Here is a 144,179-nt window from a genome sequence, read left to right as displayed (position 1 = left end):
CAACAATAATTAGAGATTACAATAAGTTAGATTTTCAATTATGAGTGCTAGCAGCGATGTTCGTGGAGAAAACGATGAACGAGGAAGATAAAGGTGAACGTGGTAACATGCAGTTGAAGAATACAAGGGAGGAGAACGTGGCGTGACTCATAAGGAAAGGAAAAGAAACAGAAGCATAACTGGGAGAATATAGAAGCAATGGCTTTGCTTTTTGACAGAGGGGAAGTTGGCCATAATAATCGATTTTGGGGAAGCGCTATGAGGATGACAGGAGAAATTTCAACTTTTTCTTAAAGGTAGCAGGACTTGGCGAAGAGTGCAGGTCAGCTTGTTCGAGAGGCGAACAACAACGACAGGGAAGGAGTTTGCCAGTGTTTTTATCTCATGAATCGGCACTGATAGTATTCTGGATAGGCGAGATCTTTTGTTTCTATTATGATTGCATGAAAGATGTTTAATTTCTGAAGCAAGGTACTGAGGTGCTTGCGCACTGAGTAGCCGGTGGTAGTCCCGTAACTTTTCTGGCCGTAACGACCCTAACTGGGTGCATGAAGCGCCGACATGGTTATATCGACGAATGTTGCAGATGTAAAGCGTTCATGGTTAGCTCTAACTTTCTTGTATTTCTACTAACTATATCATGGTGAATTACATTACAATGGTTGAGGTTAAGTAGAACGTGTAATTGCACGAGTCTGCCTTTCACATCCTGCAGAAATATGCTCTGAAACCTTTTGAAAGCATAGAGGCAAGCGGAAGTCTCCTGGAATATGACAGAATTCTCTGCCCAGTTTCAGTGCTCATCCAAAATTACACCAAAGTACTTCGGCGGTTACTTCTATAATACTGGGATGCCGTCAAGATGAATGAGAGGCAAATGGTCGCGCAATTCTGGCCTTATTAATTTCTTATGGGATACAACGATTACTTGCGACTTTTTTGCATCTAGTTCAAGCCCCAGGTTTTCCGCCCATGTTACCACTGAAGAGAGATCACCATTCACCTGGGCAATCGTAGTATTTATATCTTCAGGTCTGACACGTTCATGTTGTACTAATTACACTAAACCAGTTACGTCTGTGTCTTAGAAAATAGTTTTCAGCTGTAAACAACTGACTTTCCATAAAGACTTGTGTTTGGAGCCTTCGCATATTATGTTACCTGTTCACAATGCTGAACACAACTGTTTGTAGGAGTGATGGAAACTCGTTGCAGTCACTCAGAACAGCCATCCTGTAATTAATCTTCAAATATTTCATTTTAATTTCATCATAGTTTCTCTATCTGAATTAGCTTCTGTCACTAATGATCACTATATCGACGAGATAGGGGAAGGTCAGGTAGTATTGGACACACAACCTTTTTAAAAATTACAATTTTTCTGAAGGTTGTATTGGAACATCCTTCACAATAAACAGTACTATGCTACGTTAGTTAATATATTTATAAAATTCGTTATCTTAGGAATATATGCTCATTGATTTCTTTCATATTTTTTACCCATTCTTCGCATTTTGATCAGTTAAATTTTTGGAAGATATTACTGGACATTAAACTGTAAAGTAAAAAGGACAGTTCCGTAACAAAAAAAATTTATCAGCCCATAAATAATTATAAACAATAAACTTAAAGTAAGTAAAAGTTATACATCATAGTACTACGTAAGTATGTACGTCAGGAGAAAGTTGATTCAAATAAGCAAGCATTCTTAATAAAGTCTTTAGGTTAAGGTTTTGAACGGAATAGGCCAAAATCAAAGCATTAGTTTAACCTTTAGTGAAATATTTATAACATGTATAGTAAGGACTGCGCAGTTCTACACGGGGTCAATTTTCATGAGCTCAACCTCACAAATGTGGTGTTGAATCCAGTCTTCGAAAGTTTCATTGATTCGACAATAATGTTTCATGTTCGTCACTGAATGTTCTCGGAAAAAACTCATTTCCTGAACTAGATTTTATCGTCATCTCTTTGTTTTCCTGTGAAGTTGGAAGTTTGTCATCTAATTTACTTCTTGGAACTGAGTGAATCTACTTCCTGATGGTTATTTCAAGACATCTGAATTTTTCCTTCATCTGTCGTCATGTTGTGTTCATGGTCTATCTCACTTATGTCGTCACTTCTCCACCTTATCCTATTAAAGAAACGCAAATATAAACATTCAAGTTTTTACGGTATCTGTTTTGTTCGGTACAACTCGAAACTGCTTTGTCCGATACAACCCAAAAGTAACGCTGTGATAGCTGAATATTCTCATCATTATTCCTAGCACTAGACATTGTCACAGAATACAATGTAGAGAATAAAATCCACTGGCTCTAAAGATGCAATAAAAATTTAATTTTTGTTACTTGTAAACACAACACAACATTAAAGTTAAGTTCATGTATTGGAAAGGTCACTAGGAACAGCTAACTTTTTACCACTCTGAAACGTACTGTTGTTTCGATTCACAATCGCGTGAGCAGGCTTGTTCCTTCGTAATTCACACTTCAGTGGTGCCACTAGCGCTAGAATTTAGAAACAGCTCGTTTCGGATACAATCCACTGTCCGATAGTACCCGGTGTCCCTTAGTGAAAAGTAGGAGAGAGAGAGATTTGAGGATCTGATAATAAGCACTTGGTAACATTACACATGGCTATATCGACGATAATTCGGGATAATCATTTCTAGAGCAAAGACAAACGCGATTTGCGACGCAAATGCTTTTCTGCTGAATAACGCTTTTCAGTAAGATGAGACGTTTCATGCTGATTTTCGTAAGTACTTGCTGCCAATGCATAAATTATTGCTCCGTCATTGTTACATAGCCACATTTCCTTAGATACATCTTCGCAGCGCCTGAGTATTTTTGACGGCTCTTTTTATCTGAAAGTCATTATGAGGCGATATTTAATAATGAAAGTGATGAACTAAAGTTAACTGTCATTCCATAGTGGACTCGGACACGTAACTCCCCTGCGAGTCCGGGGATTAGAATAGGCCCGAGGTATTCCTGCCTGTCGTAAGAGGCGACTAAAAGGAGTCTCACACGTTTCTGCCTTTATGTGATGGTCCCTTGTAGGGTTTGACCCTCCATCCTTCTAATTTTTTTCCGAAGAGCGAGCCAACTGGGGAAAATGGAAATGAGCGTTTGGCGTTATTGGCCGGGAGGCCCCTTGCGGGGCAGGTCCGGCCGCCTTGGTGCAGGTCTTATTACATTCGACGCCACATTGGGCGACCCGCGCGCCGGATGGGGATGAAATGATAATGAAGACAGCACAACACCCAGTCCCTGAGCGGAGAAAATCCCCGACTCAGCCGGGAATCGAACCCGGGCCCGTGTGACGGCAATGCATCACGCTGACCACTCAGCTATCAGGCCGGATGCCAACTCGGCAAAGGCGCCTTACATGGTGCATCTTGACCATCGTGCATTGAGACCTTTAGCCCACTTTATCGTCGTCGATTTGCAGTTCACGCATACAGCTACTTTGGTTATAGTTCATGTACACCCATTTGTAACCTTTTTGGATCCTTCGTTTTTATGGCAACATTTGAGTTCACAGTATTTCTTCCTCCTTATGCTCTTTTGATTTTCGAGATTTTCAATTTTTATCCTGTGCGCTTACATATATTGTCAGTTAAGGTGTTACCTATTAACTTTCACTTATTTCCTCTAGCTACTTTTTATAGTCTTACACCTTGATTAGATAAGTACATGAACAAGTGACGTCTGTTCCTTCGGACATGTTCGAATGGACACCACGCGGAATCCGCATCTGTGATACATATTATGTAAACCGAAGGTGGAGGGGGGGGGGGGGGGAAGGAAAAGGACTATTGATGTCAGCTGCATCGGGACTTAGTGCCGAATCAGCGGTGGCGAGTGAAAATGTGTGTCGGACCGGGATTCGAACTCGAGATCTCCTGCTTACTATTCACTTGCGTTAACCAATGCACCACCCGGCCACGTCGATCCACATTCCCACTTAGCGCCATCTATTCGCAGTCCCCGACCATGTCCATGCCTTATATTTTGAGATCCCGCAGGAGGTCAAACGTAATTGTGTATCCGCACTGAAGGTGGTGGATTCACTGCCCATCGAGGCGTATCAGTTATATTAATATATCTGGTGCCTGTTCTTTCGGACATGACCGAAAGATTAGTTAACTTTTACCGACATTAGCACCTTCTGTTCACATACTGTCATACTATCGCGAGGTACGTGCGGCTCAACGCTGCGCTTTATCTGGTGGCTGTGACTATTTCAAGTAATTTCCATCACTTCATTCATCTGTGAGCCCTCCCCACTTTCTATATTTGCCTTCATACATTTATCACCGGTTTTTATTCTTTTAAGTTTATACACTTGGTTTTGAACCAGTGTATCCTGTTAGTTCTTCCTGTTCGATGGTTCTTCCGGTAGATCGTTGTTACCATCGGTTTGGCTAACCACACTACCAGCCGGTGATATGCATTGCTTTCATAGTCTTTCGTGAGTGAGTGTTTTTTTTTTTCAAAAAATTTGTAATTTTTTAAAATTTAGTGCTGCTTAGAACCATGCTCCTTAATTTGTAATTTTATATAATTAAATCCTTGCATTTTCTTTTATTTAAAAAATGTGGGGAAGCCTTAACCACGCGAAACTCGTTATTTCTAACCAAAATAACTTTGCAACCAAGACTGTCTCTTCATGTAACAGTAGCATTTCACATTAGTGATAGATGCAGAACTCGTGACTATTTGCTTATCGGTAGTTTCTTGTCGCGGTTCTAACAAGGGAAACTGCCCATCACAACCCCCTCAGATTTTGTGGTAAGAGGTCCCAGTGGCCAGCCCTTCAAAACCTGAACAGAGATCAAGCATGGAAACAGGGAGAAGGCATACTGAACTGTGGAAAAAAAATAGAAAGATAACGGTCCAAGGACAAGAAGTGCAATATGGAGCAGCCTATAATAGCAACGTGGCCTTGCCGCAGTGGCTACACCGGTTACCGTGATATCCCCGAAGTTAAGTGCTGTCGGGCGTGGTCGGCACTTGGATGGGTGACCATCAAGGCCGCCATGCGCTGTTGCCATTTTTCGGGGTTCACTGAGCCTCGTGATGCCAATTGAGGAGCTACGCGACCGAATAGTAGCGGGTTCGGTCAAGAATACCATCGTAACGATCGGGAGAGCGGTGTGCTGACTTCACGCCCCTCCTATACGAATCTTCATCTGAGGATGACACGGCGGTCGGATGATCCCGATAGGCTATTCGTGACCTGAAGACGGAGTGCTATAATAGCAACGGCATCGTGAATAAGTGATCACAGTATTGGACTGTCAAGTAGACGAGCCATGTTTACACATCACCCGCGCCTTTTTTTCTCTTCTTTTTCGCTGTTCGTTATATTCAAATTTATGTCTGTGTCGTGGTGTAACGTCCGTTTGCGACAGTAAGGAAGGGACCTATAATGACAGTTGATTCTGCACAACTACTCTAGTAGCAGCCGAAAGGAAGTGGGTTTCTAATGGGAACCACAAATGGTGACAAGGCGACAAGTCAATCGAATTCTCCACCGGAAAACACATCTGGCGTGTCGTACACGGCGTTAGTGACAGTACGCTTGTCACATGATAGGAATCTCTTACTGACACACCTCATTTTTACGCCTGATAAGTGAGTGAGATTTGCCCCCTTGCCGTGTTCGTATGAATGTGAATGTAATCGATCCGAAGGAATTGATGAAAACATAATGGTTTGTCACATTAGCTGCAACAAATGAACGCAAGTTTCACAATCACACGGTTTCTCTGTGCTGTGTCAAAACATAGGTTATTTACGTTTCTAAAGTTGCGTTCCATTCCATTTTGAAAATTTTGTCTTCTGAATTCCTTTGTTGTAACATAGTTCACACCCGTGTATTTGTTATTTTCATTTCTGTGAGATGTCTATCTGGTATTTCGACTGCTCTCACTATTCAAGACATATACACTCCTGGAAATGGAAAAAAGAACACATTGACACCGGTGTGTCAGACCCACCATACTTGCTCCGGACACTGCGAGAGGGCTGTACAAGCAATGATCACACGCACGGCACAGCGGACACACCAGGAACCGCGGTGTTGGCCGTCGAATGGCGCTAGCTGCGCAGCATTTGTGCACCGCCGCCGTCAGCGTCAGCCAGTTTGCCGTGGCATACGGAGCTCCATCGCAGTCTTTAACACTGGTAGCATGCCGCGACAGCGTGGACGTGAACCGTATGTGCAGTTGACGGACTTTGAGCGAGGGCGTATAGTGGGCATGCGGGAGGCCGGGTGGACGTACCGCCGAATTGCTCAACACGTGGGGCGTGAGGTCTCCATAGTACATCGATGTTGTCGCCAGTGGTCGGCGGAAGGTGCACGTGCCCGTCGACCTGGGACCGGACCGCAGCGACGCACGGATGCACGCCAAGACCGTAGGATCCTACGCAGTGCCGTAGGGGACCGCACCGCCACTTCCCAGCAAATTAGGGACACTGTTGCTCCTGGGGTATCGGCGAGGACCATTCGCAACCGTCTCCATGAAGCTGGGCTACGGTCCCGCACACCGTTAGGCCGTCTTCCGCTCACGCCCCAACATCGTGCAGCCCGCCTCCAGTGGTGTCGCGACAGGCGTGAATGGAGGGGCGAATGGAGACGTGTCGTCTTCAGCGATGAGAGTCGCTTCTGCCTTGGTGCCAATGATGGTCGTATGCGTGTTTGGCGCCGTGCAGGTGAGCGCCACAATCAGGACTGCATACGACCGAGGCACACAGGGCCAACACCCGGCAACATGGTGTGGGGAGCGATCTCCTACACTGGCCGTACACCACTGGTGATCGTCGAGGGGACACTGAATAGTGCACGGTACATCCAAACCGTCATCGAACCCATCGTTCTACCATTCCTAGACCGGTAAGGGAACTTGCTGTTCCAACAGGACAATGCACGTCCGCATGTATCCCGTGCCACCCAACGTGCTCTAGAAGGTGTAAGTCAACTACCCTGGCCAGCAAGATCTCCGGATCTGTCCCCCCTTGAGCATGTTTGGGACTGGATGAAGCGTCGTCTCACCCGGTCTGCACGTCCAGCACGAACGCTGGTCCAACTGAGGCGCCAGGTGGAAATGGCATGGCAAGCCGTTCCACAGGACTACATCCAGCATCTCTACGATCGTCTCCATGGGAGAATAGCAGCCTGCATTGCTGCGAAAGGTGGATATACACTGTACTAGTGCCGACATTGTGCACGCTCTGTTGCCTGTGTCTATGTGCCTCTGGTTCTGTCAGTGTGATCATGTGATGTATCTGACCCCAGGAATGGGTCAATAAAGTTTCCCCTTCCTGGGACAATGAATTCACGGTGTTCTTATTTCAATTTCCAGGAGTGTACTTGCGGCGGTAACGTATTCTTACCACATGACTCATATTCTATAATCAATGTATAGTATGACAACTACCAAGACTACAGAAAGAGAACAAACATTTCAATGACCGGACGGGCAGTTCATAATGTTGTGAAAAAAAAAGTAAGTGCCACGAGAGAGATTTGCACAGGGCTCCTTCGCCACACAGCCCACTACAGTGACCACTTAATCACTTCGCCGCGGCTGTTGACCTTCGTTAAGTATTGCACTTATTAAGCTTGGACCGTTGAGTGTTTCAAACTTTCTCGCTCATTTCTTCTTTCGTGTTGTTGTACAGTTGCACGTAATGTAGAACAGTTAGGGAAACTAGAATCTGTATTGGCCACTGTTGACAGGCTTCTACACTACTCGCCATTAAAATTGCTACACTAAGAAGAAATGCAGATGATAAACGGGTATTCATTGGACAGATATATTATACTAGAACTGACATGTGATTACATTTTCACACAATTTCGGTGCATATATCCTGAGAAATCAGTACCCATAACAACCACCTCTGGCCGTAATAACGGCCTTCATACGCCTGGGCATTGAGTCAAACAGAGCTTGGATGGCGTGTACAGGTGCAGCTGCCCATGCAGCTTCAACACGATACCACAATTTATCAAGAGTAGTGACTGGCGTATTGTGACGAGCCAGTTGCTCGGCCACCGTTGACCAGACGTTTTCAATTGGTGAGAGATCTGGAGAATGTGCCGGCCAGGGCAGCAATCGAACATTTTCTGTATCCAGAAAGGCCCGTACAGGACCTGCAACATGCGGTCGTGCATTATCCTGCTGAAATGTAGGGTTTCGCAGGGATCGAATGATGGATAGAGCCACGGGTCGTAATACATCTGAAATGTAACGTCCAGTGTTCAAAGTGCCGTCAATACGCACAAGAGGTGACCGAGACGTGTAACCATTGGCACCCCATACCATCACGCCAGGTGATACGCCAATATGGCGATGACGAATACACGCTTCCAATGTGCGTTCACCGCGATGTCGCCAAACACGGATGCGAATATCGTGATGCTGTAAACAGAACCTGGATGCATCCGAGAATATGACGTTTTGCCATTCGTGCACACCCAGGTTCATCGTTGAGTACACCATCGCAGGCGCTCCTGTCTGTGATGCATCGTCAAGGGTAACCGCAGCCATGATCTCTGAGCTGATAGTCCATGCTGCTGCAAACGTCGTCGAACTGTTCGTGCAGATGGTTGTTGTCTTGCAAACGTCCCCATCTGTTGACTCAGGGATCGAAACGTGGCTGCACGATCCGTTACAGCCATGAGGATAAGATGCCTGTCATCTCGACTGCTAGTGATACGAGGCCGTTGATCCAGCACGGCGTTCCGTATTACCCTCCTGAACCCACCGATTCCATATTCTGCTAACAGTCATTGGATCTCGACCAACGCGAGCAGCAATGTCGCGATGCGATAAACCACAATCGCGATAGGCTACAATCCGACCTTCATCAAAGTAGGAAACGTGATGGTACGCATTTCTCCTCCTTACACGAGGCATCACAACAACGTTTCACCAGACAACGACGTTCACCTGCTGTTTGTGTATGAGAAATCGGTTGGAAACTTTCCTCAAGTCAGGACGTTGTATGTGTCGCCACCTGCGCCAACCTTGTGTGAATGCTCTGAAAAGCTAATCATTTGCATATCACAGCATCTTCTTCCTGTCGGTTATATTTCGCGTCTGTAGCACGTCATCTTCGTGGTGTAGAAATTTTAATGGCCAGTAGTGTACTTACCGCCCTCTGTTGCAGCAGAGCTGAAGCATCTGGAATGTATTATTTGGAATCTCTAGAATCGTCTGGTAATCCTGATGTCACTGCACCTTCCAGTGAGTGGTACGTCCTTACTAAAGAGAAAATGGCTGACAGTGTTGGGTTCACGAATCTCTTGGGTAGAAAGCAAATGTGGATACCGGCCGCACTACTGTCTCCGTTTGTCCTTGCAACAGCTACGAAGCGCTGATCATTGCTGACAGTACACTATGCCAACAAGGAACACCTCACCTGGTTGGACTTAGGCTGATCTTGATCCAAAGTTATAACAAGAAAAGTGGGTGTAAATGTAGTCCTCGGGCAAATATTTCGCAGGTCGGGAATGAAGGTTGATGAGCACTCTGTTTGCTGAAAGTGTCGTCACTTCTGTCTCTATGCTATTCATTTTTGGAATACAACCCACGACCAGCTTAGAGACAGAAGTGATGACACTTTCTGCAGGACCTGACCATCATTTTGCAGGGCAATACTCAAGCACGTACAGTGCAAGCTGTTACTGATTTGTTTGACGGGGCTGCTAAGTTGTATACCACACACTGCACTCCCCTGAATTAAGCCCTCGTGAGTTCAACTCTACTTCTGAACTGAAGGAAACACATGACGGCATTCGCTTCAGAACTGCTACAAATTTGTCGGGCAATAGACCGCGCCGCTCGAACTGTCAACACAACTGGCACTGCTAAGAGTATCCTACGACTTCCACATCGCTGGCAACTGGTTACACACAACGCTGGTGACTACTTTGAAGGTCAGTAAAACTTTTAAACACGTATCTATTTTGTACGAGCTGTAAATAAATAGTTGCCACTATTAAAGTTCCAACACTCATATTTCGCAAAGACAGGTCAAACATGGTAGTTGGACACATTTGTAAACCACTTGGCTAAGGATCTGTAGAGGGAGAACACATCAGAGAAAACTATGCAGAGTATCGGAAGTAAACTGCTTCATTATGCTATGGGAATGAGGAGACGCTAATAGACTCAGTTGAGCTATGTGATAGTCGTTTGGTTTCGGTCACATGCAAACCCAAAACCAACGTTGGAACTGACGGCCATCCTGGCTATTCAATAGGCCCGGAATTCATTAATGTTTAATGAGGTCACGAGAAACTGCACTCCTGCATGTTTATAATAAAATCCTTTATGAAATTTTTTTAGTGAGCACCACAATTATACTTGCATAGTATTCATAGAGAGGTTTCAGAAATTCCCATTACAAACTTCTAGGACTTGTAGAGGGGAGTGAGTACATAATATTTTGAATAGGAACCCATGTCCGGAAACGTACAGTTTCCGTGCTACAACCATTTGAAAACATGTTTGTAGCGCGACTACTTTTACATTTACGAGTAATTTATTAGGTGTCTCAGTACATCACTTGTTTTACAGCTATACTCATTAATAACCAAAGAAATTGCTTGTGCACTCGTTGACGGGTGCTGTATGTACGGCTTCTTCCACTTTAGGTGTTGCCGGCATGTGTGGCAGAGCGGTTCTAGGCGCTTCAGTCTGGAACCACGCGACCGCTACGGTCGCAGGTTCGAATCCTGCCTCGGGCATGGACATGTGTGATGTCCTTAGGTTAGTTAGGTTTAAGTAGTTCCAAGTTCTAGGGGACTGATGACCATAGATGTTAAGTCCCATAGTGCTCAGAGCCATTTGAACCATTTTTTGTTTAGTCCCATAATGCTCAGAGCCATGTGAACTTTAGGTGTTAGGCGTCTCCTTGGCGCACCACAGTCACGTCTGCTGACGGTGAAGTACCCCTCTGTCGAAGCTGTTGCGTAATGGTGGTGAAAAGGGTATACGGTGGAGCTGGACGTTGTGGAGAACGACCTTGATAAAAGGCGACGATCAGCTCTTCCATTACTGTGTGCTTCGCCATACAGAAGTATCATGCCGATGTATTCTGCAAATGTCTGCGCAACCATGTTGCTCTAACCCTCACAGACACATGAATGAGGCTCGAACTAGGTCAGAGACGTCAAATGGCACCAGCCAATCCGACCTAAACACCCCTCACCATGACTACCCTGTTGCGTACCAACCTAGCAAACATGTTTCCAAACGGCTGTAAGCACGAAAACGGCACGTTTCCGGACATGGGTCCCAATTCAGAATATTGTCTTCACAGTTCCCTCTAAAAGTCCTAAAAGTTTGTAAAGGGAATTTCGGAACATGCTGTAGATGCATCTGAGCTGTGGGATTCCCTCGGCTGCTCTGCAGATTTCACTGATCGAATCTTCAAGCTCCGTCTACTATACAGAATTATATACGATCTTGAGTAGATTAGAGCAGCTGAGATGTGTTGATACTGCTAAATTCCTCTTCTGCCCCGACTTCCCGAGTGCCGTGCACTCTCTGTAAAGCTTGCACTCAGCGGATAAAGTAGTCTAGAAAATCCAGGACGCCTTTCTTCATCCACAACGGATGGGGAAGGAGTAATCATTTTTCTGGGTACCGGGGCGGATGGGAATTAGGGATCTAATTAATAAGGGTAGCAGCCAAGGAGGCGTGTAATGGTATTCGGATAGTTCAGTGTAACATCCCCTAACATGCTGTCTGCTCGTTGCTGAGGTGTCAATGGGAAGAAGAATAGCTGTATTTGACGGACAATAATCTTCCGTTAGTAAAGTAAATAACCCGGCCATGGAGTACTTCTTTCCAGTCACACAGACGGGATGAGGTCCTCCTCACTCCACTTTGTGTTCGTTACAGCCATAGTAGTATAGCTTTTTGCTCCAGCAAGAGGACGCTCCAATTTGTGGTGCCTGTGGCATACAGATCTCAGTAGGCAGTGGTTTATATTCAGACAAGAGGGCAGTAATTTACTTGTCGATTTGCCCTCTATTTTAGCTAACAATGAAATGAATGTTGTAAGACTTTCAAGATTTTCTCAGATTTCCGACTCCCTCTGTAAAGTATTAGAGAGGAGTTACTAACGTGTTATTCTCAAGGTGGCTGGCTCATCCATAATAACTGCAAAAGATCAGTCAGCCACATCTCCCTTTGTAAATATTTTATCCTTTTCCTTCCATTATCTGTGTTTTAATAGTACTTTGTACAACATTTAATGCAATTCGCAATATTTTAGTGGATGCGTGATAGTATGGTTATACAGCTGAACGTCAGAGAGACTGGGAGAGAGAGAATGTAATTTTAAGTACGATTGTCTTTTACCTTATCCGGTATTTTATGAGACTTAACGCATTCGTATCTACACGCACGCGCACGCGATTGACTGGTATCAGGGTCAGGGATTCCTGTGGGATTGTTCTAAATGTCTTTTCTACTATGTTGATCAGTTAATTAGACAACAGACGTGCGAGGACGTGCTGAAAACAAATATCTCCTAAATGTTTATGTGAAAACTCTTGAAGCTTTTTTAAATAAAACTGACTGAGTTAACAATGTACATTTTTATTCTTGATGCTTACATATTTATTTCTCAACATGGTCACACTGGTGATGAACACATTTCTCCCAACGATAGACCAGTTGGTCGATAGTCATTGTAGAATGTGAGACTTTGTTGACGGAGCAGAGCCCTCACCTCTCCTTGCACCTCCTCGTCACTATCAAAGTCTCGAAGACGTTCTTTAAGTTTTGGAAACACGTGAAAATTGGATGGGGCCACGTAGGGAGTGAATGGAGGATGATGGATATTTCAGAGCGCTAGTATGTCGTCTGGCATTTTCATGCTGGGGGAGAGGATGCTCCATGTGTCAACGAACTCTTCGAATTCGAAACTAGGTTAGACCTAGCTGTTTCTCACACACCAACATAGTTATATTACGCACCGCTATGTTACACACTACAGTTCGGGACCGTCTGGCGGCGGACGGCTTCAGATACGTAGACATGAAGAATAAAGATGTAGAATATTAATAATGTTAGTTTTATTAAAAGGCTTCAAGAGTTTTCACACAAAAAATTGGGAGGCATTACTTTTCAGCACGCCCTCTAACATTTCCTGGTTAGCAACAGATCGGAACTTTTACATTCATTTGTTGTAGTGGAGAGAAAGAGCCACCATAAGGTTGCTGTAACATAAACTATAGGTGTTAAAAGAAATGTTAAGAACTTCCTTAGCAAGTGTGGCAAGAAATGGACTGCAGAGTAATTGAGTAATCAACATCGAACCATCGACTCTGCAGTTGAAAGCGTGGAGTATCAATGGACAATATGCACATGTACTAAACAATTTGCTTCAGAAATATGGACTCGTCTTGAATTAATAGCCATGTTAGGATGTTGTTACGAAATAAAGGGGATTAAGGAGATCAACGGGTTAAGGGTTCAACAAATTCGATTAAAGTTTGAGGAGCTATTATCTTGTTACTATTTGATAAAGTTCCACGTATGTTATGTCGTTGAATTCCTCCTAGAAGGTCCTTTCCATTCCCCTAAAAAATGGTGTATAGTTCAATTAAAAGAACAATGTCGATGTCATAAATCGATAGCTATAAACTTAAAAAATGCTACTTCGGCACGTCACAGAATTGTTCGGTCACCAAAAATCTCTCTGAAGCTTATGAAATGTAAACGCACTCGTTTAGTGAGGACATTCTTCCAGACATAACACATTTGGATGACGTAATAAGTTTGAGCAGGACTATGTTTTGTTTTAGCCTCCTCAGTCATGGAAAAATTTCTATTTAAATTTTTTTTATATTTTCTTCCATAATTTGCTTAATAGCGATACTAGAAACATAAGAAAAATATTTTTAAAAAATCATTCATTACTCCTAGTTCTACAAAGTTATGTCCCTCACAGGGAACGTTAGGTCTCAAGGTGTAATGAAGTTCCACAAATCATATTTAATTAAGAACATTAGTTTTAGTTTTATCGATGCATTATTTATTTAAATTACTACAAAAATACATTTTATTGTTACATAATTGTACCTAGGTATATCTACTGAACAAAAGAAAAGTAGATTAGAAAAAAATTTGGAATACAGAAGGTCTATCATAATCATATATTTCTGATGACAAATTTAATTCATTTAGTCTTCACACTCATGATAAAGCTTGAAGCAGTGGCGAGTGTCTTGCAGGCAGAGGAAAACTTTGCAGGTGGAACATCTTATGCGTGCTGGATTTTCAAAGTCAGGATCATTATCAGACATCACTTCAGGTCAACCTGTACGCCATAGATATTCCCCATACTTTTCTCTGAACTGGAGGCAGTCTAGAACGTCATTCTTCAGTGTAGCCAAGACAGCTTGATCACGTCTGTATTCTAGCCATGAAGCACAAATAGCGAAATCAATGAAGTGCATAATCACACTTACAGTCCACTTCTTACTTCTGGCACTAATTCTGTAATAGCTGTAAACCTGTCGAGAAAGTCAACACCTCCCATATTTGAATTGTAGGTGCTTAAAATTGCGGGACGGTCCACTTGAATGTACTTTTGCTCTTTCCTGCACCAGCGGCGACATTTATCAACTGGATTTACTCCTTCTCTACTTGACATGAAGATAACAGGGCAGTGGCCGAAGCACTTCACTACACAAACTTGGGCATCACTTCTCACTGACTGATAAATGGATCCCCTACCACTTTTCTTCATATCCTTGTCCAATTATAGTTCGGAAGCTTTTGCAATTCTGGAGTTCTGTAATGTTCCAGTTGCTTGACAATCAGCTTCACTGTGCAATTTTTGTAAAAGCGACTCCGATGTGAAATAACGGTCCATGTATATGGTCGCTCCAGGAGGAAGAGTGGCTGTCAGTTTTACAATAACTTTTCCACCTATATCCAAATTTTCATAATGAGTGTCAGTCACTATATGATTACCTTTTCTTGGTAAAAGAATAAATCTAAAGGGAGGCCGTTTGTAGCAGTCAGTACAAAATTCTTTAGCCCACAAGGGTTAGCTTTCGATTTTATGACTCGTCTTGCTGGACTGTGACCCCAAAATGGAATCATCTGTTCATCAACAGAAACGTTAGTGGGCCGGGAGTTCAATCTGCAACCATTCCGTAAACTCTCAAGAATAGGTTGTATTTTCCGAAATTCATTATTTTGTTTTACTTCGAGGGGCACTTCATCACCACCAACAATTTTCAGGTGTTTTCTGATTGTAAAACATCTGTCATGGCAATTTTTTTTAGCAATACCTTCCACCCTAGTCATTTTGCACCAATACATCCTAATCCTACGATAGAACAATTATGATATCATCACTGTTCCAGAGACAAACCTTTTCATTTTACCTACAGTACATTTCAGCTCTCTCCCAGTATTTTTAAGATATCTTCTGTTTGTATACTCGGCAAGGGTGCTAAAAATATTTTCTGGCAGATATTTACTCACATAGTCATGAGGTGGTAAGTTCACACCGACTGCCACTTGTTCCTCATGAACAGGTGCCGATGGTAAAGAACAAACATCCAAAGCCTTCTTCCAAAATGCCCTGTCGATTGTAGATTGACTAGAGCAGATTCCTTAAGATCTGCTATCGTTCCTGTCTTCAGCTTCGTCTTCATCCTCATTAGCTATATCTAATTCCTGTTCATACTAACATGGAAATCTGGAATCATCATCATCATCATCATCACCACCACCATCAAAGAGCTCCAATTCACTAACATCTCCATCAAATAATTCACTTACAAAATCTTCAAATGCCTTTGAATCTGAAAAAAATTCGAAATTAGGCTTAAAAATTGTAAAATTGTTCACCTGTAGATTACAATTTCCTGAAACATAATTAATAACTATGTGATCAAAAGTATTTGGATACTCCCAAAAACATAAGTTTTTCATATTAGGTGCATTGTGCTGCCACCTCAGTAGTCATTAGAAATCGTGAGAGAGCAGAATGGGGCGCTCCGCGGAACTCACGGACTTCGAACGTGGTCAGGCGATTGAGCGTGACTTGTGTCATACGACTGTACGTGAGATTTTTACACTCCTAAACATTCCTAGGTCCACTGCTTACGATGTGATAGTAAAGTGGAAACGTGAAGGGATACGTACAGCACAAAAGCGTACAGGCCGACCTCGTCTGTTGGGTGACGGAGACCGCCGACAGTTGAACAGGGTCGTAATGTGACCTCTATCCAGACCATCACACAGGAATTCCAAACTGCATCAGGATCCATTGCAAGTACTATGACAGTTAGGCGAGAGGTGAGAAAACTTGCATTTCACGGTCGAGCGGCTACACATCACGCCGGTAAATGCCAAACGACGCCTCGCTTGGTGTAAGGAACGTAAATATTGGACGATCGAACAGTGGAAAAATCTTGTGTGGAATGATGAATCACGGTACACAATGTGGTGATCCGATGGCAGGGTGTGGGTATTGAGAATTCCCGGTGAAAGTCATTAGACAGCGTGTGTAGTGCCAACCGTAAAATTCGGAGGCGGTGGTTTGTGTGGTCGTGTTTTTCATGGAGGGGGCTTGCGCCCCTTGTTGTTTTGCGTGGCACTATCACAGAACAGGCTTACAGTGATGTTTTAGGCACCGTCTTGCTACCCACTGTTGAACAATTTGGGGATGGCGATTGCATCTTTCAACACTATTGAGCACCTGTTCATAACGCACGACCTGTGACGGAGTGGTTACACGACAATAACATCCCTGTAATGGACTGGCCTGCACAGAGTCCTGACCTGAATCCTCTAGAACACCTTTGCGATGTTTTGCAACACCGACTTCGAGCCAGGCCTCACCGACCTCTTCTCAGTGCAGCACTCCTTGAAGTATGGGCTGTTATTCCCCAGCACCTGAAACTTCCCGGCGGATTAAAACTGTGTGCTGGGCTGCGACTCGAACTCGGGACATCGGGACATTTGCTGACCTATTCAGCAGAACCCGAAACCCAACCACCCTATGGCGCATGTGAAGGAATCTGCAGGCTACACGGTCGCAGAATCGTCTAAGCCTTTGATTCAGACCCTCCACTCGGCTCTGTACCAGAGGTCCGCAATCGGTCCTGTCGACTATGCTGCAAATGGTCAGCTCTACTTTCATCTAGCAAGCAAGACTGGCAGCATTTACCACTTCTGTTAGCCGCTCAAAACCAGAGAGAATCTCTTCTGATCCAAAGTGAGGCACATCATTTTTACCGACGTGAGCAACCACCTGCAGTTGGCTGCACCCTGTGCTCTTCATGGCATCTGGGAGGACCCTTTCCACATCTGAAATGACTCCACCCGTTATGCCCACGTAGTGCACATTGGTTTTCTTACCCTTCTTGTCAGCCAAGTCCCTAAGGGGCCCCATAACGCGCCTAACGTTGGAGCTCCCAACCACCAATAATCCCACCCTCTGTGATTGCCCGGATCTTGCAGGCTGAGTGGTTTCCTCTGAAACGGGACAGGCGACAGCATTTGGCTCAGCGACAGTGTCAGCCACAGACATCACCTGGAACCTGTTTGTCAGACAAACCGGGTAGGCTTTACGAGCGGCCGCCTGGGAAGTCTTTCGCCGCCTGCTTCGCCCTGTGGGCGACCTCCCACTCGACCGCAGGTGAGGAATCAGCCTCAGTGCGAGCAGTAACTGGATTGGCCACCGGTGAGGACCGATCGGAGGTCTCGGACGTGCTGGACGTCCGTTGGATCCCCACGGCCGGCCCACAACATTGGTGCCCGTCCACTGCAGCCTCAAGCTGTATAACCAAAGCCATCACAGCCTGAAGCTGAGAACGAAGTGTCATCAACTCGGCTCGCATCCACACACAACAATCGCAGGCCCTGTCCATACAAAGACCGTGGAAAACGAAACTATGCAGATAAACTGACTATCGGCACGTGCTGCGCAACTTTTGTAATACTAACTCTATTCATAACCCATTTCGCAAACTGTAGCCACATAAGTTACCACTGGACGTACTTGCAAAGTTATATTATTTTACAGCACGTAGCTCAGGAATACAACGTCAGAAGCATCGAGCTACGTAAAATTGAAATTGCATAGCGAAATTACCTAGAGATACTGGTGAAACGTGTGTACAAATACGTGTGAAATATGTGGAATATATTTGTCATGCGCGTACCTGGGCAAAGCTGTGGGTGACAGGCTCATCCTAAAGCCTTAGAATGATTTCAACCAAATTTGGTAAACATATTAGTCACAATCAGGAGAAATACTGTGGGAGTAAGAACCACCAACCACCTATTGTGTAAGCGTGATAAGGGGGAAAGAGAAGGAGGGAGGGGGAGATAGGCCGACAGTGAGGGGAAGGACGACATGGGCACTGATAGGGGGAACGAGAAGCTGGACAGAGAGAGTGGCAGGGGAAATAGACAGAGATAGGAGAGAGAAGGAGATGGACAGAGGGGGAGGAGCAAATGGACAGAGAAAGGGAAGAGGAAATGGACAGAGTGGCAGCCGGAGACAGAGCAGAAGGCGTGGAGGAGGTGGACAGAGGGAGGGGGGGGGGATGGAGGAGATGGACTAATAAGACTGGTGTAAATACATACGCAGGTAACGCGCAGGTACTCAGCTAGTGTAAATATAATGGAAGATGGGAACGGAGATCAAAGGAAAGAACTGTATCAGGGCTTGTGGACAAGATCTGTAGAGATAGGACGCAAAAGATCCATATTTTCTGGACGTGTAATCGGGATGTACTAGACTAGAACAGTCCTCGAAGCCAGTGTACCGGAAGAGAGGAACGATAGGAACCATGTGGATCATTGGACCCGAGGGAGACAAATCTCAGATAGGTATCAAGATGGAATGGAAGGCAATCGGGAGAAGTTAGTACACAATAACCAACACACAGTAGGTCAGTGATAGCGACTGGTATAGGAAGAGGATAGAGGGCAACCAGTGAAGCAGACAGAAGGGGGAAACGCTGGAGATCTCTGTGTGAGAGTGTGGGAGAGAAGGAAAAAAAAAAAAAGAAGTTGAAGATGTGAGAACAGGTGGTGATCCAAGGTTGGGTTTTGGGGGGGGGGGGGGGCAGGTCACAGTTTTACTTGATACACCCCCCCCCATACACACTACTGGAAAAAAAAAATAGTTCACCTGGAAAGATGATGTCGATTTTGGTCCGATGACTCCACCTGCCAACATATAGCGTAGTGGCCTGGCTACAGAGCGCCATCTGGGCATGCAACCATGTCACGGAGAGGCACTCGTACTTCCTACAGCCAACTGAGCGAGTTTGGAAGGGGTCAAACTGAGGCCTTCCGAATGGCGGCGTTGTACTTTCGGAGAACTGCCATATAAGTTGGACTTGCAGCCTTAATGGTGCAACGATGCTTGCATCAGTGGTCACATATGAGCATTTTTACGTCCGTAGATGAGGTTTTGGATGTCCAAGCAGCGCAGACGCCTGCCAGGATCGTCGTATTATAAGGGCAGCAGTGGCGGATCGTACAGCTACCACAGCACAGATAAGAGGACTTTTGAGCCCAGAAGTGTCAAGACGAACTGTTGCGAACTGGTTATTAGCAGTGGCACTGCAGGCTCGCACGCCTCTACCCCATCTTCCACTCACGCCACAGCTGCGACGTGCACGGCTCTGCCAGTGCCGTCAGAAGATGAAATGGCTGGCCGTGCTCTTCAGCGATGAAAGCATATTCAGCCTGCACACTATTTGTGGTCATTTGTGCGTACGAAATAGACCTGGTGAGCACTGTCTCGTAGAGTGCATTCGTTCAACACACTGACCCCACCCCAGGCCTTATGGTCTGGGTTGCGGTAAGCTACAACTCTAGATCATCTTTAGTGCCGAATGTTGTTAGACACGTTCTTTGCAGTTCTTGCAGCAGGAGGGCAATTTGTTGTTCCAACAGGATAATGCTCGCCCACACACTGTGTGTGAAACTCAACGTGGCCAGTACGATCTTTGTACATGCCTCGAATCGAGCACGTATGGGAACTGTTGGGACAAGAAATGACTAATGTGAGTCGTCAGTCAACAGCTCTTAAGGAAATACGTGAACAGGTCGAGCAGGCATGGCATTCCGCAGCCCTGGACAGTATTCGCCAACTGTACGATCGACTAGATGCCAGAGTCAGCGTCTGCACTTCCGCCCGTGGAGGCTACACCACGTACTAACATGGGTGTTTCAGCATGGGCCGACACTTGGTACCTCAGAACCGCTTGTGCTATTGATGTGTAAATGGTACCACTTGATGTACTCCCTATGCACTGCTGCAGCAATAAATCTTGAGTGAATTGTGGAACCTCTAAAAGAGTGTACAAATTTTTTTTCCAGCAGTGTAATACAGCGACACTTACTTTTAACGCTTTATGATTTTAATAATAAAATATAAAAACCTTTTGTAATAATAATAATAATAATAATAATAATAATAATTTTATAACACTACAAATGATGTAGTCCCATACTCCTTGACAGAGCGTAGGGGAACGATGCGGGAGACCCGCACCGCCGTACTAGGCAAGGTCCTAGTGGAGGTGGTTTGCCATTGCCTTCCTCCGACCGTAATGGGGATGAATGATGGTGATGAAGACGACACACCACGACCCCCAGATGAAAATCCCTGACCCCGCCGGGAATCGAAGCGGGGACCCCGTGCTCGGGAAGCGAGAACGCTACCGCGAGACCACGAGCTGCGGACAACAATAACAAAAGGTTATTATTATTATTATTATTATTATTATGTCACTTTTTTATGTTTTCCAATTTTTTCTCAGTAACTTCTCTGTTCTTGGCGATGTGATCGGTCTATGCAATAATAAAATGACAGGCTGCTTCTTCTGTGCCATACGCACTTCTATTTCTTTATGATGCGTCTCCAGCGGCAATACAAGTTTGCTTTATGTATATAATAATTGCGTTATATAGTGGTTACAGATATTACGATATTACAGTTTGAATTACTGTCGTATTTTTAGGTAATACATTTATTATATACACAAAAAAATTCACATATTATTGACTACTGAAGATACTTCATAAATAAAAAGAAGAGAAACGCTTGCGATACAAAACAGACTTTCATTTTGATGCATAGACTGGCCACTTCTCCAAGAACATTAATAATTAACTGTTTACATTAGTGCTTAATATATCACGTAACATAATTTGTAAGTAATTTCAGTTCAGAAAAAACCTAATTTTAAAGGCACTGTCAGTAGCTTTGACGAGTTCATGTGTCCTGGATCTAAGAGGAGCGTTCAATAAGTAATGCGACACATCATTTTCTCGGCCAATCCCGGTTGAAAAAATGCATAATTTGTTGTGGGGCATCGTGGAATATTCCCGCTTAAGCCCCTATAGTTTCACGAAGTTCCGATAGGTGACGATGCTCAAGAAAATGGCTCTGAGCACTGTGGGACTTAAATTCTGAGGTCATCAGTGCCCTAGAACTTAGAACTACTTAAACCTAACTAACCTAAGGACATCACACACATCCATGCCCGAGGCAGGATTCGAACCTGCAACCGTAGCAGTCACGCAGTTCCCGACTGAAGCGCCTAGAACCGCTCGGCCACCTCTGCCGGCGTGACGGTGCTATACGCAGCCTTCGAAATGGTGTCTGTAGCGGGGTGAGTTCTAATCAGAGGGCTGTCACCTTCACGGGAAACTAGAGCATCGCTGATATTCATATGCGCTTGCAGGATGTCTACGGAGACCTGGCAGTGAACGAAAGCACGATGGTCGTTGGCGAGGCGTCTGTCGTCACCGCAACAAGGTCGCGCAAACCTGTCCGATCTCCCGCCTCAGGAAATTGAAGAAATGGCTTCAGCGTGTTCGTCGTCATAAACATGCAAACGAAGTTCATCATCTGCATGACAATACAAGGTCTCACACAAGTCTACTCATGCGATAGGAACTCACAAAACTTCATTGGACTGTTCTTCCTCATCCACCCAACAGCCCAGATCTCGCACATTCCTACTTCCATCTGTTCGGCCCAGTGAAGGATACACTCCGCGGTAAGGAGTACGTGGATAACGGGGAGATTATTGATGCAGCAAGACGTTGGCTCCTTCGGCGACCAGTAGAGTGGTACCATGCGTGCATACAGGCCCTCCCAGTAAGTTAGTGTAAGGCCGTCGCACTGAAGGTGATTATGTTGAAAAATAGGGTTTTGTAGCCAAAAGAGTGGGGAATAATATGATGTTTTGCAATCCGGAATAAACCCAACCTGCTTTCAGAAAAAAAGTGTGTTGCATCACTTACTGAATCACTTGGCAGCAAAAGCAACGAACTCTCACAACCTTAACAATGTCATTTTACACGATATAAAATCGAAGTCTGCATCCATTATTTTTCAGTATTTCAGTTAGAACTTTTATCGTGACCGCAGGTATGGAGAGCGTGCAAAAGGGTAAATGCTGTTTCTTTCAGTCGTTTCCTCATCGTTTCGCGAGAGTCAGTCTTTCTGTACTTATTTTTGTGAAGGTTCTTTCCCTTTTTCTTCACTCAACAGCTTATAGCTTGCCGATTCTACCTGTGCACTCTCGGCCGCGCGGGATTAGCCGAGCGGTCTCAGGCGCTGTAGTCATCGACTGTGTGGCTGGTCCCGGAGGAGGTTCGAGTCCTCCCTCGGGCGTGGGTGTGTGTGTTTGTCCTTAGGATAATTTAGGTTAAGTAGTGTGTATGCTTAGGGACTGATGACCTTAGCAGTGAAGTCCCATTAGATTTCACACACATTTGAACATTTTTGTGCACTCTCGAATCTTCTCGGATTTGTTGACGGCACGTATTTCAGCCGTTGTAGCTGTCCCCGACTGGGATCTCCAGCGCGGTTATGTGAACAATCTCTGAAAAACATGCTATTACAAATAGCTGGTAATGTTCTAGAATGCTTTGTAATGTTGGAAACTCTTAGTTTTCATGCTTCTTTATTGTCTGAATGTTAACTGAAACGTTTTGAAATTGATATCTCCCACGCTCCCTCCTTCTCAAAAATGGTTCAAATGGCTCTGATCACTATACGATTTAACTTCTGAGGTCATCAGTCGCCTAGAACTTAGAACTACTTAAACCTAACTAACCTAAGGACATCATACACATCCATGCCCCTGGCAGGATTCGAACCTGCGACCGTAGCGGTCGCTCGGTCCCAGACTGTAGCGCCTAGAACCGCACGGCCACTCCGACCTGCGCTCCTTCTCATCATGGATTCACGTCTAGAGGACAAAAGAAAGACTCAGTCCATGAAAGAGATACCTGATACCTCACACAGGCCATAAGATGAGTAAGGGAAATGTGATAATGAATTAAAGAGGTTTCGCCTTTTTGCAAGAACACATTTTTTATTTTGTCTTCAAACATGTTTCACCCCAGTTGTGGCATCTTCGGTGTTCATGATTTTACATTATGTGTGCCCTGTGGCTGCCAAAAGAACCCAGCCAGAAGTGTAAATTAATACAGAATGTCGTCATTGCGTTAGTTGAGCTGTACTTGTATGTTATAAGGTGCGATAAAAAATTTCCGTTTCTTGGCGTTGCTGCTGCGTATATGCACCACAAGGCGACTCCAATGCAGGTACACAAGCACCGATATTTAGGCAAAGAATTAGTGTAGCATTAGTGCCTTACCGACGTGGATGGAGTAAATACAGATACGTGAACTATAGCGACGTTATTACCAAATGCTCCCAAACAGGGCCAACATGCTGTTACGCTTTTCTTGGCTGGCTGAATGACAAACACCGGCAGCCATCCATATGAATATGTATGGAGCAGCATACCTGTCGAAAACCACCATTTAGAAATGCTGGTCGGGATTCGACACAAGACGCCTGTCGTCCCCATATCGGAAATTTCGTAGCAGAAATTACGCCAACTGAAATGTAGACGCACCAGCCCTGTAGTCCTGCTCTCTCCTCATGCATTTACCACGCCTTCGGTCCCTTAATACCAGTAGTTTCTGCCTGAAATCACCATTTCATTTTTTAAGTGCCAGTGCCTTTAGCTTGAGAGCAACAATGCCGTTGCTAGTCAGAGACGTCTAGTGATACGCTGAGGAATTACGAATGTAGTGCTTTTTAGCAGTCACAGCGATAACAGCAGCCAGTAGGCGCTGAGATTGCAGTACCTAATTGTGGGAGATAGCGACTTGTGGTTTTTTTTTTCGATAGTGACCATTTTGAGGAGATCATTGACAGTGGAAGTAAGTACATCTAATGTTATTTTAACTTAAATTTGGATTTGTACTACTGTTTCATTAGTGGTTTAGAAATGAAACCACTGGGGCAGTATGTAGTGTTGAAATAAGTTTTGTTAAATTTTTGGCCGTTTTTTAGAACTATAATTTGTCTTAGGAATTATGAATTCATGAAAGTTTCGAGATGAGGGATTGCGTCTAGGAAAAAAGCGAATTCGCTTTCAAATGTAACACATTAAACGACGGGTAGTAGGAAATTGTACGTCCTACTGTTTCCAAAGGGAAACCACCTCCTTAAAACACAGTTGTTTCCTTCTAGTCAATTTATTCCGGTATTCGTAGCTTACTAAGATAATAAAGATTAATTTTGTGAAAAATTTTAGAATTACGATGTACGTTCTACAAGTAATGCAACTTTTTTTTTCTCCCCCAGTTTCGGTTGAAAAAAAAAATGCTAAATTTGTTGTGGGGCATCGTGGAATATTACTGCTTCAGTTCCTATTGTGTCATGAAGTTCCGATAGGTGGCTGCACTATACGTAGCCTTCAAAATGGCGTCTGTAACAGAGGTGCGTTCCAAGCAAAGAGCTGTCATCAAGTTCCTTTTTGGGGGAAAATCAGAGCATTGCAGATATTCATAGGCCCATTCAGAATATCTACGGAGACCTGGCAATGAAAAAAAAGCTTGGCGAGTTGTTAGACGTGGCGTCTGTCATCACTGCAACGAGTCCCCACGAACTTGTCCGATCTCCCGCGTGTCAGATGGCGGCACACAGCTGTGACTCCTGCAGTATTGAAACGTGCGGACACTCTCAGTTAAAAATGACTTCAGCGTGTTCGTCGCCACAGAAATGCAAACGAACTTCTTCATGATAACGCAATGCCTCACATAAGCTAGCGCAACTAAGGGGAGCTCACAAAACTTCATTGGATTGTTATTCCTCATCTAACATATAGCCCGTATCTCGCCACGTTCAGACTTCCATCCGTCTGACCCAATGTACTCTACGAGAAGCAGTACATGGATGACGGGGAGGTTGTTGATGTAGCAAGACGTTGGCTCCGACGTCAACCGCCGGCCGGTGTGGCCGAGCGGTTCTAGGCGCTTCAGTCTGGAGCCGCGCGACCGCTACGGTCGCAGGTTCGGATCCTGCCTCGGTCATGGATGTGTGTGATGTCCTTAGGCTAGTTAGGTTTAAGTCGTTCTAAGTTCTAGGGGACTGATTACCTCAGATGATAAGTCCCATAGTGCTCAGAGCCATTTGAACCATCTGAACCGACGTCGACCGGTAGAATGGCACCGTGCGGGCATACAGGCACTCCCAGTAAGGTGGCGTTAGCCAAAAGAGTCGGGAATAATACGATGCATTGTAATTCTGAATAAAACCAACCTCTTTTCAGGAAAAAGTGTTAAATTACTTATTGAACGCTCCTCTTACATTCCAAAGTGAAACCAACTCCTTAGAAGAATTTAGTGTTTACTTTTTACCAATTTTTTATTGTATTCCTTGCTTACTATGATAATAAGGGTTTTTTTCACATTATTCGGAAAACGGCTTTGAAGGGTCGACGGTTCTAGCCGGACGAGGATGTGCAGCACGCAGTTACGAACATCTTCACGCAGCAGAACACTGTGTTTTGCCAAACGGGTATCTTCAACCTGATGCGTCGGTGAGTTGATTTCTTCAATGCTTAAGGCGATTTTGCTTGGTTGGCTTACCAATTCGGCTCCTTAAATTTTCCTGCTAAATGTGTTATGGTTTTTACGTCTAAACTGACGTTTTCCCGTGTTAATTGGTGAAATCTGGATGTTATTGTGTCGATGTGGCTTAGACACGCATTTCGCTGCACATTTAAGCTTCAGAGATGGAATTTACAGTTACTAAACATGGCTGCGGATTTTTCTCATACCGAAAAACACTCCAAGATAAAAAAAGTCACGCATCCGAATGGGACGGAGGTCAGCAGATGTGACGTACAAATAGACACAAACAAATGCTTACAGTTAAAAAGAATTGGATTATTCATTTAATAGAAAGAGCTTCACAAATTCAGCTTGTCAGTAACTGGTCTGGGCCTAATGCAAGCAGTTATTCGACTTGACATGGATTGACAGAGATGCTGGATTGATTGAGATTTTCACTCTGCAGCGGAGTGTGCGCTGATATGTAACTTCCTGGCAGATTAAAACTGTGAGCCGGACCGAGACTCGAACACGGGACCTTTGCCTTTCGCGGCAAGTGCTCTACCAACTGAGCTACCAAAGCACGACTCACGCCCCGTCCTCACAGATTTACTTCTGCCAGTACCTCGTCTCCTACCTTCCAAACTTTACAGAAGCTCTCCTGTGAAGCCGCGAAAGGCAAACGTCGCGAGTTCGAGTCTCGGTCCGGCACACAGTTTTAATCTGCCAGGAAGTTTCAGAGATGCTGGAAGTACTCTTGAGGAACATCGCGCCAAGTTATGTCCAACTGTCGCGATAGATCGTCTAAATACAGATCTGGTAGGAAGTCAATACCCAAAATCTTCCAAATGTTATCACCGAGAGAGACTGTGCAGTGGTTAGCACACTGGGCTCGCATTCGGAAGGACGACGGTTCTGGAGGACGTCCGGCCATCCAGATTTAAGTTTTCCGTGATTTCACTAAATCGCTCCAGGCAAATGTCGGGAGGGTTATTTTCTTCCTCATCATTGATACAATCTCTGCTTGCGCTCCTTCTCTAATGACCTCGGTGTTGACAGGACGTTCGACCCAAACGTTGTCAATGGAGAAGAGAGCCGGCGACCTTGCTGGCCAAGAGAGGCTTTGGCATGCACAAAGACACGAAGATAAGCAGCAGAAATTTTTGCCATATGCGGGCGGGCATTATCTTTCTGAAATGTAAACCGAGGATAGTGTGCCATGAAGGGCAATAAAATGTAGCGTATTGTCTCGGCGACGTACCGTTGTGCTGTAAGTTCGCCGCAGATGACAATCAAAGGCTTCCTGCTATGAAATGAAGTGGCACCCCACTCCTGGTGGTCGGGCACTGACAGGCAAGATGGTACCCCACAGAAGTCCAGGGCATCTCGAGACACCTCTTCACTAGTTATAGGGGCCTGGAATCTCATCACTGGAGTAGAATTAGCTACAGTGATGAGTCCTGCTTGGAACTCAGCCATAATACCCGCGAAGATGTGTCTGGAGAGCCCTGGACAGCGGTTGGATACCAAACTGACTGTCGACCCCCCCCCCCCCCCCCCCCCCCGGGAGTGATGGTCTGGGGTGCCATATCTTTTCACAGCAGGACCCTTTCACCACAGCTGTACGTTCACGACAGTCTACGCCCCGATTTGTTTCTCTTCATGGAAAGCGATCCTGGGCTTACATTTCAGCAAGGTAATGCCCTCCTGTACACGGTGAGACTTCCTACTGTTCAATGGCTCTGAGCACTATGGGACTAAACATCTATGGTCATCAGTCCCCCAGAACTTAGAACTACTTAAACCTAACTAACCTAAGGACATCACACAACACCCAGCCATCACGAGGCAGAGAAAATCCCTGACCCCGCCGGGAATCGAACCCGGGAACCCGAGCGTGGGAAGCGAGAACGCTACCGCACGACCACGAGATGCGGGCTCCTACTGTTCGTCTACACGTTCGTCAAACCTTACCTAGGCCAACAGCACGGTCGCAGGATCTCTCCCCAGTTGAGAGCGTTTGGAGCGTTATGGGCAGGGCTTTCCAACTACACTACTGGCTATTAAAATTGCTTCACCACGAAGATGACGTGCTACAGACGCGAAATTTAACCGACAGGAAGAAGATGCTGTGGTATGCAAATGATTAGCTTTTCGGTGCATTCATACAAGGTTAGCCCAGTGGCGACACCTACAACGTGCTGACATGAGGAAAGTTTCCAACCGATTTCTCATACACAAACAGCAATTGACCGGCGTTGCCTGGTGAAACGTGATGCCTCGTGTAAGGAGGAGAAATGCGTACCATCACGTTTCCGACTTTGATAAAGGTCGGATTGTAGCCTATCGCGATTGCGGTTTATCGTATCGCGACATTGCTGCTCGTATTGGTCGTGATCCAATGACTGTTAGCAGAATATGGAGTCGGTGGGTTCGGGAGGGTAATACGGAACGCCGTGCTGCATCCCAACGGCCTCGTATCACTAGCAGTCGAGATGACAGACATCGTATCCGCATGGCTTTAACGGATCATGCAGCCACGTCTCGATCCCTGAGTCAACAGATGGGGACGTTTGCAAGACGACAACCATCTGCACGAACAGTTAGACGACGTTTGCAGCAGCATGGCCTATCAGCTCGCAGACCATGGCTGCGATTACCCTTGACGCTGCATCACAGACAGGACCGCCTGCGATGGTGTACTCAACGACGAAACTGGATGCACGAATGGCTAAACGTCATTTTTTCCGACGAATCCAGGTTCTGTTTACAGCGTCATGATGGTCGCATCCGTGTTTGGCGACATCGCGGTTAACGCAAATTGGAAGCGTGTATTTGTCAACCCCATACTGCCGTATCACCCGGCGTGATGGTATGGGGTGCCATTGGTTACGCGTCTCGGTCACTTCTCGTTCGCATTGACGGCCCTTTGAACGGTGGTCGTTACATTTCAGATGTGTTACGACCCGTGTCTCTACCCTTCATTCGATCCCTGCGAAACCCTACATTTCAGCAGGATAATCTACAGGATAATCTACGACCGCGTGTTGCAGGTCCTGTACGGGCCTTTCTGGATACAGAAAATGTTCGACTGCTGCCATGGCCAGCACATTCTCCAGATCTCTCACCGATTGAAAACGTCTGGTCAATGGTGGCCGAGCTACTGGCTCGTCACAATAAACCAGTTACTACTCTTGATGAACTGTGGTATCGTGTTGAAGCTGCATGGGCAGCTGTACCTGTACACGCCATCCAAGCTCTGTCTGTCTCAATGCCCAGGCGTATGAAGGCCGTTATTACGGCCAGAGGTGGTTGTTCTGGGTACTGATTTCTCAGGATCTATGCACCCTAACTGCGTGAAAATGTAATCGCATGTCAGTTCTAGTATAATGTATTTGTCCAATGAATACCCGTTTACCATCTGCATTTCTTTTTGGTGTAGCAATTTTAATGACCAATAGTGTAGATCGCGATTTTGACGATCTAACGCATCAGTTGGGCAGAATTTGATGTGATATTCCTCACGAGGTCTTCGAACAACTCTATCCATTAATGCCAAGCCGAATAACTGCTTCCATAAGGGCCACAGGTGGACCAATGCGTTACTCACTCACTGAATTTCTGAAGCTCTTTCTCTCGGATAAATCCAGTCATTCTGAAAATGTATTCATTTGTTTGTCTTCCATTCGGATAATTCCTTCGTGGTGCACCGTTTTTTGTCTTACAAGGGGAGGCCACGACGTTTGGAACGCGGATTTACTGTAAACTTCGTACACTCGTAGTACTCCATGAGGACAACAAAATGTGTAAGCAGTAGCGCGTACTTCTCAAGCGTTACTGAGAAAATCGCTAGATAATTTCGGTCGTCGAATATATATATATATATATATATATATATATATATATATATATATATATATATGCGTGACCATTTTAACCATGAAGCGACTGCAGCCGAGTGATGACGGCACGGTAGTCCACTGTGTTGCCGGCACGGTAGCTCAGCGTGTTCAGCCAGAGAGCTGGTTGGCCTCTGTAATAAAAAAAAACTAAGTGTAAGGATCAACCACCGAACTTGAACAGGATGTCTTGCGACGTCCGCAACTACCGAACACAACGATCAACAATGAACAAAATGCAAAAAAAAAGAAAAAAGTGTGTTCGGTCAGAGCATTAGGTTCCCTTTCTAATTAAAAAACTGAGCGAACACATGAACGAACAAACTGAACGAGTGTCATCGGACGTCCGCCCTGAACAAATTCAGCGAACAATTTTTAAAAAAATGTTTTTTAAGACGCTATTAAAATACACTCGATACTGCATAACCAATTATCAGCGCCGATTTTAAGGAAATACTGCGTTATGCATGGTTTGCTTTCAAACTATCGTCTGAAAGAGAGTTTTTTGAAAATGTTAACGAGGTTTGCGGAGGTATGCGGTAACATAGCATTTATTCAATGGAGCTGGTGCCGTTTAACTTTGTTTTCCATGTTTTTACGAAAAATACCATCCTGCAACTTGTACTCGTAATGTCGAAAGCGACGATTAATTGTACATCTTTCGAAAGTCGTCTGTGCCGGTCAAAACTTGGAGGTAACAAGTTGTTTCGGGCTCCTTCCAGGTATAAGGGATTTCGCAAATCACGGACAAGCATTAATTTTTAGTATTACTTTATGCATTTGGTCGTTTACTAGTCGATAGTTATGAATATTACATTATTTGTTATAATAAAAATGCGTATGCTGCCAAATAACAATGTAAATTTAATAAAATTTCATCCGATTGCTCGTACTTTCCTCATTGTATCAGTTGTAATATAAATAGTAAAGAAAATGACTGTTGAAAATAAAAAAAACTGAAGAACGCAACTCGATCCAGCGGCTTGAACGCCAAACAGTTTTTTTTTTTTTAACATTTTGTTCTCTATTGTTCGTTGAATTTGTTCAGGGCGGACGTCCAATGACACCCATTCAGTTTGTCGATGATCCGTTCACTCAGTTTTCTTATTATAAAGGGTACCTAGCGCTCTGACCGAACACGCTGAGCTACCGTGCCGGCACCACTGGGCTGCAGCCGCTTCATGGTTAAAATGGCCACGCACAGATACATATACTCGACGACCGAAATTACCTTGCGATTTTTCAGTAACGCTTGAGAAGTACGCGCTACTGCTTACACATTTTGTTGTCCTCATGGAGTACTACGAGTGTACGAAGTTTGCAGTAAATCCGCGTTCCAAACGTCGTGGCCTCCCCTCGTTAGAGTGTATGTTCGGAGGGAAGAGATCTGGGAGACTGAAAGTGACAATGCGCACGTGATGTAGCTAAACGGGTCAGGCCGAGTGCTTCCCCGCGTGTCTCGAGGCAAGCCGGCGGCAGCGGCGATGACACAGCACGTGAGGAACTTCTGGACTTTCTTCGAAACGTGGAAGGCGGCCCGCGTGGAGGGGGCAAGGCTGCACGTATAGCGGCCGCAGGCGGCAGCGCGGCGCAGTCCGCAAGCAGCATTCCGCGCAGAAGCTTGGGCCGCCGCCACCACCATGGTACGTTTTCCTCACGTTTCGCTCACTTGTTACACTACATCGTGGTGAAGGCTGCATCACAGCTCCCACGCTTGCGCCGTTATACAGTGTTTCACGGACATGGACGAACGCGTCGTTGCGTATTGTCGCCTGTGGTCCGACAACTGCAGCTGATTGTTAGAATATCTTAACCCACGATTGTTTAGTCTGCTTCTTGTAAAATAACTCAGCCTTTAAACCAATTGCTTGTTATGTAGACTTCATTCACGCATAAATCATATATTTTTTGTGTTAAGTCACTTTATACGACTTGAAAAAAAGACTACAACAATTTTCTGTAGGTGATGTTAGGTTTCAGGAATTTTCGAAACTGCATTACATTATACGGAGCTGTATTGTTTCTTTATTGTAACAATGCTTTAGTTCGTACTCCGACCACCTTCGGATTACCTGTACCAGAGAAAACACTTTACCCTACTTCAGGTGGATACGACTGTACTGACTACAGTGCCTCACAGAAACGCTACAGCTCTGTGTAATCCAGGGTGTCTGTTTTAACCTGAGACTACGAAATATCTCGATAACAACGCATCGCCGGCCGGAGTGGCAGAGCGGTTCTAGGCGCTACCGTCTGGAACCGCGCTACCGCTACGGTCGCAGGTTCGAATCCTGTCTCGGGCGTGGATGTGTGTAAGGTCCTTAGGTTAGTTAGGTTTAAGTAGTTCTAAGTTCTAGGTGACTGATGACCTCAGACGTTAAGTCCCATAGTGGTCAGAGCCATTTGAACCATTTCAACAACGCATCGTACGAGAAAATGTTCTGGGTGAAAAGTTAATGTTGGTGAAGGGGACATCAGTCTGCTCTAAAGCAAGCCACCTTGTAACCACCCCACCTGCGTGAGCGGGGTCAGCTTGGTATTTTCACATTGGAACCCCCCCCCCCCCATTTTCCTTGCATATTCGGATTCTACGCCAAAAAATACGTACGGTTTACTCAAAACATTGTATTCCATTCGTGACAGATGGCGCTGTAATCGAAAAATATCAAGTGTGCCTGTTACTGCGATTAAGAACAGACACATTTGATTCCACATACAATTTAGGATGTAAATGTAAACCTTTGTGTTCTGATGGTTGATACTTTATTTTCGAAATTTATTTTAGTGTAGCAAATTTGATTTTACAGTACAATATGGTTAGCCGTCAATGTTTAGTTAGAAAGTGCGTGTAACAGGGCCCACGAACAACGACGGGGATTTAACAGTTTCCTGTTCCCTTCTAGATGCGTGATATCGATGAGTTCCCTTGCCTCTCAACATTGTGGCGTCAGGTTTCAGTAAGTCCCCTTTCCTCTTACCATTAGGGTGCTTGATTTCGGTGAGCATCCACGGCAGGTGCGTCGGCCACTATCGCTGCAAGGACATTTTATATTATTACAAAGGTTGTGGTTTGTATTCCGCCGGTAGCCGCGATGCAAGTGCGAAGTGGAAACACACACCGAAATCAGTCACCCTAATGGCGTGATTCGAGGGCGGCCATCGAAATTAAGCGTTCAGTTGGTTTCAGAACTCACTACAACCAACAGAAAACTACATTACCATACAAGTAGCTTACTTGCAAGAAATGTTAATTTCTGGCCATATTATTTGTACTGTACAATCAAATTTGCAACACTGAAGCAAATTTCGAGTTTAACCATCAATCCTTAACACACAAAGGCTTAAATTCACATCGTAAAATGAAATGTATAATCAAACGTATCGGTTCTTCATTACAAAAAGAGGCACAGTAGATAACTGTCCAGTGTAGCGCCATCTACCACGAATGGAAAACAATGGTTTGAGTAAACCCTGTATAACGCAGTTAAATAAAAAAAAATTATTTTGATTGCAAATATGTGAGAACGGATTTTTACTCGTTGTGTAGTCTCATTCATTATACAGAAATCATGGATTACGTTTCAAATAGTTACATATGTAGGCGGCGCATGCTCAAGAATCATTACGGTATTCTTACATATAAATTACTGGCGTAACGTAAGTATGCGGCCTTTAATGTTCGAGTAACCGAAAAATCTATAACGGAAGGCCAGTGTAAGACACGCAGTGAGTGAAGGACGAAGAACAGTGAAAAATCATCAGCAGTCACTTAGTTTTAATTGCTCATTTCAATTAGTTTTTGCCATTACCGGGTTCGATCGCAGACTCCTCATTATCAAATGGGTTCCTGCATATTTTACACCCACAACGAGCTAGCTATCATCGACTTGTTCGCTACGTTACGTCTGGCGGCCTTGAGCAAACAGAAAATATCGACATCTCCGATTTCAAAAGAGAGAAAGGGTTATGTAGAGTGAGTCATCAACAAATACAAAACTATTTAATGACACCTGGTGAGTGAAATGTTCAAGGGGGCATGAGAAACTGCGCTACGAGACCTAAACTAACGATAGTGGCAACTGAAGCATACATATTTCTGAAATTCTACAACTAGTGGCTTTTCCATTTGTCAGAATACGAAACGAAGGAGCCATACATTTCGACAGCAACTTTTTTTTAGACAAGTTATTAAAATTCGTCGATATATTCTAACGCAGCCAAGTAAGTTATACTTACCTATCATCAGGTTAACGACAGAATAGGACCTTAGTGATAAAATGCGCACCAGATTTTCAACAGAACAGCGATTACTACGGTACATCATCATAGCCTGTTTAACAACGAACAGCAAATGCAGTAAGTTTGATATTCACTGTCAGTGCAGTATCACGCACATGTTATCTTTGGAGCGCCTGGACAACAATAGTTGACACGAGAACTACCTTAAAAGGCTGTTAGGTTCAGTAACGGATTAACAGAAACATTAACATGTATATTCACTCCTTGTAATCCTAGAACGATTCAGTACCGATGTTCTTCCACGAAAAGCGAGATTGTTAAATCCGATATCTGACGTTCGCGACGCCTTAGTCCTGAGAGAGAACATTTCACGGAAAGAAACTCAATAAGAAAACCTGATAACTAATTTTAAATGATTGACTACTTTTTATTCAATTACTCGCAATAAATATAATCGATGTATTTCGATGAATATCTGGCGAGAGTAATATGGATATAACTGTAGTTGCCGGCCGGAGTGGCCGTGCGGATCTAGGCGATACAGTCTGGAGCCGAGCGACCGCTACGGTCGCTGGTTCGAATCCTGCCTCGGACATGGATGTGTATGATGTCCTTAGGTTAGTTAGGTTTAATTAGTTCTAAGTTCTAGGCGACTGATGACCTTAGAAGTTAAGTCGCATAGTGCTCAGAGCCATTTTTCTAACTGTAGTTCAGACACTTATATAGACAAATATCTATAAATTCTTCTCTCCAATAGCAGAAAATATCGCCAGTAACTACTTTTCTACATATTTCATATTGTCGATGTACCAAGAGATCAACCATTTCAAGAGCCGTCCTGTTCTCTTATTGTTGCAAGTGCCTGGTAACAGAACAAGACAGATGTCGGATCTAGTGTTTCACGTGCTCGAACGCTGTAATCTTATTAAGACACCATGTCACTGTTGTTAAATGTAACTGAGGTAGGCTTGTATTCGGGAAAAAATAGGTTCATATCTCTTTGCGGCCATAAAGATTTTCTTCGGTTTCCCTAAAAAATTTCAGACGAACGCTGGGATAGTATTTTCAAAAAAAAAGCATCTTCCCCCGCAGCTCTTGTCCAACTAAGCTAGTGAGTGATCCGTGTACAGTGATATCGATGTCGACAGCATATTAAACTTTAGGCCTCCTTCCTTCTTTCTAATATAAGACAGGAACTTAAGTCTACCTCAGGCGCAATAACTCAAAATTCTGTAGTATGTTATAATAAAGTTCATCGATTTGGAGTTAGAGGTAGCTCGTAAGCATAAAACATATTCGCAGAATTTGCAGGAAGATTCATTCGTATTAGAAGCCATCTCAAGTTGTGATGTGGGACAGTCCGGTACGTCATATGAACAAAAGGAAGTGGTATTTTCGAAAAGTAAATTAGAGTCCCAGCTATCATATACGTTCCATCTGAACACTGGAACCTCTTATTTCGATAAGGTACTCATCCATAATTCTCTTCGGAGATACCGTACAACTGTCTTACTTTTATTTAACTTCATTCTTAAATTGCAATTTTTCTGGAGTTTCGGCGATGTGTTTCTCTAGTCAGTCAGTTTGTCGAATTTTGCCCTACAGTTCATCAATGTTGTGCAAGGTGTATCGTATTAGCCAAACCACCCATAGTCATTAAAAAGTAGGCATAATCTTCTGACTTAAGGACTCACGGATTACGATTTAAATCTACTGACAGACATTGCGTGCAGAATACTGCATCTTTAAAACAGAAAAACCACAGAAGTGAGTGTACTTAAAGTTTTAAACATGTTATCCACATGACGTTTGTCATTGTTCTTTGCTGAGAACATGAATGAATCCGGACCTCCCGTCTACACAGTTCAATCCCGCGTCCGGCCATCCTGATTTAGGTTTTCCGTGATTTCCCTAAATCGCTCCAGGTAAATGCCGGGGTGGTTCCTCTGAAAGGGCACGGCCGACTTCCTTCCCTAATCCGATGAGACCGATGACCTCGCTGTTTGGTCTCTTCCCCCAAAAACCAACCAACCAACCAACCAACCCGTCTACACATCACACTACTTTGGTTTGTTTCTTGAATTCATAATTTCGCTGTCCATTTCTTCAGATATCTAGTTGTATTCTTAAACTTCCACTAATATCCTCGTGCCATATCGATATACTATGAAAGAAACGTGGAGATATTATTTGCAGCTGCGTGTTCCTTAGAGACGATATATGTGGTATCACGCTGTTTCATTTATGTCACTTAACGGTGTCTGTGGTAGTTCGGTAATTACGCGAATTTATTCGTCTCCGGCATGAACGAGTTGACTTGAGTAGCATTACTCTGATAGTCTCTGACTGCTGTCACTGTTTATTTCACTCAAGAACCCTTCATGCTGCCACTCATCAGAGCCACTTACTTCAGTATTTTAGAGATCTAATGCTAGACTGCTTGAGATTATCGAGTCACTTGAAACCCTCCTCAGTCATGGAGGATCTATACAAGTGTTGACAATTTGTTCAGCTGGCAGATTTAGTGATCCACGTTGAGTACCATTGTCAAAGGCAAGCTGTGTGGAAAAAAATGGTTCAAATGGCTCTGAGCACTATGGGACTTAACATCAATGGTCATCAGTCCCCTAGAACTTAGAACTACTTAAACCTAACTAACCTAAGGACATCACACAACACCCAGCCATCACGAGGCAGAGAAAATCCCTGACCCCGCCGGGAATCGAACCCGGGAACCCGGGCGTGGGAAGCGAGAACGCTACCGCACGACCACGAGATGCGGGCGCAAGCTGTGTGGAGGTGATAACATTAATATGTGGTTCACTGGTGCTGATAGTTTAACACCGAGCCTGCAGATGTTTTAAGAGAAATCGCCAGACTGCCTAAGTCCTTATTATGTTTACGAGTATGTTTTGGAACATCTACAGTTCGATGAAGTTTAGTAAACAAGCATGCAGTATCTCTATATGTTTATATACGGAGTGGTGAATATAGTGGCAACTGAAACTGATTCCACTCACCCTGGTGACAATATGCTGAATAAATGAGCAGCGACGTTGACATGGAAATCTCTGAAATGACCCCCAGTTGAAATCCTGCTCCAAACTGTAAGCCTTACCAAATATTTCTTATGTTGCGCTGTGGTCAACTCCCAAAATCTAAATCATAAAAAATTTTAAAAAATCGCTTGTTTTAGGTTCTTCATTTAATATGAAAAACTCTTATATCAAAATTTATCTTTAGCGAGTTGCTGCTTCTTTATTAATGTTCTGTATGAAGTGGAAGCATAGATCGTAATCAACAGCGGCTATAACGAAAGAAAGTTTTTTTACACGGCGTCTTCAAAGAGATTTTCGAAAGATCAAAGACGCAGCGAATGAAAAGTATCGGTATTATGAAAATAACTGACAAAAACAGTACTTAGCAACTCACTCAATAGCAGATAATTACAATATTTTGGTGATACAATAGAGTTAACTGTGACGTACTACAGGCAATTATGCACCGGAAACAAAGTGAAAAGTTTTCGAAACCAATAACGTCGTGGTTACGAAATGTGAACAACTGCTTATGGTTTATATCAAATAGTCGGTTCACAACAACAGTCCCTGAAACTCGACTGGACGCAGTGACCGCTAACCCTTGACACGGAGATGCCTCAGAAAAAGAAGAAAATGCGATACTGGATGGAACAATCGTTAGTGTTATTCAGTCACTGAACCTGAGGAGATTATTTTTCACTCTCTAAATTGGCAGCCCTCATTTAGAATATATGAGTCATTTGACAGAGTAGGGAACAGCGATAATTGCTTGTAGAGGCTAACGTAATGTTTTTATTGTTGGTGATGGAAGTGCGAGAAAGCTATAACTTAGAGGTGGCACATAGCCTGCTTGTCTCGCAAAGCAACATGACCACAAGTTATATGTCTCCAAAAGACGCCGTCCGCAGCTCGTGGTCGTCTAATGGCTAACGTTGCTACCTCTTGATCATGGGCTCCCAGGTTCGATTGCCGACAGGGCTGCCGATTTTCTCTGCTCGGGGACTGGGTGTTCGTGTTGTCCTCATCATTTCATCATCATCCTCATCATTCGTGATACTGGCTAGATTGGACTGTTGAAAAAATTTGGACTTTGTACGGGCGCTGATGACCGAGCAGTTGAGCGCCCCACAAACCAATCATCATCATCCAAAAGACGCCGGGATCATCTTTGAGAAACAATACCGCATCTTCTCATTCATCTTGACATGTTTGAAAGGCTAGAATTTTAAACCACACCGTCTGCGCAGAGCTAGGTGATCGGGAAAAGTCAAAAGACTTCAAAGACTTTTGCCGTCTCTAATGAACTTATACATTCCTTCCATCCTTCCCTCCGTCATATCCTCCTGTAGCCTATTATCAAAGAGCGAATTTTAAAATTTGTTGCATACCTCACTGACCTACCTCTCAGAATTATTCGAGTACAGAAACTGAAAGCCTGAATCTAAATTTACCCCCTACAAGCCACCGTACGACGTGTGGTGAAGGCTACACATCGTATACGAATCATTATCCACCCTTCCTGTTCCATAACCGGATGTTAAGGTCGGAAAAGGATTGTCGGATACCCTTTGTATGTAACATACTTTCTTCAATTCTACCCTCTCTGTTATTAGCAGAGGTGTAACTGGGAGGAAATAATGTTTCTTGACTATTGTTGGAAACTCGGAAAGTTTGAGAGTTGTTCTTCGCAATGTGCATCGTCTGTCTTGTACCACATGTCATTGGTGTTTACGCAGTACATTTGCGACGTTCTAGCACAGACTAAACTAACTCATGCCGGATTGCGCCGCTGTTACTGTAATGATCAGCATCTCTTCCGTTAACCGACTTTTTAAAGGTATCAATCCGTAGAACAGTACTCAAGAATTGGTAGAACGATGCTTTCGTAAGTGGCCTCCTTCGTGGGTGAATTACACGTCTTTGCTCAAAATATGTCTGACTGTTGATCTGTCAAAAAGGAGCTTAAAATTACAATGAAGTAGATTAGTGGGAGTTAACGGTCAATGTGACAGCGATTATAGCGCCGTGACACAGGTAAAGATACCGGCTACCTTGTATAGCCTGAGCCAACTATTCACCACTTTCTGACATCGTACGAAAGTGCAGAAAACACGTAACTAAAAATTCTTTCCACACGTAAACTTGGCGTTTTCTAAGAAAGGCTTTGCTATAGACTTTAAATTAAGATACTTACTTCTAGCTCTGCAGATTTTTTATTGCAGGGTCCTGTCGCTTTCGATGTACAGCTGTTTTTTAGTTTTATAATGGAAGAGTAGGTAAAGTGCAGCAAATTTTTCCCTCATTATGAAAGAAGGTCCAATAAATGAATACTCAGTCATGAAAAATATGTACAGGACACCCTGTACAACCTCTTAATCGACACGTTACACTAATTAATTATAAAAAGAAGATAATCAGTAGAAGTTCCTCATTACGTGTTGTAAAACACGTAAGCGCCAGAATACCGATAGACGTAAGGTTTTCATTGAAAATAGGGAACTTCTTGTGAAGGTAACTAGATAAAGAGTGAAAGTAAATATGAGAGAGTATTCCTCTGAATTGTTTACGGAAACAACAGAACTGTGTTAGTGAGAAAGCATGAATCAATTTGTAAAGGATTTTATGCTTTCGAAATATTTTTCTTCTGAAAGGGTACACTACAACGGGTGTCGTATCATCTTTCTGTTCTGCTCTCTGGATTTAATACCTTCCTCTACTTTTCTTTGTGGCGCACGTTTTCCCCCTTTCCTGTTCGTTTCTTTCGTTTTCTCTTTCGTTGTGGTTCCCCCATTCCTTTTAACCCCTTTTACTTTCTCAAACTAAATTTGAGTGTTGTCTTTCGTTGCGCCTTGTTTGCGTCAGGAAAAAGGGACTGATGACCCAGTAGTTTGGTCCCTTTATAACCCAAACCAAATAACCAAATTCGTCTCCACGTCGGCCAGTGTTACTGCGCCGATTAAGTAATTTGGCAGTGGAGGGTCACATGACCACCTGGTACCAGTTCGAACCATCTCCGTAGTCAACATTGTGCTCCTTTAAACGGATGACTAATATTTTATCCGATTATTGTTATAACAACGATACACACAATCAATGGTTGAAATGGTGCTGAGCACTATGGGACTTAACATCAGAAGTCATCAGTCCCCTAGAACTTAGAAATACTTACACTTAACTAACCTAAGGACATCACACACATCCATGCCCGAGGCAGGATTCGGACCTGCGACCGTAGTAGTCGCGCGGTTCCGGACTGAAGCGCCTAGAACCGCTCGGCCACAACGACTGGCGACACATAATCACAAATTAAACTTCCGTATGAATATTTGAAGCAACTCCCAGTGCAGTCATAGCAATACAGATGCGTATCTTACATGGGCATTAATTTACGAACTCATCATGTTGTAGGCTAATGAAATATGTACATCACAATTGCAAAAGAACTCTGCATTGTACGATTAATTTTCTTCTTTAATTTGCTTGCGAAAAGCCCGTAGTTTGTATATAGCGCCACTAAAAGATTGTATTGGCATCCAGTCTGTGGAAGGGTTACGATAAGGCACGGTTGGCACGTAAAGCGTGCAGTCACGTGTGTGTGTCGGCAGTGTGAAACGGCTGGCGGTGGTCCAGACTACACGTACTGGTGCGAGTTCACCAACGGCGGCCATCTGCTGATCATGCCGACGCGTTATGACAAATCACGCTGAGACGGATGACGTGTCTTCGCAGATAAATCTCGCCGCATGTTTTATCTTAGCAGCGCTCTGCCGTCAAGGTCTTCCTGGGTGAGAGTTCCTGCAAGGAAACCGATCTTCTCTCACGGATATCGAAGTTCTGATGTTACCGAAGAGTAAAATAGTTACCAACTCGAAGCTCGCGTGAATGGTTAACTGTGCTTCGAAAAGAACCTCTTTTTGTTTATAACTGTCATCCCTGCCTTAAATCGAACAACAGAGATGTAAATTTCGATTGCAATACGGAGTTTTCATACAAGGACTGGCTCATTTATTTTAATTCGGGAAGACAACTGTGCGTACCCTAAGGCAAGGCTAGTGTAAAAAATGCGTTACCGAACAGATCAACTGTGGAGGAAATAAAATAAAATCCCTACAGTTAATTCATTACGCGCAGCTGCGTGAAAATCTGTTGCAGCAACCCCGTGCGAAGATCTTTCTATCATCAATCTCTATATAGTTTGGTATCGGTTGTAGGCAGCATTTACATCGAATGTATGTGAGATAAGAGGAGCAAACCAAGACACCCTGTAGAACATCTTAATCGATACGTTACACTAATTATAAAAAGAAGCAACATCGTTCTTGTGCAACGCAGCTAGCTCTATTCGCACGAAGTAATGGCCGCTACCGACACGGGATCTCAAGTTGATTCCGTATTTCTAGATTTCCGGAAAGCTTTTGACACCGTTCCTCACAAGCGACTTCTAATCAAGCTGCGGGCCTATGGGGTATCGTCTCAGTTGTGCGACTTGATTCGTGATTTCCTGTCAGGAAGGTCGCAGTTCGTAGTAATAGACGGCAAATAATCGAGTAAAACTGAAGTGATATCAGGTGTTCCCCAGGGAAGCGTCCTGGGACCTCTGCTGTTCCTGATCTATATAAATGAACTGGGTGACAATCTGAGCAGTTCTCTTAGGTTGTTCGCGGATGATGCTGTAATTTACCGTTTGGTAAGGTCATCCGAAGACCAGTATCAGTTGCAAAGCGATTTAGAAAAGATTGCTGTATCGTGTGGGAGGTGGTAGTTGACGCTAAATAACGAAAAGTGTGAGGTGATCCACATGAGTTCCAAAAGAAATCCGTTGGAATTCGATTACTCGATAAATAGTACAATTCTCAAGGCTGTCAATTCAACTAAGTACCTGGGTGTTAAAATTACGAACAACTTCAGTTGGAAAGACCACATAGATAATATTGTGGGGAAGGCGAGCCAAAGGTTGCGTTTCATTGGCAGGACACTTAGAAGATGCAACAAGTCCACTAAAGAGACAGCTTACACTACACTCGTTCGTCCTCTGTTAGAATATTGTTGCGCGGTGTGGGATAGGAGGTGGGATTGACGGAGGACATCGAGAGGGTGCAAAAAAGGGCAGCTCGTTTTGTACTTTCACGTAATAGGGGAGAGAGTGTGGCAGACATGATACGCGAAATGGGATGGAAGTCATTAAAGCAAAGACGCTTTTCGTCGCGGCGAGATCTATTTACGAAATTTCAGTCACCAACTTTCTCTTCCGAATGCGAAAATATTTTGTTGAGCCCAACCTACATAGGTAGGAATGATCATCAAAATAAAATAAGTGAAATCAGAGCTCGAACAGAAAGGTTTAGGTGTTCGTTTTTCCCGCGCGCTGTTCGGGAGTGGAATGGTAGAGAGATAGTATGATTGTGGTTTGATGAACCCTCTGCCAAGCACTTAAATGTGAATTGCAGAGTAGTCATGTAGATGTAGAATCAGTAGAAGTTCCTCATTACGTGTTGTACAACACGTAACGTAACTCAACGGAACCTAGCATTCTTCTACTTGTGTCTCTAGAAGCAGCTGTTTAGGTGCAACAGTAGCTTGATAAATAAGATCATACGTAGCATTTCACAAGACTGTCATCTTCCATAAGGAAATAGTACGCAGAGAATTCAAAACCCTAAGATGTCTATTGTGGACAGTGCTATAAATTTCACACTTATTTATCAAGGCGCTGTAAACTTCCAACATTTCGTCCAAGATTGTGGCGGACACCTCCGATCTTCCAACAACGCCCATTATGTGCTCATGTGGATGACTACGGGACATTGTAGCAACTGTTCAAAAATGTTCAAATGTGTGTGAAATCTTACGGGACTTAACTGCTAAGGTCATCAGTCCCTAAGCTTACACACTACTAAACCTAAATTATCCTAAGGACACACACGCGCACGCGCACGCACGCACGCGCGCGCGCGCGGACTCGAACCTCCGCCGGGACCAGCCGCACAGTCCATGATTGCAGCGCCTGAGACCGCTGGGCTAATCCCGCGCGGCTAAACAACTGTTCGGCACTAGCTTTTTTTCTCTCTTGATTTCATTCGACTGTCTCCATCGCCGTTGCTGTATATCTTAGGTTCTTAACGTAAGTGGCCAAATTTGTAATGCGATGTCCTTTCTTTCTTAATATTGAAATTTTCGTGTTATCTAATCTCAAAAGCACTACCATATAAGCACTGATAACACACCGTTGGCTATTAAAAATGCAGCACCAGGAAGAACAGTAAATAAAGAAATTTTACTTACTGTACGTAAATAGTATAGTATGAAGAATGCATGATTAAATTTGTGAGTGGTTTGGGGGTATAGAGGGTGCAAAAAGCAGTACACAGAGGCGCCACCTCTGGTAGCAACAGTGGATCGAACCCTGAGCTTGGATGACAGATGTAGGTACGTCAGTCCATGCTGCTTCAACTCTTGCCATTTTACCAGTTTTAGTGGCTGGCAAGTGGTGGGGTGCTTGTCTCTCGACAACCTGTAACTAGATGTTTTCATTGGGTGAGAAGTCTGGAGAATATGCTGGCTACGACAACAGTCGAACATCCTCGGTGTTGAGGTAGATCAGGACAGCGGGGTGCTTGTCTCTCGACGATCTGTAACTAGATGTTTTCATTGGGTGAGAAGTCTGGAGAATACGCTGGCTACGACAACAGTCGAACATCCTCGGTGTTGAGGTAGATCAGGACAGCGGGGTGCTTGTCTCTCGACGATCTGTAACTAGATGTTTTCATTGGGTGAGAAGTCTGGAGAATACGCTGGCTACGACAACAGTCGAACATCCTCGGTGTTGAGGTAGATCAGGACAGCGGGGTGCTTGTCTCTCGACGATCTGTAACTAGATGTTTTCATTGGGTGAAAAGTCTGGAGAATACGCTGGCTACGACAACAGTCGAACATCCTCGGTGTTGAGGTAGATCAGGACAGCGGGGTGCTTGTCTCTCGACGATCTGTAACTAGATGTTTTCATTGGGTGAAAAGTCTGGAGAATACGCTGGCTACGACAACAGTCGAACATCCTCGGTGTTGAGGTAGATCAGGACAGCGGGGTGCTTGTCTCTCGACGATCTGTAACTAGATGTTTTCATTGGGTGAGAAGTCTGGAGAATATGCTGGCTACGGCAACAGCCGAACATCCTCTGTGTCGAGGTATATCAGGACAGTGCCGGCAACATTCGGTCTTGCATTATCTTGTTGAAAGATGTCGTCAGGGAGGCTTCGATGATAGGGCACGGCCATTGGCCTTACAATGTCAAAATTACAATGCCAAAATCACCAGTTATGCGAGCCACAGGTCATCTTACTGTGTATCCAGTGGCACCCCATACCATAACGCCACTTGCTGGGCATGTACGACGATGACGAATGCAGTCCGGATACGTTCGTTCTCCTCATAGCGTCCACGCACAGATACGTCCAAAGTGATGTTGTACACAGATCCGTGGATTGTCTGATGGTCGACGTAGTATCACAACTTTTGTACAGTGTTGCCGTTGGGTGCATCACTGCCTGGACACTTATCTCGGTTACCGCATCAGGGGTAGTCGCAACAATGATCGTCTTGCTAAGGGTTCGTGATGCTCCAGATGCCGTCGCACTGTTCATTTGAATACCTGATTTCCTGCAAACAAGTACACTGGCTGATTCAATGTACGTGACATGACTGTACGACCCTGCACGACCGAGCAAACATTGTGTGTGCATCCTCTCGGGCACTAGTCGCGTGGGGCCATTGACATTCTGCGTACCATTCAGAATGACTCTTCTAGACCCGTCGCTTCCACAGTCACATGACAGTCGTAGGATGCTCACCACCGTGAGTAGCAATACAACGGAACGATTAATACAGTTTCTACAGGCCACGATCTGTCGAATTCCAAAGCGTACTTCTTCTTAAACGAGGCATAACATGATCTCGCAAACAAACAACATTCAAATGCGGTTTACAAATGACAAAACTGCTGCGTAATCTTTTCTTGTATACAGAATGTAGATGGTGGTACTCTTACCCGCTTTGTGCGGTTGCATTGAAATGCTGATCATTTTCATATCCAGGCATGTAGTGCATTACATGCCAGTCTGACGTTTGTTGCATGCCACCTTCGCGGTGTTGCAGTTTTAATGGTCAGAAATGTAGTTATTTGTGGCAGACAGAGCAATTTTTGACTACATGTTGAGGGGTAATCTTTTTATCTTAGCGGAATGATGGACATAACGAAACTTCCTGGCAGATTAAAACTTGCCTTCCGGGGGCAAGAGCTCTACCATCTAAGCTATCCAAGCGCGACTCACTACCCGCCCCCTTAGCTTTACTTCCGCCAGTACCTCGTCTCCTACCTTCCAAACTTCACAGAAGCTCTCCTGCGAAACTTGCAGAACTAGCACTCCTGGAAGAAAGGATACTGCACAGACATGGCTTTGCCACAGCCTGGGGGATTTTTCCAGAATGAAATTTTCACTCTGCAGCGGAGTGTGCGCTGATATCAAACTTCCTGGCAGATTAAGGTACCGAGTTCGAGTCTCGGTCCGGCACACAGCTTTAATCTGCCAGGAAGTTTCATATCAGCGCACACTCCGCTGCAGAGTGAAAATCTCATTCTGGAAATGGACATAACGTTATGACGCTGTGATCACTATTCGGAGAATCAATACAGTCTTCGCTTCCTTTGATCGATCTCTTAAAAAAAAATTCTCTGGCGTTGCACCCATAACTGCAGTATTAGTCTCCAGTCTTCTAGCAGCTTCTATAGTGTTCTCTTTACTGTGGCCAGTAATTGGGTGACCACCTCTTTTGTCCTTAGATTCCTTTCGATTCTCTTTCACTCTACCCTCTACTTCGGCGTCATTACATAACTGTCCACAGCTTGTAATGCGCTGTCCTTTTTACTTCTTTCTTGATTTTTTCATAAGGGGTGATCAGTTTCCTTTTGAGGACGTTGCTGCAGTGTATAAGCAACGTAGTGCGAATCCGATGTGGGATATGAGCACCGACATATAGGCAACGAATTAGTGTGGCATTCGTGTCCTTCCGACTTGGGTGCGGTAGATGCTGAATCGTGAATTATGCCGAAGTTATTACCGAATGAGTTCAAACAGGACCAGCGCGTTGTTCTTTTCTTGACTGCCGAAAGACAAACATCGGCAACCATCCATCGGAGAATGAAGAATGAGTATGGAGCGGCATGTCCGTCGAAAACCAATGTCGTGGTACGGCGCCAAGTTCCTTGCTGGTCGCGATTTGACACAAGACGCCAGTCGTATCCATATCGCAAAATATGTCGTAACACAGAAGTTAAGGCAACTCAAGTGGGAGACACTCTAGCACCCGTTCCATAATCCTCCCAGAGCGGTTATCACACTTTCTGTTCCCTAAAAAAAAAAGGACTTGAAGGGTCGACGATTCCTGTCGAACGGGTAGGTGCAGCAGGCAGTTACGGACTTCACGCAGCAGGAAATGATGTTTTACCGAACGGGTATCTTCAGTCTGGTGCGTCTGTGGGATGATTGCCTCAATGCTCGCAGAGATTTTGCCTGATAGGCGTACCGAGTCTAGACGCCTTCGAATGGAAACGTTTTGATCTCCCACTGATAATTCTGTTGAATCTCTCGTGCACAATGGTCAGTAGTGGTTGGTTGCGATAACTAGAGTTTGTCTCTCCACATTTATTTTGTTTTTCTCTTTTGCTTCTGTTTTTCCTGCTGCTGCTGAATCGTTGATTTCATAAGAACGGCAAGCTCCGTTTCATCCTTTGAGATGTGCATTGACACGACTTCTTGTTGTCCGCGCACAAGGAAAGGAATTTTTCAAGCTTGACGCCACTCTGCGCGGAGATCGTTAGAGTCTGAGTACAAGGTCAACTGGACAAGGACGGAGAGGGACATTGATAATGAAAACCAAGAAACTTACTAATTCGTATGTGTTGTTGAATGTAGTAATCAAGGTGCAAGATCGCATTGCAGAAGTGTCTTTGTGTTTGGCGGCGCAAATTTACCCGCGCTGTGAACTGCGTCGTCTGGGAATGTAGAGTGACTCCACAGTCACACGGACTGCGAACCTAGATATCTAATTAACCAACTCCCTAGTATTGGAGAGAGCGACAAGTAACGACGGCGATTACCAGCGAAAAGCCATTTTTAGCTGCAATGTTATGTTATGCCTAACTACGCTTCATCGGAGATTAATGTCGTTATGATACAACATCAAGAAACTGAGGAATTATTAAAGATAACATCAGTAAAAATATATGCAGTGCACATCATTTCCGTATTCGACTATAGAGCGCACGTCGGCTTCTTCCCGTATATAATTCAGAACGAGCAGAGATGGCAACGTATTGTCTTCAGTGTTCCACTCGCACACTTGGAATACGATTTACATTTCAAAGTAGTCCATTTCGCACACAATTGGTGTCCACTTCCAACGCTGTTACTTTCCTCTCGTCTCTGGGCCTTATTACGTTATTGGGAACACTTAGTCGCTGCCTTTTCTTTCGTTTGCACACAGACAAAATATTCGAACTTTTCGCATTATATTTTTAAAATTAACTGTAAAAAATTGACACTATCAACACTTTATAACTGATGAAAAGTATTTCTAGTTGCCCTACTAATCGTTCATTTCATGTTTTGATCACCGAATCTTTAATATTCGAGTGTACACTTCGAAATTTTTTGTTTTGTTTTCAACACTCGTTTCTTAATAAATTTGCTGGTCTTCCTGAGGTTCTCCATATTTTTTAATAGGAAACATTTTCCAGACCAGTGAGCTATCATATAATTCGAAAGAAATAATAACTTACCTATGGAAATTTGCTAAGGCCAGCTAATTTTATTTTTACCTTCAAAAGTTTAGCGAAGCTTTAGATTGCTTGAAAATTGTCCCTGAACATTTTTTTGCCATCCGTTAAATGTCAAGATGCTGCTATATGCAACAATGATGAAGACTGAGTTCAGATTTAGTTAATTTGGTCTGGCTGACACGAACTCGCAAACTGGAGGCATCACGCGAGAATAATTCTCAGCTCTTTCCTCGTGTGAACATGTGTGTAATTCTCAGCTCTTTCCTCGTGTGAACATGTGTGAGGCTCTCTACCCCCATGGACCATTTCTAACCTCCAGAGTTTTCTTCTTCAACAAAGGAAAGCGTTCATTGTCCCCAAACAATGCTGGACGAACTCACCCAAAGTGTGGAGAGCCGCTGTACATACTCAATTGCCATGCGCGACTATCTCACCTCTTACTGATGCAGAGTGTACCACAGGCGTGGAACACTGCACATGGTGAATTTTCAATCACAGCAGATGACCTGTTTTTCAGAATTCAAGGTTGCCCACATGAAACCTCCCTGACATCCGAATACAATTTAAAGAACTATGGGGCATCGATGATTGCGGTTTACGGCCTCATGTAACGTAGCTCAAAAAATTTGTAGAAAAAATTAATACATTTCTATATGGGCACCTGTCTTATTTTGTAAACTGTCTAGACGACACTATGTGCGCACAACCATGTCAGGGGCGATGAAGGCTACTTATGCATAGTTCTTCTGCAGAGATCGTCAATGTCACATACAGACGAGGCATGCACGATGTCTTTCACATAACCCCGCAGCAAGAAATCCAGAGGGATTATGTTCTAATATCGACTTGGCTGGTCCATCATGACCTCCACATCGTTGTGGAAAAGTTGGATTCAAGAACTCTAGTGCAGTGATGAACCATCCTACAGGAAGATCACATTTCACTGAAGGGGAAGAATCTGAGGGATGGCAAATTGCTCTAGGATGTCCTGAAAAACGATTCCTGTTGTTGTTTGCTCGATGAAAAAAAAAATAGTACAACTATGTTGTCTTTCATCAGCGCATACCTCACATTCACCCTTTCGCTGCCTCTGACATGTTCCCGAAAATCGTGTGGACATTCCGAGCCCCAGATGCGAATGTCGCGCCGCTTAACCTTCTTATACGTGTGGAACGTTGCTGAGTGAGAGAAAATGACATTTCATTGATAGATGGGGTTTCAACCGATCCGGTCCAACGTCTCAGTAGTAAATTAGTGGCGAAGCTGCAGTTCGCTTCGATTCAGGCTTGCACAATGAAAATTTCGTAATCGTGTCAGCGAAGTCTTTTATGCAGCATTCGTGAATTGTTGAGCGAGAGATGTTTAGCTCTCGCGATGCATGGCGAACTGATTTTGATGGGCTTCTTTGGAAAGTCTCTCTGATCTAGCATATCATCGGATGTGCGTTTTCTGCCACAGCCTGACTGTCAATTTACACTGTCGGTGACTAGGGACACACCAAGCCTTAATGGTCTTAACTTCCGGTGCTTCCTTTTGAAATTCACGTCGGCAGATTCTTTGGGCAGCAATGAGTGATTTCATTTCCGCATACCCCACCATTCAGTGGGCGCTCTCTTTGCGTCTAGTCATTTCTAGTAACAAAACAGAAGGAATCCTTTAAAAAAATATCTACACAAGTTTTTGAATTGCTTTACATTGTGCCACAAACTGCAAGTACTTATGCCTCAAGCACTTTTTTTTAAGTATGTTTGGAAATGAGGGAGGTTTCAAGTGGATACCCTGTACTTTGTACCAGTATCACTGTGGTACGTGTAATAACGTTAACAGCTTCCTCTCAACCATACATCCTCGCCATGAAACCTGTTTCGTGGATCTCAATGATCCATTAACTTATGGACATTTGTGCATTACCGATGGTGGTATTATTATTATTATTATTATTATTATTATTATTATTATTATTATTTTCTATCTTTTCTCAGACGTTATGTCTGGTCAAAAATGGAAAGTGACGCGGACCTTGATCAAGCGTGACTTAACAGTACGGTATATGTTATATTGCATTTAGGAACTTTCAGGTAATTGAACATGTCTCAATAATTACGGATTTCTGTAGTTGTATATATAGGTTTGGATGTAGCTGTATTGCATTGATGTACTGGTGGATATTGTGTGGTATGACTCCTGTAGTTGATAGTATAATTGGTATAATGTCAACTTTAACCTGATGCCACATGTCCTTGACTTCCTCAGCCAGTTGGATGTATTTTTCAATTTTTTCTCCTGTTTTCTTTTGTATATTTGTTGTATTGGGTATGGATATTTCGATTAGTTGTGTTAATTTCTTCTTTTTATTGGTGAGTATGATGTCAGGTTTGTTATGTGGTGTTGTTTTATCTGTTATAATGGTTCTGTTCCAGTATAATTTGTATTCATCATTCTCCAGCACATTTTGTGGTGCATACTTGTATGTGGGAACGTGTTGTTTTATTAGTTTATGTTGTAAGGCAAGCTGTTGATGTATTATTTTTGCTACATTGTCATGTCTTCTGGGGTATTCTGTATTTGCTAGTATTGTACATCCGCTTGTGATGTGATCTACTGTTTCTATTTGTTGTTTGCAAAGTCTGCATTAATCTGTTGTGGTATTGGGATCTTTAATAATATGCTTGCTGTAATATCTGGTGTTTATTGTTTGATCCTGTATTGCAATCATGAATCCTTCCGTCTCACTGTATATATTGCCTTTTCTTAGCCATGTGTTGGATGCGATTTGATCGATGTTTGGCTGTGTTAGATGATACGGGTGCTTGCCATGTAGTGTTTTCTTTTTCCAATTTACTTTCTTCGTATCTGTTGATGTTATGTGATCTAAAGGGTTGTAGAGGTGGTTAAGAAATTGTAGTGGTGTAGCCGATGTATTTATATGAGTGATTGCTTTGTGTATTTTGCTAGTTTCTGCTCGTTCTAGAAAGAATTTTCTTAAATTGTCTACCTGTCCATAATGTAGGTTTTTTATATCGATAAATCCCCTTCCTCCTTCCTTTCTGCTTAATGTGAATCTTTCTGTTGCTGAATGTATGTGATGTATTCTATATTTGTGGCATTGTGATCGTGTAAGTGTATTGAGTGCTTCTAGGTCTGCGTTACTCCATTTCACTACTCCAAATGAGTAGGTCAATATTGGTATAGCATAAGTATTTATAGCTTTTGTCTTGTTTCTAGCTGTCAATTCTGTTTTCAGTATTTTTGTTAGTCTTTGTCTATATTTTTCTTTTAGTTCTTCTTTAATATTTGTATTATCTATTCCTATTTTTTGTCTGTATCCTAGATATTTATAGGCATCTGTTTTTTTTCCATCGCTTCTATGTAGTCGCTGTGGTTATCCAATATGTAATCTTCTTGTTTAGTGTGTTTTCCCTTGACTATGCTATTTTTCTTACATTTGTCTGTTCCAAAAGCCATATTTATATCATTGCTGAATACTTCTGTTAACTTTAGTAATTGGTTGAGTTGTTGATTTGTTGCTGCCAGTAGTTTTAGATCATCCATGTATAGCAAATGTGTGATTTTGTGTGGGTGTGTTCCAGTAATATTGTATCCATAATTTGTATTATTTAGCATGTTGGATAGTGGGTTCAGAGCAAGGCAGAACCAGAAAGGACTTAATGAGTCTGCCGGCCGCGGTGGTCTCGCGGTTCTAGGCGCGCAGTCCGGAATCGTGCGACTGCTACGGTCGCAGGTTCGAATCCTGCCTCGGGCATGGATGTGTGTGATGTCCTTAGGTTAGTTAGGTTTAAGTAGTTCTAAGTTCTAGGGGACTGATGACCACAGCAGTTGAGTCCCACAGTGCTCAGAGCCATTTGAACCATTTTTTTAATGAGTCTCCTTGGTATATACCACGCTTAATCTGTATTGGCTGTGATGTGATATTATTTGAATTTGTTTGGATATTAAGTGTGGTTTTCCAATTTTTCATTACTATGTTTAGGAACTGTATCAATTTAGGATCTACTTTGTATATGTCCAATATTTGTAGTAACCATGAGTGGGGTACACTATCAAAAGCTTTTTGGTAATCAATGTATGCGTAATGTAGCGACCTTTGTTTAGTTTTAGCTTGATACGTCACCTCTGCATCTATTATCAGTTGCTCTTTACATCCCCGTGCTCCTTTGCAACAGCCTTTTTGTTCTTCATTTAAAATTTTGTTCTGTGTTGTATGTGTCATTAATTTCTGTGTAATGACTGAAGTTAAAATGTTGTATATTGTTGGTAGGCATGTTATGGGGCGATATTTAGCTGGGTTTGCTGTGTCTGCTTGATCTTTAGGTTTCAGATAAGTTATTCCATGTGTAAGTGAATCAGGGAATGTGTATGGGTCTGCAATGTAACTGTTAAATAATTTAGTTAGATGTGAATGTGTTGAGGTGAACTTCTTTAGCCAGAAATTTGCTATTTTATCTTTTCCAGGGGCTTTCCAATTGTGAGTAGAATTAATTGCTTGGGTGACTTCATGTTGCAAAATTTTTACTTCAGGCATTTGTGGTATCAACTTGTATGTGCCTGTTTCTGCTTGTATCCACCGTGCATGCCTGTTATGTTGTACCGGGTTTGACCATATGTTGCTCCAGAAGTGTTCCATGTCTGTTATGTTTGGTGGATTGTCTATTTTAATGTGTGTTACCTATTGTCTGGTAAAATTTCTTTTGGTTTTTGTTGAATGTTTGGTTTTGTTTCCTTCTATTTTCACTTTTTTTGTATCTTCTAAGTCGTTTGGCCAATGCTTGTAATTTCTGCTTCTTTTCATCTAATTGCTCTATCGCTTCTTGTTGTGAGATTTTATCTAACCTTTTTCGTTTTTTTTCTTCTGACATTTCATTTCTTATAAATTGTGTTAGCTGTCCGATGTCTTTTCTCAGTTTTTCTATTCTGACTGTAGCCTGTGTTGCCATGCTGGTTTTGTGGGTTTCTTCTGTGTGCTGGTTGGTTCTGATCTCTGCCTAGTGTGTATATTTAGTATAGTGAGTGCTCCTATATAAACCAGTAGTTGTAACTCTTCCATTGTTGTGTTTTCATTTATTTTGTTGTGTATGATTGTGCTGACAGTTCGACTTGTGGGTTATTTGGCGGTCTATGCAAGAATGGTCTAATGTGTGTATTTGTGTCTTTGTATTCTATATATGTCAGCTGAAATTTTTCTTCTATATCTAAAATGTGTGTCACTTCGTGTTCTATTTGTGCTTGTTCTGGTGGCTGTCTTAAGATTTCGTTTTCCTCTGATTGTTTAATTGATGCGTGTTGTTCTTTGTTTGTTTGCCCTGGGATGTTTGAGTCCATTACTGTATTTTCATCTTCTTCTGATTGCACATTATTTTGTTCCAGTATTTGTTGTACTTGTTGTTTGATGTTTTCTAATTCTGACTGGGGTATCCTGTTATTTTTGATTATTACACGGATCTGATCAGCTAGTCGTTGTTCTGTTAAAAATTTTAATTCTGGGTATCTGGTAATAAATGTTGTGTATACTTATGATCTGTATCCAATTGTGTTGGTTCCTAGGTTTGTTGCTTGGTAATAACAGAACATGAGGTGTCGATTAACTTCATCTGACCATCTCATCCTCTGTCTGTTTTCCTTCTAGGGTGGTTGCAGGAAGCATATCCTGCAAAACACCTCTATTTGGATTTAAATCATTTTCCAGTTGGCTGGCAGTGTCGTTACGATTGTGGGCGGGCATAGGGTTCAAGCGTCGTCCCCGACCATGACGGCGCTTGTCCGAGGCTTCTTTAGTTCTGTCCTGAACCAACTGATCACACTAAAAGGGGGGTTAGCCCTATTAGTGGTTTGTTCTTTTCGTCGCCTTTTACGACTGGCAGAACATACCGGAGGCCTATTCTTTTCCCGGGCCTCCAGCCTCCACGGGGTTTATTATTATTATTATTATTATTATTATTATTATTATTACCTGACTTATTGTTATTATTATTATTATTATTATTACCTGACTTATTGTTATTATTATTATTATTATTATTATTATTATTATTATTACTACTACTACTACTACTACTTGACGTCAATTTGCAAACTACACGGTACAAATACGCCTTGATGCCGACGACAACTTCTTCCTCGACCTATTGCGGCACTGAAAGGGCATGTCCGTATCAGAGCGCTCTACCAGTCAATTTACGCTTTCGAAGAGAAACCGCTACTTCCCCTTCAACTCATTCCTTAGCTTTACTCGCTGTTCCAGTGTTCTCGCCAACAAAAAACTCTTGTTAGCACCGATGGTCGAACAAAAGTGGTTCTTGTTATGATAATGATGGTTTGTGGGGAGTCGAGCCACTGTCACGGATGATGATGAGGAGGAGGAGGAGGAGGACAACACAAACACCCAGTCCCCGGACAGAGAATGTCCCCAACCCGGCCGGGAATCGAACCTAGAACCTCGTGATCCAGAGGCAGCAACGCTAGCCACTACATAACGAGCTGCGGACGAAGTGCTTCATGTGTCTAACCCAACGGTAAAGGTGGATTTTCTTTTGTGTCTCTTAGTAAACGTTGATATCCTAGTTTAGACTGCTTCGCCGACATGTGCGAACTGAATGGACGTCTCGGCAAGGAAAACGGCTGACCGTGTTTACGTAACACCTGTCGCCGCCATGGAGAAACTGCTCGTTCACTTCAGGGCTGTCGTTTCGATTTAATAACAGAAGCTGTTGAGGGGTGTGACGCAATGTCCAGTTGCTTCCAGAAACCTGGATGATAAGGATGTTGCGGAGGACGTGACGTTACTGTGCGTAGGCGGGAACAATTAAGAGACGTCAGTCGTTTGGACAAGGAAAGACTGACAGTCTCGGTTTGGAGCAACAGCGTGACGATACCTCCTTAAGTGTGTGTTTGTTCAGGAGTTTCCGCGGTACACAAGACGTAGACATTTCGGGCGGAAGAGTTGCCTCTTCTCCTTGACGTTCTTGGGGGTTGCGCGTGACTAAAACAATGTGTAATGAACATAAAGGAAATAGTACAAGTAAACAATGAAGTCACAGAAGCAGTTGACGAGTTGATTTTTTGTAGCTAAGGGCAACGACTGTTTTATAACAAAGGTTCCGACGTGTCTGGAAAGGAACGTTTACAGTCAGCATGTAACGCCAGTGTTGACTTAAAGCAGTGAGACATGGACTTCTAATGAGAAAACAGTTCATAAACTGAGAGAAAATACACATCGGAAATTAGGAGGAGAGAAAAGAAAACAAACATTTATTTACTTATTTATTTATTGCTGCTGACAAACTAAACCTGCTGTCTTGTTAGCTAACCCAGGTTGTGTAACGCTAATTGCAATTGCAAAATAAGCTTATTTTCTGTCTGTCGATCGCTGGTTTTGTTTCAGAATGACCGGTTTCGGGCAATGTCGCCCATCTTCAAATCAGTTGCCCGATAAAAATAAATTACAAATGGGTTCTAATACTGTGTTTACAATATTATAAAGCAAAAGAATTTCTATCTAATAACAATACGAAAGTTGTATAACATATCTCGTAATTAGAGAGTAAATTAAACCATGCATTCAGTCAGTCATTACTTGTCCTTAAAAAAATTTCTACACCTAACGCCTTGAAACTAAATATCAGAATTTTTTATGGCTAGGTGCCATTTTAATGAATTATGCCCTGGTATTTCTGGATCAGCTCCCGCACAAAGAACCTACACTAAAAAATTCAAGAAACAAAGAATGGTTCAAATGACTCTGAGCACTATGGGACTTATCATCTGAGGTAATCAGTCCCCTAGAACTTAGAACTACTTAAACCTAACTAACCTAAGGACATCTCACACATCCATGCCCGAGGGAGGATTCGAACCTGCGACCGTAGCGGTAGCGCGGTTCCGGACTAAAGCGCCTAGAACCGCTCGGCCACCGCGGCCGGCAATTCAAGAAACGCCAAGTATAACTACCCACCATAACTATACGCAGTATTATTACAATCAGACTACAAACCATTTATTCTGTCCACTGTAACATTATTGAGCACCCTGGAAGTCTTTGACACGAAATAGTTCTTTCTCTGAGCGTGAGGTGACCAAGTGTCATCAGGAACGCTTCCCTGGTATCACATCAATGGCTCTGCACCCTTACATCCGCCACCCATCCCCACCATACACATCAGGAGCCATTTCTCCTGGAATGTCCTAGAACAACAGCACACCACCCCCTCAGCTCTACTCACAAAGAATCTCTTCTATTAGCAGTTCTTTTGTCACTGATCTTTGCAGACTCTTGACTACTCGCGTCGTTGGAAAGGGCACGTCTTAATCTTGAGCTTTTCTAACTCCTAGTGACGTTTTTTGTCGATTGTGTTCAACAGCTTTTATAACTTTTTGAAATGACAGAATCTAAAACCTCAGTCTGCTGTTCAATTTATTCTTTACTGTGCAACCGTTTACGATCAAAGATCATTTTCCAGCATGTACAATACCCACGTGATGGACACAGGAAAATTTCGGGTGATGAGTGATCACTGTGAAGGACCAGGGATACCGCATAATCGTACGAGAAAGCGTTATCAGTATCTGACAAAGTTTGAATTGGGCCTCATTGTAGGTCTCCAGTTGGCCGGCTGGTCGATTCGTGCAGTAACCAACTCTGTGTGGCGTTGGAATGTGACAGTGGCCTGATGTTGGACTGCATGGGAACGCAAGGGGAAGCGTACTTGTCGTCAAGGTTCTATTCGACCACGTCTGTCCACCACAAGGGAGGTTCGCCGTGTCGTGGACCGAGCACATCGTGACTCCTTCACGTCTGTGCCTATGATCCGACAACAAGTAATGGTCTCCCTGTAACATTTTGTCATTCTGTACCATTGGTCGAAAGCTATCAGCAGCCGGACTATGGAATTACCGTCCCATACGTAGGCTGTTGTTAACATCACAACAGAAACGGCTGCGTTTGCAGTAGTACCGTGACTAGGAAGCATAGACTGCTATTAAATGGCGTCATATTGTGTTCAGCAATGAAGCGCGGTTCTGCACTACCTCGGATGACCATCGTCGACGAGTATGGCGGCGACTTTGGGAGAGGTCCCACTCTTCCAATGGTTTGGAGCAGCACACTGATGTTACTCTGGGCTCAATGATGTGGGGAGCCATCGAGTGTGACTTGAGGTCACGGTTCGTAGTGATTGAGGGAAATCTGACAGCTCAGCGGTACGTCACTGACGTCGTGCATTCTCATGTGCTACCTCTCGCACGATAGTATTGTGGCGCCATTTTTCAACAAGACAATGCTCGTCCACAGGTTCCACTTTCTCTATGAACTACTAGGGTTATTCTGAAAGTAAGGAACGATAGGTCGCGAAATGGAAACCACAGTGAAAATCGAAACTGTTTCATTTGCAACGGTTAGCTACACCTTCCAGCTACTTCTCTACACAGTCGCCACTCAGACTAAGACATCTGTCGAAGCGTTGTACCAACTTTTCAATTCCCTCTACAACAGCCTCAGTGGCATTGTAGCGAGAAGGAAGCACTTCTCTGGGCGGTATCACTAACCTGGTGTCTTGCTGCTTCGATAAGTCCCTCGTAGCACAGTAGTAGCGCTCAGTCGCCAGGTTCCATGTAGGTGGTGATGCTGCTGAAGTGGAGTGTTTAGGGATGCCAGTTAATTGTCAACAACGTTTGAACTATACTTGTTTTAATACAGAAATTGCTTTGTCACACACGTCACAGAATCAGTATTTGCAATATGGCGGCTCATATTCGACCCTTTACACACACTAACACAGTTTTCTGACTTTACATAATGATAGACACTGCCCACGACACATGGCGTTCTGATAACTAATAACTTCACTTTCTAGCTTATTTAACAGCAGAAATATGTACTCGCGACGGTTCTTTTAGAGCCGCCCCGGTTACTCGGCCGTGCGTTTTGAGTGGCTCCTCGTGACTAACTCACCCTGTATTCCCGAAGGACAAGAGACCCCCCCCCTCCCCACCTTTCTCCCTCAGCCAATAAGGACCCTTCTCTCGTTCCTTATATATATATATATATATATATATATATATATATATATATATATATATATATATATATATATATACTTTCAGCCAATGGGCGTTCAGATCGCTGTTGCTGGTGGATCTGACGTCACGTTTGCGGAAATTGTGACGGAAGTTTGTCTCGGAACACTGTCTCAGATTGTAAGATCCTACTCCCAAATAGTCGGTTCTTGCACCTACTAAGGTTGCACAACATTGCCTCCTATGATTTCATCACTAATGCTCCTTGCTGACGCTTAATTGTCAAATGTACATGTAACCTAGCTGCTACTGAGCATTCCCGATGGCATAAATATGCATAATACTTGGTTTAAACATGTGAAGGGAATGCACATATGCATTTCACCTCGTTATAGAAGACAGCCGCCAGTGTTTTTCGACAATTTTCTACTGTGGACTGCAGCTAGTTGTCTGTGTCAAAACATTGTCTTCATAGCCAGTGGTTCATTTGAGCAGAGATGAACCTCAGGGGTAGCCAATTACGGGCTGTATTCTGGGTGATCAAACACTTCCCAAGGAAAAGTTTCAGGAGCATCTTCATTGCCCCTGCAGTGTGCGGCCGAGAATTGTCCTGTAGAATGACCTGCATGACAGTTATGTGGATTGCATAGCTTCAGGCGAAATCTTTCGCCAGGCCCTCATACTCGGCGGGAGAAGCTAATTTCTAGCCATCTTTACGTTCTCACTGTGAGCTCAGAACTGAAAACAGCTACATGATGCGATCGACGGGCATACTAGACACAGTGCCCAACGCATCTGTGCATAGCTTCATCAGATTTTCACTGTATTTTCCATTTCGCGACCGATCGTTCCTTACTTTCCGAATAACCCACGTACCTGTGTGCTGTTGAGGTGTGCCTGTGATCAGCAAGGTTCCCAGATGTGTCTCCAATAGAACGTGTGTGGGACCAGTTCGGACATGAACCCAGTCCCAATGCCAGTGTCCAGGATACCAAGGACTAGTTATAATAGTTGTTGGCCATCTTGTCTCAGGAGAGGGTACAACTGCTTAGTGACGAATTTTCCAGCTGAATCAGTGCATTCATCCTGGGCGGAAGGGGTGCAATGTCATATTGATAAGTAGGCTGATATCGCCTAGTTCTTAGTAAACCTGACTGGATTTTGTAATCACTGAAATTATATAACATACCTTCTCAACCTGTGAAGTTTCGTTTCAATTCCTGCTCTCCTTTTTGGTTCACTAGTTTCGTCAGGCAGTGTATTTCCATCACAAAAGAGCTTCTGAACAGTCTGTTGTAGATAATTGTCAGAGAACGCATTTAGTAATGTTTCCCAGGATGTCTTGTCATGACCATCGCTTACAAAGTTGTAGTTTTCCTAATTTATTGTTGCATGATTGAAGTCCCCTCTATTGATGACAATATGATTGGGGAACATAAATATTACTGAGTTCAGGTTTTCTCTGAAATTTTCGGTTTCATCTGGAGGTGAGTCTGCTAGTGGATAGCAGGGGCCTTCTTTTTTAAATTTATGCCTACCCTTGTCTTTCCCAGACAATCTCACATCCGGTTTATGTGTCTGTAGATTTGAATATTTTGTCTACTGTGACAAATACTCCACTTCCATTTACCATTAGCCCATCTTTCCAATACACGCCTAAACTGTCCCCAAAAAAATCTCACAATTATCAATCTCTAGTTTTAACTAGCTTTCTGTACGTAGTATTGTGTCAGCTTTAACGTGCACACTATGACTAACTACATTCAGAAACAAGTTGCGCGTGCAAATGCTTCATCACAGATGCTTCGTCAGCGTTAGGTGAGATTGTGAGGCTGGAAAGGGCATTGGTCCGACCAAGGCAGAAATGCAGTGCAGGACAATCACTGCAACATTGCACATTCCGCGATTTAGCGGGTCGAGGAGTCGTGACAGTTCTTTTCCCAATACAGAGTCTTCGGCATTTTCTCTTCTCCCACAACTATGCCACACTTCATAGTTTCTTATTATAGGCCTCATTACAACAAGGACTCTACGTAAAAAAAATGGAGGTTAAAGCAAAAACCGGAGAGTCAGTAAATGCCGGTGTAAAGATAATTGACAAGACATTTATTGCGCATTAGTTGAACCCTTATGATTGGCAGTAAACATATCGAAAGACAGAATCATCGTTTAAATCTAGTACTTTTAATCTGTGAGCAGCGGAACACCTCGTCTTTTTCTTTCAGCATTGAACTTGTTCTCACTCACACATTTGGCAGCACTGGAGGGGGGAGAGAGGGGGAGAGAGGGGGGAGAGAGGGGGGATCTTAATACGACTTTTATCACGGTTGCTAAAGACAGCAATTTACCTATAAAACTTGTATCTGTGCAACTGCAGAGAAAAAGAGGCCAAAGAATAAAGAAGACAAATGTTGTTCTTTTCTTGGCTGCCGAAGGATAAAAACCGACGAATGTTTATGGGGCAGCATGTCTGTCGAAAACCACTTCCGATAAAACTGCGACAAGGGATAGTGCTGCTGCATGATAACACACGTTGCTCTGTCGCAAATGTCGTAACGCAGATGTTAAGGCAACTCAAGTGCGAAACACTCGAGCACCCACTCTATAGTCCTAAGCTCCCGGTGGGATTATCACGCCTTCGGCCCTTCAAAAAGGGCCTCTAAGGGTCAGTGAGTCCTGTCGAACGATAACATGCAGCAGGCAATTACGGACTACTGCACCATCAACCTGCTGCGTCGGTGGGACGATTGCCTCAATGTTCATGGCGATTATGCGTGACTGGCATGCCAATTGTGGACTGTACGGGCTTCGAACGGTAACTTTTTGATCGCCCTTTGTGTAATAAACTACTTTACTTGTTTCTACTAGATGCTGTACTAGTACAGGGCTATTCAGAAAGGAACAGATTTCAAACATTTATTGCTTCCAAACTAGAAAAATAGAAACACAATACCAAGGTTTCAGGAAAGGGAAAAGTCCAAATTTCTATGCATTCAATGTGAGCACCATGTGTTACACGACGAATATCAAAATGGTGGCTTATTTCTGCCCACACACGAAGCAGCTGGTCTCTCGTTATCGAATTCACAGCTTCAACAACGGGATGTCACAGACTTCCAAGAGTGTCAATCATAGCGAGGATAAAAACGCGGTCTTTTACGTAACACCGCAGATAAGTCACAAGATATGAAGTCTGGAGACCTGGGAGGCCACCGGCGATGAAGTTCAAATTCTGCTCCTCTTCCAATCCAACGTTATGGAATGGTTTCACGAGGTTGGGCATTTTGCATGAAGATGGTATCATCTGAATCATATTCAAGTTGAGGAAATTAACAGTTTTGAAGCTTGTCTAGATAGTCCGTCACACTTCTCTCCATGAAGAAGAAAGCAACAGCGCCATTGCGACCGTGATTGGAACGTCTACCCGAACTGTTCAGATTTTGTCTGTGCAGGAACGTTGGAATTATGCTGCGACCTTTAACTTGGAAGATGTAAATGTTTGAAATCTGCTCCTTCTTTTTGAATAGCTCTGTACATACGGACTCAGCCGACAGTTTTTGATATTGTTCAGGCGGGTTTAAAGAATGGTCCGATATGAGTAATGCGTGTTCTAGAGTTGTTCGTTATCGAGCTATTTGATGTTACTGTTACTGTCACTCGGACGGGTTTTGATAATGGACTGTGGCACACATTCTTGCCATTTAACCCGTCTCTAATGACCTCGCTGTCGACGAGGCGTTAAACTCTAATCTTCCTTCCTTCATTCTTATCATCTCACAAGATTGGCGTTTAGGAGGAGGATGGTGAAGGAGGTTAGTGTTTAACGTCCCGTCGACAACGAGGTCATTAGAGACAGCGTACAAGCTCAAATTAGGGAACAATGGAGAAGAAAATCGGCAGTGCCCTTCCAAAGGAACCATTCCGGCATTTACCTTACGCGATTTAGAGAAATCGGGGAAAACATAATTCAGGGCCGCGCGGGGTAGACGCGCGCTGTGAAGCGTCTTGTCACGGTCCGCGCGGCTTCCCCGTCGGAGGTTCGAGTCCTTCCTCGGGCATGAGTGTGTGTCGTCCTTAGTGTAAGTTAGTTTAAGTTAGATTAAGTAGTGTGTAAGCTTAGGGGCCGATGACCTCAGAAGTTTGATCCCATAAGATCTTACCACAAATTTCCTAATTCAGGATGGCCAGACATGAATTGGAACCGCCGTCCTCCCGAATGCGAGTCCAGCGTGCTAACCACTGCACTATCTCCGTCGGTTATTGGTGTATAACCGTACCGCTCAGACCTATGCGAATTTGAGACTACAGTATTTCACGTATGCTCTTCATATGTGAAGAAACATTCCATGGACGTCATATTCCTGGAGACCCAGTTAGCAATTGAAGAGAACCATGACAACCACTGCATCGTTGCGAAAACCTGCATTTAGATACTTTCTAACAATGCGTACAAAGTGTGCTTCAAATCCGTTATGCAGAAGCCACTTAAGCCTAATAATTATCAGCTACAAAGCTGATTAAGTAACGTTGGAGAAAATATACCAGGAACTTTTGCAGATTTCACCGTTCCTTCTCTTAGGAAATTACGTGGACGATTATTCTTACATTCAGTATTCCCGTTACGTAAGAGAGAAAATGGCCTATCTGTCTGACAGCCGCCAGCATGCTCCATTGCTGTCATCGTGACAAAGGCATCGCAATTTTTCACCGGACTTACATAAACAACCTACAGAGAGCCATCCATTTCGAGGCCGTTGGATGATGCAGATATCGGTGTTTTCTCCCTGCTGTCGCTACACCACGACTCATAAGCTGTCAGTGTATACTCCAGTATGGAGTTTGGTGAGACCTACTTTTTAGGTCAAATAAGGCGTCTTTAGACCTGGTATCTTTAATCCTGACTTACCTAAGTTAATGAGTATAATCTCCCCTATTATGAAGTCTAACGGTTGCAGAAAATTCCTCCTACAAAATTTGCTCAGTTAACAGCATTACGGGATTCAGCAAGCACTGCTGAACACGTTTTGTGTGTGGCAAGACTCGACATAACGTGACGTTTGCAGCACCGCCTTGCTGTTGCCGATACGACAACCGGACTATGTTGTATCGCTGCGGCACGTGTTATAGCTGGAGCTGGCAAACTGCTTGTCAGAAAAAGTGTCAGACGGCATGCGAGGCGCACACGTTTATCGCCAGTCTTCGTTGTCCTTTTTGTCAAAACGAGTAAAGGCTGTTATTCCAAGTCTCGGTGTTTCCTAATTAGGTTCGTTGAGGACTTGTTTCTTCTGACGTTCTTGGGGGGAAAATAACTTCAAGGAAAGTGCAGTAAAGCGTCAGAACGGTATCTTTCTTGCAACTTCGTAAACGCACAATAGCTTCTACAAAACTGCAGTTTAATTTTTATACTGTAGGCCACATCCACATCTCATTTACATCAGTTCTCTGCAAGCCACTTGACGGTGTGTGACAGAGGGTAATTCTGGTACTGCTAACTGATCCCCCCCCCCTTTTCCCCTCTCCCACTCACAGATGGCGCGTGGGAAGAATGATTCGCGATAAGTCTCTGTATTAGCTCTAGTTTCTCAAATTTTCTCGTAGTGGTCATTTCGCGAGATGGATGTAGGAAGAAGTAATACGTTGCCCGACTCTTCCCAGAAATTACGCTGTTCACATTTCAATATCAAGCCTCTACGTCGTGCACAACGCCTGTGTTGCAGCGTTTGCCACTGGAGTTCGTTGAACATTCCGGCAGTGCTTTTGCAGCGACCAAACGACCCCTTGACGAAATGCACCGCTCTTCGTTGGACCTCCCTACCCCCTCTCTCTCTCCCCCCCTCTCTCTCTCCCCCCCCCCCTCTCTCCCCCCTCTCTCTCCCCCCTCCCTCTCTCCCCCCTCTCTCCCCCTCTCTCCCCCCTCTCTCCCCCTCTCTCCCCCTCTCTCCCCCTCTCTCCCCCCTATCTCCCCCCTCTCTCTCCCCCCCTCTCTCCCCCCCTCTCTCCCCCCTCTCTCTCCCCCCCTCTCTCCCCACTCTCTCTCCCCCCTCTCTCTCCCCCCTCTCTCTCCCCCCTCTCTCTCCCCCTCTCTCTCCCCCCTCTCTCTCCCCCCTCTCTCTCCCCCCTCTCTCTCCCCCCTCTCTCTCCCCCCTCTCTCTCCCCCCTCTCTCTCCCCCCTCTCTCTCCCCCCTCTCTCTCCCCCCTCTCTCTCCCCCCTCTCTCCCCCCCTCTCTCTCCCCCCCTCTCTCTCCCCCCTCTCTCTCCCCCCTCTCTCTCCCCCCTCTCCCCCCCTCTCTCTCCCCCTCTCCCCCCTCTCCCCCCTCTCCTCCCTCTCTCTCCCCCCTCTCTCTCCCCCCTCTCTCTCCCCCCTCTCTCTCCCCCCTCTCTCTCCCCCCTCTCTCCCCCCTCTCCCCCCTCTCTCTCTCCCCCTCTCCCCCCTCTCCCCCTCTCTCCCCCCTCCTCCCCCCTCCTCCCCCCTCCTCCCCCCCTCCCCCCCCTCCCCCCTCCTCCCCCCTCCTCCTCCCTCCTCCTCCCCCTATCACGATCCCTCCCTCCCCTACCCGGTCAACGTCAGAGACTGATGGACAATACTTAAGAATCGGTCGAACAAGCGCCTTGCAAGCCACTTCTTTCGTGGGTAAGTTAAATTTTCTTAAGTAGAAGAAAGTGTTTCTGCTTTCCCTGCTATTTCTTTTATGTGGTCATTCCAGTCAAGGTCGGTCTGGATAGTGACTCCTAGACATTTTACGGTTGCTATTGTTTCTGGCAATTTGTCATCAGTAGTGTAGTTGCACGGAAGTGGATTTCCATTCCTACGTGCGTGCGATGTGTTGCATTTATTTACATTCAGGGTCAACTGCCGGATTCATGAATTCTCTGTAGGTCATTTTGAAAAACAATACTGCTTCCTGGCGTTCAGAGCCGGTTTACGGCTTTCGGGTGCCAGAGTGAATGGGCGTCAGAAGCGCCCCAAGTGCAAAATTTGTACACAAGGCCTAACACAATTAAAACCGAAAAACAAGAAGCAATGCCCCCGGGTCACTGGAGTTGGATTTATTTTTAAGGGCCTTAGCAAGTGCTCAAGGAATGGCAATTATTGTATGAGGGAGGGAGGGATAAGGGGAGATGCGCCAAATATGTCGCTTGCGTTTAAAAGTGGAAACGCGAGGGACGTCGTAGTCTGTATCGCTTGGATGGGAAAAGGTTCTCCGACCGGACCTGCTGGCATTGTTACTTTCTTACAAACAATGTCGTCATATGCGAACAGTCTTAGAGAGTTTTTGCTAGATAATTTACACACAATGTAAACAGTAACGGTCCTATCATACTTTCTTGGGGTACTACCGAAAATAACTGTGCATCTGTCGAGTTTTTTGCGTTAAGAGCTACTTGCTGAGTTCTGTCTGCAAGGTAGTCTTGAATCCAGTGGCAGATCTGTTCCGGTACTTGGCAAGCTCGTATTTTTTTATTTTTATTTTTTTTCAGTAAACAGCACTGCGGGACGATGTCAAATGCCTTCCTGAAGTCAAGGAACACGGCATCAATCGGAGCGCGGTTGCCTGAAGTACTATGGATCTCATGGAGGAACAGGGCGAGCTGATTTTCGCAAGGTCCCTCTTTGCTGAATCCATGTTGACTTTTATAGAGATTTTCGTTCCCCAAAACCGACATAATTCTTGAGGAAAAAAGATGCTCCACAATTCTATAACAATTTACGTTAAAGATATGAGCCTGTAATTATGTGTATGTGTCCTAGGACCCTAGTAATATAATGTAGTAAAGTATACGTATTCTAAAGCCATTTTCCTGAAACTTATGATAGAGTAATGTAACGCAGTGGTTAAGACACTTTGCCTGCATCCTAGAGGAGCGACGTTCAAGTCGCCGCCTGGCCATACACGTGTAGGTTTTATGTGGGTTTTCTAAGCTGAATAAGCTAAATGCCGGCATAATTTCTAAAAAAAGTGTTCGGACAATTTCCTTCTCCATTCAAATCCCATTCGAGCCCGTGCTGAGACTCCATGGATACTCCCACTCAAGCTGGCTCTCATGGCGGCCTTTATGATTCTCGCGTAGCCAAGAAAAGATCCACAGCCCAGTAAGGTCATGCATCTGCACGTTTCATAAACTTCAACGCCAAATCTTCAGGGTGCAGTACTCCGGCGAAAAATGTTTTTTTGTGTCAGATCTTGGGTGGTTATGTAAAGTGGTTTATAATTTTCTATTTCAAAATTTCGACGTTCCATAAGTAACTTTTTCTCAGTAAAACAGTCTTTACTCTCCGTAAACTGTTTTATTACCCAGAAATATTTCCAGGATAGGGCAAGTAGCCTTCTGTGAGTCCTGTAGAAGCAATTACTTCCCTTTGGCTCAAATGGCTGTGAGCACTATGCGACTTAACTTCTAAGGTCATCAGTCGCCTAGAACTTAGAACTAATTAAACCTAACTAACCTAAGGGCATCACACACATCCATGCCCGAGGCAGGATTCGAACCTGCGACCGTAGCGGTCGCTCGGCTCCAGACTGTAGCGCCTATAACCGCACGACCACTCCGGCCGGCTACTTCCCTGTGCTGCAACTCAGTGTTTAATGTAGTTATCAGCATAATTACACCAGAAGTGGTTAATATGTGAAGGGCACACACACATCCACCTCTTTATTTCGAAATTATGCATAGAAAACAAAAATTGGCTCTGAGGCATGCGTATATATTCATTTGCAATGAGTCCAGAGTATCGAATCAAAAAATTACACATTTTTGTAACGATGACAATATCGCCTGTTTCCCATAGGTGTTTTTCACAGCTCTCCTGAACAACGTCAATACGCTCTGAAACATCTGGCGCACGAGTGGCCGCGTGGTTTGAGGCGCCATGTAACGAATTGCGCGGCCCCTCCCGCCGGAGGTTGGAGTCCTCCCTCGGGTATGGGTGTGTTTGTTGTAGTTGTTGTTGTTGTTGTTGTTGTTGTTGTAGTTGTTGTTGTTCTTAGCATAAGTTAGTTTAGGTTAGTTTGGCTAGTGTGCAAGTCTAGGGACCGATGACCTCAGCAGTTTGGCCTCCCTTAGGAATTCAGATAGGCGCGCGCGCGCGCGCGCCCACACACACACACACACACACACACACACACACACACACACACACACACAGTGAGAAACATTCGGTTGCTCGGATGCAGACTTCAATCACTGGTGGCATACCATTAATGAGATCATCACTCCAGCCCTCGCCTAAATTGTCCCACTCTTAAATGGCGTTTCAGCGTAAGTCGCGCAGAGTATGCGGTCGTTGTGGACGGTAACAAAAGCTCGTTTCGACCGATCCCACAATTCGATTGGGTTCCTGTCCGGGGAACAGAGAGGCCACACCATTTTAGTGAGTCTGGCATGCCGAAGGAACGGGTTCACGCAAGATACCATCCATAAAGATGAAACTCTCTCCAAAATGTTGGTGATATGGCACCACTATCGGTTACAAATCTCGTCCCTGTACAGTAGAATAGTGAAATTGACCTCAACAACCACTAGAGGGTTACGGTGGTCCCAAGTAATGCCATCCCAGAACATCACTCCGCCACCACCTTGTTGCACATGTGAGACACATTGTTGAGGGCGTTCTATATTACTGGATGTCTCCAAACACAGTGTCTGCGATTATCAGGGAACAAACAGATACGAGTTTCATCAATAAACGACTCACGACAATCCTGAGGCGTCCAATAGTCAAGATTTCTTGCCCACCTGTAACGAATGTAACGGAGTCCATGGTGACGCGGTGTACGATGTAGTGCTCGTCATGGTCGTCGGCCATAGAGATTCCCATCATGCAGTCGTCTCCTAACAGTTTGAAGCGATACGTAATGTCCTGTACCCTCTTCTAACGCCGAACTCTGTTCTGGAGCGATCAGTCCACGATTTCTTTGACTCAAAAGTCGTAGGTATCTATGATCCCGTACACCTGTCGAATGTGGTCGGCCTGTGCGGTGTAAGTCCTCAACACTACCTGACAACTGGAATCTATTCCGTATCCACTCCACATCTTTTTGACTCCGGTGCACACTTCGAGCAACTTCCCTGGTTAACAAGTCTTCCGTGCCTAACGTGATGATGCCAACTTGATCATAGGTCGCGATTGTCCTTCGTGGCATGATGAATGTTCACTCTACTGTTCCACAGACGACTCTGCTGCGTGCCAGCTGGTGCGCTACTTTCAGTTGAACAGCTGCAATCCAGTCGAGTGCGGCGTTCTATCCGTAGGTAGCGCACATAGTAACTGAATGTATGTTTACAAACAACGACAGCGGTGATCTTTCGAACGGTACAGGAACAAGTACAATAGCAAAGCACCTGCGCGACATATCGGAATGATGCAAAGCTTTTGTTGCTGTGCGTATATCCGTAATTGACCGTCAGTAAGCCAGTTAGTGAAGTGGATTCTTTATTATGTTAATTAAATATAGGGCTTCTGCGTTTTAATACTTAAATAAATTTGAGCTCGTTTACAAGAAAGCTTAGCCGGCTGAAGTGGCCGTGCGGTTAAAGGCGCTGCAGTCTGGAACCGCAAGACCGCTACGGTCGCAGGTTCGAATCCTGCCTCGGGCATGGATGTTTGTGATGTCCTTAGGTTAGTTAGGTTTAACTAGTTCTAAGTTCTAGGGGACTAATGACCTCGGCAGTTGAGTCCCATAGTGCTCAGAGCCATTTGAGCCAACAAGAAAGCTTAACGTCTTAGCCGTACCACTATAGCAGCCTATAAGCAATACGTTAGCCATCTTATATCACACGGAATAACGGCACGTTTGGAATTATAGAAAGGAGATTCGCTGCCATCTTAGCCTGATCGACATAAAATGCGTCTCGTCACACTCAGTGTAGTCGCGACAGATAAACAGTAGTTTCAAGTTCACAGATAACATTTCTCACATGCTGCGGATGTGAAAGCAGCTGATGCACGATTATGACTCATATTTTGCGTTGTCGTGCGCCTATCATGCTTACGCGGCGATTTGTACAGTTATTTTTGCGATTTAACTCAAAATGTAAGCCCGCGGTCTGATGAGAAAATTACGTCACCACGTCTTTTTCATTTATCGGACAAAGAAATACTTCCATCGCAGGGATCCGAAATGACGACCGCACCTATTCACAGCTTGACTGGTAACTGTAGGATGGGATCCTACACTCATATACTGTGAACGGTAAAATGTCAAGCAGGAATTTGATTTTCATTTCAAAAAGCTAGTATTGTTTTTATCTGCGTGCACTATGGTCGCCGCTGAGATGATTTAACTTTGCGCCGAAGGTCTTCTGAGAGAAATCTATTAGATGTTATTGACCACTATTCGATTAGTCACGGACAAATCCGTTATTCCAGGGGAATGAATCACCGGCACTTGATTCGTGATAATGAAACTAGCACGGTGATATCCGATGTTTTTACGCTTCTCAGCTGTAGCCTTTAAGTATGTAATCATTTTGATGCTACATGAGAAATATTTGCAACCACAGAATGAATCTGAACTGTAGTGACAACTTTCTAGAATCTGATAGTGGAATCTGCTGGGTGCTTCGATGCAAGAACCACCGGTGTTTACTAGATCATTACAGAGTAATTGATGCCGTTTGTGGCTGTGTATCACCGAACATACCGACACGCCATTGCGAATGCGTGTGATACCGTACGTGTGTCATGCATAAAAAAAAAGATACTCGCTAGGGACAACAGTGTCAAATATTGTCATATTTCACTTGCGTATCCAACTCAAGAAGACTGGTCATAACTAAAAGTCGACGATGGGGTTATTGGGGAGGGAGATAAGGATCGGCCGAGAATCAGGAAGGGGCTCGACTGTGATGTCGTGAAGGAACCATCCAAGCACTCGGCTCGAACGACTTCGTGACACCACGCAAAGCCTACATCATAAGTTTAGTTATAACCACCGCACCATCTCATTACGTCATTTGCAGTCCGAACCACCAACAACAAGTATGGCGGTTCATATCCCTGTATGACCATTCCTATTTAAATTTTCGGCAGGCTCCTTCCAATTCATTGCCTTTCGCCAGCCTAGTATCGCCATATTCTCTCTCTCTCTCTCTCTCTCTCTCTCTACATATTAGCGTGCCTCAGATGTCCCTAAAGGTGCGTCCACGTGATGTCGTTTTTGTGTTCCACTTTCGAAATATGCATACATTTCCGGCAGCGCAAGCACGGATGCGCATTTGTCCATACGTAATCTCCTGGAAATGGCGGCCGTGCATAAAGCGCTTTGCTTCCCACTATCGGTGAGAACCTTCGCGATTTTTAGCGGACGACAGGAAGATGGTACCCATGTGTGTTTGATTGTTTAGTGTGTTGAGGTTATGTTGTGAAGCGACTTATATGTATTAACGTCAAGTGACTCCAAAGGATGCACTCTTAAATTTATAGATGATTACAGACATAGAAAAGTCGTATGGAATGCCGCTTCTAAATATTGGTTCAAATGGCTCTGAGCACTATGGGACTTAACTTCTGAGGTCATCAGTCCCCTTGGACTTAGAACTACTTAAACCTAACTAACCTAAGGACATCACACACATCCATGCCCGAGGCAGGATTCGAACCTTCTAAATATTATTTGAATAAAAATTTGAGATGTGAATCCCTGAGCGTGAAGTATTAGACAAAAAGTCTCCGATCATATTCCTATAAAGAATAAGATACCGTTAAGTTTCGTAGTAGGAACAAAGAGAAGAATAAGGCAGAAATTTGTGAAAAGTGTGTATAACTGTGGACGACTATTCGTCCTATGGTGGCTTAACGGAATAACTGGAGAGCCTGACATCTGAACACAAGAAATGCTGGGGTGTGTGTAGATCCTCAACAAACAACTAGAAATAGAAATGAAGGACAATGATGATGATGAAAAAAATACAAAATTGGAAAACACAACCTCCGTTCTAGTGGATTCTGGCGTCTATGAATTTTCCAAATTTGCCTCTATTTTATCATGATTTAAGTTCTGTAAACAACGTCTTTTTTGTAAAACAACATACAAATGACGGATTTAAAGCTAATCAACCTTCACATAACGACTAAGAACTTCCCGGAAGTATTTCTCAATTCCATGAATAATCACAGAAATGTTTTGTTTTGAAATCCGAAATAAATACTTCAAACTAGCATATAAGTCGCTGGTTCTTAGCTAACGAAGTGTTATCGCCTGCCTTATCGCTACAGTTCCCCAAATAGAAAATCTAAAATTTCGATGTGAACTACTCCTAAAGTTCGCAAACAAAACTATTATTTCTCGTATCTCTGTTTATTCAGCTACTTCATTACCTACAGTCGCTTTTGTGTTTTCTTTTAGTGTCGCCTTTTCTTCACAATAAACACAACACAAGCTTCTAAACAGAAAGGGGATCCATAACAGACTGCTTGCGCAATGCAGCAATGTGTGGACACGAGAACTCCCATGCGTTTCCACAAATTATTGTGCATACCCTTTTATTCCCGTGCGTCTGCGGTTGCACACGTGGAAAGAGGCATCGTGTGGACATACGTTAAGCATGCCAATTCCTATACAGCATTCCATCGGTATTTCCTTTCTGAATATACAGGGTGTTTCAAAAATGACCGGTATATTTGAAACGGTAATAAAAACGAAACGAGCAACGATAGAAATACACCGTTTGTTGCAATATGCTTGGGACAACAGTACATTTTCAGGCAGACAAACTTTCGAAATTACAGTAGTTACAATTGTCGACAACAGATGGCGCTGCGGTGTGGGAAACTCTATAGTACGATATTTTCCACATATCCACCATGCGTAGCAATAATATGGCGTAGTCTCTGAATGAAATTACCCGAAACCTTTGACAACGTGTCTGGCGGAATGGCTTCACATGCAGATGAGATGTACTGCTTCAGCTGTTCAATTGTTTCTGGATTCTGGCGGTACACCTGGTCTTTCAAGTGTCCCCACAGAAAGAAGTCACAGGGGTTCATGTCTGGCGAATAGGGAGGCCAATCCACGCCGCCTCCTGTATGTTTCGGATAGCCCAAAGCAATCACACGATCATCGAAATATTCATTCAGGAAATTAAAGACGTCGGCCGTGCGATGTGGCCGGGCACCATCTTGCATAAACCACGAGGTGTTCGCAGTGTCGTCTAAGGCAGTTTGTACCGCCACAAATTCACGAAGAATGTCCAGATAGCGTGATGCAGTAATCGTTTCGGATCTGAAAAATGGGCCAATGATTCCTTTGGAAGAAATGGCGGCCCAGACCAGTACGTTTTGAGGATGCAGGGACGATGGGACTGCAACATGGGGCTTTTCGGTCCCCCATATGCGCCAGTTCTGTTTATTGACGAAGCCGTCCAGGTAAAAATAAGCTTCGTCAGTAAACCAAATGCTGCCCACATGCATATCGCCGTCATCAATCCTGTGCACTATATCGTTAGCGAATGTCTCTCGTGCAGCAATGGTAGCGGCGCTGAGGGATTGCCGCGTTTGAATTTTGTATGGATAGAGGTGTAAACTCTGGCGCATGAGACGATACGTGGACGTTGGCGTCATTTGGACCGCAGCTGCAACACGGGGAACGGAAACCCGAGGCCGCTGTTGGATCACCTGCTGCACTAGCTGCGCGTTTCCCTCTGTGGTTGCCGTACGCGGTCGCCCTACCTTTCCAGCACGTTCATCCGTCACGTTCCCAGACCGTTGGAATTTTTCAAACAGATCCTTTATTGTATCGCTTTCGGTCCTTTGGTTACATTAAACCACCGTTGAAAACTTCGTCTTGTTGCAACAACACTGTGTTCTAGGCGGTGGAATTCCAACACCAGAAAAATCCTCTGTTCTAAGGAATAAACCATGTTGTCCACAGCACACTTGCACGTTGTGAACAGCACACGCTTACAGCAGAAAGACGACGTACAGAATGGCGCACCCACAGACTGCGTTGTCTTCTATATCTTTCACATCGCTTGCAGCGCCATCTGTTGTTGAAAATTGTAACTACTGTAATTTCGAAAGTTTGTCCGCCTGAAAATGTACTGTTGTCCCAAGCATATTGCAACAAACGGTGTATTTCTATCGCTGCTCGTTTAGTTTTTATTGCCGTTTCAAATATACCGGTCATTTTTGAAACACCCTGTATCTTCACACAGTCAGAGTCCCGTAGCTTATTCTAGGGATTAATTCCCTCTCATAGTAGTCTCCAACTCAGACAATGATGATAATTTACGTTTATTGATAACTACTCACACGAAGGAAGGAAGGCAGGACGATTAAATGTTAACGTCTCGTCGACAGCGCGGTAATTAGAGACGGAGCGCAAGCTTGGATTACGAAAGGATGGGGAAGGAAATCGGCCGAAACGTTTTTCAAAAAAGCAGTCCCAGCATTTGCCTGGAGCTGTTTAGGGAAATTAAGGAAAATCTAAATCTGGATGGCCGGACGGATTAGAACCGTTGTCCTCCAGAATCCGAGTACAGTTTGCTAACTACTGCCCTTCCTCGCTCGGTAACTCGCTTGTTCCTCGAATTTGTCTTACACTTCATCACTGTCGAGACTCGTATACTGCACGCCGAGAAACCACACTAATCACTAGAACTGCTCGGGTGTCTGCGGTACCGCAATCATGAGCGCGATCCCTAGCTCCGCCTCTGATGAAAGTGAAGGCTACAGCCTGGATGTGGGTCAGCGGTGCGGCTTCGTGCGACTGGGAAATCCTATCGGAAGCAGGCACAGTGAAAACGCCTCGGATGTTTCAAGGTGCATCAGATGTCACGACTTCTTCTCGTCAACTGGGGTTTTTCTCTACTCAGCGAAGTTAGTGGGGAAAGTTTTGCACTCTAAGAAATACAGTTAGATTTAAGTTACAGAATGTGGTGACTTGTCTTCAGTTAGGGATGACTTATTTCAGGTGACAAATTATGTAGTACAAATATTTGAAATCTGAAACCTCCCTCGAGTCCTCCGATCGTAGGCTATCCTGAAATATTGTCATGCGCGGTAGTAGCGAATTCCGTTTTGGCGGCTGCGGTAGTAGAGCTATTGTTCTTTTCGAAGAATTTGAGTGATCGCGATGGAAACGGTATTCGTGTATTTCACAACATATTGTAAGGGTAGACTCGTTACTGTGAACGTTAAAAATAAACCTAGTATTAACAATCAAGCGTCGTGGTCTAGCTATATTTGTATGTAATGAGATGCATAGAAGTAACGAAGCTTTAGTAAGTCGTTTATATACTATTCATGCAAACTGCCACGCAAAACATTGTTCCAGTTTTAAGGCGGAGAATATGGAGACAGAAGAGCAGTACGATGCGTCGTCCATTATTGATATCTCGCATACGACGGATGGGTTACATCTTTAACTAATACCACTAATCATTGTCTCATTATAAACTGAGAGACGAGATTGTATTTTTTAGAAATATGTGTGGTAGCGTTATTATTAAGTATAAGTGTACGTATATCGTTTCCATTTACGGACTGAAAGGGTTACTAACGTTAAAGAAGTTAATGATACATTTGTTGAGGATCGGGGTCCTACTGCGAAACCTAAAATATAATTTCTATTAGATTATGTCGATTTTAATTACAAGGATTCTGTTCTACGACTGAACAACCACGGGAGTATAAACTGTTCTTTCTGTCCTGCTTTTTATTAGACCCAGTGGGATCGCCGAATGAATGTTGTGACAGTTTTGCACCTCCTTCCCCGTCAAGCTCTTAGCCTGATGAATGAAGGTTATAGTTTGTATCGTCGATATGGAACTAACTAGAGACAGATCATTTTCGCAGGTAAAGGAATACAGGGAAATGAGTTGGAAGGTGCTTGAAGGAAATCTAAATAAAAATGGTCCGACAGGAGTGTGAAACTCCATATTTCTTGCGGGTTCGTAGAGTAAATGACCGACTGAGATGGAGCAGTGAGCAGTGGAAGACTGTGAACCCTTGTTGTAGGCCTCCCATGGTTGTCAGAAATCGTTGAAGGTGAACGCCAGCATGGTTCCTTCACGAGACTACAGCCAGATTCATTCATGATCCTTGAGCCCGTACTCCCTCTCTAATTACCTCGTCATCGACGAGACGTTACGACCATACCTCATCCTCATTTGTGTAAAAGTGAGATCAGATACTCAGTCGTATCTAAGATTTGTTTTGCCCCTTCTCAGCGAAATTTCCAAGTTGTAAAATTTTTCGTATACTACAGCCAACTGTGTTGCTCGAAAAGCGGCTGGGTGAACTGTTTCACATAGCATAAGGCAGAGATATACCACCTCAATTATAAGTGTGAAAGGTGAAACAACATGATATTCAAACCACCCTTCAGGTTCATAACTGCTTTGAATCATAGTAGAATGAAGTGTCCACCGTTATTTCTGTCAGGAAGATAGGTCCTATCGATTTTAAACTTTCTAGTGAAGCTGCCGTGTGCTCCATCTGTCCGACGATCGTGTAAGGCCAGTAAGTGGTAAAACTTGGGACTCATGTTGAGGAGGAACCTCGTTCGAATCACAGTAGGTACTATGTGGACTTCAGTTTTTCTAAATCATTTACGGCAAGTTGATTTCCTCCCCAGTCCTTAATCAACTGAGTTGGTATTGCACCTATAATGTCTCGAGTCTCGTGGTTATCTAGAGCCCAAACCTGGAACAGAAAACAGGAATAGTGTCCATTGTTTATCAGATGTGTGTTATTAATTTGTTACATTTAACGTTTGCCCCAATTCATGTGCCAATGTGAAACCATCAGTTCGTCTTTAGTGGACGTACGGTTTTAGTTGTCATTTATCACCTCACGACAGGAGCGCTGTGGTAACACTATAGTAAAAATCATCTTTAGAAGATAAAAATAAAACTTCGTAGATTTTTCAAAACAGCTAAACACCACATAGTCTGTGCTATACAACTGTTTTAATTACAATGTAATGTTTGATTCTTCTTTTATTAAGAAATAATATCTTTGACCTCCTGACTGCAAACAAACCCAACATTTTGGAGTCACTAAAGAGACATGTATTATCCTGTTAAAAGGATTATGGTGACCAAAGAAAAAAGGTTTATCAACAGAGTTATAGTTTATTTGTGATTGTTGGTACTGGAATAGACGACATTCCCTCAAAACTATTGAGATACCTGGGAGAACCAGCCATGACCAAACAATTCGACCTGATAAGCGAGATACTCTCTAACAAACAAAAAAGACGCACCGTGAAGGAATTACTCGAATGGGGGCAGAAATCGGTAGATGGACTGTACATGTGTAGACAAACAAATGATTAAAATTTCAGAAAAATTGGATGATTTATTCAAGAGAAAGAGCTCCACAAATTGAGCAAGTCAATAAAGTGTTGGCCCACCTCTGACCCTTTTGCAAGCAGTTATTTGGCTTGGCATTGATTGATATAGTTGTTAGATGTCCTCCTGAATGATATCGAGCCAAATTCTGTCCAACTGGCGCGTCAGTTAGTCAAAATTTCGAGCTGGTTGGAGGACCCTGCCCATAATGCTCCAAACATTCTCCGTTTGGGAGAGGTCCGACGACCTTGCTAACCGAGGTAGGGTTTGGCAAGCACGAAGATAAGCAGTGAAAGCTCACGACGTGCACTGTTGGGCATTATCTTGCTGAAATGTAAGCCCAAGGATGGCTTGCCATGAAGGGCAACAAAACGGGGCGTCGACGTACCACCGTGATTTAAGGGTGAAGCAGATGACAACCAAAGGGGTCCTGCTATGAAAAGAAATGGCACGCCAGACCAGGCCAGATGAAGCTTTCTCTTGAATAAATCATTAAATTTTTCTGAAATGATAATCATTTGTTTGTCTGCACATGTAAAGGGTGACAATTATTGAACTATATGAAATAAAACAACTTCTGAACGGTTTGCGTTAGGACATTCAAACTGCACTGTTGGCTGTGGGGCATGATGGGACTTAGTTATTGCTGTATGGTTTGGTATAGCTACGAAACCCACATTCATTTGGGTGGGTTCGTCTATAAGCAAAATTTGCGCATTTAGGAGCCTGAGAGTCCGCATTTCGAGATCGAGAAGTCTTTTCACCCTAAATGGGTGACTGTGTGGTGTGCAATGTCCAGTCATGGAATAATCAGTGTGATATTCCTTGATGGCACGGTGAGTATCGAATGGTAGGCTACATGAAGGTTTTGGAAGTTGATTTCATCCCCATTATCCAAAGTGACCCTGATTTCCATAAGATGTGATTCATGCAAGACACAGCTCGACCCATAGAAGCAGGAGTGTGTTTGATGCCCTGGAGGAACAAGTTGGGAACCGCATTCTGGTTCTGGGGTACCCAGTGGCCACTGGTATGGGCCTCGATTGGCCGCCATGTTCTGAACACACGAGACTTCTTTTTGTGGGGCTATATTAGCAATAACCCCAAAACCACTGCTGAGCTGGAAACGGCCATTCAGGAGATCATCGATGTTTCGGCACTTCGGCGGGTCATGCAGAATTTGGCTATTCGTCTGCGCCACACCAACACCAATATTTGCAGGCATATCGAACATGTCATAACCTAAATCCAATATCTGTAGTGACGTTTGCATGTTGAATAAAGTATATGCAAGCCGTAGTTTTTAACTAATTTAAGTTTTTTCATATAGTTCAATAATTGTCACCCTGTGCATCACATCTGCCGATTTCCGTCCCATTCGGCTAATTCCTCCGTGGTGCGTCGTTTTTTCATCAGAATGTATGAGAGACAAACGATATACCCTCATATCTGAGGATGAATTAATTTATTCCATTACCAAAGAAGGTAGGTTCTGATAGGTAGGATGTTTCCAAACCATCAGTTTAGTAAGTCGTTGAAGGAAAATACTGACACAAGTTATTTACAGAAGATGGAAAAATAATTGGTAGGTGTTGATCTCGGTGAATATCAGTTTGGCTTCCAGAGAAATGTAGGAACATGCGAGACAATACTGATCCTACAAGTTATCGTAGACCAACTGGATAAGATTTAACCTACGTTTATGGTAGTTGTAAATTTAAAGAAAGCTTTTGGCAATGTTGACTGGAATATGTACAAGCTGCACAGAAAACAGACTGCAGTTGCAACAGTCAAAGGGCACGAAAGGAAAGTTGTAATTGAGAAGGGAGTGAGCAGGGTTGCAGCCAGTACACGATATTATTCAGTCTGTACATTAAGCAGACTATGAAGGAAACCAAGGAGAAATTTGGAAAAAGAATTAAAATCTAAAGAGGAGAAATGAAAATTGGACGCTTGCTATTGACATTGTAATTCAGTCAGGGACAGCTAAGGACTAACTGAACTAAGTACGCTATACCTTTCAACAGAAACGAAAATCATGTCGGGAGTGCAACTAAGCACAGTAGGAGCATTAATGATACAAAAACGATTGATAGCATTGCGGCATCTGTCATGTCGATTACTTGACAGAATTTGCACTTGGTGTAATGACGCGTGAACTCAAAAGCAGAGAAGACTTTTTTTTTATTGGAAGAGTCCTGGGAAAGAGGAAATCACACACAAGCCGCTACTGTGAGTAATTCTCAAGTGCTTTTCCAGAGTTTGGATTTCGTATCAAGTCAGGTAACATTTTGTGGAAACGTGGAAATCTGAATGTGGTAGGCAGAATATTTGAAGTCCATGCTTATGAACAAGTGTTCAGTGTATTAACCATTTTTAACTGTACTTGGCATGGGCCTGGATGACAGCATGATATGCAGATAGGAGTGAGAACTGCCCTGATCTCATGTTTGAGGAAGCTGAACTGCTAATTGGCGTTGTTCAACTGAAATATTCATCACCCATTATACAAGGTGCGTTCTGAAAACTTCAGGGTATGGTCTCAGAAAATAAAGGAAACGAGTGTTACAAAATAATTAACTTTACTGGCCTTTAAAGTAATCACTATTAGCTACAATGCACTTCTGACACTGATTATAAAGCTGTAGAAAACTGTGAGGAAATGCTTCTTATGGAATCGCATGAAGCACCGTGGTCACACGTTCGTAGACATCATTACAGGAGATGAGACCAGTTGCTACAAATACTATCCGGAAAAGAAGCAGTCTTTTTATTGATAACCCCTTCTGAAATTCCAACTGGTTTTTGCAGATGTCATTATGCTCACAGAGGTGTTTAACAATCCTTGCAAGCATTAGTTTCTCTAAAACCTTGCAAAAACTTGACAGTAGTGATACTGACCAAGAGGTTGCAGTATCTGCCTTATCTCCCTTCTAAGGTTTCAGAACTGTATACTTAGCCTTTCAGGTACTATTCCTTGCTTAAGTGATGCATCGAAAATGTGACAAAGGATTTTACTTATATGGCTGCAGCAGGATTTGAATAATTTGCTATATATGTTGACAACTTCAGTAGAGTTTTTAGTTTTGAAAGATTTAATTACTTTTTCAATTTTCAGAATGGTGACTGTTGTTACTTAGTCTGTTGTAATGTGCTAGGTACACTGGCTTGTGGGGAAATTCATGGCTTGATTTATAGAGGCTTGCAACCTTGTTTGTTCTGTCACTGTTAACAAAAGTTTGTTGAATATATCCGCAATTGTTTTTGGATCACTAACAAGATTATCTTTATTTTTTTATTTGGATTTTTCACTGCAAATTGCACTTTTCCCTGTTTCCTTCTTTACAAAATTCAAGATTGTTCTTACTTTATTGCATGAGTTATCTATTTTTAGCTTCAAGAACATTTTCTTCGATGCCAGTATGGTTTTATTAAAAATTTTATTGTAAAATTTGTAAAGCCTAATATTATTTCGATCTCTTGATCCCTTGGCTGCTGCAAAAAGAAAAATGAATAAGAAATTTTGATGCTCTTAGTAATCCAAGGCCTGTGACCTGATTTAAACAGATTTTCCCCCACTAACTTTTTAGGAAATTTTTCTTCATAAACTTGTAACCTCATCAATAAATATATTCTATTTGGTGTTCAAATCAACAGCAGCATATACTGGAGACCAGTCCACATGCTATAATTGATGTTTAAAATTTTCCATGGTTTGTCTGTTTATGATCCTAATGTATTTCCCAATTACATTTATACGATTTATGTTGAGGAATTGCCCATCACGATCAGAGATGCCATTTATAATATTTTTCAGAGTTAAATTTTTACATTAATCCTTTTTTATAAATATGTTATCTATTAAAGTACTAGGACTAGCTGTTACTCTAGTTGGACTGCCTACCACTGATACTAAGCTGTAAGAGCACATCAGGTGTTCAAGATCTGTCCTGTTTCTATTTTCTGTTAAAAAGTCACCCATTACAATAAATGACTTAGTTTTTCTAGACAGGTGGGATAAGAGTGATTCAATGTGTCTCAGAAAAACATTCAGATACCCATCAGGTGCCCTGTAAATTGACGGCACAATAACTGTTGCACTATCTGCTGTTATCTTGATGCCACATACCTCAAAGTGCTGTTCAGCACTGTATTTGCTTAAATCTGGAGGTTTATACAGTACAGTGTGTTTTGTACTCCTTCGTACACAATGGTATTGAGAGGCAGGCTACAGAGTGGTGCAGCAGCTGTCATCATTAGGGAAGCTGGACAGGAGCAGAAATGATTAGCGAGCACATAAATACACTAAACAGAAGTTTTACTTAACTTGCGGCTTTCTCCAAGAGATGCAAAAAAACTTTACAAAACAACATGCAGCAATAAGGTCCAAGTATTATAAGATGCAAACTAAAGAGCTTTGTGCAGTGTGAGGCTCCCACTACTAATGCATGAGCAAATGGTCAGAGGCTGACTAAGACTGAAGACTGTGACTGCAACCGACTGGTCATGTAGCAGCTGCCAGCCATCCTATGTTGCAGTAGCAGAGGAAACTCAGTCATAGCTGCTGAAGGGGTGGCTCAGTGGGCACACTTCATTGGATCCACCGGGACCCCACACAACTGCTATTGGTGTTTGTCAGAAATCTGCATTCCCATTACAAACTGCAACTGTGAGATGCCAGTGGAGGTGGTATCGATCTATGACACCACACATTATTTCTAACAAATATCGCAACACTGCCCTTCCCTGAACTAGATCTACAGTAATGAGCAGTTAAACAAAATTTTCAAACTGTAACATGGATACTGTCAGTGATAAGGTGTTCTGAGAAACAAAGTATATCAGGTTCACTTACATATTCTTCATCTTTTACATGTCTTAGCAGTTGATCTCTTTTATTCTTCAGGCCTATTAAATTTTAGTGAAATACAGTCAGAGTTTGAGACTTATTCCTCATTGTATTTCTATATTTGTTTGAAGCAGTTTTTTTAGTACACTAGTTGGTCCTACTTGGGACATTGGAGGTTTACTTTTAATACACAAGATAGATGTTTCACGCCATTTTGACAGCTTTCCTCTTGTGTGACTCAGCAACTGCATCTATACTGTGGAAAACACTGTGAAGTGGATAGTAGAGGGTACTTCCCATTGCTGCACATATTAGACTTTCTCCCCATTCCATTTATGTATAGATTGCAGGGAGAATTACTGTTTAACCACTTCTTGGCACACTGTAATTTGTTTAACTTTGTCTTCACAGTCCCTATGGGACTAATACACAGGGTGCTGAAGGATATTCCCAGATTCTTTGATTTATACTGGTTCTTGAAACTTTTTAAGCAGGCTTTCACAGGCTTTTTGAAGGCGATCCTCAAATGTATACCAGTTGATGCTTTTTAGCATTTCCTTGAACAAACATATGACAATTCACACTGCCCTTCTTTGCACACATTCAGTATTCCCTGTTAGCCCAATTTGGTGTGCATCCCACACACACATGCAGTATTCTAGGATGGGTTATATGACTGTTTGTATGCAACTTCTTTTGGAGGTGGACTGCATTTCCCCAGTATCCTAATAATGAATTGAAGTCTACCACTTACTCTACTTTCAATTGAGCATATGTGATCATTCTGTGCCATAATTTTACAAATATTTTTCACCCAGGTATTTGCATACACTGAGCAATTACAATTGTGATCTTGATATTTTACTCATTTTGTGAAGTTCACAGTTTTATACTCCCCAACATTTAAAGCAAATTGCTTATTGTTGCAAAACTTTGAAATCTTGTGTAATTTTTTGCCAGATAGTACTTAGTTGTAGATAACTGCATCATCTGCAAAAAGTTTAAGGTTGCTGTTAACATAGTCTGCCACATCATTAATGCACAACATGAACAGCAAGGGTTCCAACACCTTCTATTCAGAATGTTCCTAATGGCTTTTTTTGCAATATAAAAATAATTTTTGCATTATTGCTGAGCGAGTTCCCAAACAGTGATTTCATACTAAAAGCATGGTTCAAAAAGAGTGTGGTACACTGTACATAAGATTGTTTGTTAGCATAATGCGCAAGCTGTTTCACAGAAAATATTACAGTGCTTAATTTATATGCATGCACTGTCTGTATGTTATCTTGATTGGAGTTTATCATCAAATATGATTCTCAACAATGTAATAGAGATACCATAACTTCTCCCAGTCTTATTTCATCTATGAATATATCTGTGTGTTCTTCCTTTTCCCTATATGTGAACAACATGAGGACTGTCGTTTTTAGATTTATAATTAAGTCATTCTATATGAGCCACTATAGTGTATTATTTGTTGAAATAAACACACTTATTTCCAGTGTTTCCAGATTTTCTTCTAAATTTACCAATGTCATGTGATCGGAATACAGTATTTTTTCATCCTTATCACTGACTTCAATATTGTTTATAAAAAAGGCTGAACAAAAGTGAGCCAAGTGGAGATCCTTAAGGTGCACTATACTTAATATCCTTGGTTTCAGATGTGCATCCAGATTCTGTAGTCACCTACTGATTCCTGTCACAATCATACAATTTTACTTACTACACTGCATGTTCATGTAAGCAATATCTTTCAAATTTTTCAATTAATAGTGTACGGGAAATGGTGACAAAAGCTTTTGACAATTCCATAAACATAGCAGATACTAAGTATATTTTGTCTAACGTATCTATAACAGTTTGTTAGGTCTGAGTTAGCAATTCATGTAGATTTCCGTTTTTGGAAACCATTTTGTTCCAGAATCAGAATACTATGTTTCTCTGCTGTGTCTTTCCTACAAACAAATACTCAGTTCACTCACAAATTTCATTTGATACCTCGTATGATCATACTTTTGATAATAAATATTGTTGTCACACAGAGTTAAATGTTTTATGGAAGTCAAGCAATACCGCTTCCACCAGATTGATTTAATACTTGGCTTTCAAGATGTCTTGTGCCAAAAGTGTGACTTGGGTTTCAAATGACCAGTGTTTTCAGAAGCTAGTTGGTATTGTGAAGCTCATTCTGTTAGAGATACTATAGTAAGTTTGAGCTTAGAATATGTTTGAATATTCTACAACAGACAAATTTAAGTGATACAGGACAGTACTTTTCCGGATCACTTCTACTACCCTTCTTGTTGACATATCTGACAAGTGCTTTCTTTCAACCATAGGGCACAGTTTTCCATTTGGGGGATCTAAAATACATTACTGTTAAGGTGTACAAAGTAAGCAGCAATATCTGCATAGAATCTGGCATTGTTCAGTTTTAGTGAATTCAGCTATTTCTCAATGTCAATGACACCAATATATTAATCACCAACATTTACATTGGTGCAAGAATTAAACTGGGGCAGTGCTCCTGGATCTTCCTTTGAAAATGAACATTTGAAAATGGGTATCAGCATTTCTGCTTTTGTTTAGCTACCTTCAGTTTTGGTACCCTTGTCATTCACGATTGCCTGGACATTAACTTTTGTGTTGCTGACAGTTTCTACATGTTGCCAGAATTTCTTGGGGTTTTGTGAGGGGTCTTTCAATAACATTCTGGTAAGTTAGCAGCTGACAGCTTCATCTATTGCTCTCTCTGTATCTACAGTCCTATGCCACACAATAGGTGTAAACTATTGTGCAATAATCACAGTTTCTTAAAAGCTCCTTTACAGAGACTGTGTACCATGGACGTTCCCTGTCATCGTGAGCTGTTTTGCTAGGTACATATCTATCCAGTACTTGGTCAAGTATTCTTCTCAACATGTAAATTTTACTACTTATTTTAGTTATCTTTTCCATTTTGGTAATCACCATCACACATCTTCATCATTGGCACTGAACCAGTTTCAATGTTAATACCTTAAAGTCTGTTGCTACAAGATCTAATATATATTTCTGGCAATAGTGGGTTTCCTAACTATTTGTTGTATGAAAGCATTTCATATTGTGTCTCAGAATGCCCCGTCTTACCTATCACTTACAGAACAGTAACAATCCGAGTCGACTGTTGGGTGATTAATGCAACCTCCAAAGTTTAGTTCAGTGTATCATCTTTTGCATCACTTACATGACATAGAACTGTCATAACACCATACAGCATATATATGGCACAATTAATATAATATAAAATTGACATTTAACACTGTATTAAAAAAGACACAATGAACTCCTGCATTGATCTTGTACATGCTCTCTGAACAAGTAAATAATGAGTTTACATACTGCAGTACACTTTGAGAAACACATTTATCACATCATTTATATTTAAGAGTATACAAACAAAATATAAAATTTGCAATGAGAACAGCATGACTGAAATGACAATGAAGAAAACACAAGTGTGTGTCAGTGATTTATAGATCAAAGATATTCCTCTGTGTTATAAATATATATATTTAACAGGTAATTTTTTAATTCTGACTTAAATTTTCCTTCATCTTTGATTCCCTTGATGCAAACTGGCGAAACGTTATACAGCTTTACTCCATAACAACTCACATTTTTTTGAGTTTGACAGGTAACACTGATTTTTATATAAGGGGCATTCAACAAGAAACGAGTCAGAGGCATTATTACAGAAACCAGTACCCATATGTTAGAAGTATCGACCCTGGCTGTTGAGACACTTGTCCCACTGTGACACAAGGTGGTGAATGGCTGTCTCATCAAATTCCCGTGGCTGCGATGTGAACTCGTTCCGCATATACAGCTGGATATCACTGTCCGAGACGAATTGTTTGCCCCTCAGAGCCTTTTTAAGGGGACCAAAAATGGCATAATCACAGGGAGAGAGGTCCGGACTGCATGGAGGGTGACTGAGAACCTCCCATTTGCAATTCTGCAGGAGTGCCGTGACCTTGCATCATTGGCTAACGACACCCGTCATTCCCTGAAGCACTTGTGCCACGTCTTCACCCTTGCAAGGGACATGCAGTGTTCACCGTACACTTGTGACATTCTTCAATGATTGCCTGTTCCTCTTACTCCTTCTGCTGTCAGAAAACGAACAATACTTCTTTGCTCTTCTTTTGACACCTCCATGTCACTGTTTGCAATGCGACTGGCAGTGTTGGATGATTGTTGCATGCTGCTGCTAGCCCTGTATAGTCACGTGATGAGCATGCATGCCCTCTAGCGACAGGCTGTGCACTTCCACGCTCTGGTCTCACAGAGACATAATTCAGACAACTGTTACATGTAAAGTTCAAAAAATGGCTACGAGCACTATGTGACTTAACATCTGAGGTCATCAGTCCCCTAGAACTTAGAACTACTTAAACCTAACTAACCTAAGGACATCACACACATCTATGTCCAAGGCAGGATTCGAACCTGCAACCGTAGCAGTCGCGCGGTTCCAGACTGAAGCGTCTAGAACCGCTCGGCTACCATGGCTGGCATGTGTAGAGTATCACCACGTAACAAGCTATGATGATTCACTCCTAATAATCACAATAGATCAGGTTATCCTTCAAACGGACCGAGGCAAAAAAATTTTTGAGAATTATGTAAAAGAATACTGTCATGATAAACAACGTTCACTGGTTACAATGAAGTGTCCCATGATCCGGTCACCCCTTAAACATTAACATCCCAAATCAGATTAACAATGGCTGGCCCTGCTTAACGGCGGGACAAGGCTCAATCGATAGACGTGTCCCATAATATTTTCAGTTATCACAAATTACGTTTTTTGAAAGAAATAATGGGAGGATTATCACTACATGTTTTGCAACAATTTACGTCCTAAAACTGCACATTTTTTATTTTACTAGAATGTGGTATATGTGACAGGCACTATAATGAACTGCAAAATATATGCTGTTTCTAAGTAACAGTGCGACAACATTTTTTATGTGCATTTGGGTTCCCATTATAAGGTGTGATGTTTAACATTTTATTTTATATACGGTTTCCTACACATCCCCCCACAGTATACAGGTAAGCTCATATGTGATGCTAAACATTTTCCCCTTCCTTTATTGATAATGTATCTGCTTTTTCCGGCAAATAAAAAATTATACTGCTTCTGATGCTTTAAAAATTATGCCTTAAGGGAGCATTTACTCGCAGTTGAGATTGTTCCTGTTTCAACCACAAACGTCACATACTCATTCTTTTTTATACGATAAAAAGACGAAGCCCACAGTGTGCAATAATTGGACAGAAGTTGGATTCTAGCCTCTCACAAATATTGTAAGCAATTATGATGTGCATTGTTTCACAAAATTCATCAAATTAATTATTTTAGAACAATTGCAGCCTCCACAATGGGGGAGGGTAAGAAAAACCTGTTTTTCCTCAAAGTGATTCCAAACAGTACTAAAAATTACAATCGAGTGACGAGAGAATTAACTGTGGGGTTACACTATACTCGGTCATTCGTAAACCATTATTTTTTATTCAGCACATCCATTTACAATCTGCAGGTAACTCTTTGAGGAATTATTATTCTATTGCACCAAGTCTTCCAAATGTTGCCATATGTCTCATCACTCATATTTGCATTCTATTCTACTGCCTTCATAATCACTGTGTGGGTAGTAAACAGGTAGAAAAATCGTTACATTTGGTGCAAGTGTTTCAAAAATTGTGTGTACGAAGGCTGATGAAAAATAAATTGGCACACTGTTACCCCCTAACTTGGGACAACATATTCGGCAGCAGATTCAGGAATTGGTCGTATTACACTTGTCTGGTACATGCTGTTTCAGGCTATGTTTACATGAACAGTAGTGTGTCTGCAGCTCTCATTTTATGCTCTCAGTATAATTGTCAACGCGTACTTCACTCTTGGGGATATATACATCAAGCAGCTGAAAAAATTGTTATGCAGAACCATGAATACTATTTACTGCTCTATATTTACAAAATGTGAGAAAACTGCAGTCAGTCAATAGTATTTGCAGAAAGCGTTTTTTTCCTCGTGAGAATTAGTTCTTTCCTTGACAGTTCGGACATTCACAAAACTTTGTCATAACTTCTTCTTTGAAGTCAACAACATGTGACAGAGGAACTAAGTACTGAAATGTGTTCCCATTAGTCTCATTGCCTGTAAAGTACATAAATTCTTTGTAAAACTCATTGTAAATTGAATCTAAGGAAGTATTTACGCAGTGAATCAACTAATGTTAATGAAGACAGGTTTCATAGACATAGCAAATAATCAGTCAAACTTGCAGATAAAGTTAGTCGTCGAATATTATAGATTCTTGTTGGCGTGTTCCTTAATCTTGCGAATGCCTTGTTTCAATTTTATATTTAACATCGCACGAGCGAGCCATATAATGACAAGTTTCTTCAAGAACTCCGGGTAACAACAACCGAACTGTCGCGATCGAGTGAATCGTTAGACAGTGCACTAGACATCGCAAGTGTCAATTCGTTGCATATGAGAGCATCGCTCCGCTCGCCATAAATTATATCTTCGGTCAACGTAACCTGTGATCTCTTTGGAGTCATTGCCATTTGCCAGGTGGTTGCGTTGTGAACGTTAGAGGAACTGTTGTTTACTTGAAAAGGTAATTTTAAGGATTTCGTGGCATGGCGTAGATCATAAAAAAAAAAGTTAATTTTACAAGGTGATGTCCTAGCGGTGTTCTTCTGCGAGATAGTCATTTTCTTTAAATAGAGCCCATAAAATGCTAACCACGGGGAAATTTCCCGAATATATTTTCGTAATTCAAGAACAATTAGAATCTTTAAAAGAAGTAATCTATTGGCGACTAAAAAATGTCACAAGTCAGCTGTAGTACAACGTCAAGCATATTGCTTCCCATGTCCCAAAACAATATTTAAATGGATAACAACAACTGTCATTAAAAGTCTTCGAACAATTCACCATTCTGTTTGTTTGTACATTTGCTTGCTATGACATTATTACCCAACATAAACACGGCGTAATTTTTTCAGTTTGAAGTGTTTTTCAAAAACTTGTCGAATATATGCTGTTGATGTAGAAGTTTATTTGGCTGAATAGCGTTTGTAATCTTAACTGAAGCAATCATTAAGGGAACATATGTGCATACATACTTTCTCCATGTATTACGTGTTAATTTTGCCATGGATACAGGAGTATTGGCTTAAATTTTTGATGCCACAAGGAATGGCAACAATCTTACTGTAAGTACTTACTATACTCATGATATAACTGTAATACATCATTCCTATGTTGAAGTCACGTACCAGCAACATTACATATCTGCAATCATACAGACTGGCTTGTATACATTATGGATACACACTTACCCATTTTTTTTTCTTGTGTGTGTGTGTGTGTGTGTGTGTGTGTGTGTGTGTGAGAGAGAGAGAGAGAGAGAGAGAGAGAGAGAGAGAGAGAGAGAGATTCATTCTTGAATTTAAATTCCAAATATTTCTTTTGCAGCTGTCACGCCAGTCACTGAGATTTTTACAAACTTTTAACACAACTCCTTCAAATATACTACACATTCATAAAGGTAAGAGAAACATCAGGTGAGAAAATATACACACTTATAGAAAGTTTGATGCACTGCTTTTAAAATACATTTAGTTGTCAAATTTGTGCCTTCACAATTGGTGGGAATCATTTCTTTATGTTGCTCCCCACCTTGCATTTGTTGGACTTGTCCTGAGCATAGGAACGAACTTTCAGACCTGCCATCATCTCTCATACCATCACATGATGAGGATCATTATTATTGATATTATGAAAGCATATCATGTGAAACCTTGTCAGTTACCATAGGACAAGATTCTTTAAACAAATGGCACAGATGTTCCGAAACATTTTGTAAATTACGCTTACTTCATTGTTAAAGCTGGAATAAATGAATAATGGGCCAGCTTTCCTTTATCATAGTACTTGAGATTTATTTCAGAATTTCTCATATTCATATTGTTTGCCTTAATTTCAACATTAATCTATAAGAAATTGAATGAAATACAGTGTAATATTAAAAATAAGTAATTTTGCATGAATATTCTACAAATGTAAAAATTTACATTTTTGTTGGAAGTAATCATAACACGGCTTTAAGTATTTAGTAATAACATTGATCAAAATGTGTTATTTGATCATGTGTGCTGTAGAGATCAGTATTGTGGTACAGTTCTGAAGTATCATCAAGACGTATGATTTTTACTTTTTCCGTTTGTAAAAAAGACTACTGCTGAAATATAAGTGGCCACTTGTTTTTTGTTGTTGTTTTGGTATTGCAAATATGATGGGTAAAATTTTAAAGGGAACCCATCACCAATTTCAGATTGTTTATTTGTACTGACCATTTCATACATTTTTTCTAAAATATTTTGTTTTTTTTGTTTTCTCTCTTTTGACAGGCACAAATATGCCGTGTCCTTTTATGTCATATTTGTCTCCAAATTTTGTTCGCAATTATGGAGCAAATCTTATTAAAACCTATGGAAAATTCTGTCCTGTGATCTCACGCCTTGTCACTACTGTGGCATCAGTTGATTCGAATGCTGAAGGTATTTTGCAGTTCAAGTATATTTACTTTTTAATATAGTCATATTGTGCTGTAGGTAAAATTCTTGATAAAAATCTTTTGTTTACAAACAAGCTCTCCCCCTCTGCTTGCGGATGCCGTTTTTTGAATTGAAGCATTCTAATGTTTTAAGGTATTAAGTTTGTGTTACTGAACATTTTGCACTGAAATCTGTTTGGTGTTCTAGAATGTTTGAAATAACTATGGTGAGAAATATCAAGAAATCATCTGTTGTGACATTATGCATATTAGGAGGTTATTAACTAAATAAGTGTGAGCTATGGTGTTAGTTAATGTCCTTAATGTTTAATTTCACTTCTAGTAAATCTTCGTATTTTGTATTATGTAGAAAAGTTAATTGTGGTTGTGATACAGCTACTGTTATTATTTTCTCGGAACCTTGCATAGTAAAGGAATATGGTTGCATGTCATCTTTCAGACTGACAATTGCTTATATTTTATGAGCTACTACTGTCTGACTGGGTCAATATGTGGTCATTATTTTCAGTTGTACCATTTCAGGAGTTACTGTAATGTAAAGTGTATTTGGTTAAAATAACAGCCATAATACATAAATATGAAAATTATTGTACAATAGTGCAATTAAAGTCCTCATTTTTACATTTACAGCAGCAGCAGCAGCAGCAGATGCTGTGAAAAAGTGTCCTTTTCTAGCAGAGGTTACACCTTTGGTAAAAGAGGCTAGCAAAGAAATGCAAGATGATGTTATTGAGCTGTCTCCATCTGCAGAAAAAGGTGAGTTTTGTTAACTGGTTCTGTGTCACTAAAATAGTGTGATCGTTTGGTGGTTACACACATGATAATTAGCTAAGAGCCTCAGCCTGCCACCCCCTCTCTCCTAAACATAGGTTTCAGAACCACACTGTAATGGCTTTGTTCCTTCAAACTGGCTTTTACGTTTCAACACTTCCAGTACCCTTGCACTTATGAAGTGTCCACTAAGCTCTTGTGCTCCTTAAACTATTTGATTTCTTTAGATCCCTTCCTCAGTTACACTTTTTTCATTGCCATATCTTTTCTTTCTTTTAACACAAATGTGCATTATAAACTATGGTCACTTTATAATGTCGATAAGGATGCACAGGGTTCCCATCCTCATCTAGCTATCTAAATTTAGCTTTTCCATGGTTTACTTAATCGGTTAGGGTTAGTTATAAGATGGTTCCATTGAAAAAGATATGGATGGTTTCCTTCCCCATTCTAGGCTAATCATACACACAGATATGCTGCGAAAAGAGCTACAAAGTACCTCAAAAGCATGCTTTACTTGGTAGTGCTATTGTTTGTTGAATATTGTGTCTTTTCTTCTGTCGTTTCCTGTCCAGCATGAATGCATGTCAGTTCCATCTTCGGTTGCCAGCATATGTTACAGACCATAGTTTTTAGTGTATGACATGATTTCTCTGCATGCGTCATTTACATTTATGTGGGACATGAGCACAGACAGAGTGAAAATGTAAATTGCATAAAAAAAACCAGTAAACCATACTTTGATATGTTGTTAATAGTTGACAGATCAAACACGTATCTTGTGAACGAATGAATACCGGAGGTATAGTTAAAGAGTCCAGGTTGCTTTTCTTTCTGCTGCAGTGTGTCTTTTCACATACTCAACAGGACGAGTTTTTGGGTAACCAGCAACAAGTCAGTAATCTCATTCTATTGTCATAATTGATAGCTTTAACCCTTTGCTGTACTTTCACGAGTCCGACTCGTGGAAAGAAATGCGGGCCAAATGTAGACACCATGAGTCACACTTGTGAGTATGAAAGCCATGCCAAAGATTTTTGGTGTATGTTGTATGTGGCTTATTCAATACATACATTATCCACACAATAATACATGACCATAGAAAGGAAACATTTGTGGATTATAGAATAACTATAGCAGAAGTAATGTTAAAAAATGTGGAAAAGCCGACACCTCTTCGACTCCAAGCACAATACTGGGCCTGTTTCCCAAGACATATCATTGTGAGACCTTAAAAAAAGGGGGGGGGGCTGTGAAAAGTTTGCATGAAACACAAAGTATGAAGTAAAACAGTGTGGGATTGCATGGTGTGTAAAGTGGAATTATATCTACCACAAATGCTTTTGTTACTACCATGACATGCACAACTACAATTTTTTAGAATTGTAGGTATTTTCCATTTAGAAATTCATTTGAGGGGAGCATTTGTTCTTATAATTACTGTTTTTACAATATCTACATTTAGACAGTGTTATTACATTCCTTCTGAAGAAGTCAAACCTGAAGCAGCCCACAAAAATTATAATCTCTGTTAAAATATTGTTTATGTGTAAAAAAATTATATTTTAAAGTATTGTTTGAAATATTGTATTACAAAAATATAAAAAAGGAATAAGAATTAAACTAGTGTTTAAGTCTACACAAGCGGTATCATGTGAAACAAATAAATGTATAGCTACATAACAGATATCCAAATGTCAGCTCGTATTATATCTCATACATCATGCTGGCACAGTTCGCATGTGTCATCTCCAACCACTTGGGCACATATTTCATCGGATTAAATGATAAGGAGGGATTAAGGATTTCATATTGTAGTCCAAGAATATGTTAGGTTAATGATGAGATGTTAGTTAAATTTATCATTAGAAAACAAGTACCTGCCTGCAATTCTCTCACTACCTGTTTAAATTCAGCTCTTTGTACATCACTTTGCAATCCCTCACACCATTGTAAGTGCTCCCAAAATTATGAGAGTTTGTGCCAGCTCCTTAATTTTTACCATATTTTACATATCAACTCTTTTGTATTTAGAAATGACTTCTAGTGCTAGATACATGTCAATTATGTATTTTTGTGTTACAGTGGAGCAGATAAGAGAAGAAATTTCAAAGTTAGAAGAAAAAGATATTACTGAAAAAACTGAAATTCCCCTGAAAAAGAGCAAAATTGGTGGTGAGTTTCCCATATAAATTTGTGCTCTGTTTGGCATTACTTTAAAGGTTTTGCTCAGTTACAGTTTTATATCACACTGAAAATATAAGTAATTACTGCTATACCTTGGTGCAGTTTCATCTTTATAAAATGCTGTAGGATCTTTATATATGTAATGAATATGATCCAGTGGCACTGGTGTAATGTTTGCCCTTCACCTATTTGTGAACAAGTGTTCCTATTTTCTTCCTATGAGCCATATTAGGTCCATTCTTTAATGAAATTTTAAATCACATTTTGATTAAATCTGTGTGCATGATAAGTATAGCGCATAAAATTTTATTCTTTACATCAGGCTTGTTCACCAGTCTCGTGTGAGGTGGCTCACACTTACACACAACTGGCTGGCACACAGCAATGTATGGTGGAAAAGAGGAGGGGTGAGGGAAAGGGAAAGGAGGAAGGGACCGCGCAACATGATAGCTTCGCAATGAGTTTAAGCCGCCGATAATGTCATATTATACAGACATGTGTCGCTTCAAGGTTGTTGATTAATGTGTATTGTGGCAAATTTATTTTCTGAAACTGTAATATTAAGGAGAAATGAAACGTCCTTTTTTAATATTCTAATGAAGCAAAGTAATGGGCAGCTAAGCATGAAATGTGATATTTCTTAAGATTGGTACAATCTTGTGATGAATCCCATTTTAGGACGGAATTTAAAATTACAAATTTGTACTGTTAAACGTAAAAGCACAGGATGTCAGTGTATATGTGTATTCTGATTTTCGCTAAAACATCAGTGTATGACATTGCTTTTTTAATACTGCTAATTCAGAGAAAAGTTTTTAAGTTGAAGTCTGTCAGTGAGCTTCTGTGGGTACATTTTTTTCTTTTCATTACTGGAGGGGGGGGGGTGGAAAAAAGAGAGAGTAAATAACCTTCTCACACAAATTCGTAGATCTGGGTTTTGAATAATCATAACTGCAAATCTGTAAAGTCATGGAAATTTACATTAAGAAAAATTCTTACAGAAGTCTGCGAGACGAATTTTGTTATGAATCATATCGTACAAGTGCTTGTCACAGATTAGGTCTAAAAATGCTAACTGTAGCACAGTTTGCATATTGTCAACATCAACTAAAAAAGAAAATCGAAAGACATTAAGCTTTTCATTTAACTTTTCAAAATCTGGGAAATGTATCTCAACTTTGTGGAGAAGATAATATTTTGATAGTGTTGAAAATTCCACTTGCTCCCATTGTTAAAGATGACAACTTGGAGAAAGGAGCAGTGGTCCCATTTCCTAGCTGTGTAATCCACAGAGAGAGTGTCTTCTCAAAACCCTTTATGCAGTCATAAATCTTAAAAATTAACACATTTTTACCCTCCAATGCTAAATTCAAAACATTCTTATGGTGTGTGATGTCAGGGAGGAAGGCCGAATCTGCTATCCACCTTTCAGTTTTGCAACAGTCTTACTATTCCTATCTGTAAATATGTCTGTTTCGCTAAGAAGTTCGAAAAATTTCTCAGGGACTTATCTCGACTCAGCCAGCATGTTTCACTATGATACGGCACATCACATCAGCACGAATGCTTTCCAGGTCTTACAGAAAGGCTTTGAACTGGCAATATTTGAGAGCGTTACAGCGAATGAAACTCATTGTAAAAGTCGCCACATGAAATTCTTTCATGTTCACAATCTTAGCACATAAATTCTCTTGGTGGAGACTGCTGTAAATTGCAAAAATCTCATGTGAAATGGGAAACAATTGTTGCATCTCCATAAAAGTGCTAGAAATTGATATTTCGGCCAACTGTAGCTGCTCTGCCATCTGTAGCCACAGATTCCTCCATTTCAGACTCGCATTGTCAATACTCAATTGCGCACACACGACTTGTGCTCCTGTTGTAGTGTCTTTCATCATAACCAAGTCCTCCATTTCAGACTCGCATTGTCAATGCTCAATTGCACACACACGACTAGTGCTCCTGTTGTAGTGTCTTTCATCATAACCAAGTCCAGTAGTTTTTGTGTGTCATTGAGAATACTGTCTAATTCAAGAATGTAAATTGCCAACTGAGCAGTATCAGAGAAATCACAATAAAATTTTTTCAAGAACCAAAACATAGATCCTGACTTCAAATGATCATAACTCCAAATGTGTAAAGTTGTGGAAATTTACATTAATAAAAATTCTTATGTCTGTCTGTGAACCTTCAACTTAAAAGCTTGCCTTGGAATTAGCAGTGTTAAAAAAGCAGTACCAGACATTGATGATATAGTGAAAACTGCAGATTTAGTAGTTATGTAAATTTCCTTCCGTAAACAAAAATATATTGTCGTAGTGAAACTGATGTAGATAATTATTTAGACATTTGTGTGCGCTGCCATATGGTGAATACTTACTTCAGTTACAGCATTTAACAGAGCTTCTTTTAATTTTTTTAGCTTTGCTTCTTGCTCTTTTCCTTGAAAGTGTCCATAATCCTTTGCATGGAAGCTATTGTAATGGTGTTATGAACTGAAATTTTTTTTGTTGTGTTCAGAGCTTTGATGCACACTTAGCACATCAAGACACCAGCACATACCATAAACGTATAGGGATCCTGCACTGGTGTCTTGTAAATTGATGTTAGTTGTCTGGCCTTTGCTTTGAATTTCCTGTCCTAGCCATCATGCTGATTTTTATTGATTTAGAAAGAGCTACTCTCCACTTTAGTTAATATATCACAAGTATATACACTCACATCTGAGGCTACACTGAACCAAACTAGGTCACTCCTTTGAAGTCACCGCATTATTTGCACTTTCCCTGCGCTACGCAGAGACATGTGACTGTCCCATTTTATTGCAAGCACTCATTTCCCAGGTGACAAACAAGTGTGTGCGCTCATGCTCACCTAGGCGCACCCTGAATAGGCCAGCTTTAAATCACTTTTTATGTGCTTGTCGAGTTTTCTACATCTATAAACTGCAAACAACCATGAGTTGCATGGCAGAGAATATATCCCATTGTACCAGTTAGTAGGGTTTCTTCTTGTTCCATTCGCATATGGAGTGCGAGAAGAATGATTGAATGCCGCTCTGTGTGCAATAATTATTCTCATCTTATTCTCATGATCCCTATGTGAGCGATACATGGGAGGTTGTAGTATATCCCTGGAGTAATCATTTAAAGGTGGTTGTTGAAACTTTGTTACTAGACTTTTTCGGGATAGTTTACGTCTTTCTTAGAGTGTCTGCCAGTTCAGTCCCTTCAGTATCTCTGTGAAACTCTCCCATGGATTAAACAAACCTGTGATCATTCATGCTGCCCTTCCCTGTATATTTTTAATATCCCCTGTTAGTACTATCTAGTATGGGTCCCGCACACTTGAGCAAAATTCTTGTACTGGTTGCACGAGTGATTTGTAAGCAATCTCTACGAGGCTGATTACACTTCCCCATTATTCCACCAATAAACCAAAGCCTACCACTTGCTTTACCCACGACTGAATCTATGTAATCATTCCATTTCATATCCATACAAAGTGTTATATCCAGGCTTCTGTATGAGTTGACCGATTCAAACAGTGACATACTGACATTATAGTCATAGGAAACTGTTTTTTCGGTTTGTGAAGTGCAAAATTTTATATTGCTGAACATTTACAGCAAGTTGCCAATCTGTGCAACAAGTTGAAATCTTATCAAGATTTAACTGAATATTTATGTAGCTCCTCTCAGATAATACTTCATTGTAGATAACTCCATCATCTGCAAATAGCCCGATTTTATTATTAATATTGTCTGCAAGGTCGTTAATATACAACATGAACAGCAAGGATCCCAACACTCTTCTGTGGGGCACACCTGAAGTTACTTCTACAACTAATGATGACTCTCCATCCAAGATAACAAGCTGTGTCCTCCCAATCAAAAAGTCCTCAGTCCAGCCACAAATTTCACTTGATACCTCATATGATCATACTTTTGACAGTAAGTATAGGTTCAGTACTGAGTCAAATGCTTTCTGGACATCCAGAAATATTGCAGCTACCTGTTTGCCTTGATCCAAAGCTTTCAGTGTATCATGATAGAAAAGTGCAAGTTGGGTGTCACATGATCATTTTCAAAATCCATGCTGGTTGGCATTGAGGAGGTCATTCTGTTAAAGATAGCTCATTAAGTTTGAGCTCAGAATATGTTGTAAGATTCTACAACAAATCGATGTCAAGGATATTTGACAGTAGTTTTATGGATCATATCTACTACCCTTCTTGCAGATGGATGTGACCTGTGCCTTTTTCCAAGAACTGGGCACAGTTTTTCATTCAAGGGGTCTACAATAGATTATAGTTAGAAGAGGGGCTAACTCGGCCACAAATTAATGATAGAATCTGACAGGGATTCTCTAGGGACCTGCAGCATTGTTAAGTTTTAACATTTTCAGCTGTTTTTCAATACTACTGACACTAATACTTATTTCATTCATCCTTTCAGTGGTATGAGGATTAAGTTGGGTCATTTCCCCTTGGTTTTCCTTTGTAAAGGAACATTTGAAAACAAAGTTACGCATTTCGGCTTTTGCTTTGGTACTCCCAATTTCAATTCCAGTCTCATTCAGTAGTGATAGGACACTAATTTTCATATGCCCAGAATTTCTTTGGATTTTATGAAATGTCATTTGACAATATTCTGCTCTGGTAGTTGTTGGAGGCATCACACATTTGCTCTCTTGACCGCCAAATGTGTTATATTCAACATCTCTCTATCTATAGCCCTATGCTTTTACACCTGTTTTCAGAACACAGTCTGTCCTAATTTTTTTTACTTTTTATATTTCTTTGTTACTTCCAATATTTCATTGTCATAGGAGATCAATTTTAATATTTAGAATTACACTTATTATTTAGGTATGAAAGTCTCATATGAAGAATGAAAACTGTACTCCTCAGTCAAAGTGAATGTAAACTCAGAATATGAAGCCTGTAGAAGATTCTTATCAATATGAAGAGGAGGGGGAGATATGATAATATGACAGTTAGTGACAAAGAACAGAATAAGGTATCCCGCACTTTAACCCTAAAACAGTTCTCAGTTCCAAAAAGTAAAGCTGCTTTATTTTATTCTCCTCAGCTTATGATACCATTTCTGTTTAAAAAATAATGGAATTTGCTCATTTTCATTTGAGACCTTTTGTTCCTGTACTTTTGATGCATCATTAGATCAGCATTTAAGTTAAAATTATAACAAATACAGCACTATTTTATTAATTTTTACATATTACACAATGTGTGTGTGTGTGTGCGCGCAATATTACATTTAAACCGTAGTATCAAGGGATAAAATAAGGTGAAGTAGTGTCAAAAATTTGTGGGTAAGCTGTACTTTTCATGGGTCTTTCTCTTTCAATTTGTAAATACTGTTGTACGAGGTTTTCATTAGTGCTTCAGACTGTTATAAGATTATGGTTATCAACATACTCTGTACAGATTAAAATTACTTTGTGGTTGACATGTTAGCAAGTCGAGTGGTAGGGGTAAGCTGGCATCCAATCGCAGTACTTTCTCAAACATGACGTGCTTACTGTGTTGCCTGTTTTGTAGGTTACATGCAGCACCTTGTGAAGTATGGCTGGCTGCATGCCATTATGACTTCTTCCCACCACTGCAACCTGTCAACTACAAAGTAATTTTAATTGGAGTGTAATGATCAACATTTTTTTAATAGGCAGTGGTTAACAGCTCTTAAATATTTTTGAACATTACAGTTGTATTGCTCATCTGTTCAAAGAAAATAAATTTAATCACACAATCAGTTTGCCTGGATTTTAACCCGATGATAGTTTTTGATTAAAATTGTTTGTGTAATGAAGATTACATGATCTGAACAGTTAAGCGATACAATCCAGAATTTTAAAAAAATACTCTTAATGTTTTCGTACACAATTATTCTTGCATATTCTATTCTTTTGTTTATCTCTCTTTGCAGATGAGATCTTCCAGTACGAGGAATTCTTTCATGAACAGATAATACGAAAAAAGAAAGACCATTCTTACCGTATATTCAAGAAAGTTAACAGATTGGCATCCGCATTTCCTGCTGCGTATGAATATAGTTGGGGTGAAAAGCCTATTACAGTTTGGTGTTCAAATGATTATCTCGGGATGTCATGTCATCCAAAAGTTAAGGAGGCTGTGAGGTAAACAAAGTGAATACTTAGATTTTGTACCAAAGCAGGATAAGATAATAAATAGTGACTCATTTTTGGTAGCAGTATGATATTCATTGATGCTGTAATATGGAGCAGCAAAATTCGCAACTGGAGGAACAAGTAAGGAAGGTACCCCCTCTGCCTTTCCTGCATGCCTCCCCCACTTAAGATCTCATCATAGCCCACAGCTACCAAAAATCAGAAGTTTTGGGACTGTGTCAAAGTGTGTAGAGTCAAATGCGGGAAATGTTACCATTTAATAATATTGTCAACAAAGGTTACCAATATCAACTAGTCATTGTAACAAAGATTTTACAGGCAGAAGCAGAAAAATGACTTCTTTCAAACAATTTATTATGGTTGTGGAACTTTGTGTCGAGAAAATGCTTAAAATACTGTTGTGAAGTAGCAGCCATAGTTCCAGTCATGAGATTTTTCCAATTTTAATGTATTTTCATGTGAATTTTATGGAATATTGCAAAACATACTATGATTTGTCCATATGGTCATTTACAAAGAAAATCCAATTTCAGTTATACCAAGATTTAAGTAGTCATTAACTCTGCATATTAATTTCAACCTAGGTGCAAAGCAGAAGATACAGGTCCTATACTCACTACCACTAAAATCTACAAATGTGCTAGCACAGGCACTATACCCGTGTAGCTTTTGTGCCATATTCAGTAAATTGTTGGCCGGAGAGAGGAAAGAGGAAGAAAACAGAAAAGGAACTGGAGAGAGGGAACAGTGTTTAAAAGTTTGAGGCAAGAGAAGGGACAAGAATCAAAATGGTTAATTTAAGATATTGTTTTGTGACTGTGTTGTTCTAAAGAACTAAGTGTATCTGAAAGATCTGGAGGAATATAAATGCTTTCCCTGAAATTTTCTTGACAGCCTTCTTTCATAGTGTCATTCACTTGAAAATTTTCAATGTGAAAAAAACATTTACCCCACTCTGCCACAGGAGCATTGTCAGTGGCTTCCTAAAGTAAATTGTGCACATGTGTAATGCTGAGGTGACAAAAGTCATGGTGTAACGATATGCACATATACAGATGGTGGTAGTATGGCGTACACGTGGTATAAAAGGGTAGTGCAACTGCAGAGCTGTCATTTGTACTCAGGTGACTCATGTGAAAAGGCTTCCTACATGATTATGGCCACACAACAGGACTTCACAGACTCTTGAACGTGGAACGGTTGGAGCTAGATGCATAGGACATCCCATTTAGGAAATCATTAGGGAAATCAGTATTCTGAGATCCACAGTGTCAAGAGTGTGCTGAAAATACCAAATTGCAGGCCTTATTTCTCACCACGGACAATGCAGTGACGAAGGGGCTTCAATTAACAATCCAGAACAGTGGCAGTTTCTTAGAATTGTCAGTGCTAACAGACAAGCAACACTGCGTGAAATAACAGCAGAAATCGATGTGGGACATACGACAGACTTATCCATTAGAGCAGGGGCGGGCAGGAATCCTGCACATGGGTGGTGCACTTGCTCGTGTGCAGTTACCAGGTGTTCTGCTTGCACACAGGGGCAAGTTGGGCACCTGCTTCTCTCCCTTCACCACCATACCGTCTCTCCGCTCTTTCCTCTGCAATGCGTTTTGTTTCCTAGCTTGCTTTATTGATTGAAGGAATAAGGTTAGTAGGAGTGCTTGAAAGAAATCATGGTTTGAAACAGTACCTATTACCTACGATAAGTTTTATTTGATTATCACAGGTGGGGTTTACAATACATTCAGTGTCTGGAACAAAATTGCTACATACAAACTCAAACAGTAACCTAAATTTTCATCACTGATGTTTGCTCTTAACCGAGACTTATTAATTTTCATAACATAAAAAAATCTCTCACAAACGTATGTCGAGCCAAACATTGACATTATCTTTGCAGCTTCACAATGGAGACGAGGAAACTCTTGCTGTGGAAAGTCGTGATAAAAGTCCATTACACGTCTTGCCAAAAGGAACTTGTCTCTCAGACGAGAATTACTCTGTAGATCTATTAATTCCATTTGCAAATTGGGATGAATATCATCTACAGAAGCAACAAATGGTCTCGAGAACCATTGCCGGCCGGTGTAGCCGAGTGGTTCTAGGCGCTACAGTCTGGAACCACGCGACCGTTGCAGTCGTAGGTTCGAATCCTGTCTCGGGCATGGATGTGTGTGATGTCCTTAGGTTAGTTAGGTTTAAGTAGTTCTAGGGGACTGATGACCTTAGAAGTTAAGTCCCATAGTGCTCAGAGCCATTCTCGAGAACCATTCAAAAGCTTGGGATAAATATGATATATCCACAAATCGCTTGAGAAATTCCTCTTTTATTGCACTAAGTACGGAAACATATTCTTTGCAATTCTGTTCTCGCACAATAGACAGAGTAGGGAAACGCATTGTGTTCCCTGACTAGAGCTGTCGTTCCACAGCTCAAGCTTGTTAGTGAAAGCTTGCACCTTTTCAGCCATTTCACAAATTAGCTGAGTTTCTCTTTGCAAACTTGTGTTCAATCCATTCATGTGTCCGATAATGACCACTAAAAATGCAAGGTCGGTAGCCCACTCTGGATCTTCGAACTTGGAAGCATACCACAACCTGCTGGCTGTCGGCACTGCCCTGGTCGACGATTGCACACGAGCAGCACACGTGCAGCGCTGTACGCTCATGAGCCGCGTGCAACGTTTGCCCGCCCCTGCATTACAGCAATGTGGCAACATACGGTGTTAATGGGCTATGAGAGCAGACGATCGATGCGAGAGCCTTTGCTAACAACATGACGTTGCCTGCAGAGCCTCTCCTGGGCTTGTGACCATATCAGTTGGATCCTAGACAACAGGAAAATGTGGCCTGGTCAGATGAGTCAGGAATTCAATCGATAAGAGCTGGTGATAGGGTTAGTGTGTGGCACTGACCCCATGAAGTCATGGACCTAAGTTGTAAACAAGGCACTGTGCAAGCTGGTGGTGGCGCTATGATGGCGAGGGCTGTGTTTACATGGGGTAGACTGTTTCCTGTGGTCAAACTGAACTGATCATTGACTGGAAATAGTTATGTTTGTGTACTTGGAGAACGTTTTCATCCGTTCGTGTCTCCAAACAATGATGGAACCTTTACAGATGACAGCACAATGTCGACAGGTCACAGTTGTTCATGATTGGTTTGAAGAACATTCTGGACATTTCGAGAGAATGATTGGGCCACCCAGGTCATCCGATGTGAATCCCATCGAACATTTATAGGACATAATCGAGAGGTCAGTTTGTGCACAAAATCCTCCACCAGCAATACTATCGCAATCATGAATAGCTATTGAGGGAACATGGCTCAATATTTCTATGGGGGACTTCCAACAACTTGTTGAGTCCATGCCATGACGAGTTGTTGCACTATACCTGGTAAAAAGAGGTCCGACATGATATTAGGAGGTATCTGTGATTTTTTGTCACCTCAGTTTATTTCTGAATGTAACCTTTCCTTTCACTGGCACCCATATACCACAATTATCCAATGATAAGACAACTTGCTCCCTTTTTTAAATTTTTTGATGTTTTTTTTTTTTTTATAAAAAGATTTCCTACTACCAGTCACAATTTTCTTTTATTTATATTGTACACAACACATTTCAGGAAATAAGTTCCATTTTCGAGTGTGTTTTTCTCTTTGTGTCGTGCCATTTTTTCGTAACGTTTTTATTGTGTGAGGTTCTGCATTGTTGTGTTGCCTTTACTGCAATATATAAAAATGCACCTTTATTTATAGTTTGTAGTGAAATTTGGAAGAACTTATTTTTGCAGTTTTCTTGTGGTCCATTTGTGCAGTCTCTTACATATTAAACATCACACACAATTTTCTGCTCACAGTACCCATTGTGAATAACAAACTTACACAAACATACAATTACAAAGATATTTTTATAGGTAGTCAACAGAGATAATGCTGTAGGTGCTCCATAGTGTATGATATACTTTTTGCATAGAAGGTATTTATCGTAACAATCTGGATCATAATTTGCCTGTATCTATTTACAATTGTGCTTGTTTTCTGTATTCTACTATTTTTATTTAAGTATACTTTCAAAGCATCTGAAGAAATTCACTGATATCTAGTGTCCCATACATTGGCAGTATATCACAGAAGAATAGAAATATTTTCAAGATCCAGAAAGTAAAAATTGGTTTTTCTGTAGCTAATAAATAACATAGTGTTGTTATGACCCATGCTCAGACTCTGCAATATACAAAGTAATATGCCAGAAATGCCCCATGTTTTACCTAGGACAAAAAGGCTGAGGTTTCAACCCCAGGTATACAGAACACATTGAAGCCTAGACACACAGCAGCAGTAAAACACACAGTAAAGGGCATAAAATGAACCTGTTAGAACAACTGGAGATATATTCACATTACAGAAACTATGAAGATGAAATATTAAATGGAAAAACTTGAAAGTGAATCAGTGAATTTCTTTAGATGCTTCAGCAGTTTACTTAAAATAGTAACACACAAAAATAAGCACTGTTGTAAGTAAATATAAGCAAATCATGATCCAAATCATTAAGATAAATACCCTGTACACATAAGTACATCATTCTCTGGAAAGGCTTATATCATTATCTCTGTTGACTACATCTAAAAATGTCTTTGTAATTGTTCCATAAAAATATGGGAGAACTGCCAGATGTCAGTAACATCCTGCCACAATATTTCGGCGTAGAGTCTTCTGGCCATCTTCAGGTGAGTACCACTGTAGTAGTACTGGCGAGTACGCGCTGAGCTCTGCTATTTAAAGCCATACTGAGGTGACATTGCGCGTGCACTGATCAACGTGTGCGTTCATAACAACTCCATGCGCTGCGCCTCGCGCCCTCCACGGTGAAAGCTTGGCGTATCGATATCAGGTCGATTTTCATCTTTATGCATATAACTATATCAACTACGAAGTTTCTCTATAACAGGATTCCAAGCAGAGTTTAGCTGATAACCGCTATCTCGATTGATGAGAGTCTCATTGTCAGACAATCTTATTTCCACAGATTCATTGATAATCGAGCTCCAAAAGTTTGATGTATGGGCCAAAATTTTTGTGTCATCATAATTCATGAAATGGTCTGTGGAAATATAATGTTCGGCGATTGCGGACTCGGTGGGTTGGAGAAGGCGAGTATGTCGTTGGTGTTCAACAAAGCATTCCTGCACAGTTCATGTTGTTTGTCCTATATACGATTTGCCGCATTCACACGGAATTTTGTAAACACCTCATTTACGCAGACCCAGGTCGTCTTTAACGGATCCCACCAGTGATGAAATTTTGGAAGGAGAGCGAAAGGTGACTCTCACTTGATACTTTCTCAATATTCTGCCTATCCATGAAGAAATATTCCCAATAAATGGTAGAGAAGCAGTCGACCTGAAGGCCTCTTCCGCTTCCTTGTTCTGTTGTTTGTAGGTCTGCATCACTTTGTTCACTTGCCTAGTTTAAAAGCCATTCTTCAGAAATACTTTTTGCAGGTGTTCCAGTTCCGCTCGAAGACTGTCGGCGTCAGAGATGGTATGGGCACCGTGGATCAAGGTTTTGAGAACACCCATTGTTTGTGATGGATGGTGGCAACTAGTAGCTTGTAGATACAGGTCTGTATGAGTGGGCTTTCTTTACACCAAGTGACCAAGTGTACCATCACTCTTACGTCGCACCAAGACGTCTAAAAATGGCAAACAACCATCTTTCTCTATCTCCATGGTAAACTTTATATTTTCATGTATGGAGTTCATGTGACGTAAAAATTCGTGGAGATGGTCCTGACCATGGGGCCAAGACTTTAAAAGTGTCGTCAACGTATTGCCAATATACTGTCACTTTAAAAGTGGCTGAGCGAGTGGTCTCTCCTCAAAATCTTCCATAAAAAGATTGGCCACCAGGGGAGACAAAGGACTCCCCAAGGCGACACCATCAGATTGTTCGTAAAATTCACTGTTAAATATAAAATATGTAGAGGAGAGACTGTGCTCGAACAACGCTGTAATGTCTGCACCAAACATATTGCCAATGAGGTGTAGTGAGTCCACAAAAGGCACCTTTGTGAAAAGAGAAACCACATCAAGGCTGACCAAGAAGTCGTTACTTTGCAGCTGTAGTGACTGAAGTCAGCTGATAAAATCACTAGAGTTCTTTATGTGATGTGCACACTTGCCTATCACTGGTTTGAGCAAAGATGCCAAGAATTTTGCTAGATCGTAGGTGGCTGCTCCAATGTTACTCACAATTGGACGTAACAGCACATTTTCCTTGTGGATCTTAGGCAGTCCATATAGCCTAGGTGGGACTGAACTGTTTGGTTTCAGTCTCTTGATGACCTCCTTTGGTAGAGAACTATTTGATAAAAGTTGTGCTGTTTTTCACACCACTCGGCTTGTGGGATCCTTATCGATTTTGCGATAGGTTGAGTCACATAATAAAACATTGATCGTATTAATATAGTCTTCGCTTGGTATGAGGACAGTAGCGTTTCCTTTATCAGATTTTAAGACTACCGTATCCACATCTGTTCGTAAGTTACAGAGGGCTATCCTCTCCATGCTTTAGCATGGGCTAAAGCAAACTGGAGCCATGATAAAGCTGTGACAAGGCAAACCGCAAAGATTGACAGACTTTCTACACAGATGCTTGGTCAGTCTTGATGTGGTTTTTCTTTTCACAAAGGTGCCTCTTGTGGGCTCACTACACCTCATTGGCAATATGTTTTCTGCAGACATCACAGCGTTGTTCGAGCACACTCTCTCCTCTACGTATTTTATATTTAACAGTGAATTTTATGAACAATCTGATGGTGTCGCCATGGGGAGTCCCTTGTCTCCCCTGGTGGCCAATCTTTTTATGGAAGATTTTGAGGAGAGAGCACTCGACTCGGCCACTTTTAAACCGACTGTATATTGGCGATACGTTGACGACACTTTTATAGTCTTGGCCCCATGGTCTGGACCATCTCCATGAATTTTTACGTCTCGAACTCCATACATGAAAATATAAAGCTTACCATGGAGACAGAGAAAGATGGTTGTTTGTCATTTTTAGACGTCTTGGTGCGACGTAAGAGTGATGGTACACTTGGTCACTTGGTGTAAAGAAAGCCCACTCATACAGACCTGTATCTACAAGCTACTAGTTGCCACCATCCATCACAAACAATGGGTGTTCTCAAAACCTTGATCCACAGTGCCCATACCATCTCTTGACGCCGACAGTCTTCGAGCGGAACTGGAACACCTGCAAAAAGTATTTCTGAAGAATGGCTTTTAAACTAGGCAAGTGAACAAAGTGATGCAGACCTACAAACGACGGAACCAGGAAGAGGCCTTCAGGTCGACTGCTTATCTACCATTTATTGGGAATATTTCTTCACAGATAGGCAGAATATTGAGAAAGTATCAAGTGAGAGTCACCTTTCGCCCTCCTTCCAAAATTTCATTACTGGTGGGATCCGTTAAAGACGACCTGGCCCTGCGTAAATCAGGTGTTTACAAAATTCCGTGTGAATGCGGCAAATCATATATAGGGCAAACAACATGAACTGTGTAGGAATGCCGTGTGGAACACCATGGCATACTCACCTTCTCCAACCCACCAAGTCAGCAATCGCTGAACATTGTATTTCCACAGACCATTCCATGAATTACGACGACTCAAAAAATTTTTGGACCATATGTCAAACTTTTGGAGCTCGATTATCAATGAATCTGTGGAAATAAGATTGTCTGACAATGAGATTCTCATCAATCGAGGTAGCGGTTATCAGCTAAACTCTGCTTGGAATCTTGTTATAGAGAAACTTCGTGGTAGATGTAGTTATATGCATAAAGATGAAAATCGACCTGATATCGATACGACAAGCTTTCACCGTGGAGGGCGCGAGGCGCAGCGCATGTGCAATGTTACCTTAGTATGACTTTAAATAACAGAGCTCAGCGCGTACTCGCCAGTACTACTACAGTGGTGCTCACCTGAAGATGGCCAGAAGACTCTGTGCCGAAATATTGTGGCAGGATGTTACTGACGTCTGGCAGTTCTCCTGTATTTTTATGGAACAATTAGTACGCCGGGAAAGCTTTAAACATCACATCTTTGTAATTGTTTATGTAAGTTATGAGACGCTGCACTAATGGACCACAAGAATACCGTAAGTGCAAGTTCTTCCAAATTTTGCTACTGTCTATACATGAAGATTAATCATCAACAAAAAAATTGTGCATTTTTGTATATTGCGGTAAAGGAAAAAGAACGATGTAGAACCTCACATGTCAAAAAAGTGGCATAGTATACAGAGGAAAATGCACTTGAGAATGGGAATCGTTTCCCAAAACATTACATGTTAAATGTAAATAAAAGATCATCTTGACTGGCAGCAGAAAAGGTATTTGTAAACAAACCTATTGTTTTCACAGTCTTTAAAAAATCATTTCTAATGGATCAAATCAGATTAATTTTTTGTTTTTATTTTAGTTTCTTAAAGAAGAGGCTCCTTGAGAAATTTTTTATTTTTAGCATATTCTAACTAATCAAATGTATGAACTGTCATGTTGAATTAAAATGTCTTAAGATCTGCCTAAAACAGTTAACACCATCTATTGTAATCAGTTACAGTTTTCTCTTAGACAGATTGTGTGATGCTGATACATGAACGGTTTTTCATCAAAAGCTGCAGGAAGTCACTGAGCTAATGGTGTTCTGCATTATACATAAGCCCGATTCTCGTCATTGTCTTACTTTCTTTGAATTCCACAATCTGTGCAGCTGAAAAATTCCTCTTACCTTTTGCTCTTCATTCAGATAATTTCTCAATTGTGAAGTCTTAATTGTGGTTATTTCACACATACTGAACAACCTGCTGCTTCAGTTCATGTAACTACCCTGATATGATCACCTGAAAGTTTGGCATGTAGAATTGGTGATATGTAATTTATTCATTTGATGCCACCTTTGAGCATTCGCTTCTGTGACATCAAATTCTCTTCGTGCTGCACAGTTGTTTGCAATCTCTGCATCGTGAATAACAGTAAAATTAAAATTAGTTTTGTTCTTTCTGTAAGAACCAATTGTGAGCTGCAAACTCATAGATACAACAGTCACAGCTGTGATTTTCCTCCATTATAAACAACACAACTTACTGTCCTTACAGCATTAAGCAAACTGAATGTCAACAATATGTTACTCTCTCGCCTCCTTAGTGCAGAAATCAGACCATTTTGGGCTAACACAGAGCTTCATTATTCCCTGTTAAGGTTGTCTTTAGCACAAAAAGTGGTGCACAATACAAAAATTTAAATTTTTGATACCCAGTTATGTAAAATGTCTGTCAGACAGCAAGGTAAAATTTGAAAACAAACTGAAGAAGTTTGTTTTATTTCTGTTATCGTTATGTGTAAAAGGTGGTGGTTAAGAATTAATAACTCACATGTGTGTAGTAGTAAAAGGAAACACGCAAATGATCGACATGTACAAAATAATTTACAATGTGAATGTAAAATTACTCATTCGGCATCATAACAATTTATTGTGTAAATGTTTGATGGAACAAAAAACTAACTTCATTATTTGTTTCCAACTTTTGATATCAACAGTGTTGTCAAGCAGTAGCTGCTTTAACATCATTGCTGAACCTTCTGTTTCAATTAACATTCCACATTTCAGGTGTTTTGTGTGAATATATTTACATCAGAATTAATTGTTCACCTGTAGAAATGTATAACATTGCTGAGTATTTGTCCATTTGTAAAATCGGTTCTGACCGCATTTAGCTCACCACTATTCTCCCCACACTCAGTCATGCATGTGCCATTGCATGCCATCCCACCCTTCTGGAGTCATAAAGTTAAATCTACTTGCAACCCTAACTACCAAAGCTTCCTGCAACCAAAGCTTTATCAGAGAATGTGACATCATAATGTATTTTTCTAATAATAAATTTGGGAAAAAAGGTCATCTTACAGTCGTGTAAATATGGTATTTTATGTTGGGTTGTATTGGCAGTGGTAAGGGGAAAATATCACAGCCTTGTGGCCAGTTTCTAATGCTATGCAGTAAAGTTCACATTGGTTATCTCCACTTTTTTTATAGCAGTCCAAAATTGAAATACTTTTCTCTTCTAGCCTTTGCACAGTTTATTCCTTCTTTGCGTACGAATTGGGTACTTCTCCTCCTTTCTTTGAATGATGACTGGCACTATCCATGATGATGACACAACCTTCCTCCAAAATGTGTAATATATCACAAAACCATCTCTTCATGATGATCATTAGATTCGCTTCATGTAAATATTAGTTTAGAAATTTTGATGAAGGTACTTTTTGATGACCTTGAATAACAGACAAAAAGTCGTCACTTTCAAATTGTCACTGGCCTTCAGATCTTGCCACATAGATTTTGTGACATGGTTTTGATTGAGCCAGGTCTCATCGAGATACATTATGGGGTGGCAATGATTTTCTTTCCTGGTGGGTTGTTGAGCTGCTTACAGTACAGGATCACTCCATCAGAATATGTCTTACTGCATTTTCTAAATGTGAAGGTTACAGATTTCAGAATTCTGCTAATTAAATGATAGATCCCTGTGCAACCATTCATAGTGTGTAAAACTCTTGCCACCTTTTGCAATGTGGGATGGCCGGGATGATTCCTTTGAAAAGGGCACAGACAACTTCCTTCCCCATCCTTCCCTATTCCGATGAGACTGATGACCGCGCAGTTTGGTCTCCTCCCCCAAACAACCCAACCCAACCATGTGGGATGCTGTCTATGACTGTAAAATTCCAATACGGTGCAATGAACAGTGTCCCCCTGGCAGTAATCCTATTTACTGATAGGTTTTCTTTCATCACTATCATTTCCTGGTTAGTGGAAATTTGTGACAAGAAATATAATTCCATTCTCCATGTCTATGCATATATTCTCTGTAATTTTCAGACTGAAACACAATACACACCACTGCTATTGCAGTCTTTGTGTGACATTAGCCCAGAATATTATTCTATTGGACATAGTGAAGGAACATGTGCAAAGTAGGGAGTATCAAAATGCACAAGCAAGAACAATGTGAACCCTCATTGAACTACATCTATAGTTATAGACCCAAGAAATTAATTTGCAAAAATGGTAATCACAAGAGTATTAATTCAGAATTTCACTTTCTTTGCAGGCAAGCCTTAGAGACCCATGGAGCTGGAGCTGGAGGAACTCGTAACATTTCTGGAAATTCTATGTTTCATGAGAAGTTGGAAGCTGAGTTAGCATCATTACACCAAAAAGAAGCTGCACTCCTGTTCACTTCTTGCTTTGTAGCTAACGATTCTACCCTGTTTACTCTTGCTAAAGCTTTGCCTGGTATGTTGTAATTGTTTCATTTGATAAACTTATTACCTATTCTCCTTGTCTCGATGTAACTTGATGGGAACACACACAATACTTTCTGAATAGAGTTTTTAAAATTTTGTTTCATGTCACTATAGCAGGATGAACACACATTCAGTTTCCTTGATTTGTGTGTTAGTTCAAATGGTGCAAATGGCTCTGAGCACTATAGGACTTTACTTCTAAGGTCATCAGTCCCCTAGAACTTAGAACTACTTAAACCTAACTAACCTAAGGACATCACACACATCCATGTCCGAGGCAGGATTCGAACCTGCGACTGTAGCGGTCTCGCGGTTCCAGACTGAAGCGCCTAGAACCGCTTGGCCACCATGGCCGACCTGTGTGTTAGTGTACGTACAGAATAACAGATAATGTTAAGTGTGTGCGCAGTGGAATAATATAGTATGTGTGTGATGAATATCAACAGAAACAGATGTAAGAGGGAGTCAGATGGAATGTTGGTAAGTTGTCTACTCTACTGAAAAACTTGAAGGTGTGAATCATACAGTTTTAACTTTTTTTTTTTTCCAATGGACAAGCACCTGATGTCCTCATTACATGAGTCTCTGTCCAGATATTTCAAATGATAGAGCACAGCAATCAGTTGTTCTTTCTCATAATAGTGCATTGATAATGGCTAGGCACTAACCGAAATCTATTTGCCTAATAAAATATGAAAGGGCGACTGATTGCTGTGCTCTATCATTTGAAAGTCATGTCACGGTTGCTGAATGCACCCACATTGCTAATGGAAGGTAACTTGATTGTCCAGATAGTTAGGATTTTATGCTGAATGATGATACAGTCTGTGAATTAGGAAATGTGAACCATTACCTCTCACAGAATGCTTGACAGATACTGCTGACCGACATGTTTTTTCCATCCATTAGGTTGTAAGTAGCCTACTTCTCTATGACTGAAGTAATTAATCAAATTATCATTGTAACATTTTGTATGTAATGACTAGCACTATGTAGTGCTTTTCCATTTTAATTTTTATTTACAAGAAATCTTACTTCACTGTTTATTTTGAATGTATAAACTGCCGTGTTTCTTTAATAATATGAAGGTAATGAAATGTTGAAGAAACGAGATGGAGAAAGTAGAGAGAGAGAGAGAGAGAGAGAGAGAGAGAGAGAGAAAGAGAGAGCATCTTGATGTTTGCATATGGCAGGTTCATTTACAACAGTGAAATAGAAGTCTTCCAGGGAAAACAACAGGTGTAGGTTGATGAAGTATTGAATTTAGCGACATGGAGTATTTTGCAAGCAAAATTACAGGGAAATAGTAAATCAGTTAAGTAATATAATAATACATTATATGCATTTTTATTATGATATACTTATGTATGGAAACTGTGTTCAGAGGCATAATTATGGGTGCAATGTGATTAAAGGGAATTAACTATTAATGGCGAGGACAAATCACTTGTTGTTCTACTTATTTTAAAACCTGTGTGCATGCTTCACAATACAGAAAATCTAATGTGTTTAACATGTGTTATATGTAAAGCCAATTTTTAATGCCTAAGTCACAGGGGGAAGGTGGCGTAAAATGGCCACTCTGAGGGAAATTGGATTTTCACCGAACCATTGTTATTGATAAAAGCTTCGGGCTTACTCATTTTGAGTCCATGTATTGTAAGGTGTCACACCACATATTATTAAGTAGAAAAACATAATGTATAGGAACAATATGCGTTTTTCTCAAAGCTTACAGTGTGTTCATTGTTCCCTACCTAAGGGAGTAATGTGGCCAGTGCCTGTACAGGAAGATTCATATTGACGTTTAAAAATCTCTGAAGGGACGTAGATGATCTAATATGACCCATATTACTGCAAATGTTGGGAAATCCGTGAAAAGTGGATGACAAATATTGAACATGCGATGTCACCAGATGATGTACCTCACCTCATACCCAGTGGTTTAGCCTATCAGTCTGTTGCACCTAATCATTCCAACCCAAGTCAGTTATTAATGTTGGTGTGGCTCTGTACCTATGTGCTCAACTTTAGCATGTGGGACTCAGGGGTTTGAGTCATGTATCTAGCAGGCAGAATTTTTTTCATTGTGAGGGACAATTACGGGTTAACATTGAGGTACCAATTCATTAATTTATTTACCAGTCTCACGGTCTCCTCTGGTTTTTGCAAAGTACAGCACAACAAAACCTACCACATTGTCACAAGTAAATGAGTATGAGCTTCAGAATTGCATCATTACCAGCAAATGATCTTGCATCTTCATTACTACATAATGTCTGGAAACAAAAAGAGGAGGAAGAGACGGAAAGAAACACAAAATCACAGTGAGCACAAGAATTGTGTAACTTCTACATTTACATCAGATCACATTTACAAATGGTGTTCGAAATTTGCACATTTTCCTGTAGTGCATATAGTGCATCTCTTAATCATCCCTTCATGAATGCACTTGAAGCTACCCTGTGCTTTTTTATGTGACATCGCTTGTACATCATTTGTCATCCACTTTTGTGGTATTTGCCAAAATTTGCTCCCCCCATATGTCTTGTATTAAATTAATTGTCTCAGCATCATCTACGTCACGGCTGGGGTTTTTTTAAATGTTAATAAGAATCACCCTGTATAGGTTATTAATACTAATCTCTGTAGGTCATCCACTGTAAATCCTTAAAATTGTTTCTCCATTTCAGAAATATAATTAAGGATTTTTAGTTCTTGTACTCAGTTAAGTACTTAACATAATATTTTTATCATCTACTGGCACTCTCTCTCTCTCTCTCTCTCTCTCTCTCTCTCTCTTTTTCTTTTTTTCCTAGAACTCTCCTCTTTACTGTGTTGTGTGGAACATCAAATTACTTTACCACTGAAGAAAAAGGCATCCTATCATTATTCACCACCTCAATGACATTTTTCATCCCAGCAGGATCGAATGTTGTTTGCTCTGATTTGTGGACATATTTTCAAGGCATCTTGATACCCTTGTATCTAAAACAGTACCTAGCTGTTTCAGCATACCATTTTGAATGGATTTTTATGCTAGGCCAGATACAACAGAACCGAGAATGTTTTAAATATAATTAATTAATTCAAAATTATCACAAAGGGGTAGAATGAGGGGTGATAGCTGTGTAAATAAGTGTCGAGAACTCAATCTGTAATATATGGAAGTAACTCACTTTTACTGGGTAAATGGATTAAAAATGAACTGCTGGGAAGAGTGGCCACTTTTCCTGTTGAGTAGTATGGCCATTTTTCGTGAATGGACACCATGTCAGCATTATTGATTAATGGATGAGACTGTAATATCAAAAGAAAAGAAGAACTACATTTGTAAGCCAAAAGATGTTTTGTTGTAATATTGGCTTTGTAAAAGAGTATTGCTCTATGTCAGAGGTGGGCAATAGTTTCATTCAGGTGTGTGTGTGTGGGGGGGGGTTCCTTTGTGAAAGCTGAAGTTAGCAGAGGTCTGCACCTTTTAAAATGATTGCATCCATTAGTTAACTTCTCATTTCAAAAATGTTACATAAAAATTCTGACTGTCTTGTTCACCTACACAACAACCATTAACGAGCCACTGTTTGCCCACACTTGCTGTAAGTATCAGTAAGGTAATAAGAATAATACAAATGATGACTTACTTTACACCCTAAAAAATAATGCACCAAGCTTCCTATATCAAACTCATTGATAACAATGATGGTATATATCAGAACTAGTTTGACCACTTCTTGGCAGGCAGTAGCATTACCCAGGGTAAAAAACATTCAATGGCTTCTTTTGCTGCCCTGACCACTTTAGCCCACCTTCCCCTACTGTGCTGCTGATATTTACAACCAAGGCTATCATTTCAAGTTGCCATACAGCAAAATTTTATGTATTAATAAAACAAAATGTAAAGAAGCAACTGATACATTAGGTTGTGCTTTAGTTTTATAAATATGTAGTCCATATAAACTTCATGATATCAGTCCACATGTTCGTAAGTATAAGAGAGCATCTATTTTATTTTGATTTTGTTAAATGATCCTTGATATTCCAATCAGACTTTTTAAAACTGCTACCTACCTGCATAGAAAATTTTCTTACCTTACGATCAAGCTGGCTGGCTGACTAGACTGCCCCCATAATTGTGATGTACTCTTATTTCATTGCTTTAACAGTTTTATCATGAAGTTTTCTACAAATTTAGTTCACGTTTAGAAAATGTTGTTCTGCATTTTAAGTGGGGAACAAGTCACGTGTTTGACTAGATTCCTTTAGACCTGTCCTAAAAACCAAAAGTTAACGACTTATGTCCTGTTCTGCAGGTTCCCAGATTCTGAATGAATTTTGTTCATTTCCATAGCCATGAAACACACAACTGAATTGTGCATCATAAAAGCAACTATTTCACACACACACACACACACACACACACACACACACACACACCACAAAGTAAGTTAGTCAAGAAGGAAAAATGGTTTTAAAGGGTATGATACAACTGGTAGATATGTATGTGCCCCTGCCATGTTAAATGTGAACAGCAAGGGAGGGGGGGGGGGTACATAAACAACAGCTTCATTACAATATTATTACTTGTTTCCGGCACCTCATGTCTGTTGATATACTGGAGCATTCTGAAAATATTTCTATATTCGAAAATATTCAAGGATTTTCTTCCATCTGCTTCTGGTTTTCTAACTGTATATCACGTATGACTTAAGTTTTTCTTTGTTTTCAGGTTGTCACATATTTTCGGATGCAGGAAATCATGCTTCAATGATTCATGGAATTCGTAACAGCCATGTGCCCAAACATATTTTTCGTCACAATGATGTAAAGCATTTGGAGGAACTTTTATCAACGTTACCTGTTTCTGTCCCAAAAATTGTTGCATTTGAGACTGTTCATTCAATGACTGGAGCAGTTTGCCCATTAGAAGAGATCTGTAATGTAGCACACAAATATGGAGCAATTACATTTGTAGATGAAGTCCATGCTGTAGGTCTGTATGGACATAATGGTGCTGGCATTGGAGAGCGAGATGGGCAGCTGGATAACATGGATATTATTTCAGGAACATTGGGTATGTTATGTTATGTTTGTTTTGTGTCTCACTAAATTTAACTGGTGTTTACCTTATCAAAACTAAATTGAGAGAGAGAGAGAGAGAGAGAGAGAGAGAGAGAGAGAATGTGTGTGTGTGTTTTGTTTTTCTGTTCATTACACAGATGGTCTCTTGTTCCTTACGTGAATATTATACACAGGATTAAAATTTTGGCATGGACTTTGGTAGCATTCCTACAGTGCCATTCAGGTAATATAAGACGTGATCAGAATCTTTCCATTACAAAATTGAAATCCCAACATTAACCATTATTAGGCACGGAAACAAATTCAGTAGTGACAAGTAGAAATTTGTGCTGGACCAGGAATCGAACCCAGATTTCCTGCTTCATGCAAGCAGTTACCTTAATTGCGTCGGCCATCAGATCACTGCCCAACTCAAATTCCCAACTTGTCGCACACTATAGATGTAGCATCCCCTTTCCATTACCTTCATTTTTCACAGCCTCATGCTGATTCCTGCAAGAGAGTGGAAGGAGAGTGCATCTGCACTGAATGGTCAGTCATTTCTGTCAAGATGCATATATTTATGCTGATTATGTACAAAAGAACAAAGACCACACATACAAATGTACGCACCCCGACAGCAGTCAATGATCATTCACTGCAGATGCACTATTTGTCCAACCACTTGTGAGAATCAGAACATTTTATCTACTGATTGATCACCCTCTTCTCTGCACATTGTTCCTATCATCATTTCATGTCAGACAGTTCTTTCCCCCCTTTACAGTGATCACAAATGTGCAGAACCAGTCCACAGCACAATTTCCTCCTGCATTCTTATTTGCCAAACCCCCTGAACAGAGGTCCATAGTTTCGTTTACAGCCATCTAATATATTCACTTCTCCATTTCCCACATCTGTTTGATGTGTTTACTTTGCATGTTTTTCTCTCATCAAATATCACCCAGCTTTATACCTGTCCCTAGCTAAAACACAGTCTCCTATCTTGTTGCTTAAATGCTGCCTAAGCCATGGAATCTACCCCAGTGGCTTAACAATAAAAATTCCCCTTTCTGGATGCCATCCTCTCCTTTCACCACAACTTTCAACTATTCAGATCCCACCAATCTACATCTCTCACTAACCTGGTAATAGAGAAACAGGTACTGTACAACTCAAACTGCCTACATCATACCTCCCAAAGTGAAACCCTTACCATTTAACATTTGGAAGATCACTCCAGGCACCACCTCCAAAAGTTCTCAAATTGATTGGCATCTTGTTCCCAACTCTGGGCACCACTATCCATCAACACCTATCCCCTGCCCCCGTCTGACCCCCCCCCCACCCCCCACCCTGTGAACCCCCTTATCAATCCCTCTTAGCACCCAACTTCAGCACCCGCCTCATGCCTTGCTGACTTTTTCCATTTGACCGATCCTGCAAAGCTCCCTCCCAACGTGCCAGAAAGCCTAGACTCTAAACAAACCCTAAATACTGTTGTCAACCTATCCATGAAACACTAGGAATTTCAGTTCTCTTCAAAAACCTCATCTTTAGCCCCACACCCAAGTTCAGTCTTGTTTGAGTCACAAGGGCCTACTCTTCTTCACCTGATCCCTATGGTGGAGACACTTCTTTTGTTATCAGTCCCTCCAAAAAAAGCAAACTTAAGCCCAATATTAAACTATGTATCTCTCGGTTCATGTAACATCCACCCCCCGCCCCCTTTCCCCATCCCCTCCCACATATTGCCTCCTGATTACCTTCCAGGAATTCCGTAACACCAACTTGGCTTCACCCTTCTTCCTATGTCCCTTTTCAGGAACAAAAAACTTTTGAACAGAGCAAAGTCCAGCCATCCCCAACCTAAAGACAGATGCTAACTTGATCATTTTCCCTGCAGACAAAGGCTCCACGACTGTTGTGATGAACCACAGTGATGACGTGTGTGACAGAAGGCATTTCCCAACTGTCTAACACCTGTACCCCCAAGCCCTGTCGTACATCATAGTGATCCCATCCCAGAAGTCCAGCATAACCTCCAGTCCCTACACAAATCCTGAGATTTCTCCCCAAATATCTCCCCAGTATCTAGCTCCCTCCTCACCCCAACTCTAAGTCACACACCCACCTTCTATGTGATTCCCAAAATTCATAAACCCTCTGTCCTGGCTGCCTCTTTGTAGCTGATTACTGTGCTCCCACTGAAAGAATTTTCACTCTTGTTGATCCAAACCTGCAACCAATTGTCCACACTCTAGCCCCCATATTAAAGATGCAAATAGCTTTCTCCACCAGTTCTCGACTATCTCCATCCCATTACCACTTCAATCCCTGCTCGTAACTATTGATGCCACCACCCAATACATCAGCGTGCTCTATGTCAGTTGCCTTGCCACTATCAAACCCTACCTCTCCCAATGTCCTTCCAACTCCAAACCCACCTCCTCAATCCCTAAACACGTAACAAACATCATCTATGTACATAACTACTTCTTGGGGAAGAGGTACAAACATGTCCACACCAGTAGGACCTGTGTGGCACCCTCGTATGCAATTTTTTTATGACCTATCAAGAGAAACATTTGTAGCTACTAAAAACCTTAATACCCGTGCCTGGTTCAGATTCATTGGTGATATTATCACGAACTGGACCCAGGGCTGAGATACCTCATCCTCATTCTGCTACAGCCTCAACACCACCTCTCGTTTGCTTCACCTGTTCTTTCTCAGGTCATCATCCAATCTTCCTGGACATTGGCTTCCTTGTCTCTGATGGCCCCATCCATACTTGTTGTCTATATAAAGCCACTAACCATCAACAGTACCTACATTTTGATAGTCGTCTTCCCTTCCATGCCCAAAAATTACTCCAATGTAGTATGACCACCTAAGGATGGCGCATCTGTAGTGATGAGAATTCCTTTGCCCAGTATGCTGCCTTACTTAAGGCCTTTAGAGACAGGCACTGTCCCCAGAACTTTGTCCGTTTCATACTCTTAACTCACCCTTATCCTCCGACCATCTCCCCAATAATCAGCTGCAAAGGAGCACCCTCCTCATCACCCAGTATCATCCCAGACTGGAAAAACTGAACTATACAGGGTGAGTCACTAACAATTGCCACCTAGAATAACTCTGAATGTATGATAGTAGCTGAAAAGTTTGTGGGACAAAAGCTGCATTCGACAACGGGGGCCTTAATATGACGTTGGCTTTTTGTTACCAGGTGGGGTTGCGTCAGAGATATGGAGGTCAACTTTGTGGTTTTTTTTTTTTTTTTTTTTTTTTTTTTTTTTTTTTTTTTTTTTAAGTGGGATGCGATAGTTTGATATTTATTTTCTGATATCGGCTGTCGAGACGAATCCAATGATATGTACCAGTAAGGTCTTTCAAGGTCAAAAACGTGGCATGAACATCCGTTTACAGAAGGTGTTCGAAGTGATGACCATTGGTATCAATGCAATGCTGAATCTTATCATCATGGATTGAGTGGTATTCCTTATCACTTCAGCACTTACCAAAACACATGCTCTGACAATTATCTCTGGTATATCGTGCAAATAGTAAATATTTGCCAAATACGGCATATCCCTCTAACGTACCATTGACATGTAAACATCATTCGACGGTTCTGCAATACAAAACTAATAGGAACAGTAAGACTAGTATTGTCGAATCGAGTGAGTGTGAATGATGTATTCTTTCGAAGAACAAGTTTATATGCTTCTCATTTACGGAGAATACCAATGAAATTCAGTGAGAGCTAGAGCCTTATATGCTCAAAGATATCCTCAATGTACTCACACTACACGTCATACATTTTAATATGTGTATGATAAATTGAGAACAACTGGATCTTTAACGCATCGGAAATATATCCAGCAAAGGAAAGTTACTAATAAGGAAACAGAAGTTGGGACTCTTACCACTGTGGTTCGAGATCCTTGTGTTAGTTCACGTCAAATCGCAAGGGAATCTGGCATGAGCCAGAGTACTGCTGTTCGTGTTCTGCATTGCCATAAATATCATCCTTACCATATCAGAATTACCTGGTACGGATTGTATGTGTCGCGTTTAATTCTGCCGATGGAGTGATGACACATTTATTAATTTGATTTTATTTACTGTCGAGGCTACATTCATGAACCATGGAAACGTTAATTTGCATTACATGCATTATTGGGCAAGCTGCACACCAAAAACCGTGTCGGTGAATGTATGGTGTGGGATTCTGGAGAACAGAATTATAGGCCCCTATTTCATTGAAGCCAATCTTAATGGTAGGAAGTACACCACATTCCTGCAAGAAACATTAGGTCTATTATTGAAAGGAACAAGGAACAGAATGTGGTATCAACACAATGGGTGTCTGACAATTTTTGCTGATGGCTAGAAATGAGTTGCAGAAACAATTCCCAAATCGTTGGACTGGATGCGGAGGAGATGTATCGTGGCCAGCTCGTTCACCAGACTTGACGCCTCTGGATTTTTTCTTGTGGGTATTCGTAAAAGACATTGTTTATAAAGACTTTCCAACTACACCTGAAGATATGCGAGAAAGAACTGTCAGAGTATGTGCTTCAATAAGTGCCAGAGTGATAAGGAATACCATTCAATCCATGATAGAAGATTGCAGCACTGCATTGATACCGATGGTCATCACTTCGAACACCTTCTGTAAATGGATGTTCATTCCACCTTTTTGATCTTCATTGACCTTCAAAGACCTTACTGTTACACATCACTGGATTTGTCTCAATAGCCGCTATCAGAAAATAATTACCAAAGTATAGCATCCCATTTAAAAAAAAAAAAAAAAAACACAGTTGACCTTCATATCTCTGAAGCTACCCGACCAAGCAACAAAAAACCAATGTCATCTTATGGCCCCCGTTGTTCCATGCAACTTTTGTCCCACACACTTTTCAGCTCCTATCATACTTCTGGAGCTACTCTTGGTGGCAATTGTTAGTGCCTCATCCTGTATACTTCACCAGGGCTTCAACAATTTATCGTTGGACCCAGAAATGCGGAACATCCTTTCACCTTTCCCATCCCTCACTCCGCTACCAATTCAAACTATGCAGTATCCTGGTTCATCTGTATGTCGTATCCAGCATGTCCACTCCCAACCCATTGCACCAAGGGTTATAGCCCAGTGAAAGACCCGTATGGAGTACCTGACCTACACACCAATCCATCACATCCTACTCCAGTCGCAGGCTTATCCTATCCTGTCAGAGGCAGGGCCTCCTGTGAAAGCAGCCATGTTGTTTACCATCTCTGCTACAATTTTTGCATAACATTATATGTGGTCATGGCTGTCAGTCAGCTGTCCACCTGAGTGAATGACCACCACAAAACTGTAGCGAAGGTGGGAGATAATTGACCAGTGACAAGAAATGCTGCTCATTACAACATGCTTAATTTCAATGGCTACTGCACAGTCCATGCCATCTGGATCTTTCCTCCAACATCAGCCTCTCTGAACTATATAGATGGGAGTTACCCTTGCAACACTCCTTTGTTCCCGTAATCCACATGGCCTCAATCTCCACTAGCCACCTGTACCACATCCACTTAGACACTGCTCCAGGACCCTAACTTCACTCATCCTGCACAACTACCCTCTTCATTGCAGTCTCCCCTTCTTCTGACCTGTATCCACTCCCCAATCCACTGTGGGCCTTATTCAAACTTACATTAAGCTTTAATTTAGAATTGCATTTAGAAATATGTTAATGTGAGAGCTACTTTATTATGTGTAACTTTATATGACTGTGGAAAGTTAACTGTATATACCTTAAGACTGTAGATAAATAAGGGGGGAAGTAAGTCACTACAAATGCCACACACTGTAATTATACACTCCTGGAAATGGAAAAAAGAACACATTGACACCGGTGTGTCAGACCCACCATACTTGCTCCGGACACTGCGAGAGGGCTGTACAAGCAATGATCACACGCACGGCACAGCGGACACACCAGGAACCGCGGTGTTGGCCGTCGAATGGCGCTAGCTGCGCAGCATTTGTGCACCGCCGCCGTCAGTGTCAGCCAGTTTGCCGTGGCATACGGAGCTCCATCGCAGTCTTTAACACTGGTAGCATGCCGCGACAGCGTGGACGTGAACCGTATGTGCAGTTGACGGACTTTGAGCGAGGGCGTATAGTGGGCATGCGGGAGGCCGGGTGGACGTACCGCCGAATTGCTCAACACGTGGGGCGTGAGGTCTCCACAGTACATCGATGTTGTCACCAGTGGTCGGCGGAAGGTGCACGTGCCCGTCGACCTGGGACCGGACCGCAGCGACGCACGGATGCACGCCAAGACCGTAGGATCCTACGCAGTGCCGTAGGGGACCGCACCGCCACTTCCCAGCAAATTAGGGACACTGTTGCTCCTGGGGTATCGGCGAAGACCATTCGCAACCGTCTCCATGAAGCTGGGCTACGGTCCCGCACACCGTTAGGCCGTCTTCCGCTCACGCCCCAACATCGTGCAGCCCGCCTCCAGTGGTGTCGCGACAGGCGTGAATGGAGGGACGAATGGAGACGTGTCGTCTTCAGCGATGAGAGTCGCTTCTGCCTTGGTGCCAATGATGGTCGTATGCGTGTTTGGCGCCGTGCAGGTGAGCGCCACAATCAGGACTGCATACGACCGAGGCACACAGGGCCAACACCCGGCATCATGGTGTGGGGAGCGATCTCCTACACTGGCCGTACACCACTGGTGATCGTCAAGGGGACACTGAATAGTGCACGGTACATCCAAACCGTCATCGAACCCATCGTTCTACCATTCCTAGACTGGCAAGGGAACTTGCTGTTCCAACAGGACAATGCACGTCCGCATGTATCCCGTGCCACCCAACGTGCTCTAGAAGGTGTAAGTCAACTACCCTTGCCAGCAAGATCTCCGGATCTGTCCCCCATTGAGCATGTTTGGGACTGGATGAAGCGTCGTCTCACGCGGTCTGCACGTCCAGCACGAACGCTGGTCCAACTGAGGCGCCAGGTGGAAATGGCATGGCAAGCCATTCCACAGGACTACATCCAGCATCTCTACGATCGTCTCCATGGGAGAATAGCAGCCTGCATTGCTGCGAAAGGTGGATATACACTGTACTAGTGCCGACATTGTGCATGCTCTGTTGCCTGTGTCTATGTGCCTGTGGTTCTGTCAGTGTGATCATGTGATGTATCTGACCCCAGGAATGTGTCAATAAAGTTTCCCCTTCCTGGGACAATGAATTCACGGTGTTCTTATTTCAATTTCCAGGACTGTAGTACATTGAATGATTACAGGTACTAATGAGAAAATGAGTCACCAGCAGTGTACAGCTTTCATTGATCTTAAACAACAATCAAGATATTCATGAATTATGTACTAGTACCTACCCTAAATTACTAAATCTCTCCATTAATTCCACGAACACCATCCAAATGCATATAACCATACTCAGAAAGCCAATAGCACTTTCACTTCCAAAGGATGTTTACTCCAAATTTTGTAACAGACCTGACCATAACACAGGTACTTTTAACAATCAACACTAGACAATATCATTATCCAGATCATATGAACAGTTAATGGTCTGTGGACTTAAAACAATGGACCGAGCGAGGTGGCGCAGTGGTTAGACACTGGACTCGCATTCGGGAGGACGACGGTTCAATCCCGCGTCCGGCCATCCTGATTTAGGTTTTCCGTGATTTCCCTAAATCACTCCAGGTAAATGCCGGGATGGTTCCTTTCAAAGGGCACGGCCGACTTCCTTCCCCGTCCTTACCTAATCCGATGAGACCGATGACCATGCAGTCTGGTCTCCTTCCCCAAAACAACCCAACTTAAAACAATGCATCTACATTTAGCAGCAAGTCTAACATTTGGTAAAGTGAGTGTAAACTGTGTTACTTGCATCAGCAACATTTACATCAGCATAAACTAATCTTGAAAATTCCATTAGTAACAACATGATTTTTACATATTTGGAAAGTGAGTGTAGTTCATGTCTTCATAAAATCAACAATTGTCTCCAATTAATTCTCTTTAGTATCCAGTCCACATCAAATCAAAGCAACTTGCACCTCTGGCTATTTTCCAGACTGAGAATGATTCAACTGTTTTGACAGAATTCTTGGAGCTTTCTTCAGTAATGCTTGCTTAACACAGTATAATATTTGCTCCATCAAATACTCATGAAATACTGAAATAAGTCTGTATTAGTTCAATGTTATCATGGTGACTACCGTGCACTTGTCTTCACTACTATTTCAAGAGAGAAGACTCAATTATCTATATTATTCCAAACCTGTTTTATCAACCTTTTAGAAAGTCCATCTGAGGTAGAACCGAAAAATAGTGTGCTTATGTTGGCCAGGCTGTGTAACATAATTCTCTCTCTTTAGCTGTGTGACTATTTTCTTGAGGTGTGGTTTTCCCAATTCTTCATGACCATCAGTTGTTTTTTAACTAACAGCAACATTGGCCAAGCCACACAAAGTGACACCTCTCTCTTAATACCATCTCGTTGAAGTGATGAACAGAACATATGCTACACAGCTTCCGTATGTTGTCATATTTATAACATTGTCTTCCAGCAGCATCTAAACTTCACAATATTGACACAATGGTCAACACTGTTATATGTTGTACTACACTATTCTTGCATAACCACGTAAGTATGAACACACCACATTCTCTCCAGTTCTAGAACTACATCTTAGATCATGTCTTGTAAGTTACAGACTGAGAGTTTATCATGCCAAAGCAAACTTCAAAGAAATGGTTTTCATCAGCTGTTCTCAGCAGCCCTGCCAACCTGATGCAAACAATAAACTCGCCCTGCCAACCTTACACAAACAAACCATTAACATGTTTACGTGATTATTTTCGCATTTAAAATCTCTCTCTCTCATTACAGTTGTTAATGTATACGTACTCAGACAGTTGACCATACTTCTTCAAATGTATTTAACTTATGGCATCATAAAACACATTTAAAAAATTACAGGAAATGCTATTTGCATATCTTTGAGTAGGGTTCTTGTGGTGTTACTTCGTGGCTAGTGCTAAACAAAAGCGTAGTCATATTGTTTGGCTGCAAGATATCCTGAGAGTGCATGTCCTGTCATTAACCCACCTATTACCACTTGTCACCTACAGCTGAATGTTGCCTGCTGCTGTTGCAGTACTTGCGATGACGCCTTGAGACGTTACGACTCCTGCACATTATTCTCATTTTGCACTGCTCACCCTCACTGGAACTGGTGCATGTGTTGGATTCCTATCCCATGCACTTGCTGGCTCTTCCTCCTAGCCATCATTCCCTAACCCTCCCTCCCACTCCCTGTCTCTTCTGTACCCACTTCCTTTCTTCCCTCAGCCACCCCACCAGATACAACCCCTCACCCCTTTCAAACTGCAGTGTGTGTGTGTGTGTGTGTGTGTGTGTGTGTGTGTGTGTGTGTTTTCCTCCACAGCTCTTGAAAATTAATGCATAAATGGTTATTGTATTGTGACTGACTTCAAAATTTTGCTTAAGTTGAATAGATATATACATGGAGCACACATTGTATAGTGTCTGCAAGTGAAAATTGAGAGATATGATATGTTCATAACTGTGATGTGTTTTAGGATCTAAGAAAGGATACCTTAGTCTTCAATTTCTGTTCTTAGGGAAAGCATTTGGAAATGTTGGAGGCTACATTGCTGGTTCAGCAAATCTTGTGGATATGATAAGGAGCTATGCAGCAGGTTTCATCTTCACAACATCTTTGCCACCTACTGTATTATCTGGAAGTTATGCTGCAGTGCAGATTCTTCGTTCACCTGAAGGTCGAGCATTGCGTGCTAAGCACCAACAGAATGTTCAGTATTTACGTGAGAAGTTAATAGCTGCTGGTTTTCCAGTAGAACCCACACCATCTCACATTATCCCCATAAAGGTAGGTACATTTTTTGTTACTGCTTTTTCTGAAAAATGGTGTAATTAATTGACCAGTGTAATGTTGGTGTATAGATTTACTAGAGTGCCTACATTCATGTGTAACTCTGATAAATAATGTTAACATTAATAATTTCATGTTACTGAGTATTGGGGTGCTCTGATGGTAACTGCTAAACTACATTTCGGAAGACCTTGGGTTCAGTCACTTTTGGTCCAAGGATTTTTTCTGTAATTCATTGTTTCACCTTGCATAACTGCAATCTGTGTCTTGTAAAGGACTGTGGTGTCCAAGTCAAACTTCAGGTTATTAATGACTTTACTTGAGTTATCATTGGAAAACATTATTTTGTATTTTGAAGGATACAAAGAATGCTAGTGGAAAATATTCTGTGCATCCCACTCGTGCTTCCTGCCAGTAAAAGAAATTTCTGAAATGTTGAATTTCAGGTTGGTGATCCAATTAGCTGCAGTCAACTATCTGATGAGCTGATACAAAGGTTTGGCCACTATGTGCAGAGTATCAATTACCCTACTGTTCCCAAAGGGCAAGAGAAATTGCGACTTGCGCCAACACCCCATCATACTCCTGAAATGATGAATCATCTTGTGGCAGACATGAGAGATGTTTGGATCACTATTGGTCTTCCTCTACACAACTCATAAGGTAATAATAAATAATTTTGTACTTAATTTTAATTAAGGATTTTATGTACTGGTAACTACATCTATAAAAGTGTTTGGTAGAGAGTATTTTGAGTGTCACAATCATTTCTCCACTTTTCCTGTCCCATTTGCATGTGATATGCAAGTGGAACATCTGTGAGGAAGGCTCTGTGCAAGCTTGAAATTCTCTTACTTTACACTTGTGGTCATTTCACAAGATGTATGTGGATAGAACTCTTCTAGCATCGGCCACTGGAATCATATGAGTATCCCCATGATACTTTACAATTACTAAATGAACCTATAAAGAAACATCTGTTCTTTGTGTTTTTTTCCCCCTATCTCATGAGTTAATTATTAGCCCCAGACTAATGGGTAATGTTCAAGAATGCATGAATAACAGTTTTGTAAGCTGCCTCCTTCATGAGTAATTTTATTCATATTTCCTTAGTAGGACTCTTCCATTTAATCTGTTTGGCATCTGTCTTATAACCATTCCACTAGTTGTTAGCATCTTAGTAGTACACTGATGGTAAAAAGTGCAAAACACAAAAATAATTAATGTAGAGTAGTGAAATTTCAGGAATACATTTGCCTAGGTAACATAATTAAGTGATTAATTTTACAAGATCACAAGTTAATATAAGTTCAAGACATCCTATTGCAAATGTGAAATGCTAGTACATTAATAACCGGTGTAACTGTTAGAATGTTGAATTTGAGCATGTATTGTGTTGTACAGGTGCCGAATATCAGTTTGTGGGATGGAGTTCAGTACCTGTTGCACTTGGTTGGTCAAAACATAGATGATTAATGCTGTTTGTGGATGAGGCTGGAGTTGTCGTCCAATAATGTCCCATACGCGCTCGATTGGAGACAGATGTGGTGTCCGAGCAGGCCATGGATACAGGTTGACACTCTGTAAAGCACACTGTGCCACAACAGTGGTATGGGGGTGAGTGTTATCCTGTTGGAAAACACGCCCTGGAATGCTGATCATTGATGGCAGCACAAGAAGTTGAATCACCAGATTGACATACAAATTTGCAGTCCGAGTGTGTGACATAACCATGAGAGTGCTCGTGCTGTTATACGAAACCACATCCTAGACCATAACTCAAGGTGTAGTTCAGTGTGTCTAGTACCCAGACAGGTAGTTCGCAGGCCCTCAAATGGCCGCCTCCTAACAGACACATGGCCATCACTGGCACTGAAGTGGAACGAACTTTCATTAGAAAACGCAACAAACTTCCCATCTGCCTTCTGCCATTGAAGTCTCATATGGCGGTGGTTTGGGGTCAGTGGAATGCATGCTACCGGACAGCTGGCTTGGAGCTGTCCTTGAAGTAACCGATTTGTAACAGTTCGTTGTATCACCGTGGTGCCAGCTGCTGCTCACATTGCTGCTGCAAATGCAGTAATATGTACCAGTGCCATATGTCAAACCCCATTGTCTTCTCCCTCGGTAGTGCCATGTGGCCGTCCAGAGCTCAGTCTTCTTGCGATTGTACATTCTCGTGACCACTGCTACCAGTAACTATGTACAGTGGTTACATTTCTGCTAAGTTTTTCTCCAATATCGCAGAAGGAACATCCAGCTTCTCATAGCCCTGCTTCACGACCTAGTTCAAACTCGGTGAGGTGTTGATATGGTGCCTTTGTCACCATCTGACAGGAATTCTTGACTAATGTCAACTCGCCACATCCAGTCTCAAAGGTAACTAACGCTCACGACTGTTACAGTGAGTATTTAAAGCAAACCGATTTGCATCCTCATAGTGGCCCTACTAGCACCACTGTCATGTGACAAGTGCGAAATTTGAATAGACATATCTGTCAGATGTAGAAATGGGCCTACCAACTTTTGTTTGTCACACAGCTCCACCTTGATGTTGCGACTTTTCTTTCATCAATGCACAAGAATGATAACTTTAGGACTGTCAGTTCTAAGACTACAGTCACAGGTAGGATTATTCCAGCAGTATTTGAGATGGAAAAAGTGTAGCAGGAATTTCGGCTTGTGATCAGTCCACACAGAGCAAGAAAAATTGCCATTTTATTGAATGCACATTTGGCAATTTAGCAAATAAATGTCAGATTTTTGCACTGGATGATAGATGAGTGTGTTGAATTTCTTTACATTATAGTTCAAACATCTTGTGTACTTCACAATTATGAGAGGATTTTGGGGTTACAACTTTGAGGACATTCAGACATTTTTGTCAACAAGTATATTTGCTAGTGGAACTAGAGGCAACACAAGCCTAAAATTGTGCAGATCACTTTGCAGAGTATTCCTCTTCTGGTCAAAGATCAATACCTTCACAAAACTAGTGTACAGAATAAATTTTAAATTGTTGTCCTGACTGGAATATGGAGAGGAATTCATTTTTATCATTTTTGTTGTTAGCAACTTTACTTCCTTCTTCCAGTTGTGTTTTCCCCCATTCTCACACAGTAAGTTCCATGGTAAATACTAGTCACAACTCGTCATCGTGAACCTGTTTTTATAGTCTGATACTTCATACCGCAGGCACATGAATACCTTTTAATAGCTGCTGTCCACATAATAATTGTTACACATCATCACCAAAACATTCTGATTGGTAACTTGTGACAGACTAAATTCCATGTGAAAAATTGCTCGTATGCCCACACAGGGAGAATTCCAGCTGAGAAATAGGTTGGGGTGCATGCAGCTGTGTGTGATCTTGAATATGCGTTCTGTTTGTGCAGCAGCAGCATAAATTCCAATGCTGTGTGATCACTTGCTTAGATGCTGCCTGCTGCATTTTTCTCCATGTTGAATCCCACTGTAGAAATAGCTCATGTGGCAGAAGTGTAACAGGCTCCTCAGCAGGTCTTTTGCAGAACCTGCAATATATAGACCAAAGAGGCATTACATTTTGCAGAATGTAAACATTTTCTTTAGAATAACACACTCTGGAAGTTATTTGAACAGATATTTAGTGGATCATGCTCAAAAGTCAGAAAGGACCAGCTGCTGTTCTGTAGATATTGGGTTGGGTTGGGATGATTTGGAGGAGGAGACCAAACTGCGAGGTCATCAGTCTCTTGGGATTAGGGATGGAAGTCAGCCGTGCCCTTCCAAAGGAACCGTCTCGGCATTTGCCTCAAGTGATTTAGGGAAAGCACAGAAAACCTAAATCAGGATGGCCGGACACGCAATTGAACCGTCGTCGTCCTGAATGCGAGTCCAGTGTGCTAATGACTGCGCCACCTTGCTTGGTTATAGATATTGCTATGATGATTATAATAAATGTCTTGTTCCGTGTGCTGTTAGTGGTGCTTGCTACAATGTGTGAAAAAACACTTGACAGTAGCAGAAACAATAAATTACTTGCTCCTGTTTGGGCACAGATTTAAGGATTGTTTGACTCTCAGTTAGCAGAAAAGAGAGTATTTATTCAATTCAGGGAACTGAATTTCTTCACAGGAATGATCACATGCTAACGAAGTATTCAACATTACCATCAGTCCATTGAAAATCTGGATTGTGATAGTTTATATTACTACCAAATAAGGTACACTTCTGCAGCAATAATGTGAGAGTTGTTCAAACAGTGATGGAGAGATGCATGTTGGGAACCACTAGAAGAGCTATCAAAACAAACAATTGACATTGGAAGATGTAATTTTGACAGTAATGAAACTAAAATGGAGGTGGGAAGAACATGTAGCCAGGTGCATGAATGGTAGACATACTAAGGAAGTTCTTTGGTGGATTCAAAGAAATAACAAAACATGGAGACAACAACATAATGGAAATCAAGTAGCTGATATTAGAAAACATGTAGCAACAAAATGATTGTGTGTCATTAAAGATCATGAAGATTTCTGGAGGAGGCTGTAATTCAGTTGTCAATGACAAATGGCTGCTGGTGCTAATGATTGTTGATGATCTCCTTGTACTGTAATGTTAATATGTACTTACCATTTGAAAACAGTTTCATTCCAACAAATCATTAATGAGGCTGTGTAGAATGACCAAATAGGTGATATGGAGGAAGTCATGTCCCTTTACCCATGCTAATGCACACCTTGCTCTTATATGTCACTGGCAAATGATAATAGTGTTACCATCAATCTGACATGGCTCTGGAAATTCACTAATATAGTATGACATTTGTGAATGATTTTTTTTTTAATATGTGGTAATCTTCTACATTATGATTTTGTTTCTTTATACTAGTAGTTACCCACAATTGTTACATAGTAGTATCCTGCTCCTGATAGGAAGGCCTCCATGAGTGTTTCCTAAACTATCCACTACACTTGTGCAAGATGATGTGACCACAAATTTGCAAATAGAACATGATTACATAAGCAAACTAATGACATAGTAAAAACAGTATTTTGAAAATGAACCAGCTGCTTGTCAAAATACAATTAGGTCTTTCTTACTATAGTTTCAAATGCTATGTTGCTTGTGGCTGTGTAGCTAATAGATTGATGCACAAACTGCAGTTAAATTAGACTCTCATAATTTTTTCCCCCCCAGATCGCCAGGCTTTCAATATGACAAACATCAGTGCTGCCAGAGGTTGAACAAACTGGGACATTTTAATTGTTCCAGAATTTTAACAGCATCTTTGCATCTCAACGCTGGTCGTTTCAAGGAATAAGATGCTTATGACCAAAAGTCCAAAAACAAATAATTTGCTTAATAGGTTGCTCTCTTTAGATTGAGTGATCTGATTTATTGTGTCTCAAATTTATTTTTATAACAATTTTAGAAAATTATTACAGTATTTATGTGTTATTGTGAACTCTCAGGTTTTAATTACTCTAATTTTAGACAGATGATGATCATATTGCTCCATGTTTGTGTGGAAATGAATTTGATGAAGGTATTACTTATGATGTAATGCTACATTTCTAGATGGAAAGAATGGATTTCTTTCTGATCCTTTGTTTATTTTTACAAGAAATTTGAAATTTTGCATTTTTAAAAAAGTATCAAGTAATTTAAAAAGAATACTTTTCCTACAAACCCTGAGTGTGTCTGTGCAGGATAGAGGGGAGAAATTGTAAGTTTGGTGGAAGAAAAGACCAAATTTTAACTTGCAATTCAATTCAATGTGAAACTTTTAATGCGTTAGAAATTGTTCACTATCACTGGTCAGCTTCTGGTGATACTACATCCAACTTATCCTAAAACAATAAAGTAATAATGTAATTATATCCTTCTCTGAAATTAAATGCTTCAAGAAAAAGCTCCAATGTAGGAAGATTAAAATTATCAGCATTACTACAGAAAGAAATTATCACTGGGGTTTATAAATAGAATACACAGCAACATTATTTTGAATGTATTTATTGTGAGTATATTTTGTGGAACTAGCACAACATTTTGTGTAGTGTAAGCTATATTTTGGAGTTTTTCTTTGTTTGAACATTAAACAAGGATCAAGTACAGTATGCAGCCATTAATTTGGAATGACACTTTATTAACATGATTATATTCTGTTCCTATATGAGGAGCACAAAATTTCATTTCAGGTGATCTCCATGTGTTGGATTGATTGTATGTTGCACGTTCCTTTGCCTTTCACTGCCACATGTGTTTCCATTAAAAAGCCTTACATAGCCATTTTCTAATGGAGACCACTCACTCAAATATATTATGTGCTGATGTGTTTCATTGACATAGGCCCAAGTCAATACGGCATGAAATTTTGAACATGTAACTGTTCACAAATTAAACCACTGATTATTTGTAATGTCATGCTGTGCAAGCTGTGGAGAGTGTAATGATTTATAATCACATGACTTTGTTATTGAGGAGACATTAAATCTTAATTGTCCTTCCTTTTTTCTACATTCTTAATGCAACATTAGTATTAATTATACAATTTTTTGTGCTAGTTGGTGGTGAATAGTACTGCTTTGCTTAAAGAAAATGTGAATATTTCTCTGACTTCGCCATTTAACTGGCAGATAGAAGTATTTGGCAAGATAAAAGTGTGTGGGAAATAATTTTTTTTTTTTTAAATTAAAATATTTTATACCTTATGTCAAGGAGACAATGAACATGTAAAAGAAGTTACGTGGCTTGCAGGCACACAGGCTCTGCAATTTCAGTAACTTGGATTTTAGTATAATCAGATGTGCAAGATATTTTTGGTCATCTTTAAACTCCTCTTTGTCCTGCATTATGAGCACAGAGCTAGTTTCATGTTCTGTAGTTAATGTTGCATTTACACTGTTGATTGTGAAAAGCACTTAACATTGTTGTATCAAAGAAATGTTATTTAGATATACTTACTCCTCAGTGTTAAAAAAATCATAATCGGGCTGACAGGAGAATTTTATGTTTTAGTCTTGAAAAACAGTGGCATACATGATGATGTATAAAAAGAACATAAGTTTGGTCTGATTGCTGCACAACACATTTTGTGAAAAGACACATGGATGACTGTTTCTGTAGCCTGATTGTGATTCATGTCAATGTTGAATGTGATTTTTAATTACCACCTGCATGTTCTACTGTTTTGTTTTTGGTTTTGTAATCTGTTTTCTGTCAGTCTTCATTTTAATAAACAGTCTTTAAGTAATTAGTTACTTGATTCAGATTTGAGATGATTTTGAGAAACAGATTTTTCTTTTTAGTTTTTTTCAATTTTGTAGTACTGTAGCAAATGGGAAAAAAAAGCAATTTTTATCTCACTATATACAATCATGTTCAAGAGTCTCAGGTACTGAGAAGGTACTGAGATTTGAAGTAAATTCACAACCAAACTAGTTAAACTGTTGACTTCATATTTGTCATCTGTTATGTACCTTGTATTTTGTGATTCTCAGTTTGTATGTTTGAGAGATATTTAAATTCTCTCTCTGCCACACACTGTTAAGTGGCTTGCAGACTATAAATGTTGATGTCTTAATGTATGGGCAGCGTTAAGAGGCTTTAATTTATAATATGTATTCTTTTAATGCTCTGTGTCATCATTCCTACTGAACACTAATGAGAGTTCAGTATACAGTATTTACAAATTCAGGTCAATATTTTGTGTGCACAAGAATCATTATTTTTGTAATAAATTCTAGTCGTTGATAATTGTAATTTTTCTCTGGATATGGCAGTTTCATTATAAGTGTGAAAAGAAACTAATTATGCTGCATGTGTGTTCAAAATGGAACAAATATATAAACACTCAAGATAAAAATGAATTTCTTATTTCTCCTTTTTTCTTTTTAAAGTTTCTAATATACACAATTATATTCCTAATTGAATTATCAGAATGTGTGATTTCCTGTTGTCAAGTTGGACAAAGTTAATGCATAATACTACAGTTTTTTAGTGCAGACTTCTCTGTTTACATGAATTTTGGAAGCAAATGTGTTAATACAGTGTTTAGTGTACTACTGGCTTTACACAAGTTGATATAGTCACAGTCATAGATGACAGAAGACTTGGAATAGAGGATGACAAAACAAACACAGACTACATTTTCAAATCTTCCTTCAGAAAGGAACAGCTGTGTCCAGTAGTTGTAAGAAAGCATGTCACACACATCTGCAATAAATGTAGCAGAAGTGATCCACAAAACTACTGACCAGGCTTATTCATAGTCATATGTTGCAGAATATTAGAACGTATTCTGAGCTCAAACATAATGAAGTATCGCAAACAGAATGACCTCAAACACACCAGCCAGCATGGATTGTGGAAACATTGGTCACATGATACCCAGATTTTCTCACGTCTTGACGGCCTCAGATGAAGACTATTTGGTGGCTGCAGTATTACTTGAGTTCAGAAAAGCATTTGACTCAGTACAACACCACTATTTATCATCATACGGGATATTTATGATCATATAGGGTATCAAATGAAATTTGTGACTGAATTGCAGGTTTGTTTGTAGGGTGATGCAGCTTATCATCTTGGGTGGAGAACCATCAACAGGTTGTACGATTAACTTCAGTGATGTCTCAGGGAAGTATTTTGGATCCCTTGTTGCTCATGTTATGAACATGCTTGCAATGGATGATCTTCTACATATACAGAAATCATATACAAACATTTATTCTGCTTTTTAACTAAGGACTATCAACGGTGAAAAGGTTGTCCTCCAAACCAAATTACTTGATTCTTAATCCAAAAAATATTTTATTTGGTTATGAGAGACTAATGATTTACTAAGTGTGTTGCAAATGATACATTTGGTCATTGTTGATATATTAGAATAGGAAGTAAAAACATTTCCAGCTTCAGAACAAAATGGTAACATTCAGATGAAACAAGAAAGGAAATTAAACCAGAATTATATGCCCCAAAAATGAAATAAATCGTATCAAACTGACTGTAATCGTATAAAATTAATTGTTGGTAAGGCGGGTGCCAGGTTGAGATTCATTGGGAGAGTCCTTAGAAAATGTAGTCCATCAACAAAGGAGGTGGCTTACAAAACACTTGTTCGACCTATACTTGAGTATTGCTCATCAGTGTGGGATCCGTACCAGGTCGGGTTGACAGAGGAGATAGAGAAGATCCAAAGAAGAGCGGCGTGTTTCATCACAGGGTTATTTGGTAAGCGTGATAGCGTTACGGAGATGTTTAGCAAACTCAAGTGGCAGACTCTGCAAGAGAGGCGCTCTGCATCGTGGTGTAGCTTGCTGTCCAGGTTTCGAGAGGGTGCGTTTCTGGATGAGGTATCGAATATATTGCTTCCCCCCTACTTATACCTCCCGAGGAGATCACGAATATAAAATTAGAGGGATTCGAGCGCGCACAGAGGCTTTCCGGCAGTCGTTCTTCCCGCAAACCGTACGCGACTGGAACAGGAAAGGGAGATAATGACAGTGGCACTTAAAGTGCCCTCTGCCACACACCATTGGGTGGCTTGTGGAGTATAAATGTAGATGTAGATATCTAGGAGTCACTATCCAGAGCGACCTTAACTGAAATGACCGCATAAAACAAATAGCAGGAAAAGCAGAAACGCTTTCTTCTACTTACTTAAGAAAATTTAACTTATCCACCATCTTGGTGGAGAATTAGGATTAGTGTCGGCAGGTGAGAGGGAGAGTGACCATCAAATTTCATCATGCTGGCAACCTTTTACTGCGTGCTTTGGCTTTTTATGAACATCTACCACTTTCAGACTGCAGTTTGCCTCAGTCCTTTTGTAGTTGGAATTGAATTGACTTTAAAACTGAACAAATACTCAACAATAATACACATTTCTGCAGGACATGGTGTAGGGGCCAGTGACGTACTTACATGTTTTGTGCAGCAATGTTGTCAGTGCCCCCAGTGAGGTGAGGTGTGACAGGAATGAGAGGGGGTGTGTCAGGTGGTGGTTCCATTCAACCAATGAGAAAACAGTGGGGAGGTAATATGCTTGGAAGCAAGAGACATTGCAACATTCTCACATCAGTATAGAAGCAAAGTCTGCTATGTATACAGAAAAAACAGCTGTGTTCTCAGGTCTCACTATAAGTACAACCTCAGAAATCGCAACATATTTGGAAGAAACAGCCAAATATTTGTGACAACAAAGATATAAATTTTACAGGTGTGCTGCTGTTATGACGACGACGACGACGACGATGATGATGATGATGATGATGATGATGATTTAAAATAATGACAACACAGACAACAGGCTTAGTATGCAAAAAAGGTGGTGGCAAACCATTTCTTTTCATTTATTTTATTCCTGCTTGTTGTTGTCGTTGTTGTTGTTGTGGTCTTCAGTCCTGAGACTGGTTTGATGCAGCTCTCCATGCTACCCTATCCTGTGCAAGTTTCTTCATCTCCCAGTACCTTCTGCAACCTACATCCTTCTGAATCTGCTTAGTGTATTCATCTCTTGGTCACCCTCTACGATTTTTACCCTCCACGCTGCCCTCCAATGCTAAATTTGTGATCCCTTGATGCCTCAGAACATGTCCTACCAACCGCTCCTTTCTTCTCGTCAAGTTGTGCCACAAACTCCTCTTCTCCCCAATTCTGTTCAATACCTCCTCATTAGTTATGTGATCTACCCTTCTAATCTTCAGCATTCTTCTTTAGCACCACATTTCGAAAGCTTCTATTCTCTTCCTGTCCAAACTATTTATCGTCCATGTTTCACTTCCATACATGGCTACACTTCTACAAATACTTTCAGAAACGACTTCCTGACACTTAGTTTTTCCATTCGTCTGTAAAGAATTCGAATTAGTATTTTGCAGCTGTGACTTATTAAACTGATAGTTCGGTAATTTTCACATCTGTCAACACCTGCTTTCTTTGGGATTGGAATTATTATATTCTTCTTGAAGTCTGAGGGTACTTCGCCTGTCTCATACATCTTGCTCACCAGATGGTAGAGTTTTGTCAGGACTAGCTCTCCCAAGGCCATCAGTAGTTCTAATGGAATGTTGTCTACTCCCAGGGCCTAGTTTCGGCTCAGGTCTTTCAGTGCTCTGTCAAACTCTTCACGCAGTATCCTATCTCCCATTTCATCTTCATCTACATTCTCTTCCATTTCCATAATATTGTCCTCAAGAACATCACCCTTGTATAGACCCTCTATATACTCCTTCCACCTTTCTGCTTTCCCTTCTTTGGTTAGGACTGAGTTTCCATCTGAGCTCTTGATACATACAAGTGGTTCTCTTTTCTCCAAAGGTCTCTCTAATTTTCCTGTAGGCAGTATCTATCTTACCCCTAGTGAGATAAGCCTCTACATCCTATTAAGTTAATTAGATTCTGCATTTTATAATCAAATAAATTTAAGCTCGTTTATAAGGAAGCTTAACTTCTTAGCCGTACCATTATAACAGCCTATAAGCAATACAATATCAGGAGAAAGAAAACTGGCGTTCTACGGATCGGAGTGTGGAATGTCAGATCCCTTAATCGGGCAGGTAGATTAGAAAATTTAAAAAGGGAAATGGATAGATTAAAGTTAGATATAGTGGGAATTAGCGAAGTTCGGTGGCAGGAGGAACAAGATTTTTGGTCAGGTGAATACAGGGCTATAAATACAAAATCAAATAGGGGTAATGCAGGAGTAGGTTTAATAATGAATAAAAAAATAGGAGTTTGGGTAAGCTACTACAAACAGCACAGTGAATGCATTATTGTGGCCAAGATAGACACGAAGCCCACACCAACAACAGTAGTACAAGTCTATATGCCAACTAGCTCTGCAGATGATGAAGAAATTGATGAAATGTATGATGAGATAAAAGAAATTATTCAGGTAGTGAAGGGAGACGAAAATTTAATAGTCATGGGTGATTGGAATTCGAGAGTAGGAAAAGGGAGAGAAGGAAACAGAGTAGGTGAATATGGATTGGGGCTGAGAAATGAAATAGGAAGCCGCCTGGTAGAATTTTGCGCAGCTAACACTTAGTTCAAGAATCATGAAAGAAGGTTGTATACATGGAAGAACCCTGGAGATACTAGAAGATATCAGATAGATTATATAATGGTAAGACAGAGATTTAGGAATCAGGTTTTAAATTGTAAGACATTTCCAGGGGCAGATGTGGACTCTGACCACAATCTATTGGTTATGACCTGTAGATTAAAACTGAAGAAACTGCAAAAATGTGGGAATTTAAGGAGATGGGACCTGGATAAACTGAAAGAACCAGAGGTTGTACAGAGTTTCAGGAAGAGCACAAGGGAACAATTGACAGGAATGGGGGAAATAAATACAGTAGAAGAAGAATGGGTAGCTTTGAGGGATGAAGTGGTGAAGGCAGCAGAGGATCAAGTAGGTGAAAAGACGAGGACTAGTAGAAATCCTTGGGTGACAGAAGAAATACTGAATTTAATTGATGAAAGGAGAAAATATAAAAATGCAGTAAATGAAGCAGGCAAAAAGGAATACAGACGTCTCAAAAATGAGATCGACAGGAAGTGCAAAATGGTTAAGCAGGCATGGCTAGAGGACAAATGTAAGGATGTAGAGGCTTACCTCACTAGGGGGTAAGATAGTTACTGCCTACAGGAAATTTAGAGAGACCTTTGAAGAAAAGAGAACCACTTGTATGAATATCAAGGGCTCAGATGGAAACTCAGTTCTAAGCAAAGAAGGGAAAGCAGAAAGGTGGAAGGAGTATATAGAGCGACTATACAAGGGCGATGTTCTTGAGGACAATATTATGGAAATGGAAGAGGATGTAGATGAAGATGAAATGGGAGATATGATACTGCGTGAGGAATTTGATAGAGAACTGAAAGATCTACGTCGAAACAAGGCCCCGGGAGTAGACAACATTCCATTAGAACTACTGACAGCCTTGGAGAGCCAGTCCTGACAAAACTCTACCATCTGCTGAGCAAAATGTATGAGACAGGTGAAATACCCTCAGACTTCAAGAAGAATATAATAATTCCAATCCCAAAGAAAGCAGGCATTGACAGATGTGAAAATTACTGAACTGTCAATTTAATAAGTCATGGATGCAAAATACTAATTCGAATTCTGTACAGACGAATGGAAGAACTGGTAGAAGCTGACCTCGGGGAAGATCAGTTTGGATTCCGTAGAAATATGGGAACACGTGAGGCAATACTGACCCTACAACTTATCTCAGAAGCTAGATTAAGAAAAGGCAAACCTACATTTCTAGCATTTGTAGACTTAGAGAAAGCTTTTGACAATGTTGACTGGAATACTCTCTTTCAAATTCTAAAGGTGGCAGGGGTAAAATACAGGGAGCGAAAGGCTATTTACAATTTGCACAGAAACCAGATGGCAGTTATAAGAGTGGAGGGACATGAAAGGGAAGCAGTGGTTGGGAAGGGAGTGAGACAGGGTTGTAGCCTCTCCCCGATGTTATTCAATCTGTATATTGAGCAAGTAGTAAAGAAAACAAAAGAAAAATTCGGAGTAGGTATTAAAATCCATGGAGAAGAAATAAAAACTTTAAGGTTCACCGATGACATTGTAGTTCTGTCAGAGACAGCAAAGGACATAGAAGAGCAGTTGAACGGAATGGACAGTGTCTTGAAAGGATATAAGATGAACATCAACAAAAGCAAAACGAGGATAATGGAATGTAGTCGAATTAAGTCAGGCGATGCTGAGGGAATTAGATTAGGAAATGAGACACTTAAAGTAGTAAATGAGTTTTGCTATTTTGGGAGCAAAGTAACTGATGATGGTCGAAGTAGAGAGGATATAAAATGTAGACTGGCAATGGCAAGGAAAGCGTTTCTGAAGAAGAGAAATTTGTTAACATTGAGTATAGATTTAAATGTCAGGAAGTCGTTTCTGAAAGTATTTGTATGGAGTGTAGCCATGTATGGAAGTGAAACATGGACGATAAGTAGTTTGGACAAAAAGAGAATAGAAGCCTTTGAAATGTGGTGCTACAGAAGAATGCTGAAGATTAGATGGGTAGATCACGTATTGAATAGGATTGGGGAGAAGAGGAGTTTGTGGCACAGCTTGACAAGAAGAAGGGATTGGTTGGTAGGACATGTTCTGAGGCATCAAGGGATCACCAATTTAGTACAGGAGGGTAGCGTGGAGGGTAAAAATCGTAGAGGGAGACCAAGAGATGAATACACTAAACAGATTCAGAAGGATGTAGGCTGCAGTACGTATTGGGAGATGAAGAATCTTGCACAGGATAGAGTAGCATGGAGAGCTGCATCAAACCAATCTCAGGACTGAAGACCACAACAACAACAACAAGCAATACGTTAGCCACCTTATATCACACGGAATAACATTTGTCCTGTAGCCATCCCTGCTTAGCCATTTTGCACTTCCTGTTGATCTCATTTTTGAGACATTTGTATTCCTTTTTCCTGCTTCATTTACTGCGTTTTTATGTTTCCTCCTTTCATCAATTAAATTCAATATTTCTTCTGTTACCCAAGGATTTCTACTAGCTCTCGTCTTTTTACCTACTTGATCCTCTGCTGCCTTCACTCCTTCATCCCTCAGAGCTACCCAATCTTCTTCTACTGTACTTCTTTCCCCCACTGCTGTCAATTGTTCCCTTATGCTCTCCGTGAAACTCTGCACAACCTCTGATTTAGTCAGTTTATCCAGGTCCCATCTCCATAAATTCCCACCTTTTTGCAGTTTCTTCAATTTTAATCTGCAGTTCATAACCAATAGATTGTGGTCAGAGTCCACATCTGCCCCTGGAAATGTCTTACAATTTAAAACCTGGTTCCTAAATCTCTGTCTTACCATTATATAATCTATCTGATACCTTTTAGTATCTCCGGGATTCTTCCATGTATTCAACCTCCTTTTATGATTCTTGAACCAAGTGTTAGCTATGATTAAGTTATACTCTGTGCAATATTCTAATAGACGGCTTCGTCTTTCATTTCTTACCCCCAATCCATATTCACCTACCATGTTTCCTTCTCTCCCTTTTCCTACACTCGAATTCCAGTCACCCATGACTATTAAATTTTCGTCTCCCTTCACTATCTGAATAATTTCTTTTATCTCATCATACATTTCATCAATTTCTTCATCATCTGCAGAGCTAGTTGGCATATAAACTTGTACTACTGTAGTAGGCGTGGGCTTCGTGTCTATCTTGGCCACAATAATGCGTTCACTATGCTGTTTGTAGTAGCTTACCCGCACTCCTATTTTTTTATTCATTATTAAACCTACTCCTGCATTACCTCTATTTGATTTTGTATTTATAACCCTGTATTCACCTGACCAAAAGTCTTGTTCCTTCTGCCACCGTACTTCACTAATTCCCACTATATCTAACTCTAATCTATCCATTTCCCTTTTTAAATTTTCTAACCTACCTGCCCGATTAAGGGATCTGACATTCCATGCTCCGATCCCTAGAACGCCAGTTTTCTTTCTCCTGATAATGACGTCCTCCTGAGTAGTCCCCGCCCGGAGATCTGAATGGGGGACTATTTTACCTCCGGAACATTTTACCAAAGAGGACGCCATCATCATTCAACCATACAGTAAAGCTGCATGTCCCCAGGAAAAATTACAGCTGTAGTTTCCCCTTGCTTTCAGCCGTTCGCAGTACCAGCACAGCAAGGCTGTTTTGGTTAATGTTACAAGGCCAGATCAGTCAATCATCCAGACTGTTGCCCCTGCAACTACTGAAAAGGCTGCTGCCCCTCTTCAGGAACCACACGTTTGTCTGGCCTCTCAACAGATACCCCTCCGTTGTGGTTGCACCTACGGTACGGCCACCTGTATCGCTGAGGCACGCAAGCCTCCCCACCAGCGGCAAGGTCCAGGGTTCATGGGGGGTATTCCTGCTTGTATTATCAAAATATAAACAATCAATGGAATAAGTTTAGAAGAGGTAATATTAAATTCTTAGGCATATACTTTACGTCAATAAAACAGTTTCTAATTTTGATTAGTCAGAAGGTGTTAGAAATAAATTTTTCTCATGGACACATTTAAAAAACAGTGTTGTCTTATGTTCAGTGTCATCTTATACTTTGGTAAATATGGCAGTCTTGTACTATAGTAAGAGAGTAGTGTAGATTTGTGCCATCCCTAGCACCACTGTCATTTGCCTTGAACATGCCAATGGCCACTGAAGACAGGATCATAGTTCATTTATTTGTGCATTTTAGTACAAGCTTCTAATTAGAAGTGAGCTACCTATTTAGCTCTCTTTGTGTGCTTTTGTAGTTTAATCTTAAATTTCTTGCAGGTTTATGCAGTGTAGATTTCCATCACTTTCAGCATGGATAGGGCTGTGAATACTGTGCTCGGATTGGAGCTGAATTGGAATTCCTTTGCTCACGGCTTCAGATTATGCTGCCTTTGGTCATGTAACTTAAGGCTGTTGCCAATTAGCATCACTGTAGGGGGATAGAAATGGGACCCAAGGGACATCCAGCATGTCCTACATGTAACTCAATCAGTCCACTGCTGTGGTTGGCCCATTTATTGACAGCATTGAAGTTGGTCCTTCACCTGTCCTTCCCATTTTGTCTGACATGGGTTTCAGGTGCTAACTGCAGATGATAAAGATTCTGGACCATTTACCATCATTTACCTTGTTTCAGAGGAAGCGCCTCAGTCTGAAAGATCGGACATTCACAGAGGAAAGGATTATTGGTAGTTGGGAGGCCCAATATGAGATGTGTAATGGAACCCCTTAAGTATATGGCAGCCAAGAATGAGCAGAAATCCAAAGTGCACTCTGTGGGCGTACTTTTATTCCAGATTGTATATGAATTATGTTCCCTTCAGAGTATCTGAGGAAACAGCTCAGTTCTTGGCAGTCATATACAAACAACTACTCAATAATAGATCTGTAGCTTCTAAAGACTGGAAAGTTGCGCAAACCACTCCAATATACACGAAATAAAATATATATATAAGCCAGCTGAATTATAGACCTATATACTGATTTCAATTTGGAGTAGGCTTTTGGGACATATACCATGTTCAAAAATTATGAAATACTTTGAAAAGAAAAAAAAAAAAAAAAAAAAACTTTCTATTGACATGTAACAGCACAGATTCAGAAAATATTGTTCTTGTGGAACACAACTGATTCTTTATTCAAACTAAGTAATGAATGGTATTAACATGAGCTCTCAAGTTAATTCCAGATTTCTAGGGAGCTTTTGAGACCATTCCTCAGAATCAGCGACCAATCAAATGGCTTATCAATGGAGTATTGTCTCAGTTGTGCCACTGGATTTGAGCTTCCAATAAAGTTGCATGTCAGTTGAGTATTGTATCTGCTGTGCCATTAGATTTGGGCTTTCCTGTTGGAAAGATCATAATTTTAGTAACTGTCAGGAAGTCATTGAGTGAATGAGAAGTAGTATCTGTGGTTCCCCAGGGAAGTGTTACAGGCTCTCTGCCGTTACTAATCTATACAAATGATGCAGGAGATAATCTAAGCAGCCCTCTTAAATTTTTTGCAGATGATGCTGTTGTTTCCTGTCTTGTAAAGTCAATATGAGATCAGAACAAATTGCAAACTGATTTGGACAAGATATCTATATGGCATGTAAACTGACAGTTGACTGTAAACAGTAAAAAGTGAGGTCCCCCACATGAGAACTTAAAAAATAAATTTCAAATTTTGGTTGTAGGATAAATCACAGACATTAATTTAAAGGTTGTTGATTGAACTAAATACCTAGGGACTAAAACTACGTCAACCACATGGAGTGATACAAAAGATGCTACAGGTATGCTAAATAAATTACCTATTCTTAAAATGTTCTGTCCATTTACGAACTCACTGGCTACTTTCTGACAAGTGAACAAAGCGCATCTTCACTGTGGTCCTATGAGGAGCAACCTGTGACTGGGCACACACACACAACCTATAATAATTTTGGCTTGATTTCATCTAAGAGTTGGTTATGTGCTGCTGCCTTTTGGCCCCTAATAACTATGCATTGAGGTAGCTGAACATATTAATTAGTGAAATTTTATATAATTATGCAAATGTTTTCAATTATGTTAAATCATATTGTTGCAAATTAAATGAGGTGTATCCCAAAGGATAATGAGGTATGTATGGATGTATGTATGTACGTACGTATCAAACTGGGGACCTAGAAACGTTGGAGAGGCTTCGTCCCCACCATAGCCCTCAGTGGTTCACAACAGGCTACAGCTGTCCACTCATTTCACCACCACCTCACACTGAACCCTGGGTTATTGTGCCATTCGGCCCCCAGTGGATTCTACCCTCCCCGCTCGGGGAATGTGGGAATGTCTCATACCAGACGAATGTAACCCCAATGTTTGCATGGCAGAGTAATTATGGTGTATGCATACTTGGAGACAGTGTTGACACAGAAATCACCAACGTAGTGTAGCTGAGGTGGAATAAGGGGAAACACCCCACATTCACCTAGACAGATGGAAAACTGCCTTCAAAACCATCCACAGGCTGGCCGGCACACCGAACCTCAACACTAATCCACCGGGCGGGCTATAATGAGGTAACAGTGTATCGGTTTAAGTTCAACTTGTAACTTCACTTGCAAGTCATGAATCAATGGAAACAAGTACATAAAAGTGGCCATATATTTCTAAGTACGAGGGTTGTTTTTTTAAGTAAGGGCCAGTCGCGCGTATAGTCGCGTAGTTCACGCGAACGCCGCAACAAGCCACCGCGCCACTTGCCGGCATCCTTCCCGTCCACACTGATGCAAGTTGCAGCTCTGTAGCTGACGTGTACGTATTGCTGTGCTCCTTTATAATGTTTACGATTATTGAATCGC

The 144,179-nt window shown here is 41.5% G+C and overlaps 1 protein-coding gene across 4 annotated transcripts; it reads left to right on the top strand.

Moving 5' to 3' along the window:
* Nucleotides 1–31,432: 31,432 nt before the first annotated feature.
* On the top strand, nt 31,433–133,170 carry LOC126248143 (5-aminolevulinate synthase, erythroid-specific, mitochondrial). Of its 4 annotated transcripts, none has more exons than XM_049948845.1 (11): nt 31,433–31,493; nt 88,684–88,756; nt 89,619–89,768; nt 90,428–90,541; nt 92,642–92,731; nt 98,691–98,901; nt 110,104–110,288; nt 115,026–115,370; nt 125,047–125,315; nt 125,765–125,981; nt 130,503–133,170. In XM_049948845.1, exons 1-10 carry the CDS (start codon nt 31,491–31,493, stop codon nt 125,978–125,980), a joined length of 1,656 nt encoding a protein of 551 aa, XP_049804802.1. In that variant the 5' UTR covers nt 31,433–31,490; the 3' UTR covers nt 125,981; nt 130,503–133,170. The 4 variants fall into 4 exon arrangements, with proteins under 4 accessions (XP_049804802.1, XP_049804801.1, XP_049804800.1 ...); XM_049948844.1 differs by having other exon boundaries at nt 90,419–90,541; XM_049948843.1 differs by having other exon boundaries at nt 90,416–90,541.
* Nucleotides 133,171–144,179: the final 11,009 nt, after the last annotated feature.

Source organism: Schistocerca nitens, chromosome 3, assembly GCF_023898315.1.
Source record: "Schistocerca nitens isolate TAMUIC-IGC-003100 chromosome 3, iqSchNite1.1, whole genome shotgun sequence".
Classification (NCBI taxonomy): Eukaryota; Metazoa; Arthropoda; class Insecta; order Orthoptera; family Acrididae; genus Schistocerca; species Schistocerca nitens.
The sequence above is the reverse complement of the archived record's forward strand: the minus strand, read 5'-3'. Positions and strand labels throughout refer to the sequence as shown.

Excerpts from the sequence above, each read along its gene's own strand:
- LOC126248143 (XM_049948843.1), top strand. Across the intron at positions 90,542-92,641 it reads GTCTCCATCTGCAGAAAAAG|TGGAGCAGATAAGAGAAGAA; the intron begins GTGAGTTTTGTT and ends TTTGTGTTACAG. Across the intron at positions 110,289-115,025 it reads TCTTGCTAAAGCTTTGCCTG|GTTGTCACATATTTTCGGAT; the intron begins GTATGTTGTAAT and ends CTTTGTTTTCAG.